General features: G+C 40.5%; 6 protein-coding genes across 18 annotated transcripts in view; 4 read left to right on the forward strand and 2 right to left on the reverse strand.

Moving 5' to 3' along the window:
• The window catches only part of nkain2 (sodium/potassium transporting ATPase interacting 2), an 85,007-nt gene extending 75,470 nt beyond the window's left edge, over window positions 1–9,537 (reverse strand). Inside the window, exon 1 of the mRNA XM_069714372.1 lies at window positions 8,147–9,537. Coding sequence (XP_069570473.1) covers window positions 8,147–8,200 — 54 coding nt within the window. The 5' untranslated portion in view covers window positions 8,201–9,537. The remainder of the gene's footprint in view (window positions 1–8,146) is intronic.
• Window positions 9,538–25,250: 15,713 nt separating this feature from the next.
• trdn (triadin) lies at window positions 25,251–45,059 on the forward strand. Of its 5 annotated transcripts, none has more exons than XM_069714449.1 (7): window positions 25,251–25,690; window positions 31,860–32,058; window positions 35,119–35,160; window positions 40,314–40,337; window positions 40,745–40,792; window positions 44,127–44,258; window positions 44,838–45,059. In XM_069714449.1, exons 2-7 carry the CDS (start codon window positions 31,872–31,874, stop codon window positions 44,858–44,860), a joined length of 456 nt encoding a protein of 151 aa, XP_069570550.1. In that variant the 5' UTR covers window positions 25,251–25,690; window positions 31,860–31,871; the 3' UTR covers window positions 44,861–45,059. The 5 variants fall into 5 exon arrangements, with proteins under 5 accessions (XP_069570550.1, XP_069570548.1, XP_069570551.1 ...); XM_069714447.1 differs by having other exon boundaries at window positions 25,255–25,690; window positions 44,127–44,288; XM_069714450.1 differs by lacking the exon at window positions 35,119–35,160 and having other exon boundaries at window positions 25,255–25,690; window positions 44,127–44,288.
• A 12,499-nt stretch (window positions 45,060–57,558) lies between these two features.
• On the forward strand, window positions 57,559–63,284 carry LOC138630235 (uncharacterized). Of its 5 annotated transcripts, XM_069714438.1 has the most exons (10): window positions 57,559–57,680; window positions 57,916–58,037; window positions 58,167–58,227; window positions 58,400–58,546; window positions 59,268–59,348; window positions 59,586–59,675; window positions 60,392–60,472; window positions 60,710–60,799; window positions 61,412–61,615; window positions 61,917–63,284. In XM_069714438.1, the coding sequence occupies exons 1-10, from the start codon at window positions 57,620–57,622 to the stop codon at window positions 62,291–62,293; spliced, it is 1,314 nt and encodes a 437-aa protein (XP_069570539.1). In that variant the 5' UTR covers window positions 57,559–57,619; the 3' UTR covers window positions 62,294–63,284. The 5 variants fall into 5 exon arrangements, with proteins under 5 accessions (XP_069570539.1, XP_069570540.1, XP_069570541.1 ...); XM_069714439.1 differs by lacking the exon at window positions 60,392–60,472; XM_069714440.1 differs by lacking the exon at window positions 59,268–59,348.
• A 292-nt stretch (window positions 63,285–63,576) lies between these two features.
• On the forward strand, window positions 63,577–105,583 carry LOC138630244 (A-kinase anchor protein 7-like). 4 transcript variants are annotated; one of them, XM_069714454.1, is made up of 12 exons: window positions 63,577–63,707; window positions 64,055–64,158; window positions 64,252–64,524; window positions 65,379–65,540; window positions 65,720–65,874; window positions 66,521–66,657; window positions 69,273–69,433; window positions 72,062–72,174; window positions 72,835–72,881; window positions 73,650–73,750; window positions 96,490–96,525; window positions 102,488–105,583. In XM_069714454.1, exons 3-12 carry the CDS (start codon window positions 64,281–64,283, stop codon window positions 102,703–102,705), a joined length of 1,374 nt encoding a protein of 457 aa, XP_069570555.1. In that variant the 5' UTR covers window positions 63,577–63,707; window positions 64,055–64,158; window positions 64,252–64,280; the 3' UTR covers window positions 102,706–105,583. The 4 variants fall into 4 exon arrangements, with proteins under 4 accessions (XP_069570555.1, XP_069570556.1, XP_069570557.1 ...); XM_069714455.1 differs by having other exon boundaries at window positions 65,382–65,540; XM_069714456.1 differs by lacking the exon at window positions 96,490–96,525.
• A 15,287-nt stretch (window positions 105,584–120,870) lies between these two features.
• On the reverse strand, window positions 120,871–140,531 carry med23 (mediator complex subunit 23). Of its 2 annotated transcripts, XM_069714357.1 has the most exons (31): window positions 140,382–140,531; window positions 139,910–139,941; window positions 139,690–139,777; window positions 139,469–139,593; window positions 137,810–137,921; window positions 137,413–137,511; window positions 137,168–137,269; window positions 136,977–137,046; window positions 136,066–136,178; window positions 135,883–135,978; window positions 133,734–133,751; window positions 129,462–129,668; window positions 128,638–128,781; window positions 128,289–128,434; window positions 127,951–128,196; window positions 127,694–127,836; window positions 126,793–126,967; window positions 125,880–126,043; window positions 125,630–125,754; window positions 125,317–125,522; window positions 124,741–124,921; window positions 124,470–124,640; window positions 124,084–124,300; window positions 123,870–123,979; window positions 123,594–123,710; window positions 123,077–123,252; window positions 122,890–122,962; window positions 122,583–122,797; window positions 122,247–122,367; window positions 121,936–122,067; window positions 120,871–121,206 (listed from the first exon to the last, which is right to left on the reverse strand). In XM_069714357.1, the coding sequence occupies exons 1-31, from the start codon at window positions 140,430–140,432 to the stop codon at window positions 120,967–120,969; spliced, it is 4,215 nt and encodes a 1,404-aa protein (XP_069570458.1). In that variant the 5' UTR covers window positions 140,433–140,531; the 3' UTR covers window positions 120,871–120,966. The 2 variants fall into 2 exon arrangements, with proteins under 2 accessions (XP_069570458.1, XP_069570459.1); XM_069714358.1 differs by lacking the exon at window positions 133,734–133,751.
• A 1,096-nt stretch (window positions 140,532–141,627) lies between these two features.
• Window positions 141,628–144,179, forward strand: part of il20ra (interleukin 20 receptor, alpha) — a 6,094-nt gene continuing 3,542 nt past the window's right edge. Inside the window, exons 1-5 of the mRNA XM_069714462.1 lie at window positions 141,628–141,698; window positions 142,794–142,917; window positions 143,223–143,431; window positions 143,628–143,803; window positions 143,894–144,038. Of these exons, the coding sequence (XP_069570563.1) occupies window positions 141,650–141,698; window positions 142,794–142,917; window positions 143,223–143,431; window positions 143,628–143,803; window positions 143,894–144,038 (703 nt within the window). The 5' untranslated portion in view covers window positions 141,628–141,649. The remainder of the gene's footprint in view (window positions 141,699–142,793; window positions 142,918–143,222; window positions 143,432–143,627; window positions 143,804–143,893; window positions 144,039–144,179) is intronic.

The raw sequence follows: 144,179 nt of genomic DNA on the forward strand, positions 1-144,179 counted from the left end.
TACACTAAAATTAAAAGGTCCCGTTAAAAAATTGCAGACCACAAGCTTCCACAGTGCGACAGACTCTCTCTCTGTTTCGAGGTGCAGACTTCCGGAGGTTTTTATCCTGTTCCTCCTTCACTGGAGATGTTTGATGCACAGGTTGAAAAATGTTTCTTTAAACATTCTGAACCCAGTGAGGGTTTAATAAAACCGGTCTAACTCTGTTCTTCCACCAATATCTTTTCCTGCAAGGCCCGCCAGTACACAAGGAAGTGGACGCATTCTCAGAGCAAAGGTCACCCCCGAGAAGTGGTGCTCACACAAGTGACGTCCTTTTCAACCTTTATATATATATATATATATATATATATATCTGTTGTCCAAGTGACTAATTGGTTAAAATTTGATAAAAGGAGCTATTCTAGCTTAAGGGCTTAAATACCTAAATGACAGCAAAGTTGCATTATCTATTCTATTTATTCTACCTAAACCATTCAGAGATCCGCTGGTTGAGGTCCACGGGAGAAAACGTCTGTCACCTCAAGTAGTTTTGGGACGCACTGTCATCAAGCAGCAGCAGTCAAACATCCCAACAGCGTAAAATACAACCATACTGCACCTTTTCCATTTCAAAAATTGGTCATTTTCCAAACCTTAACGTATCGACTGAATTTGCAGACTCCAGGTTGTGCAGAAGTACATGCTGTTTGGTGGCCCCTTTTTGATAGAGCTGTCTGACTGACGGCACAAGTAAAGCAGCACATTTACAACCAAACAGCATCAGTACACAAAACAAAGTTTGAGTACCATCATTGGCTTCATATTTATCACAACTCCAGAGATTCCAGATGTTAAAACTGTACATTTGTGACAGCTTCAATTAAATTAGGTGAGGTATAGAAAGAACATCTGTCATGGTTTTAATGATGAATAATTTTCTCCAATCTCCAATTTGATTTAGTTTTGAGTGCAACTCGTGCACAAATACTCTGCAGTATTTGCAGACATGTTTGATCATGCAGTTTTCAGGCCCTCCCCCGGAGATGACTGTTCAACACGACAACACACGAGCCTTATGCACGCAGAGTATAGCAGCAGTGCCTGTCCTGCTATTTAAACGTCTGAGTTTAGGCATTGAATTAGTGTATGAGGCATGTGACTATAAAATAATGGAGCATTTGTTGGTGCAAGACGGCACAAAAACACACAAATCAATGCTGAGAGCTAAGAAAGAGAGAAGTAGTTTCAATCCGTGTTCATCTCCTGAAGCATACAAAGCACCAGCTCCATCTGAGTAATTAAAAATATCTCTTAGCTTGAACAGAGCTTATCCATTGTCTGACCTAAGATAAAGTGTATCACAGCAAAGCGCCCTGAAATCTCTTAGTGAGGCTGACTATCAATAGCAGTATAATTATTTTGGGAGAGTTCAGTCGTTGCAGATATAATTCCTGCAGCACAAATATCACTTTTGAATCACTGTAAAAAAAAAAAGGTTATAAATTAACCACTGTTTCCTGGTACAAGCAGATTGGCCCTTTGTTTTCCTGTCTGTATAACCAACTGCAGAGACTCTGCGTTAAAAAGCTTGTAAAGGTTATTAACAATCTGATGAACAGTCGTGTTTGGTTCAAAGGATACACTCAAAACACAAACTAACAACTCATTAGACCCATTAGGAACAGGAACTCACCATATAGTAGCAACTATCCAAGTAGCTCTGTGAAGCATCACGCTCTAACAGGAGCAAGTTTGGAGAGTTGTGTCATTTTTTGTTAGCCTTTTTTAAACCAAAAGCACAGAAGTGAAAGTGGAAGGAATGTATTGAACTCTGTGTTCATCTGCTCTGTTGTAAATTGCCAACATTATCAAACTTAGTATAGGTTAACAATATTTCCAAAGATGGAATGTCATTGGCTTACTATGGTATATATATATTGAGGGGTTATGCGAGAAAAACAGTGTGAGAGCCAAGGTGCCAGTATATGTTAGAGTAACACTGAAGTATCGTGATTATGTCATATCGTGGGGCCTTCCCACCCTGCCTACAGCCATCATCAAGCTTTCTGTTTTAAATGAGTACCTTGGAAACATTCAAATGTTTTAACCAAATCAATAAGTTTCAGTGTTAATATTACAGTTACTGTAAGTACTACTGATCAACGACAGTCGCAATGTCAACTGAGAAAATCTGCGGTCCTTGGCCATAAAATGAAATGCATTTTTTTTAATTATCGATCAACTGTTTCAGAAAGTACAGCACCTTTTGATTGGTAAATCTGTCACTGTTTCTGTAAACTGCATTTATCCTGAGGGAGTATAGAAAGCTTGAAAGGAGTAGCAAGAGTATTTAAAAGATACTGTGAACAATTCATTAACAACATCTTTAAGAAAGGAGAAAGTAAAAAAAACTATTTTAAATGTGTGTGCCCCGTTCAGGTGGCTGGTTTTTCAAAAAGCCATACTTTTCAAAGCACTGTATTTCATTGACAGGTGAAAGCCAGAAAAGTACAAAAGCCCTTATTCACCAAGAAAAGCCTGAACAAAGTAAATGCAGCTCAGACTGATTTACAACATTTGAGGTCCTGTTTCGGACTGATTTGGCACAATGGAACTACCTCATCGGGACCAGAAAGTGAAAACTTGTTTTGTGCACAGACTCTATTGAAACACAGTGAATGGACTGCCAGTCAAGTCAATGGCCAAGGTGCGACGGTACAGACAAAAAGCGAGAGGAGGTGCAGACGGACGAAGAAACGAGAACGACATACGCGGGGAAGGGGGGTGGTGCATGTATAAAAAGATGGAGACCTGGGGAAAAAGAGACTGACAAATTAAAGACTGTGAAAAAAAAAAGCGCAACAGAAAATCTATAGACTCAGCGCTGACACTGTGTGTGGCCCTTGTTGAAAGCAGTGTTGTACAAAATGATAGGAAAGCCTTTTTATCTCACTGAGTTGCTGCGATGACGAAGGAGGCCTGAAGATTATGTTTGTTGCCACAGATCAGGAGCTCCGTTCGCTTTCGATTCAAAACCATTCTGAGAGCAAATTTCCCTTAAAATGCTGAAAACCCAACAACATTACATGCATGAAGCAAAATAACTGTGACTGAGTACTGCTAATAAAATGATATGGGAGTTAAGATGGAATCAGACTGCGGGACAACTTTTTTGCAAGTTAAATTGACAATTTATACCAATTTGCAAACCAATCCTACGCATGTTATTAAACCAACAGCACCAGGAGATGTTTTCTATCATATTTCAAGTCATGGAAATTGATGTTTTTGCCAGTTATTTCCAAGTCAAAATTTGTAACCGTGTTTTGGAAAAATCCAACATTTACTTGCGTTTTTAGTTTTGCTTTTTTTCCATCTTTAAAATAAGTATTGACGTCTGGGTTTAAATGACGGCACAGTCACTGTTTTGCAATCAGGTAACACACACGGCACACATGCAGAGATACCATTTCTGCATTCATGTTGCAGCTTCCAAGAGGTAAATTATTCATTATGTCCCTCAGTGATGGAAATGTCACAGGAATCTACTGCCACAGAGAGACAAACACTGTTTCTCAGACAGCCTTTGGCCACTGTATGTCCAACCAGGTTTTATCTGTGTATACAATCTTTATCTTGTGCACTGTTTATACAAAAAATATGCATATTTTACCATTTGTTTTTATGTTTCCGGAAATATGTTTTTGCCTGTGAAATTAAAATTTGTGCCCGTTTCAAACACATATTTGACAGTCTATCCTAATCTGTTTTATATTTGAATATCAATTACATATCTCTTTTTCTATTGGATTATGACTAATTATCTTGCTGTAATTGTGCACTGTGCTGCATACAAGCCTATAATTTCACTTCACTCCCTCTATTCAATTAACGCACACAGCAACAACGTAATTAACGTTCCATCAACATTAACGCCCACCAGTCGTCTGCAAGAGCTCGGACGAAGCAGCCAATGGTGGGAGGCCACAGTTGCCGTCCTGTTACCTATCGCGCCATTGCATGATTTAGTCATCATTTCTGTGACAGCAGCTGGTGTGTGTTGTGGACTCACGCCAACACCGTTTACAGTTTGCATGTAATGTAACATAGCACTACTGATACACTTTCATAACAAAACTTCATACTTTTTTTTTTTATCCAACAAAACAACTGAAAAAAAGATGTAGAAAGTATGAGAACTACCTTCATTTTCTTGTTTGCCAAGTTACTGGAGATATTGTATGTGTGTGGTAAATATAATAGCTTGTTTCTTTAAATGTGCAGGACCATTTTTTTGGCCAAGCCAAGTGACTTATTGGAGGCTGCAGTTGTTGTCTGACAACCTCACACTGATAGAGTGACTTTGTCTGGCTAAAAAATAGTCTGCAGGGATTAAACGGACAAATTACAAAATGTTAATTGGTTGCCGTTAAGAGGTGAGATTTGCAACCTTTGGACAGTCAGGCTGGCTGTTAGCCCTTGTTTTAAGTTTTTAGCAAAGCTAACCGGCTGCTGGCTTTAGCTTCATATTTTAGTGCACAGACATGAGAGCGGTATTGAGCCTTACATCTAACACTTGGCAAGACAGTCAATAAAAGCAAAAGTTTTCAAAAGCTTTTAAATCTGTCAAATCTACTCTTACTTCTGGATTAGTTTTCAAAGCAAATACACATACTATAAACACACATCCCATAATGTGACAACCAAAGCACATGACCACGGTACGAGAGCCAATTCTCTGATCAATGTTTCACACAAAAGGCTTCTCAATTCTGACTGTTTGGTTCTTGTTTTTCTCTTATGCAATTTTATCGAGTTTGGGGGTGTTTGTCAGAAAAAATAAGCAACATTTACAGGGCTGCAAATAACAATTCATTATCGACTAATTGGTCAATCACTTTCTTTATTAATCAGTTAGCTGTTTGGTCTTTAAAGTGTCAGAAAATGGTGAAAAATGTTGACAAGAGTTTCAGTGCAGAGAAAAATATCTTTAGTCCACAACAACAACAAAATGTCAGCTAACCATCGTGGAGGACTAAAGGAATCAGTAAACATTCACATTTAAGAAGCTGGAATCAGGGAAGTTCAACATTTTCTTCATTAAAAAAAATGACTCAAAATAATTAATCGATTATGAAAATAATTCCCAATGAACTTTCTATCAATCAACTAATCATTGTCGGTCTAAAATGAAGGTATCACTTCCAGCTTGAGTACTTTCTGTCACTTCATAGATTAATCAGATTCATTGACAATATCAGTAGCGAATTCCAAAATGATCAAAATAATCATTAGCTTCAGCTGTATTTTTAAGTGTCTACTGAAATTTTCAAAGCGTTGTGAGACAAATAAAGTAAGAGTCCAAGTCACTACAGGTTGATCGCACTGATGGCAACATAACACTGATGTCTTACAATTCTTTAGAATTGACTCATGACATTAAAGGTAACTTCCTGACCTACAATACATATAAATATACTCCAATTTATATAACCAGCAGGCAGAATATCACCTGGTAGGACTGAAAACACTTGGCACACAGTGACATCAGCTGTAAAGTAGACATATCTCCAACCTGCAGATCATTGATCTTTGCCAAGCTATGGTGACATCAGCTCTTAGCAATTAACCTCGCTAATGAAGCAGGAGAAAATCTGCTGTTAAGAGTTACACAAGACATCAGCTCCATTACATAAGAAAACAATGAGCAGCATTGTTTTCTGCCCTGCGAGGTCACCTATCACATAGCAAAAAAAAAAAAAAAAAAAATTACTTCCAGCAGGGGGTCGGGAGCGGAGTAAAAGGCCGTCTTTTAATTTGTGGTCAATGAGGTTGCTTTTAACAAGGAGGACTGTGGGCGGTGTGGTTTCCAGGGGTAACTGCAGAAATGACTGGACTACAGCTGGAGTATGAAATATCTTAATATCTTCAATCGCACATCCTTAAAGAGCGGAGAATTGGTGTCTGTGAAGACATGCTTTTCACCATCAGGAGGTCCCTCTGTCTAAATGGCTGCAACTGTAACAGAGCTAACTGTGCATGGCCGAGCTGTAACATACAGTATTGTTAGACCTCTAGCTCTGCTAGCGGTGGTATCAGCTGGCTTAGCTATTACAACAGTTAACAGAGCAAAACATGTTGTTGACTATGGCATGGCATTAGTTCCACTGCATTAGACACAATGACTATCTCTGAGACAGCATCTCATTCGCAAGCACACACACACACACACACACACACACACGCACACACTTCCTCTTATTTCACCGACAGAAACACACAGCATTCCCGTTTACAGCACAGTGGCATGTTTCATGTATGTACACCACATGTGGCAGTGTTATTGGCATTCTGCGGGACACATGTTGGCTTACAAAGCTGTCTTTCTGCCTTTGAATGATAACGTGCACAGCAATGTCCTATTTCACCGCACAATAATAAGCCTTTTACTCGCACAACGAGCGTCATATCTAATGGTAAAGTAGTAGATTTTCCTATATTTTCTTTCTGTACTGAACATGATGAGTGGTACCACTTTTGTCTAAACCTCCTTACTCTTCTGCGAGTTCAGGTCCTGATTTCCTACATTTCCCAGCGAAGCCTCCAGAGGACGTTGCCTGCTCTTATTTCTCTACTGTAGCTGTTGGTCTTACAGAGCGTACGTACAGCAATAATGCTTCTTCAGTTTAAAACGTAGTCAAAGTGGGGAGCTTAATAATAATGGCAGCATGTCTTGTGAGTCCTCAATGGGGATGTCAAGAGACCCGACACTTTCATACCAAGTCTAAAAGAAAACGTGACAGGACTTGTTTTTCTGTTGTATCGTAGGCACTTAAGGTATCATAGATGCTGTCGCTACTGGAGATATTTGACAGTAACAACATGTGGCAAGCAGGTGCAGCAATAAGTCTGCTGGAGGAAAAATAAAAAGTACCGTGAGGCATATGTGGAGATATTTTACGTCTGAGTCAGATGAACAGGGACAAGTTGAAAACAACCAAAAGCCAGAAAACAAACTGTGTCAAAAATCATTTGGAACACAAGAAGGAAACGCTTCAAAAGACGTCAAATATACCATCAAACTGTAATAGTTGATGTTAAAATGCATTTATTTAATTTATTCATTTAACCTTTTTAGCATAGCTGACATTGTTTATGCAACAAAAAAAACCAGAGAAAGGTAGCAACTAGCTGGTGAACAAACTAACCCCAGTTAAATAAAGCAAAAAGGAGCCTGAAGACTGGAATTACATTTACACATCCACCAGGAACTAAATCAATACAAATGTTGCTACTATATGAGCCTTATCAACTTCATAAGACCATAATAGGACAACAATATAAATATAGTCTCTTCCACTAAACCTCGCCAAAAAAGCAGCTGCAGCTTTTCAGCAGGTTTCTCTGCCTTCTCTGTGGATTTTTCTAATTGTGATTCTTAAAACCTGGGGAAAATGTTTCACATTAACGATTAGGATCCTATGCCATACAACTAAGGTCCTATAAATGTCTGGACCTTACAGCAGGTCACATACAATGGGCCATTGGGCAGCTGTCTCTTTGCTGCTTCAAGTAATTCTCGTGGAGTGGCTTTTCCTTTTAATCCACATGCACATATACAAACCTACAGACCCACCAGTCCCTCCCTGTTGTCTCGTCTGACGCCGCTTTCTGTTGACGCAGACAGTGAGGATGAACAGACGTACACCAAAAGACAGGATGATGTCGTGAGTGTTTAATCAGATCTTTTCATTCTTTGCTCCACTTTTTTCCACAAGCACTCGCTCAATACATCTATCCACCTGCCATCCAGCCTTCCCTCATTCTTCTCCAGTGCCTCCATGTATCACTCCCCACTTCCGTCAATCCGTCAAAAGTCTATAAGGATTCTTAGTGCAGTCTTAGAGCTCCCGCCAACAGCCATTCATCTGTTCAATCAGTCCATTTGTCAAACTGTCACTCAAAGTACATTGTGCTTTGTATCGTGACCTTTTACAAACCTATTAACTTCTGAAATGTGACCTCTGAGTGATCCATCTTCTCCCTTCCGTCTCCACACCTCCACCCATCCCCTGCTCCACGGCTTCTTCTGATTCCCCATCACAACCGCTTACAAGATTTCTCCTGACTGATCCACAGCACAGATGGCGATCTTAACACTTACCAGCTGCATGCCACAGATGAAGGCCAAGGTGCACCTGCCACTGCAGCACCCCATGATGTCCACCTTCCTCTCAGCCGGTGGCTCCACGCAGGGGCAGAAACTCTGGGTAACTCCCAAAGGTCTCCTTCAAAATCCAAAAGCCCCCCCGGAGGGCCCGTCTGGCTGGCCGGCAGCCCAGGTAGGAGCACTCAGCAGAACAGAGCAGAGCACAGCCCCCTGTGTACTCTGTGGAGCTCCAGGGAGATGAAAGGCGACCACTTCTCTCAGATGGACGAGTTGCCAACAGTTAACGGTCTCAAATAGTCACCTGGACTTCCAGCGCACACATGGGTCAGGGATTAACGATGGAAGGCGGTTCAAGTCCACAAATAGTTCTTTATGGATCCGCACGGCTGGTTATGGAGGTAAACCCTCTCCAAGCCGCTGCAACTGTAGGCAGTTTAGTAGCTTTGTGTGAATGAGTTCAGATTTCTTATCATGAGGGTCTCTCAGAAATAAAACTACCAAAAGCAGTCCGGCCTTAAACAAAGGACTTTCCAGTTATGTCCAAACAGGGTCCACTTGTCCAACCATCACCTACAGTCACCTCGATTAGTCGCATCCTTATCAATGGTGAACACAGCAGCCACTTACACGCTGAAAAAGCACACACGCATACAGAGATGGTGAGGTTAGATAGATAGATTCCACAGATTAAATCTCTCGTTTAATAATCCGATTAAGCCCCCCCCCCCTTACATTTGGCTGATTGAAACAGTCTAATTTTGTTTTAGGGTGGAGAAAACAAGTGAAAGTGGTCCCTGCCTGTGCTCACAGCCGAGCTCCTCTCCTCTCAGGGGAAGTAACGAGCATGTAGCGACAACATCCTTAACCAAACACCGCGTCTTTTATCTCCAGCGCCGCGCTCCGAGCCCCGTCTTTTACTTGTTTTGATGTAAATGTTCTGTTTTATCCAGTAAGTAAAAATGTTGAGAGAAGGTTGTGATATGTCAACCGCCACTGGAAGCTGATTTTCGGTGGGTCTTTTGGCTAATGAGTCCTCCTCCTCCTCCTCCGGTTCATCTCCCCATCAGGTCCTCAAACACAACTGAATTCAGTCAGCCGCCGCTCCGTTATTTCCTCCGTTACCACGAATACGTTTCTACAATATCAAAACCAAAAAAAAAGACAGAAGAGCATGTCCAAATGTCAAGCAGAAAGAGGGAGAAATTTCAGGTCGAGGTAAGTCTCCAAACGTAATGCAGAAACGGTGGATATGTGGGGGGAAAAAACGGCCAAGTTTTGTTTGTCGTCTCGGGGTTGTCTTCAAGGAGTGAAAAGGGGGAGACAATGGGAACCGGGATGGACCAACAGACCGAGAGAGACAGCCGAGAGGAGCGTCTCCCTCCCGCCTGCCATCTGTCAAGTAAAACACCACACTCACATGGAACTGTTCCGGTACGGATTTTCAATATAAGAGACTTGGAATTCTGGCACGGAGTGGTGTCTCCTGACTGCTTGTGTCCTTCTTGGGCCTTTGTTCGTGCGCTGGAAGCGCAAGGTGTCTCCAACTTGTGTGTAATTTCGGTAAACAAGACTGCTGTGACGCAGTACAGATCAGTTTCTACTAACCAGCGGTGGAAAAAAAGATCAGGTCTGAAGAACAAGTACTACTACCACGAGGAAAATATGCTCCATTACAAGTAAAAGTCCTCTATTAAAAACTTTCCTTAAATAAAAGTATGTAAGGATTGTCAGCAAAATGTGGCCAAAGTATCAGAAGTATTCATATGCATTGTGCAGTTTAATGCTGCCAGTCAGTGTTTTACTAGTACAGCCTATATGATGTTTAACATCAATGTTCATTGTACTGCTGCCTTTATGGAAACTTGTGGTGGACTACTGTGGGTTAGTTTAATCTACTACTGTATATTGCATCATATTCTGTAAGATCATTGTATGTTTTTAATGTCAAACTCCTGTGAGAAACAAATCTCTATAAAATCAAACTGCTCAGAAAAACTGTTTTCCGTTTTGTGACTGTATTTTAATAGCTAATATTTCATTTATCTTAAGAAGTAGGAACATTTTCTTAGCCCATAAGAGAAAATGTAATCCTTCATTTTATCTGAAAGTTTCAAATACAAAATCATCAGATTTGGAGAAACATGATTTTCACTGGACAGGAAAGGTATGGCAAGTTATTCTAAACAGTAAGAGCTAAATACAGCTGTCAAGACAAAAAGGAGTATAAAGTATAGCATTTCCTCCTGTAATGTAGTAAAGCAGAAGTATAAAGCTGCACTGAATGGATATAGTTAAGTAAAGTACTACAGCCTTCTTTGAATTTTCACTTAAGTTATTATTATTATTATTACATTTCATTTAGCTGACCCTTTTATCCAAAGTGACTTACAACACACCGATGGTACACCATCAGGAGCAATTTTAGGGTTCAGTGTCTTGCTCAAGGACACTTAGGCATGTGGACAGGAGGAGCTGGGGATCAAACCACCAACCTTCCGATTAGTGTGCAACCCACTCTACTGACTGAGCCACAGCCAAGTTCAGAACCTAATTTTGTGAGATTCCGCCACAGTTCCTGGCATTTAGGCTCAGATTGTATTTAAACTCGGGGAACAATTTTATGGTTTAGTGAGACATGACAGTTAAAAACTCCGTTTTTTCAGTGGTTGTGCTCCAATAACATGTCTCTCTTTCAGATTACTGAAAAGAAAACGTTCAAAATGTACATTTTGGGGTTTATTTTTTTTAGATGTGTGATTAATGTTGTTTTTAATGTGATTAATATTATGCGAGCTATACTTTTATTGTGTTGCTTTGATCATTTTAACCTGCAAGGTGTCTTTTGAGTAACTTGAAAAGCGCTGTAGCTACAAAGACAATGTATTATTATTTCACTACACTTAGTCTACCTCTCAGTATTTTGTCTCAATTCACCAAAAGTTATCGTAGCTATATAAAATGTCATATAAATCAAGCTATGAATGATATGTACAAACCCCTCCGTAAATTCCTTCACGATATCAATAGGAATAAAACTGGAAAGTTTGGTGTGTAAGTGTCGTCAAAGTATGATAACTTTAAGAGCTCATGAAGGTAATGACAACAAAACAATTCTTGGGTTGTTAAACTCGAATGAAAACATAATTATGAATTTTATATTCCAGAGGTCTTCAACAGGGGGTCTCGAAATTTTTGGTTGATTAGACAATTTTTCATTTTTTTTAAATATTTTTTTTTCACAAATTTAAATGTTTTTAAATACACATTAACATGAATCCAACATATTGTAGCGAATGGATAAATGGAGGCAGAAGATGTTATCTTTCATTCAGAAATGCACACATTCAGGGACACACAGGAGCTCTCAAGCTGGACACCTGTTCACTCAGAGACTAGCCTGGACATGTCCCTCCAAGCCTCCTGCACTCAAAGATGAGGACCCGCCCCTGTCGCTGCTGTGCCAATCACAAGGCCCAGATTAATATAAAACACAATTTTATACAATATATATATATAGTAGAGGGTCCCTGCTCCATCTCTCTTATCAGTTTGGGGGTCCTTGGCTCGAAAAACGTTGAAGACTCCCTGTTATATTCTATTTCTGTCAATAGCTCCTCCTACACTCTACACACTGAACCGATTCTTTTCGAATCTGAGGCTTTTATTTTGAAGGCGACCGATCCCGACTCCGTCCCCTGCTGCAGCTGCTGCTGGCTGACTTGATGAGGCTGATGTTCTGCTCGGCAGGGGAGCGGCGGGGTTCTTTCACTCAGTGAAACACAAACACTGAGAGATGTAGCTTCGGTCGGCGTGCAGCTGCTCGAGACCGTGGCCTTCCACCAGCATCATGAATGAGCCTGCTTGCTTGCTCTCACCCCCCTTTCCCCCCCTCCCTCTCAGCGGGGAGTCCTGCCTAAGTTGTCAAGACAATAATTTGATCCTCATTTTCACACACCTAATTGAAGGCTGATAGCTTTCCTGATAACCTGCTATTAAGGCAATTTCTTTTGTAAAGAAAAAAAAAAGTTCTATAGTTTATTAAAATTGCTCACAACTATCTGGGCTATAAATTATCGCAAAGAGCCCTGAGGTTAGCCAACACTTCCGAGGGAGATTGCCTCATTTATAAATGACACTTCATTTTGCTCAGCAGCTGTGTGATGTTCCCACAATTCACCTGGAGCGACTCCAGCTACAAACTATGGCCAAATTAAGCAACAAAATGCGACAAAAACAAGCAGTTTGTTCCCAATTAAAGGTGGACAATCTGTGTATGTGTGCGTGTTGTGGGTCACTTGTGCCACGCCTATAAAATGGCCAGCAGTTTAAACAGACACCGAGGTGGAGAGGCTATCACTGCTTTAGCTATACAACATAATGGCCTGCTTTCCCCTCACCATCAATCTCTGTCAAAGTCTACCCCTCCCAAACACACACACACACACACACACACACACACACACACACACACACACACACACACACACACACACACACACACACACACACACACACACACACACACACACACACACACAGGAAAACAACACAATTTCCAGGTACACACATGTACACACACAGACACACATTGGAGCCACACGCAGTGGGACAGGAGTTTAATTATGCCTCTAATCTTGAGTGACAGTTGCATGTATAATGGCTGATTCCCCGGGGCCATGTGTCGAGGCATCCACCCATTCATCCATCCATCCCTTCTTCTATTTATCATCTTACTTAGTCATCCATCCATCACCACATCCACCAACATTTCCCCTCAACTTCTTACTTCCACCTCCCCTCACCTCTTTTATTTGTATAATTCCCAGCTCCTTTTCTGTCTCTGTCCCCGTCTTTGTCATTTCTGTGGCCTTTGTAGTCATCGCTGAAATATTCTGCCTCTGTAATTTTTCCTGTCACACGTCATCTGCTCTTTCACAAAGGTTAGTGACCGGGCCAATTGGGCCAGCGCCTGGACCTCTGACCACTGAGGGTGAGGCCCCTGGTGGTAAGGGGTGAAAAAAAAAAGACAATTCTCATCTGTGTATGTGTCTGGACAGATGTAAGAGATTATAGCACAATATTATAGGTACTGAAATGATAGATGTGAAGATGAATTATAGAACTAATCAGCATCTTTAAAAAGCGTAAAAGTATTATTTTTTTCACAAGCCAAAATGTAGTGGTTCTGCTTCTTAACATTGAATATTTTATGGTTTTCTTTGATAGAAAATGGATTATTTTGGGGTTTCAGACAAATCATTACTTTGTTAATCAAAAAAATAATCTGAAGATTAAAGAACAATAACAATTCTTAGCTGCAGCCCCCAAAAGAAGAAAATGATAGGCGTTAAATACTGGAGGTCTTGAGAATTCAAAATACAACTGGAACTTTCATTAATTAAATCCAAATAGGCTGTGAACACACATTTCTCCTTAAAATTTAAAAAACAGAAATGTCATTTATGAGTTTAATTTAAACCAAGCGTGACAGTTTAATTGTATTTTTTTACATTTCACGTTAATTTTGAAACATTATAAATGGACGATGGCTGCTGAGGTAGTTTTGCATTAAGGTACAAACTCTCAACTCAAAATAAGTAGGAGTTACGATTAAAAAGCTCATGCTCTGCTTTAGAAAAAGCAGTCGAGAAAACAATCTCACCACAGCTGTTCTGGAGCTTTCAGTTGTATTGTAATGATCTTCCTCGGCAGAGAGCCCAGCTGTCAAGGAAATGCATATGTTCGGAGTTGTATTTTTCGACAAATTAGAAGGATTTCTTGTTCACTATAACTCAAAAGCTTAAAAGATATCTGGTATTTTTCGGAAATGTATGTGAAAAATAATTGTCATTTGTTCTGTTTCAAGGGAGTAAACGAGAAGATTTGTTTTTAAACGGTGGCCTGTAGTTTATGCTACTGATCAGTTCCAGCTTTACTGGATTCAGTCAGTCAGTCAGTCCGTCCGTCCGTCCGTCCGTCCGTCGCGCACCAAAAAAGCAATTTTGAATTTAGTTGTAAATACAAACTGAATCAGAGATTCAATGAAGGTGAAGAAAATGAGAAGAACTACAAGAAAGAGAGGGAACAAAGCAGGTAAAGATGATAGACAGTAAATTATATTGTTGTCAGACTAATTTGTATACACATTAGGTTCAATTGTATTTCTTTGTTTTTAGCTGTTGTTTCTTTCCTCATTTGAAACTGCTTTTAAAATATATACTGTTTTTCTGTCATAAAGCCCATTTCAATTTGATTTTGTCAAAGGTAAAAAAAAAAAAGTGAGAAAAAGAGAGAGGGAGTGATAGCGCAGAGGACAGAGTGTGTGATAGGCTGCAGCTCCTTCCAGATAGTGAGATAGTATGTGTTTATTGCTTTATCTGTCTGGGCCAGATGTCACCAGATGCCGGCTGCTGCCAGCCTATTACAGCCCACACACACATGCACAAGGGAAACGCACGGACCTTCTGCCACTCTGACATGCTATACCTCCTACACCTTGTCCTATCTGAAAACAATCTAACTGCACAGCCGTGACAGTTGAAAATATGTGAACGCGAAATATCTGTTACAGTGACCCATCCGCTGAAGACTCGTCTGCGCTGTTTACACCTCGTAAAATGGAGGATGAACAGAAATTAGATACGAGTTGACATGAGAGGAGAAAAGAAAGGAAAACGAGACAAAAGAGATGGAGGAGAAGGAAAAACGACAGAAAAGAGGGGCAAGGAGGGAAAGTGAATAACCAGACGGTCACAAGGGGATAACACGCAGTGTGAAGAAAGAAAAAAAAAAAAAGGGAACCTCCATTTGAATGTTTTTGATGTAAAAATAGAAGAAAAATGCAGATCAGAGCAGCAACATGAAAGTACAAACTGAGTCAGGCTGGAGCGACGAAGGAGATCTCTCACCACAAACTGCAGTAAACAGGCCAAGATACAACACTAAAATGAGATGCTGTCGCACACATTTTGTCTTGTTGACAAAGTGCGTGGATCTGCAACAGTGAAACAATGATGAGGGATAAATAAACAGAGGTGTGGAGAATATAAGAATATCATACTAAAACATAAGAACTTTGTATGATGTGTAGAAACATTAGTCTTCATAAGCGGTGATGTTTCGTGTTTCTTGTTTCAGATGTAAGTACCATATTCATTCTCCCTTTAGCTCTGGTTTTTATTTTCACCACCTCCCGGGAGCGCTATAGATAGCATTAAAGCTTCACTGAAGGCTAGCTGACTAACTTTGTGTGTTTGTCATTGGGTGATAGGTTGCGTAAATCAAGTCTCTGCTGTGGTTGGAGAGAGGTAACACGGAACCAAAGCACTAAATTAATGGGGCAGCAAACCGAAACAATGAGCTGAAAGGGGCTAAAATAGTATGTAGAGCTGAGAAAAACTGCAGAGTTGGGTGATATCTTTTTGTGCATTTACCCAGTCTGTTCTCATTCCCTGAGCGTCAAATGCCGCAGTTTTGTCAAAGTCATCGCATCAGACAGATGCACACAAGCTGCCCTTGGGTGTCGACATCTTGAACACCTGGGACAAAGAAAGAGGTCACGTGACGGAGTAAAAAGAGTGACAAAGTCTGTGTAGTTAGGAGATTGGTTTGAAGAAAAACAGGACTTTCACCTGGGAGACTGATGTTTGAGTGTATGAGAAAACAAAAGTCAGGATTTATTTTAATTAACATAACGTAATGTGTTCAAATCACATATCGTATGTAAAGTAATTTAATTGAATCCTATTTTGAGGCATTTTAAGGAGTTAAAACTGTAATCGTGATGAGGCGTTATTATAATATTTTATAACAAATTGTTATATTTTTACAGCAAACATCTCAATATCTTCTGTTACCACCAGCAATGCTTACACAATACGCTTTCCTATGCTTTTCAGGAATCCAAGAAGTTCCTTATTTTTTCTTTGACTTCATAAAACGTGCAGTGAAAAAAATGTAGCGCTCTTAGATAATGGCCTCAACATTCACTCCCCTTGTTCAAGGACATCACATTTCAACTTGAAAATACAGCACAAAACAATACTGCAGAAGTGTCCTTAAGAAATCCATTTTGATCTATTTACAACAACAAACCATGGGTCTGTCCAACACTTACAGGTAACTGTGCAACAAAAGAAAGGCAGCCTCCGTGTGTGTGTGTGTGTGTGTGTGTGTGTGTGTGTGTGTGTGTGTGTGTGTGTGTGTGTGTGTGTGTGTGTGTGTGTGTGTGTGTGTGTGTGTGTGTGTGTGTGTGTGTGTGTGTGTGTGTGTTATTTCTGTGTTGGGTGTATACAGACATTTATGCCATGAATCACACACTAATTCCGTTTTATTTGTGCTCCTCGTCTGAGGAAGCATTTTCTCTTTTTAATAGGTTGGCCTCAAGTATGTGTGTGTGTGTGTGTGTGTGTGTGTGTGTGTGTGCGTGCGTGCGTGCGTGCGTGCGTGCGTGCGTGCGTGCAAGGGCTCATGGTAGTAGATGTACTGAGTCATGTGTGTGTGCGCGTGTGTGTGTGTGTGTGTGTGTGTGTGTGTGTGTGTGTGTGTGTGTGTGTGTGTGTGTGTGTGTGTGTGTGTGCCCGGAGGCAGAACTCCAAGTGCTATTAGATCTGGATATTGCAGCAGTAGCTCACGGGAGCTCAATACAATTCAGTGCATTTGTCATTTTTATCAAGAATGGGGGATAAGTGTGTGATGTAAATCACAACAAGCTTTAAGTCCCGTTATCAAACCAGGACCTGGGTCACTTTCTATTCCATACATTAAACTCTCTGCAGCTCACAGGAAAAAAAATCTGCTGAGGACAGTCGGCCGTCTTCTATCCATATTTGTTGTCTACTGTGTCTCCAATTCAAAAGCGAGCTGAAATACTTCAAAGAAGCTCATGACATTGACTGCTTTTCTTGGTGTTAGAGGCTTAATGCAACCAGTAAATTATCCGTGAATGCATATTTTAAGTTCAATGAATCGCAATCAGTTACAGTGAATATTACTTTTCCTCACATGTGCACTTTGCTACATTTTGTTTAAATAAGTGTACATGTTTTATAGGCAACATTTGCATACATTACAAGAAAACATATTTTCACATTTATACATTTTGGTATGGAGTCATGCAGACAGGTTTGTGGTCAGATTTTAAAAACTGTCTGAGATTACTGCTTTGGTTTTTCAGATATAATAAACAAATAATCATCAGCCTCTTCTTCTTAATTTAGATATCATAAGATGATTAAGTTTTGCTTCATCATCTTCTTCAGTGTCAACAGTTTTTGCCATATACTGTAAAGTAGTAATCGTCTTAATCCAAGCATTAAAACGAGAGTCACTAACTTTAAAACATTTACCCTCATCATGAAAACAAAACAACAAAAAATGAAGCAAATCAGGACACTCAAGTATATGGTAAAAGCTATAGTACAGAACTTTTACATATAAATGAACAACCATTATATCCAAGCTCTTGCCAAACAAGTTCACACAATGCTGATTAAACCTAATCTACAGAGTTTTCATGTCTGTTGTCTGATGAGACATTTCCACGCTGGCTGAATAAATGCAAATAGGTCATGCTCTGTGGGCCGGCTCACTTTGGGTTTAGCCCTATGCTAATGATTGAAAATAATCAAATCACGCAGCTCTTCCAGACTTTCCAAATATTATCTGACTAAATGGATAAAATCTTGACAGTGAAATGAGTCAATTTTTGGTGGGTTGTGACGCCTTTTGTTTGACTCATCCAGCCTTTGACGCGAGTGCAAATCGACAGGATTTTCACTATTATTCTCACTAGCAAAAGGGGGAGACATAAAGTCTACACTGCAACTGTAAAAAGAAAAGAAGGACGGAGGCAAGACAGGAGTACGATGACAGAGAGAATGGAGTGATTGGAGCAAAGAAAAACAAAGAACAACGGAGACAGAAAGAGCAGAGAAAGGACAGATACAAGAAAGATAATGTGGCAAGCCATGGACAGAAAGGACACAGAGAGAGATGAGACAGAGAAGAAAACACTTACAGTACAAGACGGCTGCAAGAAGGTGACTGAGTAAAGGAAGCGAAGCACAGACAGAGGGAGGCAGAGAGAAATGATAGAGAAGGAGGTAGAGATGTGGAAAAGAGGATATTGATTGGTTAAAAATGCATGAGGTGTCTGGTGCACAGCGCTTCGTTTCTAATGCCTTCTGACCAGACATTCTGAAGCTACAACATCATCTATGTGAAGCGATGCGTTTAATGGCCGTTTTTATATCATGTGATGTGCTGAATAAGTCAGTCACTTCGACAGGCCGATGGAGACACGGTGAGCAATGCAGTTAGTCAGTGTTTTACACAATCTGGCAGTAAATAACACAGTCACTCCATAATCTCTTTCAAAAATAAATACATGTTTAAAATGAAGACTCTGCCTACAATCAATTGTTTTAAAGTCGGCATATTTTACAATTACTGTAGACGTGACAAATAAGAAAACACTTTAAAAATTCAAACTTCCTAAGCTGATGCAGGTTGGAAACGTAAATATAATGGTTTCTTCTTTATGTCTGTTACCGCAGATGGATTAAAAGACGATGTGGAAGCAGAAGAAGAAGAGACGAGTAACGATGTATTCCCTTCAGGCTCAGATCTTTGTCAGTCAGTCAGTAAATTGATTTTTAAAACAATTGTTTTACGACATTCTGTGTCGTGTTTAAAATTATTGTTTCAAAGTCGCTGTTACTGACTTTTTAATCAACTTAAATGCTGTAGTTCTTTTTTAAACCTCTTTAAGAAAGAGTTGTTGTGACTCGAGTTATTTGACTTGAAACGATCAGTGAAATGAAACGCTTGAGCTGCAAGGTCTTTGTGTTAAACAGGACAGAGTTTAGGCCACCTCAGTTAATCTGAAACAGATTTACAAGGAGGGTGGCATAAGTGCTTAGTGCTGTCGCCTCAAAGCAAGAAGGTTCTGAGTTAGAAACCTGCTGGTTGGCTGGGACTTTTTGGGGTTTGCATGTAGATCAGCGTAGATTTTATGCCGTTGCTTCTGTTTCCTCCCACAGTCCAAAGACATGTGTGCAAGGTTAACTGGTGATTCTAAATAGGCTGTAGGTGTGAAGGGTTCTCTGTCTTTCTGTGTTGGCAACCTGTCCAGGGTACACCTTGCCTTTGCCTAAAATCAGCTGGGACTCTGCACAGGACTAAGCCAGTTTAGATAATGGAGGGATGGATAAAGAAGTTAAAACAACTATGCATGTAGTTCAATAAATTACCTAAACTAAGACAAGAATTTACCAGTCCACTCTCTGAAGCATCGTCTGCGTATAGCTGAGACACCAGCAGGCTGTGACCAAATGGCACTATTAGTTGTCCCGGGATGAGAACAGGATGGATTTACACAACATGCAATATTTAATTAATGACAAAAACCGGTGGTGTTCAAATTTTTGGATTCTATTTGTGTATGTTACAGTGAAATCACATAAAAAATAGCATCATATTGGTACAAGTGTTAGTGACCTACAGCAATTTTCTCTGACTGATATTCAGTCAGTCAGCGCACATGAAGAGGATATATTATTAGTCCCTGAGCTCTAATTGTTCGTCCTGACACTGTGACTTTAATTTCCAATGCCTCTCTGCTCTCTGCTGTCTTTCCATCTGTCCTGGCTGTCTCTGCCAATACTGCATTTGAAAGTGTGTGTGCGTGCATATGCGAGCCTGTGTGTTTACCGTATAAGCTTCAGTGAGTTTCCAGATCTGTGAACTTGTATCAAGACGCAGCGTGTTTTGGCAACTCTGACCAGCCAGTGTTGGTGTGATGGAAAGAACCGTGCGGCCGGCAGATCACAGTTAAAATGAGAGGACTTTCACTCCTTGGCCAAGCCTCAAAGTTGAAGCCGAGCTCATAGGCCACTCCGGTAATTGTCGGGTACATCCAACTTGGCTTGCATTAACATCTATGTAGTAAAAGATAGCTTTTACACTTGGGAAGCCAAAAATCTGGAAATGTGTGTATGAAATGTTCTGTTTCTATGCAGATATAATGTTTGATATAATTCAGGAGTCCTAAAATTAAAAATGACTCCGTGTTCATCTGGCAGACAATTTTGTTGAAAATTACCCAATTTGGTAGCCTTGCTATGCCTGCCTATTGCTCACAGCTTCTATTTTTTGCTGTGATTATGGCGTGGAAACCCTGTTTGCATGAAAGTTTCCAGGCTGTGAGGCATGAGAAGTCAAGCAGAATGAAACACAGGGGAATCTGCTGGAGCCACGGCCGTGTAGAAAAGATATTCTAAAATAATTATTCTTTTTGAAATCTTACCCTAAAATATACTTGAATATGTACAAATATAACCATTTGAGAAACAAACTTTTTACTATATTTTGTTTGGTATTCACGGACTATTCTATTCTATTTTATTTTATGCTATTCTAACACACTGTCACTCCAAGACAGATATCATAAGCCACAGGCCTTTTTGGATTTAGCAGATTTCATGCTAATATACACATCAACTCCAGTGGTTGACATAATTATCTGAAACAGCAAGAAATTTTTCCCGGCCAGCACAGTCACCCTATGAACAGAATGTGTGTGTGTGTGTGTGTGTGTGTGTGTGTGTGTGTGTGTACGTCTTATCCCATCAGTAGTATAGCTTTAGGCTGGTTTACATTTGCATAATGAAGTCAATAACACTGGCCTCCTGGGAGGGAGCATGGTGACATTATTACTAATTTAATAAGAAGTGTTGCTTGCGTGCGTGTGTGTTTGGGGAGTGAGAGAAACAAAGAAGGAAACGGACAGAGCGAGGCAGAGAGCGGTTGCGATAGATAAGCACAGGATGTGAAAAGAGGAAGGAGGAGAGGTGGAAAGAGAGGGATGCCAGGAATAGAGGAGAGGACGGGGGGAAGTGTAACTAGAACAGCTCGGATAAAAGAAAGGAGACTAAGGGAAAGGGAGAGGGACACAGAGGGGCCAAAGAGGTGAGGGTGAAAGGAGGACATTAAGTTTGAGAGGCAGAGAAAAGTGTGGAGAGGGAGAGAGAGTGAGGAAGAGGAGCAGAGAGAGTTAGAGAGAGACAGACATATACGCTTGATGTATGACTGCTGTGTTCTTCACATCTGTTTTAATAAGAGACTCAGTGTCCTCGCTGTTCTCTGCTGGTTAAAGGCCTGCAGCTGTCTGCACGTCCAAAACCGGTAGCTGGTGCCCCGCGGCGACTTTATAAACAGAGCACACAGAACACCAACGATCCTCTGGCCTCGAAGTTCATTTTGAAATTTAAAACCACATCTTACCTACTCTATAAATATATGTCTTAATTTGACAAGTGAGAACAAATAAACATCTCATTACTGTAAGTAACACTTTGTCATGTAAGCTATCACATCCTTTCCATCCATTTCAGATGATTAATGACATCCCTTATTTATTCTCGTATTCAAATTTTACTGTGAAAATGACATCTTCAAATGTAAACTAATATTCGTGTCGCCTCTTTTTGCAATTTGACATGTCATGGCAGGAAAATCACAAGTATTAATGATCTATTTTACATAATTAACTATCAGCCTTTCCATAATAGTCAGTTTTAATGCCATTTTCAGGCATTCAGCTGCTTCTTTTCTTTACACTTCATCTGCTTTCATCAGTTACATGTCAAATTACATTTCAACTGCATCTCTTAATGTTCAACTGATATTTCACATTTCAGCTCTACTTTCATTTACACTTCTCTAAGTTGTTCCACTGTAACTCACATTATTTAGATTGCCACTTCACTGTGTCCCAAATAGCGTATTCTCATACAAACACTCACTATTTTGAGTGCGTAAGTGTGTTCACACAGACAAGTATGGAAACATGCAGTACACTACAATTACACAAAGGATGCACTCAAAACTGTCAACAACTTGAGTGTGAAATGCTCAGCGGACACTCAACGGTCGCCTTCTTAGCTACGTAAAAAGGAAGGGATAACATTTTTTTTTCAAATTAAGGTGTCTGAGGAAGATGCAGCTGCTGCAGAACACAAAACTGCATATTTGTCACCAAGTACCACCAGACTGCTGTTGGAAGGAAGTCATCCGTGTGTTTATTGTGGGAGCCAAACAGAGGGCATGGAAACATGTTTATTTCTGTGTAAGATAATAAAATAACTGCAGACATATTGGCGTGTGATGCATTCAAATGTCACGGTTATTTCCTTTAAGTGCGGAACGGCGGTTTGAAATGAAATTCAAGTACAAGTTAAGTAGGACTATTAACATGTAAGAGTACTGTATCTGAGTGTATTAAGGGAAGTACAGCATTAGGAACACAGCTACTGACTCTCCAAGCTTCAGATTACAACCTTAATTTGTGCGTGTGCAGGATGTCATCTCGCACAAGCAGTGACACAGGGACTGTGACGATTCCCTCTCGCCAATCAATGATCTATCCACAGACAATAGACAACCAAAAAAAGTGAGAAGAGTCAAGCCATGCCAAGTCAACCACTACTTTACCGAACGGGTCACTACCTAAGATCCACGGGGAGATTTTTCAAAGTATGTAGCATAGTGACAAAATCGAAAACCTTCAAGTTTAACCATATAGAGCATGAAACAACTATTGAGTTACACAATGTCTAGGTCTGAACCTACAAACTTGAAGTGTTATAGTTCAGGCAGGAGCTAGTCCTTGTTTGCTGTCTGAGGTGCTGAACATGCAGCAGAAGGGCAGGATATCTCTCCGAGGTTCTGAACCTCTGCCAGCGCCTGAGAGGCAATAAGGCTCTCCTTGCTTTGTCCCTGACAATTTCAGAGAGCCATAATATCCCTCATTTCTTAGTGTGATGATCTGATGACAAAAACCTTTGGAAATGTCATCACTACAGTAGCAGGAAGCTTCTGTGTCATATCTCTTCAATATCCTGAGATACAGATGGAAAGGACAAAGTCCTCAGGATGTATCAGGGAATTTCTCTGTCAAACCAACATACGCGCATTCCCACACACAGGCAACTGTCGTGCAGACATGAGCCTCGTTCTTGTTGATTGCTGTTAGTTTCATCAGAATTACTTTGGATGGTTGGTTTCATCAGAACATCTCTCATGGGTGCACGCTCTTGTGTGTGCACATAGCATTGTTAGTTACTACTGCTGCTGCAGCTAAGGTGTAATTTTATATGAAGGACAAGTAAGCTGCTTCCCCCAAATCACATCTGACTGGATGATTACATGAATAAGCCCCCAAGTTCTACCTGAGCCGTCAAAAAGGTTTTAATGGGAAGAGACAATCAAAAATATTTCTGGCTTATATTTAGCATATAACAACAGATAACAACAAGGAGATAGGATTAAAACCAGAAAAATGTTTTATTATCCTATTGCCTCTTTAATTTGTATTTCTGCCACTTCTATTTCCACTCTACCCTGCAACAGAAAGTTAAATGTGTGAAATAAAGTTAGCTTACAACATAATTCTAGCCTTTTTTTTTTTAATATTTGAACAAAACACCAACAAATCATGTAACAATGAGATGTTTCTGAGTCTTTTTATGTTGATTTGACATATTATCAGAGATTTTATGATGGAAAATGATCAAATATGATGTATAACCTGTGACCTGTCAAAAAATGTGATAAACACTGAGCAGTGTTTCTGGCTATGCTCTATTGGCAGAGCATGCATACCAGAGACTTTCTCTAGCCGAGAGGACTGACTTGATGTTTCGCCCTATGCTTTTGAAATGCAGACAAAGTGCCATAATATTGTAAAATAATACCGCGAGGGTCAACTGACTCACCTGTCTTCCCCTACCAAATGCCTGACTAATTCACTGCACGCTATTCTAACAATGTTCATGCTAAGAGCTACCTGGTAGCTTTAATTGAGATTAAATAATTGAGTTAATGTTAACAGACAGAATTGATGACAGTCATTGAGTTGGTGTTGTGACGCTCAAAACAATGTATCTATCATTTTACAGTTGCACCAGTAGCAACAGTCTCCATGTGCAAGTATGAGTGTTTCTGTAATTACTCTCACTGGCAGAGACACAAGTTCTGCACTGCAGTTTAATCAACCTTAGCTTCTTCGATATTTGCCTATATCAGTTATTGGTGATGAAGCAAATTGTACCAAATCGATAGTGGCATATTATTTAGAGATATGGGGGGGTTAGTTTGTGTGTGCGTGAGTGTGTGTGTGTGTGTGTGTGTGTGTGTGTACCCCCAACCCTCATCCCCCTCTGTGCGCCCTACATTTAAAGCAGTCCAGTCCAATGTTAACACCAGCTGCTGTCTGTATCTCTAATTATAGCCTCTGCAGTGCAGGCTCCCAGGGCAGGACTGGGGGTCAGGTTACTCCTTCACACTGCTCCCGCACATAGATGGGCACGCACACACACACACCCCCGTTTAAACTGGGCCTCCAAAAACAGGTTCTGACGGTTTAAAAACTCACATGTGGCTCAGCTAGATATTTATTCCCTTATTTACTCTTCACTTTGACCTCTGTTTGACAAGTTGGGCACTTAGGAGGAAATATGTTTCCCTTGGAGGAAGTGCAGGAAAAGTTGGGAGATTTAGAAGTTTAAAGTACTTTATTCTTGAAGTTGTTGTCAAGGGCACAGAGTGAATATGTCTGGTCTATTGATAAGGTCCTGTAAAATGTACTGTTGCTATTGGTATTTGGGAGCCACCAAGCATTTAAAACATTTAAATTACATTAATGCACGCAATAAAAAAAAAAAAAATCAATGAGAGTGCAACTTAATTTGATTTACCGGCGTAAAGGAATTGCCTCGATATTTTTTGCTGTCAGAACAGGTGAGATCAGAGATGGGGATATGGGCCTCTCAGAGAGGAAACACTGATGAAATATCAGCTGTTAGCTGTTCCCAGCTGCCTCCATCATTATAACATTATAAATAATCTCTGTGTTTCTCAGCCCTGTTGCGCAGGAGACTTTTAAACCTTTATCTCTTCACTTTATTCTTTCCTCCTTTCTCGTTCTTCTCTCCATGTTTTGATCTTTTGCTCCTTTATGCCCTGTTTTCTTCCTCTCTATTCCTCTCCTCCTCCTCCCTCCCTCCACTTCTTTCTCTCTCTATTTTGGACCCTCAGAGGGGGGCAGGGTGACTATCAGTGGGCCGACCCCGTCTCCCTGCCTCCGTCTGTGGGTTTCTCCCTTTCTGTCTTGCTCTCTCCAACATTTTAAATCTTAGAAACATTGGCTTAATCATTTCTTGGAAACCTTCAAGAGCAGCTTTGAAAATACCGGGGACAACAGAAACAGAAGAATTGTTCATTGGATTTTCTTCCATTTTCTCCTGTGGGGAAGTTTTCGTGTATTTTTAGACCTACTGTGATCCAGCTTAAGACAATTGTTGTGCGCTCTTTGCTGGTGGATTGTTGCCTCCATCGTCTTTTCTCACAATCAACTGGGTCCAACAAAGGATTTAACGAAGGAGTTACATGTGTGTTTCTATGGTAACTCTGCATTTCTGGAGCCTTTGAGGGACTGAAGGTTATCAGTCAACATCCAGCAAACTCAAAGACAATAAGGTACTTTTAAAATCCATTTCACTCTGGCTGAACTTTATAATAATGATTTAATATTGGTGTTTCTTAAATCAAGAGGGTGTCGCACAGTCCACAGTTATTCTTTCTCATTGTCATTTCAAATGTATGCTGTAGGCTAGCTGCTAGTGAGGGTATACTGCCTGGGTTTCGTAAGGGTTAAAACCGTTGGTGCTATAATCGTACACGTAAGCCGCTCCCTTTGGGAGGTGTACTATAGTACACATCAAGTCACATTAATTTATCTTGACATTTATACATTCAAATTTTTTTTGTAATAGAAAAACTTTGAAATAAACTTAGAGGTACATTTTAAAATGTACAATTTTCCCCTAATGACTAAATTATACACTTTAACCTGTTGCTTTATATACCACTTGCAGGTATAATATTGCACTTTTACTTGTCACCCCAAATATACACATATATACATCTAAAATGTCTTAAATGTACTAAATTCAACTATAAAAAGGTGATTAACTATATCACACTATGAAGAAACGTGTATGATTTTTTTTTTTTTAAAGCCTAAACAGCATCAAGTATTTCAAAAGGAAAAAAAAGAGATATTTTCCTTTTTTTCTTTCCCCTTTACAGCATCACAGGATCTCTCAGATGTCTTGTCCATAGGGGGTCCTGGTTAGAAACAACTGCATCTAAAAACATTTCACTCTGATGTTGGAATAATCTATTATCTTTTTTTCCCTCTCTTTTTATTCTTTTATTTTTTCTTTGTTCCTGTGTCATTAGGTAATTTGTAAGAAATGTAACCAAGAAGAATGATTGAAGTGAAAATCACTGCTCTCATTATTTCCTAAGCTGCATCTACCACATGCGAGAACATGCACGTGTCAAATGCGTATTACCTTTACCAGCTCAATCTTTCACAAGAAAATCATGCGTCTGCACCCTCTTATGTTCAGTGTGCTTCTGAGCCAAGCTGATAACAAGCAATGATCAGTGATGGTGGAAGATGTGTTTAATCCTTTACCAGAGAAAAAGTACCAACACAACAATGCAGAAATACTTCATTACAAGTAAAAGTCCTACCTTTTAGGGATGGGCACTACATGCAAAAATACTAGTCGATATTCATGGGGAACCGTTCTACTGTTATTCAAAGTGACTGTGCTGTGGTAGAGTTATGATATGTCAGCTTTATCTGGCAGAGCACTGGCTGCACCTCATTTCAGCTGATATATTTGAAGGAGTTTCAAAGAGAACTTTTTGACGGTGGTAGCAGTCTTTGCATGTCTCTGCTGTTTGTATTGCAGCATCTAATCTCACAGTCGCAAACAAGTTTTACCAGGTCCTAGAAGTAACGTCGTCTTCTTCTGCTCCTCCGATTGTTTAATCGCAGTTGGAAAACAGCTTTTTGATGCATTACTGACACTTTCTGGCAGTAGTAATGTATTCCTACAAGGTACATATAAAATTACTATTCGAAAATTAGGACCCATACCCAAGGCTGTTAAAATCTTACTTTGGAATAAATACATTGGTATTATAAAATAAATTTAATGAAAGTATCAAAAGTCAAAGTACTCATTCAGCAGAAAAAAGCCCCCTGAAGCTATTTATTCTATTACACTTTTATGACACTATTATGCCATCATTATATGGCTAATACAGATGAATCACTTTGTAAGCAACATTTTGCCGTAACAGTTGCTCGAGGGGGAGCTAGTTTCAACTACTTTTTATATCTATGAACTAGATCAGTCTAGTGGTTCCCGACCTGGTGTTGGATCTGAGGTTAATTAAAGTTTATGAATCCCTTTCATAAACACCTGAAACTAGGTTTCCCAACTCGAAAACATTTTCTTCTGGGGTCAGTTCAATTGAAATATTGTGCTTGAGTAAAACTTTCAACCAATGGAAATGATACCCAACAACTTTGCTTTAAAAGCAGTGCCATGGCTATTTATCAGAAAGTTAGTGCACTCCAAAGAGAATTTAATGACTCACCATTTCACCTTTCATTTGCCCTCAAATGCCAGATAGTAGCCTGCACCGGTGTTGTTCTAATTCTGTTCATTCCTTTGGTGTGGAGGAGGCAGCAGCAGCAGCAGTTGGTGTCCTTGTGTGTGTGAAGATCAGCTCACCACTTGATGGCAACAACAGGTGGGGTGGGTCATCTGTATTTCAAAAGAGGACACACACACACACACACACACACACACACACACACACACACACACACACACACACACACACACACACACACACACACACACACACACACACACACACACACATTAAAAGAGAATGGTTGCAGACTATGACTCACAGTTCGACAGATACCGCTAAACATGGGAGAACTATACTGTAATTATGTGTTTTGGAGCAGTATGGTTAAGTGGATGATTGCAGGACATTTTGACTGTGCTCCAGTCTTGTGTCATTGTACCATTGTGGCTGTTTTACCTGCTGTGTATCAATATGTTGGCCTGACTAGCCGTTGCCAAGGCTTCACTTCATCAATGGTCAGCTTTTATATCACGCACACACACACACACACACACACACACACACACACACACCTGCTTCTGAAATGACACACACACACACACACACACACACACACACACACACACACACACACACACACACACACACACACACACACACACACACACACACACACACACACACACACACACACACTCTTAAAGAAAGCCAAGTGTGTGTGTGTGTGTGTGTGTGTGTGTGTGTGTGTGTGTGTGTGTGTGTGTGTGTGTGTGTGTGTGTGTGTGTGTGTGTGTGTGTGTGTGTGTGTGTGTGTGTGTGTGTGTGTGTGTGTGTGTGGGTAGAATTATGTTAAATTGATTTTGCAGTTTGTTATCTGAACACAGCGACAGAAAGGTCAGCCTTAGACCAGCTACAGAATCAAAACACATCCATTCTTCACATTAAACAACCATCCTGAAAGACATAGATACTGTACAAAAGTAAGAAAGATGGATGGATGCATGCATAGATGGCTGGATGGACGGATAGACGTATGGATGAAACGATGGAATGACGAGTGGATAGATGCATGGAATAAAGGACGAATTGACAGACAGAAGGAATGACGGAACAATGGATGGACGGACGGACAGAAGAAACGACAGAATGATGGAATGATGGATTGATGGCTGGAAGGACGAATGGACAGACAGAAGGAATGATGGATGGATGGTTTCGCCTCCTGACAGGTCAATCTGGCACTACCAATGTGTTCTTGTTTTTAGCATCAAGTTGTTGCTGTTTAATAGTGATGCGCAGTCGAGCACATTTTCTTCCGCGTTTGAGTGTGCAGGCTACATAATAGGATATAATGTGGCCAATTTACTCAAGTGATTGAGCTTAACTCACGAGTAGAAATATAGTGAGAAATAATGAGGACCAAATTGTACCTTGAGGTATGTATATGACTGTATATAATGAGGGGACAGCGGGAGCATTGTCACATCTCTACATTCAGTTTAAATTAATTGGGAGCAAAGATGAGAGCCACCACCTAATTCTCTCAATGAGACTGTCATAATGAACGCTTCAAACTGGACCTGCACAAGAGCATACAGTACTCGCATGGATCTGCATCCTTCAGACTCTCATTAAAGCGGAAGATATTCCATCCTATTTTAATTCAAATCTCCACGGTAACTATCACTTCATATTAGCAGATACACTCTGTAAGAGGCAGACAGAGAGACAGGCACCACATAATAAACACAGGCACGTATTCATACAATGATGAAAACCTTCTCAAGAGAAGTCATCTGTCTTGAAGCGCATATTTTAGAGGTAGAATGTAATCTCCTCATCTCCTCTGTCTGTCTTTCTCGCTCACTCTTACTCTTCATATGTCTCGTTCTTATTCTCAAACAGATCATATTTAAATGATTCACCAACATCTACGTAAATAAACAGTTGCTGTCTGATGTCAGATGTGCCTGTTGAACGTATTACTATGTATTACCAACAGATTGAAGCTAAATAAACTGGGCTCGGTGTAAGACTGCACAATTAATTGTATTAAAATCGTTATCTTGATTCATGCCTCCGTACGATTTAATTTCATTATGAGCGCTCGTACTTTCTCCCAAAACAAATAACAACACAGCGTTACACCACATGATGCAGAGCAGCAGTAACGGGCAGTAGGGATGTCATGCCCAATTCTGCCAGCCCGCTGAGAACTGCATGCACCTTGCAGGACTGCACAGCTAAAAGGAAAACTACCCGATATTGTACTGAATTGGCAAAGTAGTAGGCCTGCTGTTTAAAAACAAATTAATCTTCTTTGTCGGGTTCATCACTGGTGATAAATTGTGCCGCTAAATTCATTTGATTCCCATCAAACTTGAATTTGAAGTGTTATTATTGAGTCATAAGGGGTACATGCATTTTTCAGCAGAATTGATTGCAGCTGCTGGGTAAAGCTGCCCCTATTGTTTCAGCTTGGGTCATTATAAAATGTGTAATATTCACACGGTTGAGACAAAATGGCCCAAAATATGAGGTACATCTCACGAGGTGAATGTGAATCCTGGTGGATAGAGAGAACTAGGCATAACACAGGCAGCATTAGATTGCTAGGAGTTGTCTTCTGTATCAGGCAAATGAATGCACTAAACATTTATTGTGAAAACAAATCATGATATCTCAATTCTAAGCAAAAAAAATTGTGATTCTCATTTTATCCAGAATAGGGCAGCCCTAGGTCATTGGTGAGTTCATGGTAGAAAGATGTCAATATCATGTAATACAGTACACGTACAGCACAACAGCATAATGGGCTGTAATCATGCATTGTTCTTAGGTTTTCTAACAAAGGCCTCAAGGCAAAGGGGACCTTTTAATCCCACAATACTCCAGACGTTTCTGTGGTTCCTTTGATTTCTCGAAATAACTGTTATTTCAATGCCAATCGTCATTTAATGTGTCTTCACGGTCCAGAACTATTCTGTAAAAGACAGAGTAAAAACCCCAGCCATCTCCTTTTGTTTATAATCCTCCAAACCTGGCTGCTCAGTTTTTATATTGATTTTTATAGATACTGACACTTTCAATGGTGAGGCCAGCAATAACAGAGCCCTGGAAAAAGTACTGTTTCAGCAACAAATGGGATCTATAATATTTATAGCACACTAGAACAATAATATTGTGTCATCTAAGTGAAAGGGCACAATGGTGTAAGCTGATTTTGTGACTACAAGCGGCTACATGTAGTCTCAAAACTTTAAAGGGATATTACAAAATTGATAAACAGATGAAGATGAAGGGAAACACAGTTCACCCAGTGACCGTTGAATAATGTCTTCTGTGGCTCTGGAGGCAACCATGTCTCTACATTTCACTTTTACATGCAAGCTGTAGGGAGGAGGTGTGGGTGGATGGTGTGCATAGACTACATAGTGCAGGTCTTTGACACTGGAGACTGTGGTCTGCATCTTGAGTCCTGTAATGGTTGACTTTAGGCAATTATAGCACTTTGCTTAAGGTTTTGGGAAAATAGTGGTATTGGTTAAATGTCAATACTGTAAAAAGAAAAAAAGTCACAGCAAACTATTTCTGTGGTACTTGTGACTGCGATTTTTTTTTTTTCCCATTATCATAACCATAAAAAAGTTGTGTTGTCAGTGAACATTTTACTGACAAATTTACTCTCAAGCCAGACATTAATTAGCACATTGTCTACATTATGTTGATTAAGACACCATTTGGGAAGCAGTAATTATCATTTATATATATATAAACATTTTCTCAAAATTAGTACTATACAAATGCAATTTCTGTGGGACATGGTTGCTGGAGGAGCTCTGCAGTCTTAGAAAAACTAACAGTGATGTTGTCATTGGGGTTATTTCCGTTTCAGCTTGAAGATTATCAGTTTATAAAAGACAGGCTGTGTTACAAACTGCAGGTGTGAAATATGCAGTTCAAAAAAGCAAGCATATGATTCTCTTCAAATTAGTCAAACTCGTTAAAATATTAATGAGTGGAATGATACCAAAAAACTGTCAGGGATAAAACTTCAGATAGTTTTGCATTTTATTTTGTTGTAAATTGTATTGGTTAGTCATCACAGCCTGCCTTCTCAACACTTAAAACTTTCTGTCTCTTTTTCTTGTTTTCCTCTTTTCTTATCTCCACCTGTCCCCAGCTCTCTTCACCAATGAGCAGTCAGACCAACAGCAGGGAGGTGGTCCCTCCGTCTCAGCCCAATCAGAAGACATTTTTGGATGATGTCATTTTAACCTTTAGTTCGCCGATGGCCTGGCTGCTGGTTGTGGCCCTGATCATCACGTGGTCAGGAGTGGCCATCGTTTTGTTTGATCTACTTGATTACAGGACTCTATCAGGTAAAACAAATATCCACTTTTATAGTTATTCTAATCTTTTATTGGATTATTTTACATTTGAATGTGTATTAAACTTTGTATTGTTATTGTTTTTACTCTTCTACAATAATATAATCCCATCAAACAGTGATTATAACATGTTTGTAAGGTTTTAAAATACCTAATGACACTTTCCGTCCACTCATGCGTCACCCATTTTTCCACATTTCAGTCACACATCCATCTTTCGTCACGGCATTTTTCAACAACCTTTCAGGCATTTTTGAAGCAGACTTCAAAAGTGGACGTGCTCTCATGAAGGTCGTCATTTTCAGCAGCGTCCGTGTGTCAAAAAGTGGGACGCACACCCTCTCATTTTTCTCTGCAGCACATGTTTGTAACAGAACTGCTCAGCGTCTGTGCTGCTTTAATGCTGGGTGTGTCTTCCACTCACATGACAAACAGATACATTGAAAATGACAGTTTTAATAAAATGCATTATTATTCCCATTTTCACACTCGTTCATGTTCAGTTACACTTTAACATTAATAAGTCCATTTATGTACCAGCGTAGCTGCTGTGTGCATAAAGCGATGTATCCACTCCTCCTCATTTTCCCTGCATGTCTAGAAAAGATTGAAAGGGTTCGTCCTGGTGTTAACATGTACACTAATACCAGTCACACAGGGGTGATTACAACATTGTAAAGTAAAACGAGTTATTCCATAACCTGGTTTACATGGACTTCCGTGGACTAGCCTGCTGCCACGCTGCAGAGACCAAGAGCAGCTTTTAATCTTGTCATCTCTGTTTCGCGACTTAATTGTGTCAAGCAATCATATTTTGTTTTCTGTGATCACACTTTAATTACTTAATTGTCACGATAGATAGATAGATAGATAGATAGATAGATAGATAGATAGATAGATAGATAGATAGATAGATAGATAGATAGATAGATAGATAGATAGATAGATAGATAGATAGATAGATAGATAGATAGATAGATAGATAGATAGATAGATAGATAGATAGATAGATAGATAGATAGATAGATAGATAGATAGATAGATAGATAGATAGATAGATAGATAGATAGATAGATAGATAGATAGATAGATAGATAGATAGATAGATAGATAGATAGATAGATAGATAGATAGATAGATAGATAGATAGATAGATAGATAGATAGATAAATCAGACTTTATTAATCCCACAGTGGGGAAATTTAGTCGTCACAGCAGTATAGAAACAGTTAGGAAAAAAGGTGCACACAATAAGAAAAAATTACAAATACGTATACAATAAAAAAACAAGGTAGATACAATAAAAAAAATTTTTTTTAAAGTAATACCAATGAATAAATACACACACACACACACACACACACACACACACACACACACACACACACACACACACACACACACACACACACACACACACACACACTATATACACAAAAATAAATAAATACAATTTGGGATGAAAAAAAAAAAGTGTCAGGTGCTATGACACAGTGCTACATTATTTTAGGCTGGTGTTGAAAAGTCTGACTGCTGTCGGGACAAACGACCTGCGGTAGCGCTCTTTCCAACACTGAGGGTGCAGCAGTCTGCCACTGAAAGAGCTGCTTAAAGCTCCTACAGTCTCATGAGAGGTGTTGTCCAAGATCGATGTCAGCTTGGCTAACATCGTCCTCTCACACACCTCCTCAATGGAGTCCAGAGGACTGTCCAGGACAGAGCTGGCCCTTTTGAGCAGTCTCCTCCTGTCCCTCTCTGTACCTGCACAGCCCCAGCAGACCGCTGCATAAAAGATGGCAGACGCCACCAGTGTCGTAGAATAACTAGATAACAGAAAATACATTTTCCCTGAGCTTGCAACAGTCAAAATCTATCCTTCAAACACTTTCAGTTCTACTTAAGACTGTCGGCTCACTGATGTGATGAGCCTTACAATCCCTTCAATTTATATCTTTGGATAATGAGAGGTGTCGATGCCAGCAGAACAGAATAAACCAGAACCACACAACAGTTCACAGCATTGTCGTTTCATATTTACAGGGCAAATGGGACAAGGTTATCAATCTTCTCATCCTGAAATGTTGTATTAGCCTTTTAGATACTCAGACTGGGGACCTGTGTAACTTAAAATATTGCCTCAGGCAAGTTAGGACAGATATATAAATATATTAGTGTACATGTTAACATTCTCGTGTTAAACGTGTTGATAGCCTCGCAGTTTAGTTTTGAATCAAGGCTCTAATGTCAAATCACTTATCACGTTCAGATCCAGTGTTACCTTATTGGCAACATTATAATATTTGAACTGTTCAAATTGTGTTAAAGGATGATGGTTTGCAGTTTCACCACATAATGTGCATCATATCATATGTTGCCGAGCTTTATTTTACTGGTCTATAATTTCCGAGTAATTTGGCTTTAATCATTGGAAGATAGAGACAGTGTTCAATCTGTATACATCCTATTAATTCATCTTTTGGTCAGTAATATACTCTAGTTTAGTCTGCAAATTAGGTGAACATGCAAATTAAAAAAAAATTGTCCACAAGCAAACATTTAACAGATATGGGGGGGGAGGTAAAAAAAAAAAAAAAATGTGAATATTTGTTTGAAATTAAATGAAGCTTATCTTCTGTGGACATTTCTACTTTAGTAATAAATTGTATTGCTCTTTTGAGAAAGATTCTTTAACCTATAACAAAACATAAGCTTAAATTGACTGAACTTCCATGATCGAAATAAACCTGACTCACAAAGGTCAAACTGCTCCCAATCCCCCCCCCCCCACACACACAAAAGGAAATCAATCACTTGCTGTATTCCACTGTGCAGTTATTTTACTGCCATAATGACCTTTCTATCACGTTTACTGATATCTGCCCTTTACCACTCCCACCACTTCCTACTACACATCGCCATGTATTTGGATTATCCTGCAGCACATGGATAGTCCGGCCTCACACATCCAACATCTTTAACTCCTCTCCTCTCTTCACCCCTTCACCTCCTTGTCATCCTCATGCCGTCAATCACCTGCCATCCCATCCAAAGACTACACATCATACTGTGACGACCCCGTGTGTTTATCTCCTGGTAAAAAAACAAAACAAAAAAACACACTTTGACTGCACTGCCTGCTTGTAGATGGTTGCCCTGCATATGTTCAATATTTCAAGTTGTGAGACTTTGAATTTGACTTTTTTTAAAGGGTAAATCAACACTAAATTAGCATAGAAACTGGTAAACCTTTCACAAGTAAGTGTTTTTCACCAGCCGTGGATCATTAAAACTCTGCTACGATCCAAGACAACACTGATTTGCGTGCAGTCACAGTGCTGGAAGGTTGAAAAGGACAACAACAAAAAAACGAGTGTAGCAACAGTTTTCTGCCCTAAAGAGCTCACCACTTCAGTCAGCTGCTGAAGTTTTAAGATATTTCCCACTGAGACTGTGGACAATTTTTGGTGAAAAGAAAAAAAACTGTAAATATAAAAAGGATGTTAAAGAAAGCTGTTATCCTGAGTGAAGGCCTTTTCATACTATCTCTATTCTTTCCCATTTATTCTTTCGTGGGATTTTGTTCTTGGGATGGCGCATTATTTCATGTGTTAAGCACAATGTAATAAATTGTGAGGATTGTATCGAGTTTAATAAAAACTAAGGCAATGCTAGCTGCTCACAAACTGTCTGCAAGTTTCTCAGCCCAGTCACTTAATGGCCTAAAAGTTCAGAGTTTAGTCAAAAGACATACTCTACATGGATAAACCTGTGGAGAAACAGACCCTAGCAGATGTTAAATAATAGTATAATAGCATCCTCCATTTTGGCTCTCCCAGCTCTCTCTTGCAATGCAAATTCACAGTTCAAAGTTCAACAATTTCTTACTCCATGCAAAAACATGTGTACCTTCAGCTTCACCAAACCAATAAATCCACCAATCATGATAGTTCCATTGACATGCATTCATTTGGCCACACAATGTCTGGTAAATCTGTAGTAAAGCTGTTCCGGCATGGAAGATCACTTTAGACCTTATGAATAAAATGTGAATGATTATCTTACAAGCTCTACAAGCATCAGGCATTCAATGTTGATTTACCCTTTGAGCTTTAGTGCACTGATGTCAAGCTTTTATTACGTTATCTATTGTATAATTAATTTTATTCTGGTCTGCTATCAAGAGTAAGCAGCCTGTGTTTACCAAGCTCCTCTGCTGCAGATGAATGGCAAATTAAAGGAAAAAAACAACAGAAAGGTGTTTGACCACCCGAGCATCCCGAATAGCTTCAGTGCTGCTCAAAACACTACTTCAGGGTCTTAGGATATGATTCATAAAGTTTTTATTAAAATATTTAAGCCCCTTTTCAGCTGCCAGTACCGACTCCGCTTGATTCTACATGCTTCTTTTGGTTTTCCATTCGTTAAAAGTTGCAGACAGTATGTGTTATTATTTTTGGTATCACCTCCACTGAGGTTTTTACTGAGCTGATACTACGGTAACGTGTAAATACTGAAAGGTACCTGGTAACAAAAGCAAGCAGTCGAGTAATGTCGGTACAACAGTGGAAAAAAAGGCTTTAGAAACTACGTATTCCCTGTATGACATAATTTTTTTTTAATTTGTCACCCATCAGTATGTCCTAAATCCCAGTCTGACGGTGCATGACAAGTCAACACTTGTGCTTGCATCAACCGTGTGGAGCTGCATGTTTATCTGTATTTCATCTGGACCTGCTAATCCTCAAATGACAAAGAGGCCGTGTGATAAACAGGCTTAAAATAGACCTGTAAGTATCTGGTGCTGACTATTGCAATGTTAGAATCATTCCCATTAATCTGTGTAAAAAAAAAACATCTGGATGACAAATAAAAACATAATATCGATCACTATTTTTACTTCATTTTCCTCCATTTGAAGTTTGACTTTTGCTCTTTTAATAATGTCATCACCTTGCACCAACTTTAATGGCACGAGGGGAGAATTAGCACCACCAACCATTAAACTTGAGGCACTTAACTTCTAGTATTTCAATGAGCATCTATGGACACTAACATAATGGATTTAGTTGCAAAGCCAAACACGGCAGCAAACACTGTAAATGGCTCATTATCATCATCATTGGATGCATGTGTATTATTAAACTGTGATTCAAGGCATAAAAATACATAAATCATTCATCCAAATTCTTTCTATGACAATTAATAACTGAATAATTCAAGATTGTGACAGCGCTGCCTGTTGGGATTTCAAATTAAATAAATTGTCCAATATATCAGATTTATTTTGTTGGGACTGCTGCCAAAGACAAATATGCTGATGTGGCTAAGATGATAATTTAGGAAAGCTTAAACAGACAAAATTGGACACCCCCTACAGTACATGTCATGCAGAGGTATTAATAAATAAAAAGGAAATGCACATGAAAAGCTTGTGTCGGCTGTGCACTGGAGTTATCTTCCACTTCCTGAAGCAAATATTTGCAAGCTGACAGTGACAAACTACTGGGCTGCATTTTTTTTAATCACAAAGCTTTTCTCCCACCATGACATTTCAATAAATGTGTACAGTATATATATATATGAAACAGCAAAGAGATATTATTGGACAAGAAATGCAATCCTTGTATTATATACTTTGTGGAGACGTAACTATTCACAGTCACATTGTGAGGACATAAAGGAAGAACCCTGTAAATCAATAGATTTTAGAGTAAAAACCCGGTTTAAATTGTGGGTGAGGTTAAGCTGAGGACACAAAAAGTCTCCATAAAATCTTTGCAAGTCGATCTAATGTCCTCTGAAGTGATGGAGACCTAACTGTGTGTATAGCGATCACACAAAACCGCACCACAAGGATACAGACATAGCAATCAGGAGACGGAGATGCACACACTGGCGGAGACCTACTGTATAGAAAAATACAGTAATTCAAAGGCGATTAAAGCCGGCTGAACAGCAGGATGGGAAAAAAAATGCATATCAGATGTCAGATAGAGAAATGCAGCAGCGCAGACGGGGAGATTTTAATCAGTCACCTCATCAAACCCTTGTTCTTTCTTTCTCTGACAGACACGTACAAGCAGAAAACAGGTCTTCTTAATGCATGCGGTTAGTCTTTAAAAGGGAAAATTCTTAGATTGGGGCAGCTGGATGGAAACCCAGTGTTTATTCTCTGACATTACTGAGGGATTGTAAAACTATACACGTCTAACATGTATTTTGACATCAGGAAGTAAGGAAGAGAAAGGAATCATTTAGCTTTCCTTATCCAGCTCAGACGTCTCTTTTAAACTACTTTATGCTCTTTTTCTACGGAAGGCTTTTTTCACAGAGCCCCTGGGGTTTCTCTTTTTTTATGTTGGCTTCACAATTTGTATTTTTCATCTCTTTTCTTTGGGTTTATCATTTTTGATGTGCCTGCTAAACTTACACTAGACAAAAAAACAAAAACAAAAAAACAAAGGGAAAACTACCTTTTGGAGAGGAGCCGCGGGAAGACAAAAGGGTGTGAACATGAAAGTAAGACTGTGAGAGAAAGTACGTGCAAGGAGACAACAGAGAAGGAAAAGAGTTAGAAATTGGATAGAAAGAAAGAAAAAGAAAGCAGACATGGAAAAGAGAGTGAGTAGATAAGTAAGAGCAATAAAAGGAAGACAGAGCATTAGCGAGGGGAAATGCAAGCTTTCTATTCCTGGCGTCTCTGGTGCCGTGTCTGGCGTGCCAATCAAAGAAATGTCATTGCATTAATCATTTGTTTACGAGGCTCCATTAGCCTATGCAACTCCACCACAGTGGGCAGGAGATGGGCAGAAAGTCTCCTCCACCTCGGAGATTATTAAAGAGATCCACAGGGAAAATCAAAACAATGCATTTAGCACTTTGGAGCCTACAGTTATCATAATACACGGCTGGTGGTGATGAATGTGCTAATTCACATGTCCCCCTGAGAGATAGATGCAAAACACCTGCACTGCAGCGGCGGTATTTTATCACAGTTTGTTAAAACACCGCGAGCAGCTCAAGAGCATTTATTATTTTTGCGGCCAGAGAAACTCACACAAAACTAACATGATTATTTTTCTTGATACATTCGGGCAGTTCAACAACAAGTCATACTATATAATATACTGTACAGCATGCACAGTGTATCAACCAAATATATACATTTCTGCAATTCTGTACAACAGGAGCCAAAAGCAGTAATTCGTTTTTAATGAATTGTTCAAGAAGCTGTAAAACAGAGATTTTAAAGTGGAGCGGAAAAACAATTGTTTTAAAGGCTCTGTGAGCAGCCTCTGGTACAAAAATGAAATTAAACAGTGATAACAGTGTAACACGTGGCTTTAAAATGCCCATTTGATACAACCTTGTCACCTCAAACTCGTACTTCTAAAAATACTTTACCTTTTCCAAGACCATAATGAGAAAAAGTTTAGCCAAATGTTGAATTGATGTATATGAGGTTAAAAAAAAATGTGACTGTAATCCAAGGAGTGATTACATTCAAACATAACTTTCACCAGTTATGGTTAGTTGGAGATGTCGAGGAGACAGGCTGAAAACTGACAGTCTTCTCAAATGTACAGTAACAAAAATGTCAACATACTGGTACCACTTACTAATAAGACACCGTTTATGAACAGCCTATACTGTATACTATATTAATGGCAGCATCACTAGTTAATAAATCACATATCTGTTATAAGACAGTAAGAAGAACAACTTTTAGGTTGACATGTCTTCTCAGTCATTGTCTATTGATCCAGTACAATCATGAATACAAGGTAATGACTGTCACTTTCTACTAAGCCATTAGGTCTACAGATATTGTTCATAATTCATCAAGAAGCATCATGTTTCTCAGTTTAATAAGCCAACAGCAAATGTTAGCCTTTCATTTGTAATTCTAAATCTTCATAAAGCCACCAGCAAATGATTTGAATAATTGTACATCAAGCCTTTTCTAATGTTAATATTGTGCAAATAAATAAATCCTGTTTCAGATGTTCTGCAGCTGTTTTTTTTAGAAGGTCAGAGGTCAATTAAATTTGAATTAAAGAACAAAATTGACAAACCCTGCAGGAGGAGGATGAACACAAAGCTGGCAAATACAGGCTCATGACTGATCGTTAAAGCTTTATTTAGTATTTATTAATCGTTTCTTGGTACATTTGTTGGTAGAATTGAAATGTTCCTTCTGTTGGACTGGAAATGTTAGTGAGTGACACTACTTCATATTCATACAGACAACGTCAGAGGTGGAAACGCAGGTAAAATGCACCAGGAATGTTTAAATTCTGCTTTGTTTGTGTTGTTGCCGTTTTTTGCTGTGGTCTCATTTGGCATGTCCTCTGCATCATAGAGAGATACAAATCCTAACATGTTGTCCATTAGAAGTGTGTTTTGTGTGTGGTTTTCTTTCCATTTGTTATGTTTGCTGCATTACAGTGGCACAGCTATAAATCTACTGCTGTATGTGTCTGAGGATGATTGAAAACATAAGCAGAGCGATTAAAGCTGATAATCATTGCTGTTCTGTATGCCTTTCCCTTTACGGATTCTCTTTTTATTGTGTGTTCTTTCCTCCTTGTCTGCCCGCCATTCTTCTTTTTCTCTCGGCATCCTTGACATCACACTGTCTCTGTTTATGCCATGTTTGTGTGTCTCTCCCCCTCAGGTCTCCCTCCTCCTTCCGCCATTGCCAAGAGAGGTTTGAAGACTAGAGGCAAGCAGAAACTTCATATATCACACGCACGTTCACTCCTGAGTGGGAATTTAAGTAATCTAATATCAATCCCTCCACATAACCACAGTATTTAATGCAAATTCAAATAATCTGCAATATTTGCATGAGTTTGCAATTTTGCACAATTCCTATTACTTTGCAGCTAAGTTACTCAATAGAAGCTCTGCTGAAGACATTACAGCACAAAGTACGAGGGTGGATCAGAAAATTCTGAGACTTCTCCTGTTGTGCAAGAATAGTGTGTAGCACCCTGACGAGCACAGAGCACAGAGGAGCTACAACCTTCATGATCAAGTACTCAATCGCTTGATCAAAATCAGCACCTGAGGTGTACATGTTTTTATCAGCAGTGTTCTGGGTGCATCTGGGATATGCTCATACTCCTGAAACTTAAGCAGAGTGCACACATCAAAGTTTGTGACAAATTATTGGGGGGATAGAGAAGAAACATGAAGCAAAATCCGGCAAAACTAGTGCGTCTTCAGCGCACTGAGAGTGGGTGCATTATGTTAGAGAAGCCAAGTGCCATCTTGCCACAGTTAAAAATATTTTACCTTGCCTCAGATCATCACAGTAAATCTCAAGAATTCACATTGCACAACCCCACAAATGTCAAAGAAAAGCCACCTGGTTGCACTCTTGACCTGCTGCGTCTTTTTCGGTTTTGGGCAATGACCGTCTGCCCCTCTTAAAATATGAATGCCTCTCAAAACACATGGCTTGGCTCATTGCTTCTTTGCCATAGGCTCCCTGTGCCATTTTAAGGGGTTTCTGTTGATAAAATGTGCGTGTGTCTTCTGGTCACGCCCACGAAGAAATTGCAGACACTCACCAAAGCATGTGTAACTCAGGTGCTGATGTTGATCAAGTGAAGAAACTTCTCCTCTCTGCTCCTTGCATGTCACAGTGCTGTGCATTGTTTGACGGCAACAGGAGCAGTCTCAGAACTTTCTGATCCACCCTTGCAAGCCTTTCAAAACAAAACTCATGAACAAAAATAACTTCTTAATTACAGTAAACACGGCTCTTCAAACTCTCTTCTCATCATGACTGGAAAAAAACAGCAAAAAAAAAATGAAGGGACGGGGTTTATGGGAAATAGGTTTTTATCATGAGGGTTAGGTTACCAATCGTATCACACACTATGTGTGAAATCACATCAGGGTATTGCTTCCATCTAGTTGTAAGAGATTGCACTTTGTTTTTGTGCATTAAAGTACAATTTTTGATCAAAACTATAAAAAAAAAACACATATATACACGTATATATATGTAATGTCTATGTTACACAGTAGATTTCCTGTGTTTTAGTTTAGGACTGTCTTTAGGTCGCTCTGGGAGTGAATGAAACACGGCAAATGTTTGCAGTTTAAAACAAGGAACTGAACTGCAATTTATTATAGTTATTAACACAGAAAATCAAGGGAACAACATAAAAGAAAAATAACAAATTCAAATAATAACCCCAATACCGGTATTTCTCTCACAGTCAGTCAGTTTCAGTCTATTGTCTTTCAGTCTACTACCCGGGTAGTTTAAGTCTGGAGGCTCTCAGACTAACTCTTATCTGAATCTTCTTGCTCGTCGGTGCTCCGGCAGGAGAATCCAAGAAGCCCAAATGCAGCTTCACCCACGGAGAAGATGATCAGGGATCACAGGGTCACTCAGCTCCAGCTCTGTGGAGGTTTCTGGGGATCGCTGTCTCCATCACAGATCCATACAAAAAAAACAATCTGCATACAGCAGAATTGAATACGATGTCAGTACTATAATTTTTAAACTCTATTGTTGGTGTAACAGTAAATGACCAGTAAAATAGTATACACACACACATATATATATATATACACACAACATTCACTATGGTCAATATTAACATACCAACATATTTCACACACACATGTACTCATGTCTCAGTGACATCTGTCACTTATACCTAACACGCATTATTTAAACGTCCACCGTTACTAAGCAACACACTCAACACTGTTCTCAATCTCAATATATATATATACACACACACACACACACACACACACACACACACACACACACACACACACACACACACACACACACACACACACCCCACATACCTGTATGTAGAGATGTGGGGACAGCTTAGATGTCTTGGTGCCCTTACACATCATATGATCATATGTAATAATAATTACATGTAATAATGCTCCATTCTTACTGAAAAGTGTTGAAAACAGAACTTGGCCATAGGAAAAAATAAAGGAAGCCTTATTCTTGCTTTTTCTACAAAGATCTTCTTAAATGATTGATGCCAGATAAAGAGTAATATTTCAAGCTGACTTCTTTTCAGTTAGAATCACAGGTATCTTAAATCTCACAGCCTATTTAGAAGGAGAAAAGTACTCATTGTGCTGTATGGTGTCATCGTGTGCTCCACACTGAACATGGATGAGAAAGAAAAGAAGAGAGTCGTCTGAGGAGATGAGATGGAAAATAATTCACACGGATGGTCAAGCTAAAGGGTACAAGACCATCTCCCAGCAGCCCGATGTTCCTTTGACCACAGCTGCTGATATTATTGGATTTAAGGATTGTAGCCAAACACCCTGGATGAGAACAGCTTGAATAGTGAAAAAAGCAAAGTAACAGCTGTGTCGGATTGCACCAAACATTGCTTTCTGAATAAAAGGGGGCTCTTTGAAAAAAAGACCTCACTTTTGAAAGACGAACATAAAAAGTTGGCTAAAATGCATGTTGATTAGTGGTTCTCGGAGAATGTCTTTTCTTTGGAAAACAATAAGAGCTTTTTGGTGAGCAAGCTTTACGTTCACAGAGGACAAAATGAAGCGGTTAAAAGAAAGACCACCAACCTGCGCTGAGAAATGAGGTGTGTTATGGGGCGTCCGGAGCAGGGTGGCTTCTCTTGTTTGCAGGTTGTTGCTCCTCCAGCAGGACAATGACCCAAAACATGCATTTAAAAGCAAAAAGAATGGATGATGACGAGAAAACACTGGACCCTTCTAAAGGGGCCGGCTCTGAGCTCTGATCTATAATCTAGTGAACATCTACGGAAAGAGCTGAAACAAGAGAGAACAGTCCGTTGTGAGTCAAACTACCAGTTGAGAAGTCTCTATAAAAGTTACAAAAATCTTTTTTCAGTCATTTCCTAAAAAGTGTGTGCTACAAAACATTAGATGAAGGGTCTCAATATTTTTTTCATGCCATTTTTATTTGATGCATACTTGAAAATAACATGTTCCATCAAAAATCACAAGCAAAGTGCCTGTTCTATGAACATTTGGTCCATAGTTCTATATTTATTCTACTCTCCCAGGTGTGGTTCGTCCAATAAAGTCAAGCCCTGCTGGAGTCCCTGTTGATGTTACAGCTCAGGAAAGCACCGATTGGTTGGAAATGATATGGGCGTTTGCAATCGGTTTGGTCGCTCCTGATGAGGAGGAGGAAGGTATTCACCAGCTAACTGAAACGTTCACATGTAAGAAAACATCACCTCACACAGATTAACCATCGAATGATGGCAATCATTAATAATCCACATCAAGAGTGTGATGCTCACCCTCCCTAACATTTTATTAAGGACCAAATCACAAATGATTTGGAGCCGTCACAACATAGCACTCGCTGATTAACAGAGTTATGATAAATATGATGTATCTTTAACACTAAATTGTGGAAATATAAACTTTCCAGCTTAACATCTGCATCAATTAACAGCAACAATGTTCCATACAAAATACAGGCTATAAATTGCATTTCAAAACTTGAAATTGGCCACTTGTATTTCTGCAATAGTTAAAAGATGCTCTCATTCAGACCGATAGTGAGTAGCAGAAAGTAATTAGTTATTGTACCGTGAAGAAGCAGCTTGTAGAAAGGGGAAAAGGTAACATATATCGATGTTTTGTATGTAAAGAACATTTTCTCTGTAAGAAATAATACCAGTATTTTTCCGTGCGTGTCATTTACCGCCCAATAATCTTTTTTGGAAAATTCTGTTTGATAAATGTTCTTCTCTGTATTTCAGCTTTTGTCTCAGATGAGCTCTGAAGGTGGAGGAGGTTGAGAGAAGACAAGAACGGACAATCACGAAGAGCCGAGGAGGACGAGAGGAGTTGAAAAAGAGGAACAGAAGTGGAAGAGAGGATGTAGGGAAATACAAGAAGGAGGTTGTACATTATACTACAGTAATGTGGTTTTCTGTCTGTTGTTAAATGGAATTTGATGAATAAAAACTTCCAAATTAAAACCTGTGGTTTATTTTTTGCCACAGCACAGAAGTCTTTATCATTATCTACTGTGCATGCTGTTTTCTGAACTTTCCGTATTTACTCGAGTAGGAAAGCTTATTTGAAATAAAGAGTCTATCTTTTAAATCCACAGTCTATGTTAGGGACTTTACAAAGTGCATTCCACACAGAGAGATATACATTGCCAAAATGTTGTAAACAATATGAAATAACTCAAAAATATCAATCAATAAATCCTGTTAGTTACAGGATGCAGAAAGTATTATCAGAAACCTACCAAAAGTATCAGAAGTAAAAGTAATTATTATACAGTTGTTGGTTGATCCAATGAGAAGCATATTACTGACATAACGTTGGTTACGTGCGTAATTTACGCACAGCAACAACCAGCATGGCTTGAAATCAGCTGTCTAATAGAATCTGAATCTCACAACTTCACTGTTGTTGTTTACAAACTCAAGAACCGAGAGGCCATTTTTGTTTAGTTTAAACTGAATATTGAAATATCTACACAGAAGTCAATCAATGAATGCGTCAATGAGCCAAATCTATGTTTACCATAAATAAATTCTCCCCGTGCAGCCCAACCACGAAGATAAAGTCACTCAGTTTCAGCTGAATTAAAACTCACATTAGAACACCTCATTTAACTCTTTTTAAACAAATGTTTGGTCATTTACCTGTCTGTTCTGCGGTGCAGTAGCTGCAGGCCCATTCGCATCCGGCTAACAAGCGTCTTCCTACAGCATGTGAGGCGTTAAGGGAACATCTGTAAATTGTAATTGCAGCATTTAGGGGACATCTGTTAATAGTAGCAACAGAAAACAACGTGGGTTACACTCTCTACCTCTAAACTGCATGAAAACTACAGATTTGTGCCATAATGTCATCTTCTTTTTCCTAAAATGGATTTCATAAACTTAGTATAAAAAAAAAAGTATTGTTCAGGAACCGGTATCGAAGTCAAGGTACCAGCATCAACAAGTTTTTGAACAATACCCAGCAATAGAGGCAGATAGCAGTAATGTCTGAAGTGCTTAAGTACATGTTTTTTTAAATATTTTTATTTCAATATTTGAGCTGCGAGGATGGTGTGGTCATGTGGAAAGAAGGTTCCTGTTGGAGATGAACTAACTACATGCTGTGGAAGTTCCCGTATGACCACCGTGCGCTGGTAGAATTATAACTCAGCTGACCTGGAAAAGACTGTGGCTCTGCTGTGTAGAGCTTCTCTCCAATTACAGGATTTTTGCTCAGGACTTTAACAAAGCAGTAACCCTTTGAAAATAAAACTGAAGTACAGTTTGAAAGAAAATACCACCAGACATATATCAAATATTACAACATATTCTGCTAGACATCTTTTTTTCTCTCTCATGCACATAAGCAATGTTCTTGATTTGTTCTTAGCCTGTTTGCGGGAATCTGATGCAAAGCAAAGCAAAACTGCCACGTCAGCGTTGAGAGTTTTTTTGTTTTGGTTTGCATTAGATTGTGACCAGAATCACTCCATTTACTACGCGATGAATGAGGTCGAACACACATCGTCGTGGTTTTATTATTGGTATCAAAATGTAAATGGTATTCAATTTCATCAACGAGATAATACGATGAGGTAAGGGCGGTTAATCTTTGAATAATTGACACAAAAAAAATACTGACACACTCGCATTCTTGTACACAGTCACACACACACACACACACACACACACACACACACACACACACACACACACACACACACACACACACACACACACACACACACACACACACACAGACACACAGACACCTGCCTTTGGATTCCCGGCTGCAAAGGCCATGAATAATGGATAGTAGTTTTCCCTGGCCTGGGGGAGAAGCTTTTAAACATAATTTGTTGCTTTAATTTATTTACACAACCTGGCAACCTCGGCCCTCGGGCTAGGTGCATTATACAGAACCGAGCCCCACCGGGAAGGACACATACACACACACACACACACACACACACACACACACACACACACACACACACACACACACACACACACACACACACACACACACACACACACACACACACACACACACACACACACACACACAAACACACACACATGACACGTACACATATCTGCCCCAGGTATGACACATCCTTATATGTCTTGTAGGATAAATCCTCTGCAGAAATAATCTGCCTCACACATTCACACAGAATCATGCTAAATATTCAATAATGTTGCAGTGATGACAGATGTCACCGTCAGCCTGCCAGCGTCCCATCAAATTTACGTGGGATTTATCTCCCACATTTTTAGCTAATTTTCACCTCTGACATATTTCATTTAAAATTAAATTATCACGTTTATTTTGCAAGTAGTAGAATATTGACTCATCTTTTATCACAGCAATTAAAGAACCAGGTGAAGCTGTTATATGTTGAGTTTGATGATTACATATTCACACACACACACACACACACACACACACACACACACACACACACACACACACACACACACACACACACACACACACACACACACCATGCTCAAGTACACTTCATCACAACACTTCATTCCCCCTGATTAGCAACACAGGAGGATTAGAGCAAGCACATTTATGATGACAAGAGCACACAAGATGATGAGAACAAAATTAAAAAGTCAGTTTTGCAGCATGCATTGCACATTGATAAAATGACACTTATCACTTTCAACTTTTCAATATTTTTCCAATAAATCCTCGGTCTCCAAAGTGTCTGTAACAGCAGGTGCTTGTATTGTTTGTGAAGGAAAATCCGCAATATCCACCTACAAATCTACATCATGACAACAAAAACAGATCAAATTATGAAAACAGAGGGAGACTCTGCCCCAGTAAGAGAATAATGCTTGTGACAGGATCTTTCTTGGCAGCTGAAGGAAGAACAAATCATACGACTCTGATGTAAACTGTACTAATGATCCAAAAACAAGTGGTACACCTCCTCTACTCCTGCTGGGTTGCCAGATTTTGGTCTTAACTTCTACCCCATGATGACAAAACTCCGACAGCTGCGAGGGTTGGTCAGGTATCCAGGTCCAAACTGTCGCTACAGTAGTGTAACGTGCGGTGGAGGCTGCCAGTTTCTGACAGGTTTCAGAATCAGTTTCACTTTGATGAATGAGGAAATGCACGTACATCACTGAACTCTCTATACACACCAACAACACCGCTGTCAGGATTTAGCATCCCGACTCGCTTTGTGATATATTATTCAGGATTTTTCATCCGCTTGCATATGAAATGATCATTTCTACACAGGCCCACAGTAAACATCATGTGACCACACAAGTCTCTGGCTTTGCTTCTGCTTTAATTTGTGAGGGAAGCTTTTAAATGTCCAATATCTTCTACCCCAGACATCTTGTGAATCCAACACAGATTTTCGGATCAACGGTGCCACAAACCTTTGATCATGATGAGCTTCATGTTGCCAAAAGTCCAGAGTGTGTTTACAGGCTGTGTTTACAGCACTCTGGATTGTCGTCCATTCCGAGTTCATAATCACAAAAAGCTGTTTACTGTGCGTGCATCTTCATATTCACATCATTAATAACTCTATAATCTTGCACAGAAACCAGGCACTGAGCACAAAATCCAACATTTGACCAAATATTGAGTTTGCAGGAGTCATACACACACTCGCCAGAGTTACAGTAGCATGCTGCGCCTAGTATTATTACTTTCTCAGTGGGAATTTGAGTGCTTTTCAAAATAAAACTGGATTTGACCTTAACAGAGTTATTGCAGAGACATATTAAACCCATAAGTATGGTTCTTAAAATCAGTTGTGTCAAAGGTCACCAAATAAACTACAGTCTTTACTGATGAAATAGTTGGATGTTTAGGGGCAAAAATTTGCATTCTTGCCAAGAGTTAGATGAGGAGATCCATACCACACTAATCTGTGACCTATTCATGAAGTAAGTACTAGCGACTGGTTATCTTAGCAGGAAGACTGGAAAGAAGGGCACACCTTTATCCTGGCTCTGTCCAAAGGTAACGAAATCTGCCGTACCATTATGCTCAGACACAGCAGCCGGGTCGTTCTGGGCTCCACCGAAGCCGAACCATCCAAAAACATGCACCTCAGGTCAGGTTACCTGGCGCCGCGCTCGTGGCAGCCTGCTGCAGCAGCTCCCCCCTGAGAGCACACCTGCTGTAGCGAAGAAATTTCCCCTCGGGGATTAATAAAGTGTACAAAATCAAAACCAAAAAAAATCAAATTAACGAAAGGACTTTTGTCAGATCTAATGGTTGTATTTGATTCTCAGTGGACTTCTTCAGCAAGTTTCGCTATTGGCTTTTGTGGTCTTTGATTATTATCTGCTTTAGCTTTTCCAAATTTGGTGATTTTTTTAAAAAAAAATTTACATAGATATGGTAATAATAATGGTTAAAAATGATGTAAAAATTGCATATATTTAAATTTTTTTAAAAGATAACATTTTCTTGGGGTGAAGACCCCAAAGCACCCACCAAAAACATGTTCTGAGTTGTCCACAAACTCAAGTAAAACACTTTTTTAAAACTCCTGATTCAACGCCAGTGGTTTGTGAACAAGACAGAAAGTTACAATCTCATATTGTCCTCATGCCAAGAAAGTGCCACCGCCCTTCCTTAATATCACAACTGGTCAATTTTACACATTAAACACATGAAACAATCCATGCATGATGTGTTAATCAATAAGATGGTGGCTTTTGCAAGGAAAGCTGTTTGCCCTTTTCCAAACTTTATTATAAACTAAACTAACCAGCTGATCACTGCAGTTCTAGGTTTACTGTATAGATATGACTTTGTGTCAATTTTCAAGCAGTGGTGCCATTTCTAAAATTGTCAGCCTAATTATTTACAGGGAGAGAGCAGTGTCAGGGATTTTAAGGTAGCCTTTGGTGCAGAGGTGGTGCCACAGAGGATATTGTCGGCTTTAATTGGGTCGACAGAACTTTGACTGGTGCGACGGGTTTATGTCTCATCACAGTTTAAAGTATATTTCATGCAGCATAGAAAGGCTTTCAATACTGTACTGCCTGACTGAATAAAATAAGCATAGATTGATATGTAATAAAAAAAACAAAATCATAAAAAACTATATCTCTCAAAGCACCGACAAGCCTGACTGTACAGAATATGCACTAAAGAGAAGCTAAATAAACCTTCACTTTCTTTATTTCATCTGCTCTCTGTGGAAGCTTTGATTTATGACATGTTATTTGTTTCTGGGCTATATTTTAATTTGAAGGATTTTGAAATGCTTTGAGCATATTATACAATCAGGATCTTTGTAGTAAATGATCGTTTTTCAGGCAAAAATCGTTGTGCTTTATCAATAATCCGGGGACTCATTTTAATCTTCTCACAGCTGAATTTGTAATGGCAGTGCAATCTGTTCAAAAGCACAACCCAGCTCTGCAGTCTCTATTTCAAAGACAGATATTCTCACATTATTTAGCATGATATTCACAATTTCAATCTGACTCCACATACACCTTCTCGTAGCCCGGTGTTCATCAGTGAAATAAGGAGGACATTAAATCTGCTGGTGAGGTTTGTCAACCTGAGAACACTTTTCTGTCACTGCAGCAATGAAAGGTAATCTGTTTCTCCATGCAGCTGCTGTGATCAAAGGGATCGCGCTCCCATGACTATCACGCACAACAACCCACACATGCAAAGACACAATGAGGCACGTGGATGCAGCCTCTGACACTTGTGCACAAACCAGGATGCACACACCTACAGGCATGCAAACACGCAAATACTGCACATGAGCCTTCACATGGACTTACAACATATGAGCACCGTGACTTACATTCACACACAAAGAAAATCCCACTGCCGCTTGATGTTGTGTGTTTTCTTTAAGAAGCTTGGCTCCTGCTGTGAAGATAGCAGTGAAAGAATGGACACACACACACACACACACACACACACACACACACACACACACACACACACACACACACGCACACACACACACACAGATGAACACACAGATGTACCAATACTCAAAGCAATAGCAGAAACCAACAAGGGAGTAAGTCATCAGTTGAAGCTCCCACACCATCTAAAACTGCAGAAAGAGGGAGAATTTTTTGTATTTTTTTGTGACATTCACAAGATATTTTTACCATCATCTCATATTTAATACAGTACAAGACTTGTAACTCTAATGTCGCTTTTAATTCCTTTTGCATGAAATAAATGAAGATGTAGCTCATGCTGTGGCCCCAATATAGTTTCAAGATGTGCACATCTGACAATCTAAAATATTCAGTGTATGTACAAATGCTGGATTTTCACAGGCAGAAGGATTTTATTCAGCAGAGAGTCATTTGAATGATCTGAAGGCGGCAGCTGAGCCGTACAAAAATATGAGACAAACGGAGACGGTGCTTGTATTCTGGTGGCTTCGTGGCTGTTTCCTTCCTGCACCTACGACCACATACTTTTGTTCTAAAGATGTATCAAGCCCACGGTGTCTTCTTGTGGATGTGCTGCAGCAGGTTAGCAGTCTCTCCACCATCCACTGTACAAGACACCCCAAACCCCACCCCCACCTTCACAAGGGAATCTACCCAACCCTGCTTTCATGCTTTAGTCATCCCGCCTGGGCTGCTGCAACATCCCTCCTGGCTCGACTCCCAAAGCACTCTTTAGCCCTTACATCAGGGATTCTACCCCCACCACACACACACACACACACACACACACACACACACACACACCCTGCAGTACCAAAGCCGGCTCCAAGAGGCTGTTTTGTATTGAATACAAACTCTGGTGCTCGAACCTCCAGCCCACCGTCCACACGGTCTCGTTGAGCACGTCAGCCTGTGATCTGCATTCTGTCGTTAGCTGCCACTTATCTTTCTTTTCCCTACGGCAGGCCGGTTATCCCCCACCACCAACACCCTGCTCCTCCTCTAGAGGTGGAATAACTTTACTCCACTCTGATCAGCAGAGTCTCTCCCTATTTCCCACCATGACCCAAAAAGCCTGTCTCTTCAATAAACACATCACTTTTGACTTACAGTAAATCTCCTTTTTATTTTAAATATTTATCTCCCCTCCTGATCCTCTCTGCCATCTCCAGCTGGATTTTTATACAGTGGCATTGGGAAGAAGGGATCATTTACAGATTGCGTTTTTGTGGTGATTTGTTTGTAACAGAGAGAAAACTCCATTTTAGTTAAAGGGAGAATAGAGTGTTTTTTTTCCCAACCCATGATAAAAGGAGGTGACATAATGCTGCAGGGAGAGCAGGCACCACAGAGAACAGGAAAACGACTGAGAGACAGAGATGATGAGAACGCAATACTGGAGACTGTAGAGGGAGAGAGAAAGTATGATTTACAGAAAACTGTATGTAGAACAAAAGGCTGAACACTTTGCTGCTTTGTGATACCAGGCAAAAGTGGTTCATATATAATCTGGAAGACATGGCGAAAGTCAAAACAAAAAAAACAACAACATCTGTTTATTGTATATTATTTTGAAATGTCCTCCCCATAAATGAATGAAGACTTGAGCATTCCGAGTTGTAGTTTATTATGTTAAAAGAAGGAATCAGCTGCAACTAACTGACTGACTATTGTTATTGACTCTTTTCTAATTAACTGATTAATCACTTAAATCATGATTATTTAAGAGAGTTAAATGAGTGTGTTTGGAGCTCAATATGATTCAAATTTCTTAATTTGTTGTGTACTTGTATACTAACACTAATCACTATTTTGAGTGCATGAGTGCATTTACACTGTCAAGTACAGAAACCTGCAGTGCACCAGAAGCACCCAAAACGGTCCAAAAAATTACGTGTGAAACGCTGAATACTTTTCACCCTAAACAGCTACGCAGATGAAGGGGAGGGACCACTGAAGTAAAAAAAAAAATAAAAAAAAAAATACAAATGAAGTCTTCTGAGGAAGCTACAGCTGATCCTGAACACCATACAACATGTTTTACTACTGCTGCTGGACAGAAGCCATTAGTGTGTTAAACAGAGGGCACAAAAACGCGTTGATTTCTGGGTAAAATAATCAAAGCTGCAGATATTTTGTATGTATTCGCACGCTGAGGTTAATTCTGGTCAGTGCAGAACGGCAGTGTTGCAATTTGAAACGGCACTACACAAGTCAGAGTGCTGACATGTAAGAGCACTATTTGTTCGTGAAGTAAGGGAAGTATGTCATTTGGAACACAGCTATGAAGACGGCTATAGTTTGTATTTATTTCACACTCACTCCAGAGGTAAACATAATTCAAAAGTATTGCTGTGCTGTGTTTAAATGGACAACAGCCAGAATAAACCAGCCCTCTCTGTTTTTCTGCTGTTGCCTTATTCACCACCCCCCTTCAGCCCTCAGTAACTCAGTAAGTGAAGGGAAAGGAGTGCTATTTAATCAAAAAAAGTGTCACATTAATTCAGACAAATTCAAGCAATCTAGTTTTCTAATAAAGCTGTCATATTTGCATCCGGTGACTTACGCTCACCATCGTTTTAGATTAATTCCCGTCACAACCTTTTGATTTATGAATGCATAATAACTGAGGGCAATGTCTGTGACTGTGAGCGAGTGTGTGTGTGTGTGAGTGTGTGTCCATGCATGCGTGTGTGTGAATCTGTGTCTACAAAGCCTTGACTTTTAATCTAACATGTTGCTTGTGCCCAGATGAGAGAAAATCACATTTTGCGATAATTGAGCGTGTTAAGAGGGAAAGATCAGACTTCTGGTGTGGAGGAGCAGGAGTTGCATCATTGCTTCGCTGTTTCAGAGCAGCCTCTCATCTGTGCTTATCTCATATCAAGAGACCGAATGCATAAGAATTTGTCTCCCCACTTGACATTGTCTTTTCATATCCATTCTTTGCACAAGAAATCCAAAGGTCAACATCTGCTCCTTCCAGTCCGCACATAAAGAAAAAGGCACTTTTGTCTGTAATTGTTGCCTAATGGTATTTTATTTCTCTTTCTTTTTGTTTTGCAGCTGTGCAGGAAAATTGCAACCTAACATCTGATTTGCACGACAGTGGATGATGTAAAAAATGGCTTGTTGTGGATATATTTGTTATCTTTTGAATTTTATCGCCTGTTTAAGTGGAGCTACAATGTTTTCTTCCATCAGTTTTCCAAATATGGTCGACAAACAAAATTAGGAATTCCTCTAGCATCTCAACTAGTATGGTACCCTGGTTTTATTCGTCCTCCATTCCATTATTTGCAGTCACTCTACTGTTTTGCAACTCAGTTCCAGCTTCCTGAAGGAATACTACAAACAGTTTACTCCACTGTTGTTGCCAAAAGAGTTTAAATATTGCCTGTATCAAGAACTGCCCCCAAAAGCCACCTTCACTACACACATTATTTCCTCATACACTATTCGGTTGACACTTCACTAACATTGAGTAAAGCAACTGAAGTAAACACAATATATAATCCTCTTATCATGACTCAATCTAACGCAACGAGTTTCTGATAGCTCTGATCATAGCAGAGCAATCTGAGCTCATCTGCAAACATTTCTGACAGTGTCAACTTTCTTTGCATTCACTTTTGTGTTTGAGCAAAAGGAAGAAACCCCGAACAGCACAACAGATGGTGGAGCAGTTTTGCTAGAAGATGTGTTTTCTCAAATATATGCTACTTCTATGTCACTTCATAATCGTCTTGGCAGAATAAATCAAATGGGGCTTTTGATCATTTTAACCATTCAGGCACTATGAGTTGTGCCCATATGGTAAATTAAAGTACCTCTGTTGGCTTACTGGTGACCACTGAATGTTCCCAGAGTTTGGTTTTAAATGGAAGCAGGTGGAATGATCGCAGTATTTACCCTGTTCGAAATCTTGATTTGAGCAGCACCACAAAGACACATTTCACACACTTGTATCTCCTTACTTCATGATTATTGCAGTGGAAGTTTTACTTGCCTTCTGTTGTTTGGCTACAAGATGGCGTGAAGGAATCCGTCTGACTTTTAACTAAATACTCTTTAGAATTGATTTTAAGATCTTATATTGAAAGCTCGCCATGGCCCCGCTTCTTATAGTATTTTTTTGTTTTACTTTTAGCAGAGTCTGTACTTGTACATGTAGTCTTATCTAGGCTTCATGAGTCATTAACATTATTGTTGAACACACTTTTATAAAACAGCTTACCCTTACTTTACTTTTGTCATTTTATTTGTTATTTTGCATTATCTTATATGTTTTATTATAAAATATAATTTCTTGATTGTAATTTGTAATTTTATATAAAGCACTTAGAATCTTGGGTTGGAAAATGCTCTGTACAAATACAGATTCTTGTCAAAAATATTTCTATTCACTGCAATTTGCCTTTCAGTCATTCAAATTTGTCAAATTAGTAACGCTCCTGGTTGTGTAACATGTTGCATTGGAGGCTTTTATTGTGAAACACTTGATCACTTTTCGTTTTGAAAGATAAATACTTGATAAATACATCTGAACTGAGAATCTAACACGTTCAAAATCATCTTGATAGTTGTAAATGAGATCAGTAAGTAACACAGACATCTGTGTGTTAACTGTTGGCTCCATCTCAAAATGTTCTGATGCACTGCAGACTTGGCATCATTTAAAAGTTAGGCTGGAGGCCAAATGAGTCCTGAAACTTCTCCCTGAATATCCCTGCATTTGATTAATCAAACCAACAGACTTCTGATACCTGATTACCATCTTCTGGCCAAAGATTGCCACTGCTTCTACAAAAACAGTAATGGTCACTGAAGCAGCTTTTTCATTCATTCATTTAATCTTTATAGCCAAAAAGACTGAAATATCAAAACATTTCTGGATTACACATCACAAATGAAGCTTTAATCCTTCTATTGACATCATTAATGCTCATGTTCTCTTCAAAGGTGCCTCTGAAGAAGCTTCAAAGTCAGAATCAAACGCATCTCAGCTAAATGTTAAGCTGTTGTAGTGCAACTTGTCACACATTTTCAGCGTCTCAAAGAGACTTTGAATGTCGTCGTATAGAGAGCGTGATGTTGCACAGTCAGATTCACACCAAACTGTGTTTTATTCCTGCATCATACATGGCGGAGATGAAGCAGAGCCACCGGGAGCTGTCTCACAGCCCGCAGAACGTCTGACACAGAAGAGAAAAAAAAACACTTCACCTACTGTCAGTGTCTGCCACCAGGCCCGCAATAAGAAAATCACTTTCCAGCAGCTTCACATATAACTGCTGAGTAACTTTGGACACAAGCAACAAACACACTGCTGCTTTTTCTTTCTTTCTGTCAGCTCTGTACAAGCATGCAAAGAAAGAATGTACAGCTTGTCTGAAGTATGAACTTCATCTAAAGGCAAGCTGAGCCATTTCCTTGTTGATGTCACTTGTTCTGAGGACCAGAGTTTTCGGCAGGCTGTCCAAACACAAGCAAATGAGAAACATTTAAATACACACACACACACAGTTTTCTAAACACACCAGCAAAACATTTCCATTTACAGTGCCGGTCTGTGGAGCAAGGCAATGTGCTTAAACTGTGGCTTTATTCCACACACCAGAAACCTTTCATTTATTCAGATCTGATCCTGTGATTTATAGTTGGTTTGATCTTGAATTTATTGCTAAGGAAAGGACTATATATTAATAAATGTCAATAAAAATGGCTCAAAAATGTCTTAAATAAATACAATTTAGCATTTGAAGCTTCTATCATACTCAAATCTTCTTTAACCCATAAAAAACAGAAGAGAGTGTAGTGAGTTGAGGGTAGAGTCAAAGCTGTCCTGCTCTGAGAGGGAAAAACATACTGTATATACAGCAACAACAACAACAAAAAAGATATTGTATTATTTTATGTACGATAAAAGCCCTTCAATTATTATGGCTGTCTTTAAAACACCAGAAATTATATCTAATGTCGGTCCTCTGGTTCTTATTGCTTATTGGGAAATTTAAAGTCGTTTAATGTTCTGTTACACCCCAAATATCAATGTACATTACGAAGCATGAATTTGACAGAGACAGCTTGTGCCTGACACTTTATATGTGAGCAGGTTAAGATGTTGCAGTGAAAGATACAGCACAGGTACAGTGCTGCACCCTGCTGGCTTTAATGTATGTGAGCATGCTGTGCTTTGTTATGCTGACTGTGTTATTGAAACCTCACGTAGACTCATGTAAATCTGAGTTTCTGTATCAATAAAAAAAACTTTTCTGGACTAAATAAAGTCTGAGGCAGATGATAGGTTTCATATTATACTATTTTTCATATACCACTTACTTCACGACACACATCAATTCACACAATTGTTTATGTCAGTCAAACCATTCAGTTTGGGAGAAAGGAAATGTTTCGACAAGGGGGCGTGGCTGCAGACGTGTCATGTGCTCATACGACCAATGGTCGTTTGAAACATCCCGTACGTCACGACGTAGCCGATATGTTTCCAAACAGTTTCACTTTCTACACCCATCTTCTCTTGTTCGCCGTTTCAGGCTGAACTCGTTTTCTGGTTTTGTGTCTTCTCTTCTCGAAGTAAAGTCATGTCTGATTTACTGAAGAAAATAAAGCATCTAAAAGCAGATGCAGCCCTTAAGCTGCAAGGTAAGCGACTTTTATTGGAGAAGGTGACTTGCAGTACCAGTGTAAATCAACTATAAATGTAGGTATACAACGTAGGCTACGTTTTTCAGTACAAGTACAGATAAGTGTCTGTTTGTGCCAGAAACAACAGCAACAAAACGGAAAGTGCATTGTGATGATTGTGACGTGATGATTAATGTGAGTGTCGGCATGTTATAATCAACCAACCTGCCCAACAACACACCTGTTCCCGCAGAGGCAGGTATGAGTAGTGACTCTGATATCCGGACACTGACTCGACAAGACCTTCAAGAGCTGTTTCCTGGAGCTCAGAATTTGAGGCTGAGGAAGAACATCTTTGATGCAATAAACAAACAGGTGAGCAACGTTGTGTAGGACTGAGAGGAGAGAGATTCATAATAACTCTGAATTGTACAATACATATAGTAAAAAAAAAAAAAAAAAATGTTTGGATTATTCTGTGGGTTGTTTTTTTTTTCGCTCTAGAGAACAATTCATGTGGTAGTGAAAGAACTTCAAAAACTAATCCCACGTGAACCTCTCGGGGGTATGTAATCAGTTTCACTTGTATTTCTTGAATATTTTGTTATTTAGATTTTTAAACTAAATTAAATGTGGCAACACTTTTGGCCAGCCGCTATACTTAAGTGTTTTAACAACTTGTAACTGTACATTGTGTCATGCTGAGTCTAACACACAACCTTACATTTTCCATCCAGTGGCTAGCAGTGGGGTCTTGGTCGACTACCTCCATTTGCTGAAGGACATGAAGACTCAAATGAATAATGTGCAGACTTTCCTTGATGCTCACATTGATCTATTGGAGGACATCTACAAAACTCAGCCAGACCCGAAACCTGACGAAGGTCATAATACAGTTTTTGTTTTAATATCTTAAGCGCATGAGTGCAGATTCAAAGCTTTAATGGGGAGATGCATATTGAAGGTGCTTTTTATATTATTTGTTGGCAAGATATAGCCTATTAGTAATGTATGATAATTCACAGCTTAGTAAATGCATATTGTATGTTACCTTTCAGTAATTTCACAACACTGCTGAGATAAAAAATAATATAATTGGTATACCATCAGCTACTTTTCAATCTCTGCGTATCTCTATCTTCATCAAGACATTCAGCAGTTGAAGGGCGCAGTGCAATATAATTAAAGGTTAACAAGTTTATTTTCTATTCAGAGCTTTTAGAACATTTCTTACTGCCTTATTTAGTGAATGTAACTTGCTCAGACACCATCTCAATACCCACTGGTGCGAGTCTACTCACAACACACTATTCAACACCTGCGGCCACCTGTTGTCACATAAACCAAGGTCCCGTGGCCTTTTTTTTGTTTTGTTTTGTTTTTTTGCTGTTACAGTTAAAATCTGGTCTGAACCTTGAATTTTGAATATTTTATCACACACTGTGTCCTTATCGTTGCATTGTAAACATCCCTCCTACATCCTACATCCTACATCCTACATCAACCCTAATCTGTCCTTTCCATATGCAGGGATTTTTTTTTATTATTAATGTTTTTTTATAAGATTTAAACTGAGGAGATGTATGATGCCACTGTACCTCACAGGTTCTTTGTCATATACCACAGAACACCAGGTTGAAATGGAGTTCCCCACTCGCCAAAAGGATAACCTTCTACAAGGAGCTGGTGCTAAATCTTTTTTTTTACTACTCCCTTTACATATAATTCATTAATCACTGTGAAATTATTAATTCAACAATGATACATAACATTGAATACTGCTGTAATGATGTTATTGTTAATATCTTTAGAGCAGTATTCAGTATTAGATTCAATTATAACTGAAAATAGTCTATTTTTAGATGGATTTCAATCCTATAATAGTTGGGATCACTAAGTGCTTAATGCCATTTTATGTGATAGGCTCTTTATCAGGTATGAATCAGCCCAGCGTCAGTAGTGCAGTGGCGGCCCGTGCTGATGACAATCGAGGCAATCGACAGAAAACACGAGGTAAATGTAACTTTTTATTATTTCACTCAGTCATGAGCGCATGAGTGCAGATTCAAAGCTTTAATGGGGAGATGCATATTGAAGGTGCTTTTTATATTATTTGTTGGCAAGATATAGCCTATTAGTAATGTATGATAATTCACAGCTTAGTAAATGCATATTGTATGTTACCTTTCAGTAATTTCACAACACTGCTGAGATAAAAAATAATATAATTGGTATACCATCAGCTACTTTTCAATCTCTGCGTATCTCTATCTTCATCAAGACATTCAGCAGTTGAAGGGCGCAGTGCAATATAATTAAAGGTTAACAAGTTTATTTTCTATTCAGAGCTTTTAGAACATTTCTTACTGCCTTATTTAGTGAATGTAACTTGCTCAGACACTATCTCAATACCCACTGGTGCGAGTCTACTCACAACACACTATTCAACACCTACGGCCACCTGTTGTCACATAAACCAAGGTCCCGTGGCCTTTTTTTTTTTTTTTTTTTTTGCTGTTACAGTTCAAATCTGGTCAGTGAACCTTGAATTTGGAATATTTTATCACACACTGTGTCCTTATCGTTGCATTGTAAACATCCCTCCTACATCCTACATCCTACATCAACCCTAATCTGTCCTTTCCATATGCAGGGATTTTTTTTTTATTATTAATGTTTTTTTATAAGATTTAAACTGAGGAGATGTATGATGCCACTGTACCTCACAGGTTCTTTGTCAGATACCACAGAACACCAGGTTGAAATGGAGTTCCCCACTCGCCAAAAGGATAACCTTCTACAAGGAGCTGGTGCTAAATCTTTTTTTTTACTACTCCCTTTACATATAATTCATTAATCACTGTGAAATTATTAATTCAACAATGATACATAACATTGAATACTGCTGTAATGATGTTATTGTTAATATCTTTAGAGCAGTATTCAGTATTAGATTCAATTATAACTGAAAATAGTCTATTTTTAGATGGATTTCAATCCTATAATAGTTGGGATCACTAAGTGCTTAATGCCATTTTATGTGATAGGCTCTTTATCAGGTATGAATCAGCCCAGCGTCAGTAGTGCAGTGGCGGCCCGTACTGATGACAATCGAGGCAATCGACAGAAAACACGAGGTAAATGTAACTTTTTATTATTTCACTCAGTCATGGTGACAGAAGATTGTCTCACGTATCACCGTTTCCAACTGCATCATCATTCTTCATTGGGTTGGAAAATGGCTATTGTCTAACCTAATGCGCCTCTAAATATTAATTGAGTAGTGCGTATTAGTCTTTCTTGTTTATTTGACATCAAACTGAATGCCTGTTTTGCTCTAATGGGCTCTCAACTCTGGAAATAGAAAAAAGAAATACAGTTTCAAAATATTTATTTTCCATGAACACTTTTTAAATAGTTTATGTACATATTTTAGTGTGCGTACTTGCTGGGGCACAAATATTTTTATCCTGCATACTTAACATTATTATATTTCCATTTAAGTGGTCCCAATACACACCAAAAAATAATTAACTCAGTCATTTATAAAAACACTCGGTTTATTATTCTTTCTATGCATTTTTTGTTATTGTCCATTATTTTAATCGAATCTTTTTATGAATGGAGGGCTTAAAATGAATGTAACATTAATCACTGTATGCCTCGAAGTCCCACGTTATTCTCCTGTGAGTAACCCGCTGCTGTAGTTAAATAACTGTGTGCCTGTAACTCTTTTCATTCTGCCACAGTGGCGTACAAGATGGTGGTCAGCGGTAAAACGTTTGATGCCCATCTGCATCTGCTGGACAAAGTAAAGAGTTTGGAGTGCAATTTGGATTTGGTCAATGTGGAGGAGAGCCGAAACAATGAGGATTGCCAGATCACTATTGTCTTCTGCCCGAATGTTTCTCGTATTGGGACAGATATTGATGCAGCCATGAGTTCTGTTAGAGGTAAGAGAGAGAATTATTCTGCTCATTTATACTGAAAAGAAAAATGCATTTGTTTTCAATTCAACTGAAAATCAAAGTTATGCAGACACATATTTATTATTATTATCTAATGTTTATATGGCACGAGCAACTGTGTATCGCGCATGGTGCTCCAAGCCTCCAGACTTTTCTATTATTTTGTGCTGAAGTGAAAAGGGACACCTTCTCTCCTGTACTTGCATGCCAGTGAGAATATTATCATCTCCCATATCTTCTTCTGCCTCCATCTCATACTCCATCTCCTCTGTTTTGTTCTCCACAGATGATAAACCTGTCATTCTGGTTGTGATGCACCACGTGCGTGAAGCCAAACCCGTAACAGCTGTGAGAACATGGAGTTCTCACTATAAAGTTGTGTTGTATGTCAATGTTTTCTACCATGACACCATGGGTGGATTATTGAAGTGTCAACAGAATAGCGATGCTGCCTCAGAGATACAAAAAGAATTACTGAAGCACGGAACTAAGACACCTTACAATACCAGTGGAAAGGCCGAGGGTGGAATCACTACAAGTGGTTATTTGTTGGTAGTATCTTTAGTCGTAAACGTTAGTATTGGCAGTGCTGATGGTGATAATGATGGTCTCATGTCCATGACTACAAGTAAAAGAAACTGGAACAGAAACGGTGGAAGATAACAAAGACAAGGAAATGTTAATTTATCTTGATTCGTATATGTCAGTATTTACGTGAAAGACATTTAAAATAATTTTGCTTAATAGACTTATTGTCACGTTTTCACAACGTAGTGCTATGTCTGTGCATGCAACCACTTTGTAATCTTGTGCAAAAATATCAGATTTTACAGGTGTGAGGGAACAAATTTGCTCATTTCTTTATTGCTTCAGTGCAAGTAGTTTTGATTTTTTTTTTTACTAGTTTAGTCAGTGATTATCACAAATCAAGAATATGTGTTAAAAAATACAGATAATCTTTACACTACTTAATATTCCTTTGAGCATTTTAGATTGTCATTCAGATACATTTCTGTCAAACTTAATTGTCCAGGGTTTAATTTTTTAGTGGCTGCAAACATGTCAAAGGTATATAATACAGTTGCACTGTTTTCCTTTTCATGTTTTCTAAACAAACAAATGAAGTCACAGTTGAAAAATCTGACCCATTGTGTTGATACAAACCTTCACTGCTGTGCTTCTTTATAAATCTTATTGAAGGAACCCGTATGCATTGCAATAATGATTAGGGTTACAGGTTGTTTTTTTTATATAGTTTCTGTTTATAGTATTGTAAGACTTAAATGTACAGTAAAAGATTAAAGAGAGCAAAGACCACAAGTTCAAGGCCCAATCCACTTTGTGCATTGCTCTATAAAATGATGAGCGCTGCAGGCAGACAAACATCCACATCTCCAGGGACAAGGACTACTCCAGAATTCAAGCTTTCCTTTTTTTCTTTTTCCTAAGCTGTACTTTCACTCTCTAAATGGTGTTCTGTAAACATCTGAATTGTAAATGGTTATGATTGGGAAAATCTCCCATAAAAAAATGATCTCTGTCTATGTCTCTTCATAAAATGCATTGCTCTATTCATATGAAAAATACATCCATAACTTAAGAAAAAAATATAAAAATAAAACATGTATATAAAAATTTATATACACAAATACAATATTGCATGTTTGATTTAATGTACATTTTGATGTAGCTGCTAATGAATTCATACAGTGGATGACAGAGAACACTTGGTTTGATCAATCAACCAAATTCATTTAAAAGACTTAACGAACGTATTTAATTAGTAAAGGAGGTTAATTACGTTTATGCAAGAAAAGCAAAAAGTATTTTAATATTTTAAGTGCCAGTGTGCTTTTATTTTGAAAAGAGAAAATACATTTTGCTCTGAAATATTAAACCGGAAGTCTTACATTGTTTACAAACAACGCTTCCGGTCGGTGCAACGAACGAGCGCGTGGACTTGTATATTTTTCTGTGTTACTTGTTTGGACAGTTTTCCGACGAAGATTGGCGCTCGCGTGCTTTTTACGCCCCCCCCCCCACAACATGATGACGAGTTCCCAGAAAGGCGATTCCGGTTAGTTTCGCTATTTATCAACGCAACTCCGTGTAAAACATTCATGCGAAGAGTTGGATAGCAAAACAGATGCTCTGCAGAACCGGCTGTTGATTCACGTCAACAGGTGTGAGCGACAGCTCGATCACCGTCCTGGAAAGAGCTGTCGGCTGATGTGTTTTCTTTTTGTGTGTAAGGTTTGTTCGCTGTAGTTTAGCCGTGATGTCTCCTCCAGGCAGCTGTTGACGTCACTTCTTACGTGACCTAAAAAAAAAAAAAAATTGATCACACGTGTGTGTGTGTCATGCTCCTCGGCCGCGTCCTGTTCGGTCTCAGGCTGCGTCGTTCAAAAAGCGTTTGTTTTCCAGCGCGTAAATGCTGTGAAGGGACTGTCAGATCGGAAGCTGCGCTTTGACCAGTCACCCTTCAACAGGTGAGCGTCCGGACATCTGCACACCGGTTCGGATTCAAGGTAGTGAAACGCATCACACGCTGCCCTCTCGCCCCGGTACAAGTCGTGTGATCTGTGAGTTTGTGATCTGGTTCTATAATTGCTCTGTTTCAGGTCCTGTCTGCGTCTTAAGAGTGCGTGACATGCAGCCAGCCAGCATCTCCTATGGAAGACGGACCAATCCTGCCACCTCGGAGGAGGATGACGATGATGAGGGCGGCGGAGGAGGAGGAGGAAGAAGTCTGGTTGGACAGGAGTTGGACAGAGTAGAACCGGGGGAAACCAGGGAGGTGAGGATGAAGATGAGGAGGAGTTCGGGCCAGGCGGACGCAGTCGCCACGGATGCCCAGGGAGGTTTGTCCGACCCCGGAGCCTCCGCAGTGTCTCGTGAGTAAAACGAACTGCTTGAGATCATCGCTTTTGCCGGCGTCGTGCTGAAGGACCGCTCAAATACTTTGATTGGGTCCGCTGAAAAAAAAGAAATCCTGCCGACACGGTGTCACTTTGTGCCGGCTGCGTGTTTCCACGTGATTTAAAAAAAAAAAAAATCAGCATTCAAATTGGCAAAGCTGATAATGTGGCGAACAAAATGTAAAGCTTACCAACGTGGTGGTAAAGAGTAGCAGGCGTTGATCATCACGTCTTTTACGGGACACGGTTCAATTCAAATGAAAAAGGTGTTGCACTGTCTTTGCTCGTGCAACCATGTGTTCATGAATGGACAACATAATAAACATTATGCTGCTGTGCCACACGATCGGCTATACAAGCTACCTGCACACGAACAGCTTAAGAAACATTACTTCAGGGTTGGTAAATATGGATAAAACCATCTTTCAACTGCATGTCATTTTGTATCGTAAAAATCTGAATATGCTGTAAAATAGTGCTAATAATAATAATAATAATCAATTAAATCTATTGATGAATGAGCTGACAGGGATGTCTGGCTGATGCAGTAATTCTTAATTTTGTAAAAAAAAAAATGAAGTTGCCTCATTATATTGAGAACAAAAACAACACATGTATTGATTTGCATTGATTTCTGTCATATATGAAACGTTACTTTGTTGGATGTTCATATTAAACTCGACCACAGCTTCAATTAATGAGTTTAATGTGAAGTAATATCTTCAGACTGCACTGAACGACCGGACCAACATACCAAGCAAAAATCACTGCACGTGCACGAGCGAATGTTTGTGCTCGTACGTTATGTGTGCCTGCTGCTGTTTTCACAGCAGCTCCTGCAGGGTCAAATGAGAAGAAGACCAAGTCGAAGACGAGGAGAGCGAAGAGGAAGATGATGAAGAAAAAGCTCAAGTCAGCTGATGCCTCTGACAATTTAATGTCAGAGCTTCCATTTGCTCTGACCAGCCCCACCACGTGGAAAGCGCTCGGGTGTACGTACATCATTAATGCTGTTCTCTTTCTGACTCGTTGAAGTTTTTCTTGAACCAGTAGGAGGCCACAGACCAGCATGTCTGATACACTGACTCGCAAAGTGGAGCTTCGACCCCGTGAGCTCTGGCTTCCCTTCAACTTCACCGTTGTGTTATTTGTGTTGACCTGTCCGCCGCAGTCCCCGACGCAGAGTCAGCCGAGAGGAAGAGGAAGAGGAAGAGAGGGGACGGCGGAGGGCGAGTGGACAGCGAGGAGGACGGAGACAAGAAGAAAAAAAAGAAAGAGAGCCAAAGACCCAACTACTTCGTCTCCATCCCCATCACTAACACGCAGGTACGGAGTCGCTGGGCTGGTCACTAACTTCTGTGTCCCGGGCCGCAAGGATTTTGTCACAAGTTGACTTGATTTTTTTTTTTTTTTTTTTTTTTAAATGACGACATTAACACATAATTTTTTTCATGCTTCAGTGAGAGTTGAAGTCGTTCCGCCATTCCACCTCACCGTCTCCTTACTTCCTGGTATTAAGGCTCTTCTTTGTTTTTTGACTGCGACCTTGTTGGTTGATCAGCTGCTAACACTTCCTGTTAATGTGACCCAATAACTGATTGCTGTCAGTACTACAGACCTGTTTTAATAATCACTTCATTCCCCTTCAGTGGAGAAGACTTCAATAATGTGTCTCCAAGCTACTGATGCGTTTTTGTCAAGTTTTGGACACTTGGACGTGGCCAGTGTACCTAAATCTATACTCGTTGCAAATGTTAGGATGGTGACAGAGAAATCTTTCTGCCTGTTGACCAAAAAGCTCCTCTGAAAGGTCATCGATTTGAAACGCCTCACCTTCTCCCCCCCCAACTGATCCGCTCAAAGCTAGATCTTGGAAGTACAGGAGTGATTTTGAAAGTGACGCTGAGCGAGATCGAGTAGCTCCCGTGTTCACCGCTGCTTAGTGATTGAAATCCAATTTGTCCAATGACAGATCGGCGCCGCTGTGACGGAGGTCCAGGAGGCCGTGCTGCAGCAGGAGCCCCGACTGGCCAAAGCCATGATCCCCGTCCCGACTCTTCACATCACGCTTCTTGTCACTCATCTCGCCAATCAGGAGCAAGTAGACCTGTGAGTCGATGCGGACGTGCCGGGTCTTTATCCGCGCACGCCGTCATGCGCCGAAATGTCTGGAATTATCTTTGATTCTTTGGCTTATTAAAATGCAACCTGCCGTAGAACTACACAAGATGAACAACTCAAAGTCGGTGTGGTTTCAACATTTTGGCGACAAACTAAAAAGCGCATCGTAGACTGATGGACTGTAAAACGATAGGCCGTCTTCACAGCAGATGTTTTGACTTGTCATAACGGGGAAAAGCACATGTTTTACTCATTAAACGAAAGAAGGCTCCGCTCTGATCAAGTGTCCCACTAAGTCGTGACAGTCAGCCCCTTTAATGACCCTGAAACTGAAGCAGTCTAAAGGAATCTATCCATCGTCTATTATTTACGTCCTTTTCGTGCTGTGACGTGTCAAAATGTCTTCCGTCAAAAAGGCCTTTTAGTGTCTCTGTTGATCCCACGGCTGCAGGCCGGTTTCACCGCAGAGGGTTTAGTTCGGCGTGACTTCACAAAACATACTTGTGTCCACAACTCAAACAATTCCTGCACTATTTGTGACCACATTTCACACAAATGTCCAGAGGGATAAAATGACGAAGTGATGACATTTCAGATCCCACAAAGGTCAAAGGTCAACCTCACGGTGACATCATGCCATTCTACAAACAACTCTTTCCTGCCCGTTATTCGATGCCATAACTCAGAAAAGACGGGGAGGTTATGATCATACTTCACATATAGTTTGGACAGTTAATTAGTGACACTGATCATGGGCGTCCATCTTGAAACTGCCTACCTAAAAAAATTTAAAATTTAAAAAAAAAAAAATGCTGCTGTAGCGAAAAAATGTCCCCTTGGGGATTAATAAAGTAACTACCTACCTACCTACCAACATACAGGCTGTGATTCTGGACAGACATGGATGTAAACTGCAACTTGTGAAGTTAGTGGAGAGACAAACAACCGCGAGGAGCTAGTTCTAGTTTCAGGAAGCAGTGATTGTGAAGCTGAGAAGGCTATTTATGAGCAGCACCTAGTTTTCAGTGGACTAAATTGTATTAAATATGAGCCATACAAACACACACACACACACACACAACACTATGAAATAAGAAATGTGAACAGGTCAGGGTTCAAATGTTCAAACAAAAAAACTTTCCAGGATGAATGCCTGTGTATCAATACATTTGATCGCATAAGACGGGTCCACATTATATTGCTATATTGATTTGTTCCTCCCGCTAACGTTCATCCATGGAGGTGAATAGGGCTGATCAGCTTTTTGATGTACATGCACTCTTAAACAGACCAGGGCTGTACATCGTGTGTGTGTGTGTGTGTGTGTGTGTGTGTGTGTGTGTGTGTGTGTGTGTGTGTGTGTGTGTAACCTGTCATTTAGAACACAATAGAAAAATAATCTCCTTTGTCCTCGTTTCTCCATTTTCTTCATTATTCTCGCAGGATATAACACAATAATCATCCCCTGCTGGATTTCAATCAAACAGAGTACCCTCAAATTAATTTTACTGTCACATTTTCTCATGGACACCATTCAGTCTCTGAAGCTGCACATCGTCACAACATCAGACAGATCAGACGGCTCGCTGCGGCAGTAAACAATCAGACTAAAGTTGCTGCTCTCAGCCGAGGCTGCGGTGTCCTGCCGTGACTGATTACCAACATGTCACATTAGATACAGCTTCTCTCTTATCTCACAACAACCAGAAAACTGGTCATTACAGTCGGTTCACGGTTTTTGGAGGTTCAAAGGCTCGATTTGAAGGGTAGTAGAGATGGAGCCTTTTATTGTTCCAATTACAAGCAAAATAACAAGTAAATAAAAAATAGCAAGTGCCTTATCTTTTTAAATATGTCAATTCGAATAAATGAAATTAATTTTATATCTCTTGAATGGAATGGTGTAAATCAGGGTCTCCAACCTTCTTTCCTCCATCTTCTCAAAATGAGAGGATTATAACATTTATCCACACGGCTGAGCTCCACCAAACCAGCTCAATAAGCTTCTTTTATAGGAACAATAACAAATTGATACTCCACACACGTACTCAGGCAGTAGCTACCGGGTGGAGACCTCTGGTATAAACCATTTGCGGCCTAAACCTTGTTTTGTTAATGACCCTTTCAATTGTTCCTTTTGAACGCATATCTGTGAATGCCGAGTTAATTATCAGATGGTTTTGATTCACAACGATGAAATGGCCTGAAAAAAATTTATTCCTTAAACTGTGTAAAAATTCTACCACTTCATATTATTTTAGGCAAACTAAAATAAATCCCCCCCCCCCCTCACACACACACACACACACATCGACCGCTAATGGAAAAATGTCTATTTCAGATTTGGGCCTCATTCTAAATGTTTTAAAGCGTTGGAAATAACAAGGGCGTGCAGATTTTCGGGACCTGAGAACCTGGGAGTCATTTTATGTGATGACACCGATGCTTAATCTACATCAAGAAGAAGGTTGTGTCATTATTAATCACTTGATTCTCTCATTATGTAATTTGACAGGGAGGGAGAGAGGGAGGATTAAGTCATGTCACACTGATGTGTGTGTGTGTATGTCAGTGTGCACGTTCATGTGTATACTTCCTTTTAGGGCGGCGGCCATGCTGGCTCAGGTCGAGCCGTCACTTGCCGAGTTGCTGGGTGGGCGGGACCTGGTGCTGCCCTTCTCGGGGATCAGTCATTTCAGGAAGGAGGTGGTGTTTGTCGGACTGGCCGCCGGACAGCACAGACACACGCTGGACAGCCTGGCAGGTCAGTGTCGATGTCTTGCTCTCGCTTCCTCTCCTGCCGTCGGCGCCTCTGCAAGTCTTTCACATTGGTATGCAAGTCGTAAATATTGAATGCCATTTATGTTTTAACTGTGTTTCGTGCTTTACTTTACTGGAGGATACATTGCATTATTGAACGTTAATGTGATACAATACTTGGCTTGTTGTGGCCCCCGGAGGGACTTCTGGAGTTAAAGGTCAGCTGAGGGCCCCTGCGGCTGATTGGACGGTTTAGTGTCTTTCGTAAGACACTTCATTCCTTAAAACACTTCAGCAGCTGAATGCTTGCTGTGAATGAGGGCTTTGCTGTTGAAGGTCACAGATTAGACTGCTTTAGGAGATCGTATGGTACATCCTCAGGGTTGTTATTCATAAGCTGACTAGCTACCACTCATTCAAAAGTCATGGGTAGTTGAAGCGTGGTTTTAGTCCTGAAGTGACCTGAGGACCTGTGTGACGTAGATCAGAGGAAAATAGTTGAATTGTAGAAATAATTGGCAACTGCTTGGGAAGAATCGCTCTTTGTAATTGTTTAAAAGTTGTGTACTGTAAAAACGTGCAGTGTGTTGATATACGTAAGCTCTAATTATTAAAGAATCAACCACCTCCACTGATTTGTTCTTCAGCGTGACCACATCGTCCTCCTTAAATCAGTGAACCTGGTCAAACAATGTTGAATTCATGGTCTTTTCTTTTTCCCGTTCTTTCTTAGTTTTATTATTACTTTGCGTGTGTGTGTGTGATATTCTTAATTTGTCCTCTTGCGTCACCGTACACGCGTGGTGATGTACGCAGAAGCATTTGCGTGTATGTTTTTGTGTTGTGCCTTCAGCGACAACATTAAGCCAACATTTCTAAGAGGATTCCCGCTCCATTGCTCTTGCGACACACACACACACACACACACACACACACACACACACACACACACACACACACACACACACACACACACACACACACACACACACACACACACACACAAAGTAAATGAGCTCACATTTACTTAATATTCCATTTCCTATCTAACCTATCAGCTAAATTGGAAATACAAAGCGATTTCTAAAAGTAGACACGTGCATTTGTGTACACACAACAGGAAATGAGGGATTTGGACTTATTAATGATCCACAAGGTGGTATCTAAGTCTAAGGTGGTAAGTGTCGAGCTCTGGCAGAGATGCTCGTGTGGATGAATACATGGTAGCATACAGTGAGAGCAGTGTAATAACTGCGCCGATCCAAGCAAATGCTATTTGGCATTTTAGTGACAGCCAAGCTGACACAAATTCCAAAGGTAAATGTATCTCAGATCTCAGCTTGATACGTACAATACAACAAATTAATCTTTGAGAGATACAGCCACGCGTGTCAAGTTTCTACGTAATAACTTCTGCTGTCAAGAGTTTGAAGGTTTGATTTTCTTTGTCTGCGTTTTAGGAAGATCTTAGCAATGTAGTAATTTGAGTTGCATGGACATTTTTACTGTTGGCCATCAGATAAGAAAATAGTGATAAACCCTATTTAAAAAAACACATAGCCAAAGGTGTGATGGTGGTGGAGGTGGGTTTGTGTTGACATGTAACGTCTTGCAGCATACAAACAAATTAACATCACTCCACTGAAGGTTTTGTGCCTCCTCATGAGGTCCATGAAATAAATCACATTTGTCAAACAATTTGACATATTGAAAGGTCTAGGTACTAGTTTTGACCACCTTACTGTGGCATTTTTGGAAACAGATTAGAGGGGCTTTGCTTTACTGTAGTTTAATAGATTGTTCTTGAATTATGTACAAAGTATTACCAAACATTAGATGTTTTCAAATGAAGGATATTAGTAGCATTGGAGTTTAGCAGTTAAAAGCAGTACCACAGCCCAACCTCTTGTGCCGAGACAGTAAAGTCTTCATGTGGACTGAAGCTCATTGTCAGGCCTTGTAAGATGACCATTTACAATATTTGAATTTTAACAAGCAGCATTCTTGGTCCCAGGCCTTTTAAGAGAGTCTCCTTTTTCTGAAGTTTGATTTATTTCTCCAACATGAAGGATTACTCAGCAGGAACAGACCATTACAAATAGAAAATCCACACGGGGCGAACAAAAGGAAGGATAAGGCAGGAAGTCCGACTCTCTTGTCATCTTGTCTGCACTCTCAACCACTGTTATTGATTATACACTAACCTTTCTCTCCCTGTGGAGCTTGTCTTCTAAAAATACCTCTGTAGCTTCCCGCTGAGCCTAATCATTCGGTGTGTGAGTGTCTTTGTCGATTTATATCTGTCCTTGCAGGTTGTCTGTGTGTTTATGCCCTTGTTCGTTCATTTATCTCTCTTTTGTCGAAATGTCTATTTATTGGAGGGTTTAAATGACACTCGTTCTCCGCCATCTGCACCTTCACTGTTTGTGTCCTCTGTTATGGCTTTTATAAAAGTCAAGAAATGGGAGTCAAGATGGTTCAGTAATTGTGTACATGAAGGTTGCCCAGTTGTTTGGCTTTATTTTCAATGTTCCTTTTTCCATATATATTATGTTTTTTTTAACAGCAGTTAAGTGTATTTTTACTGTGAAAATAAAGCTAAATCGTGTGCGTGCGCCTGTGTGTCCCTCAGAGTTGTTGCGGTGTCGCTTTGAGGAGCAGGGTCTTCTGCAAGGAGACTGTCGTGGGTTTGAACCCCACCTCACCATTATGAAGCTGTCCAGAGCATCAAAACTACGATCACAGGTATACACACTCTCACAGACACGCACGCACACACATTCTGGGTAGCGTGGTTTAATTGTCTTCATGCAAAGCTTCCATTTGCCGTCACAGCTTGCTTTTTTTCGAAAGCAGAACTTGCAACTGCTGCGGAGTTGCTCGTCTTTCTCTTTCTAGACATCCTTTTTATTGCCCTCACTGTGGCTGTAACGTGTCATCCAATAGTTTGATGCCAAAATATTGCTCCAGCCAAAACTACTAGTGGGAATAACTGTGGTATTTAAAAGGAGAACTGAGTATATATTGTTTCATAGTTCATGATATAAGAGCTATATTCTAATGGGATGGATTAAAGGATGCAGTTACTCAGGAGAAGAGAAAGGTATATGAGGAGAGCATGGGTATGAAAATCATAAAGATATAAATAAGAGGGTGAAGGAGGGAGAAGAAGGAAACGGATCAGGTCAGGAGGTGAGAGAGGGAGGACAATATCTATCTTCTTCCCTCCGACACTTGATGGCACTTTATCCTGCTTTGGCGCCTGCCAGGCGGTGTTCTTGTCTCCTGCAGTCTGTGTGTGTGTGTGTGTGTGTGTGTGTGTGTGTGTATATATATATTTCTGTGTGTATCATAAAAAAAGTGATAAAGTTGACATAAACAGGATTTCCCCTTTGTCTCTGTCAGGGTATAAAGCGTGTGGACTCGGCCCTTTTCTCCAACTATACTAACAAGTAGGTACTTGGTTTTTCTTACAGGGAAAAATTCTTGAGCTTATAGTGCACCGACTATGTTTTAAGGTTGAGTCAATAAGTGCAGTGGGAGATTATATAATTTTACATGTTCATTATCACTTTCCTTATCGATGTCTGCATTGCATTTTTGGTCATCCAGTTGTAACTCAAGACAAAGATTTGAACGTTGGTGACGCTGTAGTTTCGTAAAATTGTTCAACACCCTGATAATGTTCTTGGCACGTGAGTGCTACTTGAACAGCGTCATATTTCATAATGTTTTGACTCTAGTTTTGTATTTATGAGATGAAAATGTACCGTAGCCCATTCCATTTATTGGCTGGCTGATTGTATTGGCCGATACTGGTCACAGATAAATTATTATCAGCCTTTATGTTGTCTGATATGTTTTTACATAATATAATGTAAAAAAAAAAAAAAAGAAGAAAGATATTTGGGGTAATTTAGACATTTGTGTTTCTTTAATTCATAATTATTTATTTAGACAATAAAGTTAAACTGTAAAATATCCTGCCTCCATTACAAGTATTTGGTAAAGAAACATCAGCATTGGCCCAAAAATACAGCATTGGGCTTAAAAATGTTCACATCATACCATATTTAAAATGGATTGTCACATGTAGTGCTCTTTGCTGCCAAGTGGCTGTAATGACTGACGTCTGCTTTACTGTCTGCTGGAGGCACCCACGCTCCCGTCTCCGTCTCTTCTCTGTCTCATTGTCACTTTGTCTGTCTCACTTCACTCAGATTTTTTGGAGACCAGACAGTGGAGCGGGTCGATTTGTGTTCTATGTTGAAAAAGAAGCAACAAGACGGATATTACCACACTGAGACTTCACTACAGCTTGGTTAGTACGCACACACACGCACACACACACACGTTAGCGGGGTTTTGTGTTGGTGCATGCGCTGTCTGGCTCTCAGGTGGAGAAAAAAAAGAGCCACCAGAGGGCGCTGGCAGCTCAAAAACAGCCGATGGGCAGTGATCTGCTTTTCATATCTGTGGGAGAAATTAGCTTCCAGCAGCATGTTTCAGGGTATTAACTGGCAAAATGTTGTTTATAAGTGTCTTTGTCGTTACTTAATATTCATGAAACATACCATTTTTTACATTACTTTGGAAAGGTTCGCGTGACAAAGAGTCTATGTAACTTGTGTTTTTTTGTTATTTGTAACATTGCTGCTGGTTTGATTGGGAGGTTTCTTTCTTTTTAATAGGTTTGTAAAATACTATTAAACTCCATGTACCCAGCAGAAACTAAAGGAGTGGCAAACTGGTTGAACCAAATACCATGAGGCTACTCAAGAGCTCATTTCCATTTTACACGTTACTGCCTGGTTGGTCATGACCACCCTGCCAGTTCTTAAAAAAAACTTGGCAGCGCTGTACAATTGATGCTCTAATGGCCACTGAGTGAAGTAGAACTGAAGGGCTTTGAGTTGTTGCAGCTGAGCTTCAGAAAGTTAAACAGTTTTTGTAAGTTTCCGATGAAACACAGAGATGATTGATGTGGACCTGGTACATTTTCTCTGGCTCTTCTCTGAATGTGTTGGCAGAGGTCTTTATGTCTTGGTTTGCTTTCTTTAAACGAACGGACGACGTGCTCAGTTGTTCAAGCTCATTGCATAGTGGGTCAAAACTGTTTTCAGTGTTGTATCTTTTGAGCCTTTCATGTAAAATCCTGTTGTTGTGCAGTTCATGTTACTATGCAGCCCGACGTGAACCTGATGGTAGTGTTGATCACTGTTGGGATGCAGACAGACAGACAGTATGTTTGTGCTCCTAGTCCAGTGAATGCTAGGAGCTAATAGCTAATGTTGTCTGAAAACAGAGACCGGCTTCGGAGGATTTACTTTTAGTGTTTCAGTTTTGTCCGTCCACCAATAAAACAAATTGCCATAATTAGTTATTTAACTGCGACTTTGTCATCCATCACTGCTGCAGAGAACCTCGCAGGGATTTGAGATCCAAAAACCGTGGAGCTTTGTGGCTGTTGTGAACTGTGAGATTCTGTGATAATAGCAAACGGTTTTCTAATGATGTGTGTGTGAAAGAGATGTCGTCATTTAAACTGCTCCTAAAAACACAACACTCTCTGGAAAGTAGCTTAATACTTCTGACATATCTTACCAGTAATGTAACACAGTTCACTGAGACTTTTTTTTTGTCTGGATCAGCTATGTAGGAGATTTCTTAAAACACCTTTGATGTGTTTTGAACTCTAACTGATCCTCGTTTTTGTCTTGAGAATCTCTGCTTTGAACTACTCGCTAGTGTGGTCTGTGGTTGTATTCAAACCAGTCCTCTGATCATCACAGCCCAAAGAGCCGACAGACAAACCAAAGATTTGTCAAAAAAAACGTTTAATGTTGTGCCATTATGACTTAGAATTATATTAATATTCTTGAAGTACCGCACAAAATGTAGAAACAGCGACATGATAATTACTTTTTTTTAAACGTCAGTACGTTTCTCAGTGTGAAAACACTTTGAGCTATAGTGATTTCCTGTGGACAAAAACAAATAAAAACATACGACAGCACATTTATGTGATGTATAATTGTCTTCCTGGATCACCAGTAGTCACACACACACACACACACACACACACACACACACACACACACACACACACACACACACACACACACACACACACACACACACACACACACACACACACACACAAAGTTTTAAGCACCAGTGTATCATGGATTGACTGAGACTTCACTGTGAAATAGCTATACTAATTGCTGTGTGTGTGTGTGTGTGTGTGTGTGTGTGTGTGTGTGTGTGTGTGTGTGTGAGACAGAGAGAGAGCTGTCAGCTTGAGTGGAACTCGGCTGTCACAATGTTTTGTGGATCACTGGGTTGTCTGTGCGAGACAGAGTGTGTGCGTGGGAGTGACACCGAGCAGAGGGATGTTTACCTCACATTTCACATCATCATCAAAAAAAAAAAAAAAAAAAAAAAACTTCTGCTTTTATCAAGTGGTTTTCCAAAACAACACATACATATTTAAAATGTGTGAACATGTAAACAGAGCACCGCATCCACTTGTCTAATATGATGCAGCAGTGTTACAGTGTGGAGGGTTTGGGTGCAAAGTTATAATGCCGGCTGTGCGTGAGTGACGGTGGCAGGAATGAAATGTCCTCTTTCACAAGCTTATAAGTTGTATACGCTTTTGAAACGAAGAGGATGTAAATGTTAAAAGAAGAAATAACGGTAAAAAAATAAATCAAACCCTTTGCTCAACTAAATTTATTTCTAGTCTGTTATGACCGGTAGCTTTTGCTGGCTAATGTTAGCAACTTCAGACGGATTTGGCTGAAATGACTGACTCGGTCTAGCAGCTTCAACTCTCCACTACTGATAGTATACGAGCACTGCGACCACAATATCATAACTTCACTGCTATTAAACAGAAATCCTTATACGTACAGCATAAACACACCAGCAGGATAGACACTTCCAGATTATAAAATGTTGTACTAAGCTACAATTTGCAACCCTGATATACAGCATGAAGATAATCTGTACAGAAAATGTTACCTCCTGTAAAGCATAAAAATAATGTAATCTCGTAATTTTATTCATAAAGAAATTTAAACTATTTGTGGTTAGTAAAAATAGTTTCATGTATTTTCACTCCAGGATTTGCAGAATTCTTCAGAAATGGTTGATTTTGCAGAAGGTTTTTTCAAGTATTGCAATTCAATTTTCAGAGTTTGATGTGTAATTGCCAAAAATAGCAAGTCACAGCAAAAAATGTGTATAGGTAATCCGTTCCTTTGATAATAAGCATACTCTATGAATGTTTTAGTATGTATAAATATTTTGTTTTGTAAAGAAAAATCCTAATTAGTGACAAAGCTTTACAAAACAGTCCGTGATGGTGATATGGAATATATAGGCTATATCCTCTGTAAAAAAAATAATAAAATAAGCGCCTTTAATGCTTTTTAAATGAATTCAACACGGATGTATGCGCAAAAACAAAGTGCGATCTCTCAGGAAGGTGGTAGAAAAGAGAAGAAACTACAACGTTCTGGCATGTGGTTTGTTTGGATGATGAGAGTTTGAAGAGCTTTGCTGACTGTAGATGACAAGTTATTTTTGTGGTAAAGCAAGTCTTGTTCGGAAAGGCTCGCTTTGTGCCATAACGCTTGCAGCAAACTTTCTACTGGGTACCTTTTACTGCAGGAATATTGCAAAATAGCAAGCACCCTCAAAAAGTGTGGCGATTGTTTGAATTCACAAAAATCATTTAAATTGCAAGATTGTGATTTCCTAGAGGGACTGACTAACGGTTAATACAGTTTAATACTTCAGATCCTCCAATTCTGTCGCCAGCAAAAAAGTATTTTCTGGCTACTTTGTCAAATCCAAATAAATCGAGCAACTTGTGACTTTGTTTACTGTGTAGCCAAACAAGCACCTTGTTTTTCATTCGTGAAGCTGTTATCAATTAGTTATAATTACAAACATTATATTACACGCATGCACTTTGGCATTGACAAGTAGTTTGAATCTAATGCGGGACTCTAACTAATAATAAAAACAACAATAGAGGGGCAGTTACAGCATGTAAAAGCTTTTAATGGCTTTTTCTCCATCCTGCTTTCTTTGTTTTTGTGTTCTAAATGAAAGGAATAAATGGTGAAAGATGTGTTGTCCACTTGTTTAGACAGGTGGCAAATGTGTAGAAGTCAGAGCTAAGACGCTGAAACACTCTCAAGGATCTTTTCATTCTCTTTAAACACACTGCTTTGGTGCAATGTGACGGGAATGTAAGCAAAGAAGCTGGGATAAATAAAAAAGGATATGTTGACAGGTGTTGATAATCATTCACCTTGTCATTACAGTCGGTGCTTTTGGAAAATGTAAGAGATTTTTTTTTAAGTGGTTTTATTTTACTCAGCCTGAAATAAATGTGTTTTTTTTTCCCCGAGAAGGACCAGTTTCTTGTTAATGAGTATTTGAACTGGCAAAGAAAAGAAAAGCCAGCGTATCATGGTTTTGTCACGTCCTCTCATGTTTGTGTTTTCTTCTGGACAATCAGATGGTGTTTCCAGTTGATCTGCGGAGGCAATACTGTACAGTAGAATGATAGTAAGAGCTGCCATCATAGCATGTTGGTATTTACATTCACACCTACAGGTTTACATACAGAAACACTCAGTGTATATTATACAGGTATTAATGCACGCATACTGAAGCCCACAGACACAGATACACACCACATCACAGCACTATGGCAGCACACACACATGGACAGATGAAGGTGATTTGTTGCACTGTGACCTTTTGGTATTTTATTGAGATAATGTCACTCACTTCTGCACAGACTGTGCTGCGTATTTCTTTTCCCTGTAAAAACGAGTCTTTGGCAGAGATTACGTTTCACTTGCCAGCCAAACAGCCACATGACGCAGTTTGCTGATTTGCATGCAAGTGGGCTAATTTCTCTCAAAGAGAAATATTGAATCAGGAAGCTTTGATATTCGAACGACGAAACATGAGGAGTGTTTAACAGTCGTCAGGGGTTATCGATGCCTTAAACATTAAAAGTATTGGGAGAGTAACATAACTCAGGGTTTTGTTGGGTTGAGTTGTTTTTTTTTTCTACGTCTTCTGGTTTGCAGAGCCCATAACCACTCAGTTGTTTTCATTGCTAAAAGAAGGTTTTCTGCAGTACACTGGAAAAAATCTGATAAATCAATTCTACAAAAATCTCAGAAAAAGCAATTTAAGAAAATGCAGCAAACACTTGTGTTACACTTAATTGGTTCTTGACTGCAGATCATTTGAATGTTCCCCTAATTGTTTCACTCTCTGTTCCAAGATACATTTGTATGGCTGTCCCTACTGCTTGAGGATCTTTTTTTTTTTTTACTTTAAACAGCAGTGATCAGTGTCCTCGTTCAGCTGGAAGCGCTTAAACTTTTGGATGCGTGGAGAAATGAAAACAAAAACCAATGAGCTCCAAATGTACTGAATTGCTCTGTCTGTTTCTGCTTTTAAAGCATCCTGTTTGGAAAGATTGGCACATCCCTGCTGGCTCTGTTTTCTAATAATTAATTTGATTGGATAGACTCTCTCACCTCTCTTCCTTTCCTTTCTGCTTCTCTGTAATAAATTAGCGTGAGAGAGTTTATGAATGGCTAAATCATTAGAGAGAGCATCTGAGTAGGGCCTTTGTAGCGTATATCCATCTTCATGGCGCGGACGCATTGCCAGCGTTTGTTTGGTGGTCCCATTTGAGCACAATTCAAGCTTAAGCAGCTTCATGGCCTGAAAACGACAGAATTACACAATTGAAGAAATGCTTTTTCAGGGGAGGAAAAATTATTGGTACAAAAACGAATTCAATAAGTCTCGATTAAATGTCCATAGGAACTCTCAGCATGCAGTGGCACCGGTGGGCCTGATGTAGTGTGTCCTGCTTAGATCGCAATTATGAGCAACAGTGTTGGGGAAAAAAAGAGTTGGAGATACTGTATCTCCCACTTCGTGGAAAGAACTACCAATAAAATGTTGGGAAATGGCAGCAAGGCCCTGATCACTGGCATTTCCTCGCTAATTAATTACATAATGCTGGTTCTGCCAATTTAAAAGGAAACATACACAGTTTGTTTAGTTTCAGCTGTAGACTAATTTCATGAGTTAATGAAGCACACCAAATACACCGCTCCAAACACTGACTAATTACAGGCAACTTAATTATTTTCACGTCCTTCACATTCTTCGAAGATTTCTAAAATGCAGCAGTACTTTACCACCTTAAATTTATACTTTTGAGACTTTGACTGCATTGAGTAAGTTGTTTCATGCCAGTCAGACGACACAGTATCAGCCTTATAATGGCGCAATAGTAGGACGATTGCTTGTTTTAGCCAAGCAGATACCAACCATTGCGTTTGTGAACTGCCGTTTTGAAACCTCAAGTTCAACAATTTGGCAAAAGATCACATTCCTTCTCCGACGACAACCACAAGACGGCACTCTTTCAGGCACAACTGAAAATATGGTGAAGACAAATAACAATGATGTTGTCAGTGCTGCCAGGTGACCACTCATCCCCCTTCTTAATGAGCTGTGTATTTCAATGAAGCTATGAAAAATGGCAAGCTGCTGTATGACTGGTCTGAGTCCAGTTGTAGTCGTCTGTCTCTTGGCCAAGTTACAACAAAAATGTTTGCCCAGATGACTGCTGAATCTGACAGTGTCAACATCAAAAATAAAAATGTCAAGTAGTCCATTCTTGGCACTATACATCGAACAAGACAACTGCCAACAGCATCTGTAGGATCTTAAATATGTTCCAGCAGCAAGAAGGCCCTGCCAGCACTTCTCAAATATTGACAAAGCAAGAACAGTAAAGCTTTTCCAGAATCCGCTTTTCTCATGTCAGTATCTACATCTATAGTGAGTACGGCAAAAAATAAGCTCCTGACAACTTGCAATAGTGAACGCTAAGAGGATAGAAGCAGTGCGATAGAGATTAAGGAGATGAAAAAGGACAGAAGAGGGATATAGAAGAAGAAGCAACAGTTACTGAGTAGATAAGAGGCTGGAAGGACAAGTGAGACAGTTTGAAAAGGATAGAGCAGAGAATAAAACTGATTAAATGAGAACGATGAATGCTTGCGGGAAACCCAAGGAGAAGGAGGCGAGGCTTGCAGAAGCAGTAGAATTAGACAGTGAGGATGAGAAGGGCAGACCGGACGGCCAGACAGACGGCGAGAGAAGATTGAGAGTCTGAGTGAAGGTGACATTAAGCAAACGACCGAATACAAGCTGGATTTTAGAGGCAGGCTGAAGCCAAGATGGGTCAAACGAAGAAGCAGTCAGATGATGCAATGATAAGAGAGGGAGAATAGTAGCAGTATGACAATACAGACAGGAAGATTGGATAGGGTTTGGAAAGGGAGAATTACCCCCCAGGATGTCTGCATCATGTGATGAAACTCAACTCAAGTGAGCTCAAATATTTTTCTCCCTCATTTTTCTCTAAATATCCAACACTGGTTCTTTGTCTTAACATTTCGTGAATGTATTGAGATGACATCCGTCCGACACTTTAATAGAACTGACTATTCGGAAACTCATAACGCTGCAACCATAGACTGTCTGTAACAGTGGATGGGTCTGAAAAGTGCAGCAAATGTGGAAATGCCTTAAACTGCAATACCACCGGAGCTAGGGGTTGGCTCCAAAAAAGCCTCCGGCTCTATATACTTTATTTCTTTCATGAAATACAAAGTCAACAATTTTTTTAAAGTATTAAACACTCAGTTTAGAATTGGTTTTACCTGTAGGTGTGCATGTCCAGTTTCTAAAAAGCACAGAGTTGAAATAATGGTAATTTAGCATAATTGACACGTTTCCATTAGAAAATACAATCAAGAAAAGACAGTTATATAAATAATACAAACAACCTCAAGCTGTTACAGCAGTGAACATAATGGAAACATCCCACAGCCATATACTGCATGATTGAGTCAGAGAGGCTTTGACAACCTCAGCAGTCTGGATGAGCAAATAAAAATACCATCAGCAATCATATATAAACCTGCAAGTAGCTCAATGGTCAGTCTGTTCATTGGTGTGCGAGTAAACGCTGATGAAGCATGAATGTTTGTGAAACATGCTGCTTTACATTTGTGTGTGTGTGTGTGTGTGTGTGTGGTAGAGGGAGGGATGTGGTAATTTAGAGAGGCAAACAGGCTACATTACCAGCTGAAGCAAAGCAAAGTTATGTGGTGTTTCTGGTTGTCTTAATAGAAAACAAAAGTGCCAGTTCACAGTTCAATTTGAAAATCTCTCCTGCTGCTGAGCTCAAAATACCAACAATGGAAACACAACATTTTACACTATAAGCCCATTTGGTTTTGTGTTAAAAAAAAACAACTTGGCTGAAACGTGTAAAGCTTATGAATAATCTTCTTCTTTGTCAGTTGGATTAAGAGTCCTAGACTTTTTATGTGTGCCATGTGTCAGGCTTCTGCTCTTGGTGACAGCTGGATGAAAAGCAGTAATCTATATGGAAAATGTGCACCTCGGTGACAAACAGTTCTCCTCCGCCTTGAAGTGAACATTTGAAGCAGCAAATAAAGATAAAAAAGGAAATGAAAAACCGAGGGGTAGAGAGCTGTTGTTATATCATTGTTTGTCTCTTATAGCTTGAACACGGGTAGTTTATTAAACAGGCACTGACTTTCAGTGTGTATGTGGTGATCATGGATAGACAGACAACCTTGGTTTAATTTGATATTTTAAATGCAAAAATCAATGACCAAATATTGATTTTAGTCCGAAATAAATACATGTTAAAAGAAGTAAACAGTGACCTGCAGTAGTGTGTAGCTACATCTGTTCACATTGCTGTCGTTGCTGTGGGAAATCCATAAAAACAATTGTAGTTGAAGTGCTAAAATGCCTGGCGTGTTACACAAAGCCTCCACATCACTGTATTTGTAACATACACACGTGTCTGCGTGTTTTTGTTCTCGCACATCATGGCTATTGCTTCATTTGATGTTCTGTTAGCATGTCTATAGTTCATTATTCGTATATACAATTATTACAATAAACAGTCGGCCACACCACCGGAGCAGATTGGAGTCGCTGTCATCTGCAGCATGCAGCCATTTTATTCTCTTTGTGTTCATAACATGTCTTGTGACCGGATAAGTATCGAGGCACCATGTGTTGATCTTCAGCTAAACAAAGTCAACACTGTTGCAGTGTTTTCTTTAACCATCGGCCTCCCTCTGCATTGTGTGGATTAAGCTGAAGATGGCTCTGATACAAGTTCTCACAAGATCATAGAACAGGAATTTCTGACGTGCTCATTTGCAACTGTTTTAGTCGAACATGCAGGAAAGGAAAGAGATAAAGTCCACAGAATACATGTTGTTTGGATAACAAGTGGCGAACAACCGTGATGTCACCCATTGGACACTGATCGGATTGGAAACCCAAGGGCACTACGCCTCCCTCCGCACTGGCCTCTCTTTTCAGACCAAGAGGCCACACCCACTTTTATAGGGATAATAACAATAACCCGATTAGCCCAACATTGAAAAGCACGAAGGATTTAGTCTGTATCTGTGTCGATGTTCACATATGGTACAGTGTAACCGACAGGCTGTAACAATCTGCCCTCATCAATGACAACGCTCAAGCCCCGCAAATAGCAATCATCACAGCTGTGTGTGTGTGTGTGTGTGTGTGTGTGTGTGTGTGTGTGTGTGTGTGTGTGTGTGTGTGTGTGTGTGTGAAAGTGGCAGCTGTGTGGTGAACACTGCGGTTGGAGACAGGCCTCCACTGTCCAGTCACACAGCTGAGGTCAGTGCACAAACGCTCTGCAACGCATGTGGTGTGTTTGCGTTTCTTTATTCACCTTCCCCGCACCCTTTCGTGTGTTATCCTCCATTACGACGAGGAGAGACGTGTTTTTAACTACACCCGCTCCGTCAGGTTGTCCACATGCGGCTACAAGAAAAAAGCATCCGGGGAGCCGGTGGAGAGTCGGTGCTTACTCAAGGATTTATTAGCAGAGCCTCTGAGGGGAGCTGTCAAGGGGGCTTCAACAAAAGACCTCTGGTTGAAAAGCTGTCTCTAATCACCTTTTCTACCTGCATCATCATTTTAAACGGCGCTCCACGGGCGACAAAACGCTTAGACATCTGGAAATAATTGATTGTTTAAAGATGAATAAAAAACATCTCTAATTTGTGATGGATTTCTTTATCTTTACAGTGATATAGTTGTTCCAACATTTACTCCCACACATCCGGGTTTTTTTCCTGAATTCTTTTAACAGTTTAATGCCTTGAATACGTCCATGCATTACTTCCTGTACAAAATACATATGATGATTCATTTTTGAGTAATTTTCCTCGACCCATTCAGCTGGGATTTTAGGTTCCGAGAAGATGTGCGTCCTCTGGATGTGGAGGTTCACCAGTCCGGGCTTTGCTATGTGATGATTAGCCTGCTATAGGGAATGCTAGATAAGCTGCTGTTAGTTGCAGAGTGCTGGTTGGCACGCAGAGCTGGACAGTTGCCTCCACATATGTGGATGCAGTTTCTTCAGCTGCCTGAATAAAGTGTGACTTCCTACAGAGAAAGTGTAACCGGAATCAAGGATGTCCTGGTTATGTTTTCTGTGGCCCTAGAATAGCTCAAATATAATAAGTGTGGTGATCAGCATTTTATAATCAAGAGTTTATGTTGAAACACATGTATTTCATTTATTATTTTTGGTATCGAGAATCAGTTTCAGTGGTAAATTTCTGGTGTCTTGATGTCCTTACCGGCTGACGTCAGACAAAACTGTGATTTTTTTATTATATTTTTTTTCAAACACCAGTGATTTTGAAGTTGTCATCTGTATCCTAAATACAATCTGTTATACTCCTTTGTATCTGATATAAAAAAGCATTATAGAAATTCTTATCCCAGGTCACAAGAACTATAGTTTGAGTATTTAAAAAAAAAAAAAAAATCCTCACTTTTTGAAAGTGAGAAAAGCAAGAAAGGATTTGTCATTTTGGCTACGACTTAAACTAATAGTCAGTTATGAAGTGCTACTGAGTAATGTTCTGTCAATCAACCAGATGCAGAGTTAACGAACGCAAACTCATTCAAGGTAGATTTTGAACCAGCCCACCCACCACTGCATCGGGTTGGGTTCCCACTCTAGCATCTATTATTAATTACATTTGCAGCGTATTTTTTTTTTTTTTGAATGGCTGCAGCAATGGCTACTGAGTGTAGTGAATGTAAATGGAAACCTGGTGACGTGCCATTTCTCGACCCTCACCTTGCGATGATGTCAGTCGTTACTCTTGACCATTGAACAAAAACCATACTTGACCTCAGAAATGACCAAAATTGTTTTTGCAGTTTAAAAAAAAAAAAAAAAAAATCTATATTTGAATGCCTCAAAATACCACTACACGCCCCATAAATAACAAACATCTGCGCAGGAGCAGGCTGCAGCTGCCGGCTATTCAACAACCATTATTGAAGCCACAGTGACGAGAGGAGGTGGAGCTTGCAGCCCCCACCCCCTCCCCCCTTTCTCCTCCCACACACACACACAGAGTAGTGTCTACTGTCTCCTCATATGCTGCTCCTTTTTTCTCATCCACATGCTTGCCGCATGCTCGCAATGTCTCTGTCTGAATCATACACTTGCTCATATGGCACAACCCACCTCCTTTGTCCCCATCTAGTAACACACATGTACACTTTTTATTTCATCCATTCCTGCCCCTCCTCCACCCACCCCACTTCAAACACACAAAAAAAAATACTCTTTTTGTCTCCCACACACACACACACACACACACACACACACACACACACACACACACACACACACACACACTATCTCTCTCTCTCTCTCTCTAGCTTTCCTAATCTCTCCCACTCCCTCTCTCGGCTACACACACCCCTCCTCCCTGTGTCAGTGCAAAGTAGAGCAAGGAGCCACTCTTTCATGTTTTTTCCAGCGTCTGCAGCCTCGCTCTGTCTTCTTCGGGCTGCTCGGAGAAAGAAGGGAGGGTGTCTTTCTTTTTTTTTCTTTTTTTTTTTTCTTTTTTGCCTCCATCCTCACCAGGTTTGTCTAAACGAGTGACACAGAAGGCAAGACGAGAGGATAACGAGGGGGAGAGCCAGAGGGGAAGAAGCAGGACTCTGGCTCCATCTGTCTGTCTTAGAACAAGGGGCTGAGGGAAAAGAGGGGTAACAGCGGGGCGAGGAGAGGGAAGGAGGCGCCATGGGTCAACTGTGCTGCTTCCCTTTCTCCCAAGCTGAGGAAAAGATCAGTAAGTGTCTCCTGCTTCCGTCTCCGTGTGTGTGTGTGTGTGTGTGTGTGTGTGTGTGTGTGTGTGTGTGTGTGTGTGTGTGTGTGTGTGTGTGTGTGTGTGTGTGTGTGTGTGTGTTGTTGTTGTTGGAGAAACCAATTGGACTCAACGGTGCTGTCTGCTGGGAGAGACTGTGTGCATGCAGTGTAGGAAGATCATGTACACCATGTGTGTCAGCTGTCTACACAAGAGCACACATGCATGTTTGCATGAGATGGACAGGGAGTGTTTGTGAGAAAAGAGTGTGACCGTGTGCCGTCTAGTGCTCTGTGTTCATGTATTTGTGGAATAATGGGGATATTTCAGCAGTGTAATTCAGTGTAATCGCTCCGTGGCACAGCCACGAAGCCACACTGACAGCTTCAGATGAAATAGTTGCCTTGTTAACAGTTACTGATGAGTCTCCTAAGAGCCCTGTTGTTGTAAATATCAACTGTAGGCTGTAAAGTTCTGCTTAAAATCTCATACTGATTAGATTGATACCTCTTCGACAATAAAAACTTAAAGGGACACTGTGGAGTTTTATTGTAAACTTAAATCTATATTTACATTCAGTGTTTTATCACCAGAAATCAATGTGTGTATCCTTGAAGCCCCACTGAATAATGTCTTCCTCAGAGACCAGTTTTGTAAAACAAATATTTGAGTTGTCTTTCGCACGAGCCTGTTTGCTTGCTTTCAGTTTTCTCTGCCGCCTTTGCAGATGTATTCGCATGTTTGTTTTTTTAATCTTTGTTCCTTCCACCAACAGTTGAACAGCAGAGTAGCGTGAAAGCGGCAGCAGGTTATTAATTGCATGCCAATGTTCATGTGTGTCCTTGTGCACACGAGCCAAAACAAAACAGGGATTGTACTCCAAAAACAATTATTTCCCCAGTGTCACTCGAGATCAAAAACTCCACAACATATCTTTTAAATAGTAGAGCATTGGTCTGTAAAGAAAAGTAATGAATGGCGTACCAAACAAAGGAAGTCACAAAGTAAATTTGTCTTTTTGGTTTTGTGTATGTTGATGCAGTTCAGGTGTCATTTGTCTGATCAATGTAAATATAGTCGTTTTTATCCTTCTTTTTTTTTTAATCACTATTTTCAGAATACATTTGGGAGCGTTGAGGGAACCACCTCCGTAATTAGTGCTCACTGTGTTGCTTTAACAAAAGCACTCAATAGCCTGCAGGCTAAATATCCCCTCCAACATGTTTTTAAGGCACATTAAAAAAAAACACTTTGAATAATAATTTTCGTGAAATAGTTTCTCAACTATGTTCACTTACTCGTTAAGCAGTCTTCAATTTCATTTTGTTTTATTTAAGTCTTGATATTCATAAGATATTTTTTGTGTTTTAAATACCAAAAAACTGTCTCAATATAGTTTTACATCATTTTTTTGTTTTTTTTTTTTGCATCTCTCTATCTCGAACAGGCTGCTTTGTGTCTTTAAGGCTGTGGAAGGCCTGAGATGCAATGAGTTTGTGACATCACAATCTTACAGAACTCCAAACAGCTTGTTTAAAGAAGCAGCTGCTGGACATTTCTCTGTGGACTGAGTGTTTTGACACTTTCACAGTATTCATAAAGCACCTCGATCTGCTTTATAACCAGAAAATAAATGTAACCATCCCTTTCTACAACATGGGACCTTTAAGGAAAATCTGTGAATATCGAAACATTTTTAATGGACAAGTTTCACCGTGGGCTACAACACTTCTCCTTCAGTGACGAGTCTAATCTCATTGTACGCAAGTTGGAGGTTTCAAGGCTCTCGCAGTTTACTTCATACTACATATTGACTTTTTGTGATGTCACTAAATCTTACTCACAATTTCACATCCTAAAAGCAGATTTAAGGTAATTACAGGGAAAATTTCTCCTGTCAGCAGACGAATATGAAAACAGCCCTGTGTGGTGGCAAGCTCTGCAAATCAACCTTAAGAATGAAAGTCAAATATCTGACGGAAGTAACAATAAGCGAAACATATATTGATTGGAGGGCGACTTTAAAATAACTTGTAAATGACTCTGGGGATATCATCCGACCTTCCTAGATATCCATCTACACAAACCACAACTTTTCCTGGAAGAGAGTTTGTTGGAGCACCAACGTTATCGAACACATGTTGTTCTATGATATCTGCGGTCGGTTAAATGAATGGATATGGATAAATATCAAAAGTACAAGCACACATTTTCAACAAGATTACAGCGACGAAGAAAGGAAACTTGCTGATCATCATCAGTTTAGAAATTCAATGAGCTCTGGAGGATAATTACCGGTGCAGCTTGTGGTTTGATTACAGCTTTCTCACTCATTGTTCTGCCGCTGTCATGTCGGTTCATTTGCATTTTGGGCGAATGTACAACTTTGTGCTTCTTTGTTTTGTAGAAGATCTAGACTTTCTATTAGGTAACAATAAAAGATACAAAATCTCTGATGTGATGAAATACCATTTTACTCATGTTCATTATTACTAACTTTTTCTTTTAAACCGCATCAGACATCCTTGTTGAACGCTACTACGAGATGTCTGCTGTCCTAACATGAGCTCACGCGCCGTTTTTAGCAGCGTTACAAGATTAGCTAAAAGGAAGGCTAGATTTCAGGGTTTTCCCCGTAGTGTTAGGGAGAGTAAATTGAATCTATAACTTGTTTGTCCCAGTTTTCATTCTAGTGCAAGAAATTGAAATTGATCTTATTTAGATAGAACATCTGCGCTCTATGCAGCTGCCTAGAAAAACATGTTCAATGGAAGTAGAGTATGTGGTTATATAATGTTCTTTTCTGCGGACACTTGGATGGTTAGTGAACGGTAGGAGATTGAGCACGTCTGCATATTGTCATAATTGTCATGGTTGGATAATTACACAGTGTTGTTTGGATTAATGATTAGACGGAAACAAAGTCATAAAATGAACCAATGATTTGTAGCTTGTGCGAAATGTATTTGTGTGTGCATGCACAAGATCTTAATCATGCTGGTCACAAGTCATAAAAGCAGACTTTGACACACACACACACACACACACACACACACACACACACACACACACACACACACACACACACACACACACACACAGGTTTAATGTGCGTGGGGGTTTGTGTGCTCTTTTGTTGCACTGGTTGAAGACTGCGTGCACTCTCTTCCTGCTTCGGTTTTCTCTTCCTCCCTCCTGTGTTTTCCCCTATGTGTCCCTCTCTCGCTCTCTTTCTCTGCTTGCAGCTGCATTGCTATAAACAGTCGAGCCACTGTGCCCTACTTCTGAGTGCAGAGGGATGGAGGGAGAAGGGGAAAGAGTGATGGAGGGAATGACGACTAATGAGGGGAGAAAGAGGGAATGGGCTTCAAGAGAAATGGCGATATTGAGACGGAGTCGGACAAACAGGGAGTGTCTACTGCGGGTCAGATGCCTGTGATGGGGTGACAGTCATGAGCGCAGCAAGACACGTGTGTGTGTGTGTGTGTGTGTGTGTGTGTGTGTGTGTGTGTGTGTGTGTGTGTGTGTGTGTGTGTGTGTGTGTGTGTGTGTAAAATTATTCAACCATGACAGATATGACAAGCTGATTAACTGGCATTCACAGTCACTGCAGGTGAAAAACACATACAATACAAACAAAACCTAACGACATGAAATGCATATAAATGTAACTTAAAAAAATATAGCTCGTCACAATGTTTTTGCCCAGCTCACAAAAAGCTAGAAAAGATCTTTATTTCATCAAGCTAATGTATTCAAACCCAAACATGGCTGCTTTAAAATAAAGTTGAACACTTAAAATCACAAAGAAAAAAAGAAAAAAAAATCATCTTTACATTTGCCAGCTAGATCAAGAGAATATCTGCAGCTTTTGCTTGAATAAACAGCATAAAATGTTGAAAAACGACTAACTGATTTTGATAATTTATTTTAAAAATTGTTTGCCGTGTAATTTAAATCTTCTCATTTTAATTCTCTTCATTGTTACGCAAGTATATCCAGCGCCTTATGGATGGCCATGCGGGGTGTGATCTGCATCAAACAATTCAACAATTAGTTGATCAATAAATTATTTGCATCGTTAAATTAATCTGAAACTGTGTTTATAAGCAAATAATCGCTGAATTTATATATAAGAATTTCAGTGAATAATTGCTGGTTTCAGTTTCTTAAATGTGAACATTTCAGACTTCTCTATCTGATAGTAAACTGCAGATCTTTGGGTTTTAGATTGTTGGTTAGACAAAACAAGACATTAAGATGTCACCTTGGGATGCAGGGAATTATAATGATAATTTTTTTTCTCTATTTCTTTATATTTTAGAAAACAAACCACAAATAAACTAATAATTGCCAGTTTAATCAATAATAAATCATTTAGTTTTGGCCAATCAAAATGAGATTGTTTCTCTCTTGCCCCATGGCCCCAACTTTCCACCAAATTCATCTGAAACATATAAAGTCCTTCTTAAGGTTTCCTGCCAAATAGCAGACAAATAAAGTGATAAATGGACTGAATCAATGATAATTACTCCGTTCCATCATAAAGCTGCCGACACAATCCACTAACTAAATTGCGTTGTAATGAGCCGTTGCCTTTCCATTCCCTCACTTTAGCTCTGAGGTCATGATTGTTTATCCCAACTCTCCTAGTTTGTTAAACTCTTCTCGTGTCACCTCCGTCAGCAGCTTCTCTGTTCAGTATCCATTACACCGAATACAATTTACAGATATTTCAAACACTTTGCCATTAGGCAGTTATTACTTGGACTGTGTGGTTTATTTTTTCTTTCCAATTATTTAACCCTTCAGAGTGACACAGGAATAAGTAAATGAAGGTTGGTTCAGTCTCTGGTTGACCACCGTGAGCTCTTCGCCTCCATTAACTGTGTAACAAACGGCACAGGAATGACCTTGAACTGACAAGTCTTCCTGCTGTTTGCACAACCGTGGTATCACAAAATAAGAGCTGTTAAAAATTCAGCTGTGTTTGTATTGGTGAGCTGTGCTGGTGAAGACAGCAGACACCACATGTAACGAAGAGGGGGAGAGAGAGAGCTGAGAACAAAACAGAGGAGGAGAGAGATGTGGAGGGAGTCCAGGGGGGGAGGAGATGCAGCACTGCTTAATTCATCCTCTTTTCTTTTTTTTCCTCTTATTCAGTCTTCTGAGCCAAGTTTTCTTCTCTTGTTCTGTTCCGTTTAAACTCCTTCCTGTTGCACTGCTAAGCACTCAGCAAATGTAAAAACACTGAAATATTCACATTCTTCCGTCATGTTTTAAGATCCCTGTGTGTCCACATAAGTTTGAGTGTTACAGCCAACGCCGGCAGTCGGGCTGGGTCACTGAGCAGAAAAAAAAGTCCTCCCTGAGTACTGACTGCTGCTTTTGCCTCGAGTCGGGTTTTGACAGAGGGGAGTGAGTCACTGCTGGATTTACATTACGGCACACAGGCCTTGAGGCTCGGACTCATTTTTATGATATGAAGACAATTGGAAACAGCTCAGTGTCTACTTTTTTAAGGTGCAATCAATAAGAGACGCTCGCTTCCTCAGTGCTTTGTGTCCCTACTGTCTGACTGGATCTCAGCCAGTGTCTCTGTTTTGGCCGGACACTGTTTAAACCAAACTGTCTCTGCTTTTTAGAAAGATCCCCAGCATATATTAAAGCTGTAGCAGGTAGCATTTCGGTGTTTATGTACTAGAAATAAACTGGTTTAGTGGCAAAGGCATGGGCATGTGACTCCTTGTGTTGCTTTGATTTCCTAACCCTGAAAGCACACCACACTACTTTGCTGTAACAGTGGGCTTGTGCTGAACCAGTTCGTGGCTTCTTATGTTGTTGTAGGTTAGCTAACAGACTCAGATGTGATCTGTTGTGCTGTCACATCAGACGAGAGCCCCAAAAGATGTCAAATCAAAGTGGAGTATTTTTTTCTAGCTTGTTGTCCATCCACATTAGAAAGGCCGGGCTGGTCGTTTGATTTGCCATCAAGCAGCACTCAGACGCGACACACCTGTCCAGCTGAGGTACTTATCCAGAGACGGTTTATTAATTGTAGGTGGGGGTCGACACATCACCAGTTTGGAGAAGCAGGCATCACGGAAGCTAATCAATGTACTGCTGTGTAGGGGGTCAGCAACAAAACAACTTGTAGTCACCTTGAAAAAGGCCCCTCTAAAACAATCAATATCAATTTAAGTTTGTTATATTTACAATACGTACCTCGCAACCAGACAGCGCTTTTTGAAGGGGAATCAATAAACAATATGTTTTGGTTTAACATGTTTAAGTTAAATAGGTCATTACAGCTCAAATATATAATTTTGTTCCCACATTCAGACAAAAGTTAGAAATTCAAACCATTAACAGCTGATCTGCTGGATTTCTCCTCTTGTAGTGACGTTGCTTTGGTGTCATCGTGTTTACATTAGTGGGACAAAATAAATGTACTCTATTTTTGAATGAGCTGTCCTTGTTCTGTATCATATGAAGACACACCACTACTGTCAATCCCTCCTTAAGTCTTCCTCGTCCTCATTAGTGTGGAAATAGAGTTTTGATGGCGTTCACTGTGTCACTGGAGGAATTTTCCAGCCGTGAAATCGTCATCAGTGCACTGTTGGAGGGGAACAGAGAAGCACGCTCCCTGTTTCCCATTGTGAAGGCACAAGGGAGAGATAGTCAGAAATGTAATTATTCCTCTTTATTGTAGAACTCACAAAATGCAGGCAAACTAGGCCACAGCGGGACTTTAGGACGTCTTACAGAAACGAGTCCCTTGTGGAGCTGCAGAATTTCACAGTTATAGAGCTTCTGCTTGTGGTTTTAGTTTTCCTTCTGATTTCTGTAATTCTTTTCTTAACATTACAGCTAAGTTCAGTGTTCCTGGTGCAGCTGTAGCTTTAGTGGCATGTTGAAGGTCATTTGAAGAAGAACCGTGTAAGCCACTCTACAGATTTATTGATCTAACCATGTCTTGGTATTTTTTGTTGCAGTATTTAGGGAGCGTATTTGTGTTTGCATTTTGTCGTCCCGAACAGTTTACGTGTTGTTTAATAGAAACGATCCATAGTAATTCAATAACCACAATATGAACTGTCTAGAAAGCAGAAACACAAACGTGTTGATGGCGCTGCAGAAATCAGTATTGTGAGTGAGGAAGAGTCTGGTATTTCCTCAGGAAACTGCTCCACTATCAGGGCTCTTTACCCCCAACCTTGTAAAGATATGCTCACCTTCCTCTTCATCACATCACACACACACACAGTTGTCATCCTCCTTTGTTCCCCCTCTCCTCCTCCTCCTCTTCATCTGCATATTTCTTTGTCTTCCTTTCCTTACTGCTGCATTAATGTTCTGCCTAAACTTCTGCTTGAGCTGGCAGGAAATCAGCTGATTTAGGGTAAAAATAAATTCATAATAACAGCAGATTATCAGGCGGGATGTAAACATAATCAGGTTGCCGAATCCATTGAAATTAATTCTTAAGTCTTTTCATGGGATTAGTATGGTTCCTTTTCATACTGTATGTAGATGTGAAGTGCTTGTGCATTAGCAGTAGCTTCTGTTCGCTGGAACAGCTTCCTTTTGGATTTGTAAAATATCCACCTATCTGTGTAGCTATTATAAAGTGCTCCCTTCATCATGGAAAGTACAAAATATTTATATAAATGAAATAATTGGCAGACTGCAGCAGGATGTCAGCTCTAATCCTACTGGGGAGTGGATTTTCTGGAGGGGGGAGTTGCCAAAGAACAAGACAAATAAGTGAGCAAGAGAGTTTGAAGGAATGCTGTTTCTACATAGCACAACATAAATCAGAGCAGAGCCCAGGAGGAGACAGCAGCGACTGAGCAGACACACGCTGTCACTTGACATTGTACGGACTCAAAAGCTTGCTGACAGTTTACAATCAAATTTCCAAACACAGCGTCTGCACACCAACAACCTCTCAATCTATGTTTCTCTGAGTGACAAAAAAACTGGCACATATTAGAGACAGTGGTATTAGGAGGGTGTTAGAGAGAAGGAAAGACATATTAGCAGCTCTGGTGCCCATATGCTAACATAAGCACACTAACAGGCTCACAATGACAGTGCTAATTTAGCAAACTGGAGTTTTTAATTTGAAAACCTTATTAGAAATTAAGTTAGAGCAAATAACTAAAAATCCAGCATTTTGTTTCTGGTGTTGTTTCTCACCTAATATCTTTAGATGAGGGTGGTGATTTGGAGAAAAAAAAAACAATACCTAATATTGTTGTTTATTCAATAGATGTTTTCAGCAAATGCAATTCCCCATAAAGCCTAGTTTACAGGCTAAATGTTATGGCTTGGCAGCAGAGATTATAATCTTAAAATTGGCTTAAAATTACTACAAAAGATAATTTACTGGAGTTTTTTTTGGCTACAGATGAAATCAAGTTCCAAGTACCAGCGAAATCAGTTACAATAAAGGAAATCCTAATTAGTCTTAGGTGTAGTTATTTCGGCCTGGACCAAAGTGGTAGATCAGCCCAGTGTCCAACATCCCCAAAGCAGTTGTGCGAGCGTGCCAAAAAAATTCAAGAGATCTATGCAGGCATGCTGTTGCTGTTGGACAGAAGACAGCATATCCTGGAATAATCTCATTACCACTACAGGTTTCACCAGAATCTACTAATTGGCTTGGTTTGCACCATATTGGCTCAGATTTAGTGTGGCTCGACATGAATTAACACCACAGTGACAGAGACGTAGTTTAATCCAATGCCTGCTGTTATAAAATCATTCCTATTAAAATTCTGCACCTCGAAATCCGTTTCTCATTCCTTTAAATCTCCAATTACTTATACATCGGAATTAGGCTCCACATTACTCAACATTTTCTCTACAGTTGTTCTTCTGTCAAATATGCAGCTACAGCTTTTAGAGGCAGAAACGATGTCAGGCAATAGAGAAACAGCTTGGAGACATACCGGTCTATAAATGTGAGAAGCTGTGAGGTAAATAAAGACAAAGCAGCTGAGGGGGAAGATGAAGTCAAACTGGTGAGAGGAGAGGAGTGGATACTTAGAGACAAGAGAGACTGAAACCTGCCAAAAAAAAGCAGATAGAAGTCAGTGCAACTGCCTTTTGTTGTTAAAAGTTGAAGTGCCTGTCTGGCTCTCATCTCCGTTGCCATGACAACACGGCCAGCAAAAAAAAAAAAAAGGTAGACCAAGAGGAAGGGAAACAAATATTTAAAGAGAGGGAGAGAGAAGTGAGGAAAAGTAAAGACTGAAGTAGTCAAGAGGGGTAGAGATGGAGGCAATAGGCAGTAGCACCATTATGAAATGCAGAATTTAACTACACAACAGCTGTTGGCTTAAAAACAGGGTCAACGACACCTGTAATTTGTTACCCATGTTGAATGACCCACTGGTAGTCAAGGCTGATGTCAGGAAGGGGTCATGTGATCAGGGTTTGACGAGTCAGGGAAGGACACGTCATCAGTGACCGGGATGCGAACGTGGGTGTCTGCATCATCGTTTCCATCTCTCCAGACTAAATGCCAATCCTAAACTTTTTCAAATAAAACGGGGTTGGCAACATTTTCAGAAGTTTCCATTTTAGTGGTTTAAAAAAACGAGTTGTGTAGACGCCAAGTGTTAACGCAGCAAGTTATTGGTTTTTAAAATGTATTGGTGCGGATGTAGCCTGAGAGAGGAGAAAATACAGAAGTGTGTGTGTGTGTGTGTGTGTGTGTGTGTGTGTGTGTGTGTGTGTGTGTGTGAGAGAAAGGGGGGTAAGCTTTGAGAAATTGTAGAGAAAGTGTGTGCGAGATGCTGTTGAGCATGGTGCGTGTGTGAGCTAAAGATAAGTTGAGCGAGTTTGTCGCTGAGCCTCATTGCTGTGAAATCAGTTTATCCACAGTGTGAAAGGCTTATCTGTGTCTCTGTCATGTGTGTGTGTGTGTGTGTGTGTGTGTGTGTGTGTGTGTGTGTGTGTGTGTGTGTGTGTGTGTGACACAGGTACAGAGGGCGGCTTTACTGCCATCATAAAGACCTTCATTTTGTCAAGTCAGGGTTGAAAAAGCAGATAAAAAGAGTTTCTCACCAACTCGCAGCCCTGTGAAACATACAGACACAGAAGAGTCTGCTTACGTAGGGTCAAAAACACAAGAAATGTTTTGTTGTAGTTCGTGACGACAGAAGGAACTGATCTGGAATAAGAGAGGAAATACAAAATAAGGGATTTAGTCCTCCTATGGGATTCATTTCATTTTTTTTAAGTGTTGCCTCATTTGAAAAATGTTTTTTTTTTTTTCCTTATTTCCACCTTTGGAATAAAAACCCGTGTCGAAACCTTGTACCTGACAAGAATGTATTTTCCAGTGTGCGCATTTATTTTTAGAGTTATGTTTTTCAATGTGCAGACTTGTGTAATTAATTACACTGTTTGTGGCTTTCTGCACACCTGCACACTATTTTTACTCTCTGGACTCTCTCAGCCACTGGCAGTAAAAGAGTCAGTGGATTTGAGAACAATATTTTCCTCACAGTATTTGTGCATCCTTATAAGTCTTTGGGTTTCTCAGGGGTGTAAGCCTAATCTTTAAAATCCTTGCTTTCTCACACCAAAAGTATCTCCCTCGTGTTTGCAAACAAAGAGCCTTTTATGACTGTACAATATCCATGAGACACAAAATGCACGCTTGTTTTTTGTCCCTGTTTAATATTTGATGTTTGTGCTTGTGTTGCAGATTTGGTTCAGAGTCCACTCCATCCCAAACGCTCAAGTATGTGTCCTCATATCAAATGTCTACATTCAGTTAAAACCTAATCTACATCTTACAGGCTTAAAAGTGAAATAAACCCTAAAGCCGGCATGTAATCCCTCAAACCAATCAAACTCAGGATGATTAACTGTGATTACTTTCACCAACCTCTTGATTACCATGAATTTATTGATAAAAAAATAAATTAAAAAAAAACATCATGTAACCTTGTTGCTTTTGTCTCTAAAATCTAAATGGTCTTTCTTGACATTTCTCCTGATATTGGTGTAATCCACTCACATCTGATCTGATTTCTCACTAGATTCCGTTGATTTAAGCAAAGCCAGTCTCTGTCTTGTTTAGAGCAGCAGGACAGGAAGTGATTAAAGACACTGTTCATTAACTGTGATGCCTTCGTTTTAGCAAGCATCGCTCAGTTTCTTTAAACAGAGGACTGAACTTCACTTATCAATCCTGTACTCTGAAATACAAGAGTTACAGAGATACAGAAATCCAAAAGAACTTTTGTTTATACTTTTTATATGAAACAGAATCCATTAATTTTGGCCTACAGCTTTAAAAGTGTTGGCTTTGAGCAAAGACAACGTTGCTAAAGTATGTAAGCACAAGTCCTACTAGGTTAGATTTAAAGCAGGTGTAGTAGGGGTGGCGGGTGTGAGTATTGAGTAGTATTGGATGTTCTGCTGTTGAGCCTTTATGAGGTGTCGTGGGCCTAACCTGACGAAACACTGATGAAGGGAGGTGCCCATTGGATAACCCCAGTGAGATCCTGCACACACTCACCTTGTTACTAAGGCGTTGTCCTTGGTAGTGTCTTACGTGGATGTATAAGATTAGCATGTATAGTGTTACCATAGCATCCTGTGAATCAATGAGGCATTAGATAGGGGAAGACGGTAATATTGAGTCATTTGACCCTTGTGCCGTTATTCAGCATTAATTTGGCACTGATATTTACCTTTCACATGTTTTGTTATTTGCTTACACAGGTTTTATTACAGATATTCCTTGGTTTTATGACGCAATAACTTCCTCCACCAAATGATGACTTGTGTGTAAATAAAGTATGACTCATGCAGACAGGGTCGAAGCCTTCATAAACTGATGGGCTTGTAATGGCTTTCGCATGTGCAGGCTGCTCTCTCATCCTTTGGAAAGTTTCACTGTAGTTTGTGGTGTTGACTAATTAACAGCAATCCAACTGTAAAACCGTGCAAAGCCACAGATTCCTTCACTGCCTATGGCACCGTTTAAATAAACGACATTTACTACAGCTTCTGTATTTATAAATGTTGGCTGCACATATCTTGACAACGTTCCCAGAGAAGGAAAAGGATCCCTTCACTCATCTTGATGTTTGTTTTACGTCTTTACTTTTGTAAAATCCCTATTGAGATGCATGTAAAGCAAAGAGAAGAATAAGTCCCCCCCCAAAAAAAATAATTAAAAAAAAAATGCTTGTCTCTGTGACCACACAGACCAGGATCATCAGTAATGAGCAGGGCTTTGTGGCTGCGAGTGTTAAGACTGGTGCAAACAGCAAACCGAGTCAGAGCCACATGATTAAAATGACTCTGAGCATGATCTGATCATTAGTGCCAGCAGCGCCTCGTTCGCTTACTCAGAAATGTGTCTGCAGTTCACTAAGAAAGACACGTATAGGCTAAATTCAGTCAGCTGCAGATCTAAAGGGGAAAATACACACACACACAAAAAAAGAGCAGTCCGGGGTCACTGAAAGTCACAGGCAGGCCACGGGTTTCTACAACACAACATCACGTTAGGTTCAAACCAATTTAGCAAACAATAGTAAAGTAACGCTGATGGATGAGAGACGAATGTGCGTGTGCTGGCTGGTTTGATGAATCCTGGTTTCTGTTTGGCCCGCTGTTAGCAGCCTGAATATTTGGCAGAAACAACATAAATCCACAGATACACGGCTGGTAGTGGTGGTGAAATGCTGCTGTGACGGTGACTCGAGCTCACCCCAACGCACCAGAGCACCTGGTGGTGCAAGCTGATAAAATATCCACAGCACGAATGTGCCAACAGTCAACACTATACTGTAGCACTTCACCAATATTAGCATATCAGCAGTGGCTACAGCAAGGTGAAGCTGCACCTCTTCATATTTATTATTCATGAGTTTGCGGCTTTAGGAGTGCAGTGTCGGGAAGGTTCCCTGTGGAGTTTCTGACCTCTAGTCGTGCCATGGAGCTGTTTTTCTGGGAGGTGAGCACGCGCTCAAGGATACGCACGCACAGTGGAGCTGTCACAAGTGTCCCAGTGTTACAAGATATACTGAATTATCTTTTGTTTACAAGAAAACACTACAGGGCACCTTTAAAGTCGGGCTGAATTTAGAACATCCTCTGTGCTGTGACATATTTCTGAGTGTAATAAAGTATTGTCACCAGAAATTGGATTAGATCACCCAAAAGTGGCCATGATTTAGCGAACGCAGCGACCCTCAGCCTCGCTGTTAGATCAGGAGGAGGAAGATGAGGGAGAAACGATAGTTAGAGCCAGAGGACATTTATTGGAAAAACAGACCTCGATGATATTGCTCTGTAAGCTACTCTATCCATAAGCTGCAGTCATGTGTGATTTAATTGTATATGATGACCAGGACAAGCTCATCACGCCGAAAAACTTTGATTGGATTAAATTATGTTTAAAGTCATATAATTTTTTTTTTTTTACACATTATTTAACGTTTAGCAACAGATAACTGAACAATTAACATGAGGACACATATTTTGTCTCATTTTACCGTGTCTTGAAGGACAAAATTTATATGTAAAAATTAAAAACGGATCTACAAAACAAGACCGAAAAACCGAAAGTGACAAGACTGGTTAGAGCCAGACCAGGAAGAACACAGCAGACTAGATTAAATCACACGTCGTGCACAATGTGGTTCTGACAACAAACCTTGTCGTCCTCATCGTCTCTGTCACTGCTACTGTCTGTCTCTTTTGTCTAATGAATAATAGAGCATCACTCTGCTTTCAATTGAAACAAACCTGTGGGCCCTGTGGGAGTTTTGTGATATACAAGGTTAACGCAGCTTTCTTATGCCTGGCCTTGGTAATCAAATGTTGATGTGGTTATAATATTGTGTTTTTGAGCCACTGCAGTAAAGTGTGTGTGTGTGTGTGTGTGTGTGTGTGTGTGTGTGTGTGTGTGTGTGTGTGTGTGTGTGTGTGTGTGTGTGTGTGTCAGACAGTCTGGATGGCTGAGTGATTCTTTATTACTCTCCTTTTGTTTGGCTCGCTGCTGGCTGTCCATCCTACCCACCCCGCCCGCCGGCCTGCCTTTCTACATGAATTATTGACTCAACTGTTTCTTCTGACCATATCTGCTTCTATCTCTCTGTCTTAATGTCTGCCATTTTGTTTTTGGCGCCAGCAGAACAATCAGTGTGGTAAAGAGCTTTGGTTGTTACATAAATCCTGTTTTTAATCACCGCAAAATTCATATAAGAGCTTGAGAGACGGTTGTTTACTTCATCTGTTATTATCATCTCTGCAGTAGTCACGTCCAGTCTATTGTTGCTGAACTCAGTCGACGATGAACGAGTGTACTCATTTGTTATTGTCAGATTAACAGTTAACATCTGTTTGAACATATTGAAACAGGAATAATGTCGGTCCGTCACGTGACAAAGACACCCGAAACCAACGGGAAGCAACTCGGAGTTGCAATCAAACCCGCTGGAGTTAAATGTCACTGAAGCTACAAATCTGAAGCTGCCATTGCTGTCGCATTACAGAGGAGTAAAACCTCAGCTGGAGGCACAAGCGCAGTGATAAATCAGCAGTTTGATGATGGGTTTACAGTTTTAAATTCATATTTTTGAAAATGAACCACTGTTTTCACTTATTTACTGTATTTTAGAAGTGTCGGGGGGGTGGGGGGGCATCTGTACCTCACAGTTGGTGGTGGTATGAATCTGATTTGGAGTTTAATATCAAAGATACCACAAAATTGTAAAGTTACATGTAGCCCACCTTCTCAATCCCAATTGTAGTTCAGGGCCTTCATATCATATACATCCTCCCCCCTCCCCCCCGTTGCATGGGAGGTAAATTGGAGAGGGTCTACAAAAATATAGATTTTAGAAATGTGTCTCCAACAGCCCAATTTAATCATATGACTCTGACGAAGGTGCAGAGAGGCCTGGTGTAGCTTAAAATACAGAGTTCAAACTCCCATGCATTCACATGTCGCCCTGTTTTAGCCCTTACTTCCTGCTTTGAAATAACACACATGAATATTTAAACCACACACATTGAATGTTACAAAACCAAATTGTGACCCACAGAAAATTTAAAAAAAAAAACACAATACCCAGGACGTTTGCACGCTTGTTGGAGCTGATTTAAATCCTCAAAGAAAAGGTGCGGTCAGTACTCACAATTAAGAGGGCGGGAGGTGACAGTCTTTGGAAACCCTTTGTGTCCAGCAGGAGGCGCTGTGACGAGATGAGAGGAAAATCCATCCTGCGTCTGTCCTTCCGCATGCGGCGCAGTCCTGAGCGCTTCTACTGCAGAAAGCTTAGTTGCTACTACAAAAGGTCCATGTCATGACATGTTTGTCGATCATACTCACTCAGAAACTCAAAACAAAAAGGTTTTGGGTTTTTTTTTTCCCCGCGCGCACTCCGGCTCTCTTCTCCCAGCTCGGGAAGCCGTTAGCTTGTTAGCAGCTAAGTCCACGCGGAGAGGAAGGGGGGGCAACGACCTCGAGTTTTACCGACCAACACGGCTCTCTTTCTGATTTTATTGGACCATACCCGGCTACAAAATACTCCGGTTCTAACTCTAACAACAATAAAACACATTTTTCTGAACGTACAACTAGCGCTGCGTCGCTCTGTATCTTCACCCGCTTTCCCTCATCTCGTCTGCATTGCGCGCTCCTGTCGTTAAGTCCCGCCTCTCCAAGAACCCGGTTGGTTCCCATAAAGCTCTCTGCTTGTCCTGATTGGCTGGCAAACACATTGACACCTGGCCAGCCAATACGGTAACGTGAGAGGTTCAGGGGCTACTCAAAACTGTAGGACACTTAAGTACTTTTCCAAACTATACTTCTCTGCCTGTGAACACAAATGCAAATGAACTGTTTCAAAGAAACACATGTAAACAAATTAGCAGGGCGCTACATACAGAAAATAATTTTCCCGTTCATACATTTTAAAACACAATATTAATATACCGTATATCCAGTGCTATTCCAGGGCCATATTATTTAATTTACTTTAAAGTTACGCTACATTTTTAAAATACAATCGGTAAGTCAAACTTAAGTGTACTGTGAAAGGGATCATTTGTAGGGATGAACCCATAAACAATCACCCTGTAGTTCGCCTCAACTCTACACAATATTTGAGTGTCTTTCAGCTCATTGTTTTGGTAAAGCATCGTAAAGCTACAGCAGGCTGCAAAAAAAAGCTCTGATAAAGCCACTGTACAATACCTGCTCAGCACCAAACGGAAAATACAGTTAGTAACGAGCTTGTAAGTATTTAGCCACTAAAGCTCGAGGCATGTCCCTCAGGAGTTGGTGAAAATAAACATTATTGCTCCATGTTTGCTGGATGTGTAAATAGGCAGCGGCTTGCTTATGTTTTTGGTTTTTCCAGATGAATTTCAATTAGTTCTAACGTGTCAGTGTTGTGTTTACAGCTTCTTACTCTAAAAAAAATACACATTTTTTTTTTAGAGCCGTTACTTTTGTTTTGAATTGATTCGAGTAGACAACCAAATCTTTTGAATCCACAATTTTGAAAAGAAGAGAAACGAAATTGACAAACAAAATCTAAAAACTTTGTTATCTCACAATCGGGGAGCAAGTTTGTGCTTCCGTTTGTGGTGTAATGATAATAGACACAATTATAGTTTCTTGTTATTAAAATACAATAACGTACAGATGTTTTTGTTGTCCTTTTTCTACGCAGGCGGGCGTCGCCGGTCTGAGCCCGATGAGGCGGAGCTACTGCGGGTCAGCAAGCGATTGGTAGAGGATGCTGTCAATCGCGCTTTGCAACAGTACAAACAGGAAACACTTCAAAATGGGGGCGGGCCTAACAGTGCGGTGCAGCCCCCCGGAAACACAGAGGAAACCGCTACAAAGACGGACAATAAAGCTAACTTCACCACAGACAACAGGAAGTGACGTCATCAGACTGAGGCACGGCGACCGCAAACCAGCAGCCCGGGAAACATCAAGCCAGGCCTGGCTAACCGGGAGAAGAGTCGGAAAGACCTGAAAGCCTGAACCAGCCAACCAGTCAGCCCACTTTGCTGACCTGCTAACCCAGACACAGTGCTAGTTAAATAGATAATGTAGCTTGAGATCAACGCTAGGCGACTGTCTGAACAAGGCCAGCGAGCTAAACCTGTTAGTTAACTCTCTAACTCTGATGTCCAACGGTAAGAATACCGTCCCTAGTTCTTCACCCCGCTGGGGGACGGCGTTCGCACGTCAAACCAAGAAAACACTCCTCTAGAGTCGTGTGTGCGCGCACGCTGGGTTCACTGTGACCTGTCAGTCAGAAACTGTCCTTTCAGAAGAAGATAACTTATGTTTTGTAGACAGTTTGGTTTACCTGCACTCAAAATGGATTCTCCTTAATTTCCCTAAGAAAACTAACTTTAAGGTGAAGATAATCTTTTACCCTCCTTTGAGCATTATGGTTGTTTTTTTTCCAAGAGCCGTCTTCATAGACAAAATACCACTTATCTGTTCATCTCTGCTTCTGAAGAGGAAATGTGACATGAGCTGGTGTGTTAACAGAATCTTGGTTGAGACTGGCTTATTCTTTGAACTCGAAAGTGAAACCTGGTCCAGTATGTTGGTCTGTGCGGGCTTTTGTTAAACTGGTTGTGTTTGGCAGTCCATGTCAGGAAATTGATCTTCTTCAAACATCCAGCAGTTGATTTTGCGTTTAAGTTCTCCCGTCTGCATTCCCTAAACTACACTAAAAGTTCAGTCGGTACAGAAACTGCCCTACCCCCACCCCGCCTCCCCTCTCCCCCCCGCCTAGCTATGCTTCATTATATTATATATTACTATTGCATTAAGCAAGTGTGTCCCGCTGTGTCCAGCACCTGAGACAATCAAGTTAAGATGAATTCATTCTTGAAACAGAAAATAAGTGATACCAGCTTTTAAACCCAATCTGGACTCTGTTGGATCCATAACACTCAGACTGCGTGAGTCCGGTATCATATTAACTAATCTCCACTAACAACACTAAGTTTAAAGAAGGGGGTTTGGGGATGGTGCATTGGGGATACTAATATATAAAATATTTTGCTTCACTTATACACAGTACACTATGAGTTGCCAAGAGCACATCTTTACTTAATTAATGCCAAAACCTTCTTTGTTACCGGCTTGTCTCACTTAAACCTAATTTTTACGTGACAAGCTGTAGTTCATTTTAGCTGCACACTTGGATGTTCTTTTTGTTTGCTTTTTAAAAAGTATAATATCACTGATTTTTCTGTAAAATGAAATTTAAAGAACAGCACGTCAGACCACGTCAATGATTTATTATTTATTCTTTATTTAAATCCATTCATAAGTTGTTTGAGTGAAAGTCTACAACACAGGCTGGAGTCTGGCTCTTTCATGTGTTTTTATTTTGGAAGTATTTATGCTGATCTGAGACATTTTCACTCTGTGGTACTGTACATGTAAGAGCAGTTCTAGCCATGCAGTGATTCAGATGGTGATGCTGAGGTCGATGAGGTTAACTCAGACAATCACTGCTGTCAGCTGAAAACCCTTATTTTCAGTGTCTTCCATCTTGTTTTGTTTTTTTTCAAACTTGAAAATAAAATTGGCCTTTTATTGCATTGTTTTGACCCCAAAGCTCATGAAATCCACCCATGTCATTCAGAAATACTGGTGCATCAATGTGAGTGAGTTTTTGTAAAACTCCTGGGGATGAGGTTTTCAACTGAAAGAAAGAGGATGACGATGATACAGCATGACAAAGGCTGTTTTTTTTTTTCTTAACAATTGTTTTGCTTCTTTATTAACAGCCACCTGTTTGAAAAAAATTTAATTTAAAAAATGAAGATGTGTTATTTTGAAATGAGAGTAAAACCACTGTTTGCATTTTAAGTCTAAAAAGCACAACATTTGAAATTGTATCTTTTTAATAGTCTTTGGTTTCAGTTTTTACAGAGCAGGTAAACATATATATGCTGTTAAATCAGATCACCTCCGTTCAGCGTGGCCTTCAGTCACTAAAAGAGATTCATGTGATTCCTGTTTTCCTTTAAGTGCTTGAAGTCTCTTAAATGTTAACCTGTGGCTAATGATGAATTCTTGAGTTAAATGTTTAAAAAAAAAAAAAAAAAAAAAAAGCCAAAACAGAATATTTCCTTTCTAAGGTGAATCTGTGTCTGTGAACAGAGATAAAAAAAAACAACCAGTGACTCGGTTTGCCACCTGATGATTTTCAGCCGTTTGAGGTTTATTTCCTTCTTGTGCGAACAGATATGAGCAGAAAAATGTACCCTCATCCCTGTGAAATCCACCTAAGTCCTGTCACTGTGGGCTCATTGAAACGTCAATAACGCAGGTGGATTCTGTCTTAAGGTGGACTTTGAACAGTTTCATTTTTATCTTTTATTGTCACCTGGTCCTTAATCTCCTTAAAATCCCCTTTAATAGACAAGTTGTCCTGTTGGCCTGTATGGTTTGTCTTTTCACGTGTCTGACGGTGTGGCTGTGTGTGTTTGATCAGTGATTCCCCTGAGAAATGCTTGTCTGTATCAATCATGACCACTTGGAGGTGTGTGTGTGTGTGTGTGTGTGTGTGTGTGTGTGTGTGTGTGTGTGTGTGTGTGTGTGTGTGTGTGTGTGTGTGTGTGTGCGCGCGCGCACGCCTGAACAACCGATTAAATTGGTCTTTTCTGTTTGTCTTTCCATGTGTCCACGTGTATGTGCGACTGTGTGGGTGTGTTGTTTGTACTGTCTTGTATATCTTGTCCTGCAAAATTTTAACAATAAAACAGGATATGAGTTTCAAAACCAATATCCTTTTCTCCATCTCTGATTTCAGCCTGGGTGAAGTTCCACAGTGATTACAGATGATTTATTTTTCTGTATAGTAGACCTACAGTATATTTACATCAAGAAAACTAATTTTAGCAATTGAACACATTGACAAAAGACTGTGTGGCTGCTAAATGTCTACAAACTAGTAGTAGGGCAAAGTAAGAAATGTATTGTAAATGGACTGTAATGCAAAAAGAACAAATACAAATGAACTTTTTTAGGCCTTTTTATTGATGGTATTATTTTCAGAAGGACCGCCAGAAAACTAACATGAAGGAAGAACTTTTGCAAATGACACCATAATGACTTGTGGGAAAAAAATTATTGACTTAATATTTCATTAGAGAAGTTGAATGGAAGTCTATGGAGCCAGAGCTTTTTTGGAGCAAACCCCTAGCAGCCCTCAGTGATATTGCACATAAACTTCCACATTGGCCTAATTTTTCAGACCCTGAAGCTATACGTCCAGTTTTATATATTGTATGATCCCAACCAAGTGGCAACCCACTGGTTTGAGAACTGTTCTGTTGAAGTCTTCAGTCTGGCATTTTGGCCATCTTGGTATTTTGGTAATATGCTCCGCCCACTTCTACCAGTAACCTAACCGCACCCAAGGTATGCCAATCAAACCAGGCATGTCCTCAAACATACCGCCCTTTGAGGCCTAATATCTAATTAATTACAGAATAATTTAAAGAAGGACCACCAGAACACTGATCAGGAGGAGTGAGTTTAAAAAATGACACCATAATGACTTTTGAAAAAAATGTCCTGACTTTTATATTTCATGAGAGAAGTTGACACTTTTTGAATAGGAGTCTATTGGAAACAGAGTTTTTTTGGAGTTAGCCCCTAGTAGCATTCAATAGTACTACCATTGTAAGACAGAGTGCATTCCTGAAAGAGCTAACAGTCCAATTAATGAAAAATATTTATCAGGTTTTTCACAAATGTAAATCCAAAGCTTTTTATTATGCTTTTAGGCATCACTTCCAAATGGCATATTTCTCATTTCAGAGTAAAAACTTGACACATTTTAAACCAGCATTTACAAGTAAATAAACAGGCCCTTCACACACTGAGTGCACCCACACACAAGTGTTACTTATTTTGCCCGATTGGACCTGTGCTCAAACACAGAAGGACTGAAATAGAAAGAAAAAGGATGGGTTTACAGATTTAACCTTCTTAAAGCTGATGTATGATCAGAACTATGTGGGCATGAAAACACTTTGTTCATCTCTCTATCTCACTTTTACTTTCAATTCTAAACCAGTAAGTGGATCAGGCCTCTTAAAACAGGCTATATTGTCAATAAATGTTTTATTTCTGGGTGGTTAATGCGACACTTTTACCAGGTTTACCCTTTTAATTTGAAGTATGGTATACAGCATCAGTTTGGAAAGACGGCAAAGTGAGACAACTGGAGTTAACTGGCCACTGACACCGGTATTTGTCTTTGTTTAAAAAAAAAAAAAAAAAAAAAAGGAGAAACAAAGCAGCAGAGCAGTGTGTATTATGACTCTAATGTTGTAATAGTGGAATTAATGCTGTAAAAATGTACATTACAGTCAGTTTGCGTGAGCTGTTTTAATAGGCTACAGGTACTTTAATTCCCAAAGTTACTCTTTCTATTATCAAACAGCTGCACAATTTACAGTCCTTTTCTCCACCTATCAGGGTGTGTCAACAAGCTTGACACTTTTTAACCGAAGATGGACTTTGGTGACTTCCTAGCATGGTTGTGCTCAAAGTCAAACTCCTTAGCTGGGGTGTGTGTGTGTGTGTGTACCAAAGCCCTGCACACAGTTCATTTTAACGCTCTTTGTTCAGTCTGGGACGTCACCGCAGCTTCAACCACAGCTGAGGTCCAATCAGCCACAATCAGTGAAAACACCTTTGAGTGTGGGTGCGTGCGTGCAGTGCCTTTCTTCCAGTTTAATGTGACAGCAGACAGATATGAAGGGTTTGACAACTGTACTTTCCCTCTGGATAACTGGTTTCCACAGGAAAACAAGAACAGTGTCAGAGGCTCCAGACAGTTCAGCACCCTGGCCAAGAAAATAGAGTTTAATGGGGCTCGCGTGTCATCTGTTGGAAATGCAGGCGAAGGGACACGAGGGTGAAAGTGACTGAAGGGGAAGTTCAAAATGACAAGAGGGAAAATAATTTTCTTAAAATAAAACAGTAGGTTGTTTCTACATGTTGTCATCTTGTAGGTGGGAAATTATTGGCGTTTTGACCAGATGCAAACCTTTTCCATGTGTTTGTGCGCCATGATCATAATAAGAAATAGGAATATTGCCAGGTCACCACCTAAAATTGGTCTGGTTTAATTAAATCAACTGATGTCTGCCATAGCCTCTGGAAAGATAAATAACAACAACAGAAGACTGCTGTTTCAAAATTAAGAAATTAAATATATATATAAATGTCATACAATAATATGTCGTCCTAAATATCATGAAAATGTCATACCATAGCATGGGGCATCCAAAATGTCATAAAAGTGTCATTCAACAGTATGTCACTCAAAATATTATGAAAATATCATACTACAGTATGTCCTCCAAAATGTCAAAAAAATGTCACACAATAGCATGTGGTCCAAAATGTCAAAAAACGTCATATTTAAGTATGTTGTCCAAATTGTCCTAAAATCGTCATACTAGTATGTCGTCCAAATAGTCCAAAAATATCTTACTACAGTAAGTCCAAAATGTAAAAAGATGTTTTAGTGTAGCATTTGGTCCAAAATGTCCAACAAAAAATATCACAGTATAGAATGTTGTGTTATGTGTTAACAAAGCAGACCCAGAAGAACATATAACACGCCATATTGTTTATAGCGCACTCTACAAGTGGCAAAATAGAACAATGAAAACAAATGAGCAAAATGAAAGCCAACAGCATCAGGGTCATTAAGTAAGAAAATAAAAGTGCATCATAAGACATGACTCCTGATGGCCATTAGCAGGCAGATGGGTGGAGTGGGTGCCTGTTTTCTTTCTGTTTCACATCCAGAAACCAAACAGAAGACAACAAACTAATTTCATTTAAGTGAGATTCATGATAATGAGACATTTGACAGATGATAATGATCCTCCTCTTCCTCCTCCTGACATTTAGAGGCAGTGAAACCAGCCTCCAATCTGGACAGATGGTGAGTAATAATACATGTGTTACGCTTTTTGTGTCTTTCCTTGAGCTTTTTTCTTTTTAAAATCAAGATCACCTTTAACCGAATGGAAAAAGTTGGCGTGAGCCTTTATTAAAAATGGAGTCATCAGGGTGTTAACAGCTGTTGAACCCTCCGAGCTCTTTCATTTAACAGCTTCCCCCATAATGTGAGAATCTGTTGAATCATATGGAGTAATGATGCATAGCTGATTCTACGGTTTAGTCCTCGACTGGCCTGTGTGTGATACAGAGCGGTGACGGCTGCGCATTCAGCACGATTCAGCAGAATTTGCAGGCTGAGGTTGGATGGAGGTCAGGTTTTTAAAGACCTGTCTAAAATGACTGAACTAATCTGAGGGCAGATCTAAACATCTTAAAATTGTGGTGTTGAAAATTGCTCAACAGCCGGCGCCCGTTCACAGCTTTCTCTGAGTCCCATCTCTGGCTGAATGTGGACACTTGTCCTGTCAGATGGCAGAACATATAAGATTTCAAACCTCATCAGATTTCATGTTTTTGAATCCATCAGTTTCTCTTGTGTGGCAGGCAGCTCGAAAACTGGAGTACAATTTAGTGGGAAATCGCTTTCTAACCCTGAAACATCATCTCACCACTACAGAAAATGTCAATGAGAGCAGCGGTCCTCAACCTTTTTTGAACCACGGACCGGTTTCATGCGAGACAATTTTTCCGTGGCCTGGTTTGCTTTTTGCTCATCTTTGCTCGGGTTTGTGTCTGAGACAACTGCGAGAAAGAGGCGTGGATGGAAGTGGTCATTTTTCAAAATAAAATTCCATGCAGGCTAATGTAAATAAAATACAAATTAATAAATAAATGTTTTTTATTCTTTCTGTGCAGCCCGGTGCCAAATCATCCACGGCCCAGTACTGGTCCACGGCCCGGTGCTTGGGGACCCCTGAATTAGAGCATAAAAGCGAGTTGTAAAGACTTCACACCTGCAGGGTCTCATCATAAGTACAAAATCATTAATGGAACTTGTCCTGAATATTCATGAAGCCTGTGAAAGGACCTTCAATTTATGTTGCTTTCCTCAGAGAGAAAACTGTGAATTAAAATACTGAAGTACATATTACAGAAAAATATTTCGGGTGTTGTCTGTCCATTCAACCATGAATATTTTCCTCTGGTTTTGTAAACAATATGAACTCCTACATGCAGGTTTTTTTTTTTTTTTACATATAGAAGAGGTATCAGTTCATCACAAGACTGTTAGTTTAATGCTTTCCCCAAAACTATATCGTGCCGACAAACCATCTACAAAAACAATCCAATTAAAGGGACAATTCCAACAGTTTTACGCATGAAGGTCACTCTACCCATCATTAGGATTAGTAGGATCGTCCGTGGTTCTGGAGTGAGCGCTACATACCACAGTTTTAGCATGAAACTTACAAGAAAACAAACTGGAAATAAGTTTTGTAAACTGCCATATTGAAGCCTCTAGTCTGGTGTTTTTTTGCCATCTAAGTTTTGTTTTTGCAGCCAGAAGTGATTAGCTGGGGTAAGAGATGGATCTGACTCAGAACCAGAGGACACACGTGCCCACCTGCACCGTGTGGGAAAAATGTATTGACTTTGTATGTCATTAGAGAAGCTGATGCTTTTTTTTAATGGGAGTCTATGGAGCCAGATGTCTTTTTGGAGCCAGATGTTTTTTGGGGCCAGACCCTAGTGGCCACCAGTGATATTGCATTTTAAGGCACTTCCACATTAGCTTTACTCTTCAGATCCAGACTAGCCCTCCATTTTTATAGTCTATTGGGCAGAGATGTGTTCATATGGAAGTGTAGGGTTCGCCAGCCTGACCACAAGTCAATCTTTTAGCTCACCAGTTTTATATATTTTTTTTTAAAGTTTTGTTTTGTGTTTTTGTAATTACCACCATGACAGCTGATGTCCAGCTTGAATTCACAAGCCCTGAGAAGCAAACACACTGCTTTGTTTGAGGGAAAGTTGACAGGGCATGATGACACACCGTCTGTCAAATTTCAGAGCCACTAATGTGATTATCTGGAGCTTTAAAACAAAACAATAACAAATTAACTGAATTTGGCCAGTGTCCATTTACCGAGACAGTTAGCCTGTGATGTCTCCTGCTGTGTGTATTCACGTTGGCGTGCGTATTTGTGTGTGCGCTCTCTAAAGCCCACAGGGTTGTTCTCTGTTTTTGCTCTGAAATACTTTTTTTTTTTTCTTCCCCTCTCTATTTTAGTCTCATTTCATGGCTCCATGCTGCTTTCCTGAATGTATTTCTGAGAGTGTGTATGTGACTGGAATACGAACAAGCTTTTAAATAAAGAAATCTTAATTGCATTTGACAATTGATTTAATATTACTTAGTTGACTTGGTGAATATTTTATATTCAGAGCATTTATCTTTTTCTTCATTATCTTTCTAGTGAAATAATTTTCCCACCGGCGGCAACGTTGATGACCTCTGTCACCTCACGCACTGCACGGCCTTGTAAACAAACAACTGTGCTCAACAAACTGTAAAACACTTTCTGAATGACCTCAAAAGTCATTTTCTTTTAGTTTGTTGTAATAAACACCTGCCGTAGGGGGGGGGGTTAAACACATTCCTCGTTTCCTATTCATGCTCGAAATTATGTTTAACAAAAACAAAAAATAATGTATGTGGTTCGTAAGCATGGGTAGCTGGAGCTACAATGGTTGGACAGGGGGAAAAAGGATTACATCTCACCTTCAGACATATTTATTTCTGTCTGCGTTCCCTGTTTCTGCTTAAGTTACACTCTCTGTTTCTCCTACCACAGCTGAGGTGATTTGGTCAGTCGGACTCAGAGTGTGTGTTGTTAAGCAGGTGCGTGTAAACAGTGAAGACCCCGAGTTCATCCTCTCAGAGAACCTTGTTGTTTTCTCTGTGGAGGAGACCGGGTGCCAGTCAGCATCACAATTTAGCAACAACGCAGTTGGAGCAGGTGTCATTTTTCTTTTTTTCACTCAATGCAGCCTGGAAATGTGCTTCACCTTCTGTCAGAGGCTGAATGAATCAACACAAACACATGATGCCCATCAGCAGTGCGTCATAAATGTGCATGCACCTTCTTAAGCATTAAAAAAAAAAAAAAAAAAAGCACACTGGTGGTTCAGAGTGTAAATGTGCGTATTGGCCGACATCATTCGTTTTAATGAATTCAATTTCCGTGCAGCAGTGGGATAAAGACTTTTTGAAGCAGGTTGTGTAAATGAGCAGCAGAGCAGGGCAGACTCTGTTCGTCTCCACCAACCAGTCAAGCTGCCGTTTACATCCGTATCTGTCCACACTCATACTGTGTAAGACATGTTGTCAAGACTTTAAAGTGTTCTAATTTTGGAATAAGTATATTTTAGGGCTGTGTAAATGAAATTGATTTGACTTTCAGCTTTGTTGCTCTGTAATTCGACTGTTTTCGTCTGTAAATTCATTGAGAGAAACAAAACACAGGCAAATTGTCTTTGCGTGTTCACGTGCTGAAACATGATCTTTGATCGTAGACGATGCTTCATATATGGATGTTGCTGCAAAGAAGCAGCCATGAGCAACGAGAACACATTAAAAGACCGTAATAAAGGTTTTGTTTTAGTACACTATAAATTGAGTATACTTAACATGACTTAATTGAACTTGTATCTTTGGGGCAGCCTGGGCTTCAGTTTGTACCAGTACAACATGAAGATCAACTCTCTGGAGATAATGAGATTATGTACTGCAACTTCCTTATCTTTGGTCCAAAATTTAACAAAATACTTGAACAGCAGAAAGACTTTGGTGGTGCATTCGAGTTCTTGTAATTACTATAATTAACCCCTGGCCTGTGAACAAAACAGGAAAGTGCTGTGAAAAAGGTAATGTTTTGTGAAACTGGTAAAAAAAATTAGCTGTTCGAAAGGCGCCAACAAGGTCAGATTTAGACATGTTCTCTGCAGCTGCATCACTGAAACATGATAATAATCAAAAGGATGCATGTTCGCTGTAATGGGCTGCACGTTTGAAGCAAGTTTCAAAATGCGGCAGGGTCGTTTTTACGGAAGGTAGAAAATAAATAAAAAAAAACCTGCAATACACTCTGAAAAACAGTTGACAGCGGTGTTGAATAATTTATAATAAATTAACTTAAAAAAATAATGTGGTTAGTAGCTAAGGTGGTTATTAATCATTGTTTTGCAGTGACAGTTTTATTTAGATTTTTATGGTGCATATTTGTGTTTATTGTCTGTGATGGGATGTGCTCAGCCATTAGAAAGAGGAAGGTGACAGGAAAGAGGAAGCTAAGGATTTATTGATGCAGCCTCGTCTTTGTGTGTGTGTGTGTGTGTGTGTGTGTGTGTGTGTGTGTGTGTGTGTGTGTGTGTGTGTGTGTGTGTGTGTGTGTGTGTGTGTGTGTGTGTGTTAATAACGGCTCCAATTAACACGCTGCAAAAACATCAGCAAATGAACCTGTGAACATCCTGCGGCTGTTTGCAACTGACCAGGCATGTCTGTGAGTGACCTGGTGTGAGTATGTGAGTACATGTGTGAATGAGCAGCACAGACATGACGAAATGTATTAACTCACTGGAAGAAAAAAAATAAATACATATATATTTCTCAAAAATGGATGTTTTTGTTCAGAGAAGTATGATGTTTTGGTCTCTTTTATATAAAGCCTTAAAAGCAGTTTGAACCATATTCAATTTAGTTCCTTTATCTAGGCATTAAAGATTAAAATAATAATCCGTCTTTACTCTGCTTTGCCTCAATCAAAAAAAAAAGTCACTGTGACCAAAATTTACAGATTTACAAAATCTGCTCAGATATTTTCTTTATTATAAACATTATTATTATTATTATTACAAAGATCATTCATCAATTCCCCACTGCTTATCCAAGCTCAGGTCGTAGTGGCAGCAGGTTGAGCGGGTTAGCCCAGATGTTCCTCTCCCCAGCAACATTTTCCTGCTCCTCCTGGGGTATCCCAAATGTCCCCACACCAGATGATATATATATATATATATTTATATATCCTTCCAGGTTGTTGTGGGTCTGCCCCAGGGTCTCGTACCAGTTGGACGTGCCTAGAAAACCTCCAATGAAAGCTGGCTCCGCGCTCCTGCCCCTATCTCTAAGGCTGAGTCTGGCCGCCCTGCGGAGGAATCTCATTTCAGCCGATTGTATGCGCAATGTCGTTCTTTGGGTCGCTACCTAAAGCCCATGTAAGTGAGGGCCGGAACGTAGATCGACTGGCAAATCGAAAGCTCCTCCTTCACCAAAACTGTGCGGCGCGATGCCTGCTTTACTGCTGAAGCCAAAACCATCCGGCCCTCAATCGTGAACAAGACCCTTTAGACGCTTGAACTCCTTCACTTCATCTGCAAACATCCGCAGCTGTCTAAATGTTCCTCACCTGTGAAGAAACTTCCAACGCCGCGCTTGCGCAGAGCGCCCGCAAAGAAGTTTTTAAGTGAAGTCCAGGCAGATAAAACAGCTCGAATATGCCCAAGCTTTTGTTTTGGTCGGAGGGAAGCTCAGCGACGCAAGTTTTTGTCACGTGATAATGTTTCATTGACGGTTATTTTGTCGTGTCCCAGTGATTTATTCTATCCAGTGATCATCATTTCTTCCGAGCAGTGTGGCTGATTTCTATTGTTCAAAATTGTTCATTTTGTCCTTGGGCAGTTTTCACCCATAGCAACAGTCGATAATGAGGGAGGACGTGTGTTTTTTTTTTTCTCGCTCCTTTAATCAGTAATGATGAAGATGAGAATGTTGTTCACTCCCCTTCGTCGCCACACACATTACCATCTGGTCCCACACACGCTGCTGAGCAGGTGGGACTCTTATCAAAGTGAATTCAAAATGGTTACAGTCATCCAAATTAGTCACCAGCACTTGCTCGAGTGAGCCCCGACTGGTCACTGCGTCGTTCCAGTGTAAAAATAAGCTTTCCTTTTGTTCTCCGATGTCTATTCTACAGTATTCGTTCGATTACCAATTTATAATCGTGAACATTTCATTTAAAATAGTTCAACTGTCTCGTTTCTCCGGTGACTTCAGCGCACTGATAACTGCGCTAAGTTATTCTGTGTGCGACGGTTTTAATGTTTCAGAACAGAGCAGCTATAATCAGCTGGGGAGACACAGACGGCCATCCGCAATCAGTCGAGGACAGAACAGTTTAAACTTGCACACAGCCGCAAAGTGCACTTGTGTGATATTTGTAAATTTGTCACCGTTTTGCGTATTCCCAATTTACGTGATGTAAATACTGTGAAATAAAGAGAGATTTATCTGACAGTGAACGGCTTCTTCAGCGCTGTGTGAACTTGTTTTGCAGTGGCTTGAACTGAATATCCGTTAAATTACATACATGTAAAAGTCTCACGCTGCAGCTTTAAGGCTGAGGTTCCTTTAGCGTATTTGGCTCGAAGCCCCTTAAAAAAGCAGAGTGCACTTGTCAGCTCTCATCGCAGATTAGTGTAGACGCGCAATATCTTGTGAGCAGTTCAAACAAACCGATTTCCTTTTGCAGCGTTTCATTTGAACCTGATGCTGCCCTCTTTCTTCTCGTCCATCTGTCTCTGTCTTCCACAATAATCCTAATAACCGTGCAGTTGACAATAATTATGTTAGTCAGTAATTGCTTCCTCTCTGGCATCATTACACTCCACACAGACCTTCTCTAACTACACGCACGTACACTTGTCTTATTTATGCGAGATGAATAGCATCTTAACTTTATTTCTCCTCTGATTCGAGGACATCTCCAACATGAAACGGGCGTGATTTAAGGAAAACACCTGCTGCCACTTTTGTCAACCGATCACTCCTTGCTGCTTCCCACCTCACCTCACCCCCCGCCCCTCCTCATCTCCCCCTCTCCTCCCTCTCCTCTGCTCCATCTCTCTGCTCCTTGTCAAAGAAATAAGATAGTTGGATGAGAGAACGGCAGGGTTAGGAGATCATCATCACACACACACACACAGATATACTTCAAGGAGAGCAAACGCCCGCCACACACACACACACATTCACTTCCATCCAGATGCATCCGGTTACCATGGCAACCCCAGATGAGGAAATAGCGTGGTCTGTGTTTGTCCGTGTGTGTTTAGCTCAGAGCGTGCCATTTAACATCTGCATGACTGCTGCATGGAGATTACAAGTGTGTGTGTGTGTGTGTGTGTGTGTGTGTGTGTGTGTGTGTGTGTCTTTTTGTGTTTGTTTGAGGGGCAGGGAATCAAAACAGCGTTTCTTTGTACAGCGTTACCTTTTATGACTTTAAAATAAAGCCAACTGGTTCAGTGTGTAGCTGTAGCATCTTGATGCACAGCAACATTATAGAAGGGAGGGATGTTCTCTAATCTGGTTAAGGAAGTGATGATTTACAAATCCAACCAATTGCTTACCGGCAAGTAGATGAATTATAAATTAAAGGAGTCGGGGGCGAGATGTAGGTGTTCTCTGAGACAACCAGATGCACACGTATGCATATTTAAATCATCTTAAAATTGATTTGCTCCACAAAATGATAACAAATGTTCTGCAGTTTGCACATCCAAAACAAATGTATTTGTATTCATGGTGTGCTGCTGGTCTCTTAACAGTCACACCAGCAGCTCTTTGAGGCTGCAATTAAGATTACCGTGGTGCTGAAGTAGTGCTTTAAGATAGACGCCAACAAGCTTATGTTTAGCAGGCGGTATTTACTGTGTTCACCATCTGAATTTGGCGAGTTAGAATGCTAACATTTCCTAATGAGCATATAAGTATAGCCAAGCCTGATGGGAATGAGTCACCATTTCTGACAATTGGTCCCGTGGGGTAATTTTAAATGTGTGTACCGAATGTCACGGCAATCAATCAAATAGTTGTTGAGGAATTTCTGTGAACACGCTGTGGCACCACAGGGGGGGCGTAGAGGCAAGATTCAGGGATAAAACAGGAATCTCGGACGTTATCCGTGTAACAAAAAGTGTCCTTTAATAAGCAGGTCGGGGTAAAGGGGGACGAGGCCAAATTTAACCAAAGACTCCTCCCGGTCGGGGTCGTCGCCTTCGGTCTACACCGTGTGAGAGAGGATTCCTCCTCCCTGTTAGGGCAGAGCGGAGGAGAGCGATGAGTCCGCTGTATTACCTCCGATCCGACGCCGCCCCTCTCCAACGGTGCGGGGGGGGATCCTTGTAGTCTTCTTCTGCATACTGTTCTCTCAGTTTGCAGGGCAGGTCCGGGTTGGAGCTGGCCGGGTGGGCCCAGTCTGTCTCCTCAGTCCGTCTCCCCCTCTGTTGCTCAGCTCTGTGAACATATTACTCACTCCCTCCACTTAGCTGATGGCCTGCAGGTGTGACCTGCACTGGATAATAGATTCCCTCCATCGCCTCCCCCAATCTGAGCTTGGGTAGCCGCCTCCTGGGCTGTTGTCTGCTCGGCTCTTCCCCCCGGTTTGCCACAACGCAAATGTCAACATCATTGTGGCACTCGATGAAAAGTCAGAAGATCACCAAGGTCAATTGGTCAATGGGGAACAAAAACATCCCCATTACATCCCAGATCCCTAGTAGCATGTTGTATGCTGCACTTTCAGTCCTGCAGGTTTGCTTTGATGAACATGTACCCTGTCCAGTGTTTTGCGAGGAATCTAAGATTAGTTTGCGAAAGGGTTGCATCCCTTTATCACATGTATTGACTGTGAGTGGCAGGCAGTGAAGATAACTGGAGCAGACTCTGCTTATTTTCCTTTAAAGGTATAACGTGTCCCTTTTCTGCACTAAAATGTCTAAAAACAACTGGACTTGCGTGATACTTTGTTGAGCATTGATTTTTTTTTTCCCCTCTTGATTCCAACAATGTTGTTTCTATTAGGCTGGTGACAGATTGGATCAGCCGGAGGGTCGCCCTCCCTGGGATCTGTTGTTTTGTTGTAAGAAGGTTAAGGTCAGGAACCAGTTGGAAGACATGGAAAACACCAATCACAGCAGCATCGAGCGAGTTTAGAGCAACAGTGAAGACAATAGGTCCCGTGATCCCATACTTTTGTTATTGTTTTGATTAAGAGACCTGTACACTGTATATATATATATATATTTTTTTTTACCTTCCTTTTCCATGTCTGATAGCTCAGCTGGATGATATGGAATTTGTTTTTCTATACGCGTGAACATACGGGGGTTGCAGTATTTGTTCAGGAATCTGAGCATTGATTTTGTCTACATGTACAGTATGTGCCGCTTTCCTGATGTTCGGTTTCATTTCCAAAGAACAAAACAGTACAATAAAACTAGGCGCGGTTTTCGAACTCAAAACTTGAACGAGGAGTATAGGTATGAAGCAGAAGTAATTTGTGGGCCCAGAATCGATGCAGGATGACACATTAATAGTGTGCACCAGTCCATCTCCAGCTCACAAGCTGCCGTGCTAAATTTAAAACCTGCCCTTCCCACGCCAACGTGAGCAGAGCTGAGAGAGAGAAACGCATATGTAACGACAGCTTTACTCGACCGTGCCGTGATATCAGACTCCCGGTGCATCTGCGTCCCGCGGGCTTACATGTTGCCACATTAAATTTGGGGCTGCAGTTTAACGGGTGAGCCACGGGCCCGAGAGCGCGTAGCCTGACCTACATGTGAGCCGGGGCCTTATAGAGAGATGATGTGATGACTCATGCACGCACATGCAGGAAGAAGAACGGGATTAAACGCACACGGCGTTAGTTGTGATGTGATTAAGTCACGGTCGACCTACTAAACGTGAATATTTAATAATGGGGAAAAATAACATCAAACTGCATCCACAATTGAATGTTACTCAACTCGTTCCTCTGGAGCCGCAGTTGAGGACGAATAAGAATGAACCGGCGCCGTCATCCCGATGCAAATCACAAGAGATTCTCTAGTCTAGTCCGGTCTAATGTAATTAAGAAAGGGTTCGCATAATGTTCATGTAATTCAATTACAGCTGACCTGGCGACTACGTAATGTAATTAAGGAATGATTGATTATCAGTTGTAACCTGATTGCTCTTCTACTTAAACGCTCTTCAGCATGAGGATGAGGGCTCAGAGTGAGACGACAGTCTGTGTAAACACCTTCTCAGGGGAGTCTGAATCAGGAGGGGAGACTTTGTCAGGAGAGTCAAATGACAATTTTGTAAAAAATAATTATCAAACAACCTTTTTTTTTTTCTTCCTTCCTTTAGCATTCATGACATATATAATGACATTTTTGAGTCGTCTCTACTACCGTTTCCACAGAGGACTTGCTGGCGCAGCGAAAAATGAGCCCGCGGTGAGTTAAAAAAAAAAAAAAAAAAAAAAGGCCCCAAAACGGTTCACAAACAGTTCAGGACTTTTTCGATACAAGCAGTACAAATATAAATTTGCCCAATACTACAAACGGATGACTTTCTCATCATCCGTCACTGTACTGTGTTTAGGCACCGATGAACCAGGCGTCGGCGTGCATGTAACATGCGCCCTAACCACTCGGATATCTGGTGTTCTGTACGTTTTTCCAAGTCATCAAGTCATTCCAAAACGACACACTGCTGGTTTGGGATTTGTACCCAAACACACCCGAGTGATACGGAGGTCACACCGACTTGAAACTTTCAACCAGTGAGGGCAGTAACGCACCACTTTTTTTTTCTCGGTATTTTATTACTCTTTATAGGGCCAGTACAATTTTTTTTTTCACAATACCAATATCGCCCATGACGCTAGAGACTTCAGCAAAAAAAACAAAAACTGTTTGTACTTTGTCCACATTTGATATTTCAGCAGAGTTGAGTACTGACTATCGACGACAGAATGAGATAGATGCTTTCAACTCTCTCATACCCAAAGGAAGCCCTTTAATTCTAATTTGATTTGCTGACCCAACAAATATACCCCAGGGTTTTGGAATCAAATCTTTCTGGCACCGTTAGTTTCACTGCAAATCATCAAGTGGCAAAAATCCCAGATCCGACTTTCTGCCAGAATCTTAAGTGTTCTTGGCTCAAAACTGGACTTTCCACCAAACTGAATGGATATGTGTTTAAATGTTTTTGTGATATCCTCTGGCAAAGAGGCATGGAAACGATAAAAAAAAAAAAAAAAAAAAAAAAAAAATCGGGCCTATCGTCTCAGACTTCCTCCATGCTCCAGTAATAAAAAGTTATATCTGCGTGAAGGAGAGTGACTGATGTCAACTGTACATGTTGGACTCCCCCTGCTGGCGACAGCTACTATGTTGTTGTATTACCATCTTGCGTGATACAACAGCTTCGTGCAACACTCACAGAGTGTGATTCACCTGAGGAAAAGGTGTTTTAGAAAGACGGGGACAAACTGACCAGACGTAGACAGTTTGGGATTCACACCCGGCCCAACAGTTATCAGGGCAACACCAAACAATGGGGCCTTTTGAAAAATCAACACAAACCGAGAAAAGACTGCCATGTTAAAAAAAAAGAACAGTATTTAAGTGGATTAATTAATGCTCTGCAAAAATGTTAAAGTTCAATGACGAATGCTGCTCAAACGATATATAAACTAATGTAAAATATGATGTGTGCCACTGGAAAGAAAGCCTGATTTGCTGTGGTGTCACTTCGTTTGTGTGGCCAAAACACAAACGTAAATACAGTCCATTTCTGGTAGAAAGAACCATCGGTATAAAGTGTTTCATTTAACCCGCCATATTTTTTTTTTTTTATTAAGTAATTATAATGTACAGTATAAAAAAAATTACTACAAAAAAATTACATGAAAAGATGTCGTGATAGTAACATAAAATACTGAGTCCTTGTGAAACAGAGCTGCAGTTCTGTCAGCTGCATTTTGACTGTTTGGATTCTTCACTTTAGAAATACATGATAAACATATCGGCGCCTCCGAGTTCTGTCAAACGGACTCATTTTTAAAGTTTTCTGGACAGAAAAGTTTTTTTTTTTTTTTTTCCCACTTTGTGACAAGTTGAGGTTTCGGAAATGTCTTCATGCACCTACGAAAAAAAAAAAAGTCATGCAGATAACACGAGCAGCTCTCCAAGTTCTCGTTTGTAAAGAAAACCTCCAAGTTAAGGACAACTAATGAAAACCTGCCACAAAATCTCAAACTAAATATCTTGACTCGGTCTGCGATCCTGTGTGTGAAAGTCCACCATGATTGTTACTTGCGTGTCTGCGTTGACCTGGGCCTCCTACATGGGCGTGTGTGTGTGCTGTGAGGAGGAGGAGGGCGAGGAGGAGGAGGCGGCGGTGGAGGAGGAGGAGGAGAGCGAGGAGGCGGGGGGCTGAGGGGTGGCGGAGGACGCGGAGGAGGCAGAGGAAGCGGAGGCTGCGGTGGCAGCTGAAGACGAAGTCTCGATCTTGCTGCTGTGGGTGATGAAGCGCAGGCGCAGCTTCATGGCCGGACGCAAAGTCATGATGATTTTCTCCACCTGGGCGGAGAGAAAGATGGACGAGTGCACGCAGGGAAAACATGAAGTCAGATGTTACAGATCGATCAATAGATGAGCAACAATCAGAAGATCCCCCCCCAACAAAATTCATATTCAGTGAGTTTTGGCCTGCTTGGGTTTGAAAGTTCACCTCAGTCAAATCATCGGTCCTGTTTTTAACCGTGATGTCATAGACCAGACTTCAAGTCTGTTTTGCGAACTACCTGTTCTGGTTAATACTAGCCTCAGTTTGGACTCTCACACATACCTGCTGGTCAAATTAGCTTTAGCAAGCCTGATGAATGCAGAAAAAAACAACCACACGTTATATAAGATTTATTCCTGTTCAGTGACATTAAACACATAGACCTGATGATGACGGCTGTGCTCCGAATTTAATAACACGTTCAGAGCTAACGAGCAATACTGGCAACAATATAGAGCAGCTCTATGGTTACGTTTTGGAACTGACAGCTCGGCTACAACGCAGGTGACTCTCTTCATAAGTGTCTTTCCAGGAGAGAAATGAAAAGTGACGGGAGCCATGTTGGTTACGTCTCTGACTGACAGCTCTACGTTTCTGTCCGTGTCTGACGCCGCACCTCCTACAGTCGTCGCTTCCTCCGTTACCTTTTTTTTGAACACGCTGGTGGGCTTTAGACAGAGTTTCAGGGTGTCAACACCTTCAAAAAGTAAATAAATAAATGAATAAAAGGTGCACAAACTCACCGGCTCCTTCACGCTGTCTCCTGTGTACATGTATTTAATGTGATACAGGAAATCACAGATTGGGTCCATGTAGCTGAGGTGTTGGCAGTGTTGGTCGACGGCCTGCAGCATCTCATAGAAAGCCACGCCGATCTGAAACACACACACACAGAAATATATAAACGTGTATATGGACCCACACAGAAAAAGAGAGAAAAGCAAACTTAAGCAAAAAAAACTTCAGAGAAAGGAAACATTATCACGCTTAACAAATGTTTTTTTTTAGTCATAATAATCATTGTTTTTGTCAGCTGATAATCGGCGTTTTATACCTCCAACATGCAGCGCGTCCTCTCCTGCTGGAAGCGCTGCAGGAACGGACCCACCAGGTGATACACGTACAGTAACTGGAACTCTGTCTGGACGATGGGCTTCAGAGTCTCTGACAGGAATCTACACACACACACACACACACACACACACACACACACACACACACACACACACACACACACACACACACACACACACACACACACACACACACACACACACACACACACACACGAAACATCAAAGGAAAGTGTATTACAGGACAGACAAGAAAGAGACAGAGAGAGAGAGAGAGAGAGAGCGAGAGAGAGAGACAGAGAGAGAGAGTCCATTACTTTGGAATCAGAGACAGCTGTCCGATGGATGAGTGATGCCAGACAGCGTGTGCTAATGCTAGCACGTAGCTGCAGTTCATTTCGCTGTAGCTTTGGTGGCAGGCGGTGAAGTCCAGCAAGGCGAAGGGATAACCTGCCCACTCGGTCTCAGACGTCAGCGCCGGAGAGCTGATCACTGACACGATGCGGTCGTGGAGAACGATCCAGTAGGGTTCCTGAAAGAGGAGGACGAGGACGAGAGGAGGTCACGGTGAACAAACTCAACGGAATTGTAAGGATGGTGAGGACCTGAGAGTATTTTTCTTACAGGAAGAGCGGTGATGACCAGTCCAATGGCATTCATCCAAGCTGTGATGTTCTCTCTGGGAACCAGCGGTTGACTAAAAGGTGAGGGGACAATATGAACTGATCATCAAATGTCTGATCAATCTGAAATATATAGCAGTACCATGGTACATGCCTACAGATGATTTGCTTCTGTTCGCCTGTCGCACCTTTTCAGCACAACGTTGAGCAAAGCGTTGCCGACATCTTTTCCTGGCACGGCCAAAGCCATCAGCTCCACGCAGGTGACGTGCAGAGCGTGAGCCGCCGGGTTGGGGAACTCGTTGAACCTCCAGTCACAGTTGGGGAAAGGACCGGGTGACTTTCCCGCCATGGGTGCCACAGAGTTAAGAAGGATAGACGAACGTTGGGGGATTAAATCAGGTTTGATGAGAGGCATGGATGTGTTATTTGTCCCTTCATGTGAACTAAATGCATATTGTCACACAAGCCCCTTCAATGGATTTGATTTAGTTGAATTTCCTTTGCAACGACCCCAGTGGCTGCAATAAAAACGGATAAATAATTCCTCCCTCTCTCTCTGAAGCTGTCAACAGCCAGGTAAACATATTATCCAGCTGCCTCAGAGACCCATGACTTTTTATTAGCCGGCATCAGTCTGGTGTTGTTAGAGTGAAGGAACTGTCCACCGACAGGGTGATATTAATGAAGGATATTGTCCACCAGGCGTCCAATCAGCTTGCAGTAGTATGTGTCGTCAGGGATCCACACGTTATCCTCTCTGGGGTTCATACCAAACTTCAGATAGGTTTCACTGAGACACCAACCTGGCGTACGGTTGTCCTGTAAAACAAAATATTACACTATAAAATCTGCTGCTAATATAAACAAATAATATGAATATATACATATAAAAAGGAGACAACGACATGGATTGTTGAAATAAATAATAGATCATGTATATTATCACAACACGATGGGTTCACGGTGGTCTTTGCCTACCTTCAGTGAAGACATGATGGCATGAACCAGTTTCCTCTTCAGGTTGGTTCTGTCCCTCAGGTGTCGCTCGTAGTAGTGAAGGGTGTTGTACAGGTAGGTCACCGGGCGGTCTGCGCACAAACACAAATAATCACAACTGTCCCACTGCCCTCGTCTTCAGTAAATCCAACCCTCCTTCATGTACAGTCCGACGTGTTCAAGCAGCATTACTGACCGTGGAACTTGTACAGCCCTCCAAGATGATCGAGCAGCGTTTCCAGAGACTTGGAGACGGGAAGAAGCTCCAGGAAGCGGTGGATGACGATGTCGAAGACGGGCAGGAAGCGCAGGCACACGTTGCCAAAGTAGATTGGCAGGTACTGAGGCTGGAGCTGCATGGGGGGGTTCACTTGGTCTGCGAGACCCTCGAAGTACAACTTCTCTGGGTATTTCTGGTCAGATGACAATCAACACAATCGTTTCAAAAATTCAGTTTACTGCGTTTTTAAATCTGATTTGTCCTTCGTGTAACTTCATTCGACTGGTTTTGTCTGAACGCTTGGATGGAAAAGCGCGAGTCGACTTTTCACATCGGAGAAAGTGTTTTTGTTACGCGTGTACCTTGTGGTAGTTCATGTGTTTGTTGTGCCAGTCACTCTGCAGCCAGTGCTCGGGAGCGTTCTCCTTGACAAAATCATTGACTCTGTTCCTGAAGTCGTTGGGCTTCAGCAGCAGCAGCTGGATTATGAAGTAGCAAACCTGCGCCTCATTTCCTTCGTGGCTGCGCATTGCCTGAAAAAGAGCAGCGGCTTATTATGTCTTGTTGTGGAGTAAAGTGTCTGCTGTGTTTGTGTTGCACTCAGTGGCTCTATGTTTGCCAGCATGTCCTCACCAGACACAGAATGAGTCGGTCCAGTGTGACTATGTTGTACTTCCAGACCATGTCATTGAGGATTTCAATGCACTTGTTGAGCTGCTGTCCGCCAGCGGATGTCGAGAACTCGTAGACGAGGAAGTCAGCAAATGTGCGCACGTGAGCCACCAGTGCACGAGCTCCGATACGCTCCAAGACCCTGAGGGACATAATTTTCAAAAAGAATGTTGTTAAAAATCAAGCAGCGGTCAGCTCATCGTCCCACAATACGACTGTTTACTCTCTCCGGACCAATTAGTTACAGAAGTTGTTTATAGACTTAAGAACGTCCCTCCTCGGGCCAATTAGTGGACATTTAAAATGCCTCGATATCAGTGGTGAGCTGCATCACTAACCCATCAAAGTAGACATTGTGTCTGCAATATATATGTGCTACAAAACTGCAAATGTATTGAAGTTATATGTGTAAAAAAAAATAAGAAAAGAAATCTCTTCATATAAGTGTCAAAATATTACCAACAAAAAATACCACTGTAATCTACTTTTTATACTGTATGCTGAAGGTAAATGTTCAGTTATAATTTAGGGACTCACCTGAAGCCTATCTGGTTTATGTGGTCCGTCTCCAGCAGCATCTTCCACAGCAGGCAGAGGAACAGAGGAGGCGAGCCCTGCATGGAGAAGTGGGTGATGATGTCATTCTCATTGGCCATCGACTTCCACTTCCTATACTCTTCCTCTACGTTCTTCTTCAGGTTGAAACGAGACTCCTGAGGAACGTTGTTCTGCTTGAAGAACGCCTGGAGGGAAAACAGAGGAGCAGGAGTCATTACAGCGAGTTTCAGGAATTTGATTAGAGAAAATCTTCATTTGTTCATTCTGGCAGCGTCAGTCTTCATATTTGTACCTGTAGTGGAGCAGGGAAGCAGGACAGAGTGTGTGAGGCCCAGTTGTGAGGCGTGAAGGTCATGATGGTCTGGAGGATGTCTTTACACCACGTGCCATGGATGGAGTCAGACCCCGTGAAGAAATCTACACGGATACAAAGCTGGTGACCATACAGCATATAAAACAGGGACAGACAGGCCAACTCAATTTCAAGATGCTTGAAAAAAAATAATACGGTAATAAGAAAAAGACACGGCAAAAAAACGTACCGGTGACGTGCGTGGCTCTGGCCAGGGTGAGGATCAGGGCGCGGTTCAGCTCCTCAGACTCGGCTGACAGAACCGTCTTGGGGTCGTTGAGGAAGCGGGTGAACTGAGGTTGGACTTCTGAGCTCCCCAACGCTGTGATCAGCCGCAGAGCCGTGCTCTCAACACTGAGGAGAGAGACATGAAGACATGATGATGGAGACCATTATCCCACTGATGAAGGCGGGCACAACAAAAACACCACCTGTAAAATGTGATGTCATAGCTCTGCAGTAAATAATGTGGTGAGGTTGTTTTTTTGGGGGAATGTGTTAGAAATGCATTGATTCATTTGTGTAGTTTGTAGTGTTGATGTTTGGTTGGTGTGTAAACCACCTGCACTTGAACAGCAACATTTCCAAGTGAAGCACAAGAAAGAAAGTGGATTTTTGAAGTGAATGAAACAAATACAACACGCATTAAAAATGAGATGTTCTTCAAATGTTAATGCAGTTGAATGCTCATGAATATAAAAAAAACAGGAAAAATATAGACAGTATTGGTGGCTTGTGCCCAAATTTGGGCACCCAACTAAGTACTTAGTGACCTCTCCTTTGGAAGATTTCACAGTTTGCAAGATTTTTGTAGCAAGCAAAGTATTTCTATCCACAACTTAAGAATTTTCACCTGCTCCTTCTAGCTTTAACATTTGAAGAAAGGCTCATTGATTTCTATCTGCAGCAGAAGTTGTGTTCTTTTCACTGCAAAATCAAGAAAATATCTAACTTCGCATACAACTGTAAGCAATCTTGTACTGCGTTAATAGCTTGCGTTTTGTGTGTGTGTGTGTGTGTGTGTGTGTGTGTGTGTGTGTGTGTGTGTGTGTGTGTGTGTGTGTGTGTGTGTGTGTGTGTGTCCGTGTCCGTGTCCACGTTACCATAGATGCAGCTGGTTCTGGTTGGTCTGAGGCACGGCAGCCAGACTGTGCAGATGACTCAGGAGCTGGACTCTGTAGTGCGGCTGGATGTGGTGCATCCTGTAGCTGAACATCTCCAGTAACGTGTGAAGGATTCCCCACGCGTGAGACTTGAACACGTTGGGCAACAACTGGCCTGAGCAGACAGAGTGTGCATCATTAATATAAGAGACAAATTCAGGTCTGTTCAGAATGCAACACAGTGGTCATGCAGTAATGACTGAATACAAAACGGGCTAGAAACATGCTGGAAGAACTGAAACACGCATACAAATTTGTACAAACTTTACTAGATCAAAAATAAATATACTGATCTCAGTTTTTGTTCTTAATCATGTTGCGGTTCAGAGAGACGATTAGTCAAGAATGTATTTTTAACTGAACAGCATTACTGACTTTAACCTGCTTCTTTATTGGGAGTAAGTTAATACAGTTAATAATATAAATATTTACATTACGGCAACTTTTTTGCACAATTGGCTTCAGAGATGCCTCAATAAATGTGTATTTTTGTGATATAAATTCCTGAACTCTACTTTATCTTAGAAGTATAATTCTGTTAGAATGATTTCGAACTGCTTTAAAAAGTCCTGAGAAAGGTTAACAAGGCACTACTTAAGCAAATGTTCTTATCTTTCTCGTGCTTTCTCTTCCCTTAAGTTCTCCTCCTACTGCCTGAATATCTGTAGCCTACTCCTAAAAAGTGAGATGTGTGTTTGAGTGCATATGTTGTGTGCTTAACACTAAGACAGTCAAGGACAACGATTATTGAGGAGCAAAATGACATCATCCTAAAAAGAAGTATAAATGTACGTGTTCTGCGTCTACTTTTAAACCCAGTGGACATTTTCAGTGAACTCACTGATGAATCCTTTGATGCCCAGTGACTCGATTTCCATATAGACCAACAGCCTGCTGTAGGTTTCTACCAGTGCAGGTGCCAGGGCGATGCTGGACTTGGCATGGGCCAGCTTGATCACACGTGTGGCGATGCTGTGGATCAGACTGGAGGCAGAAAGGCAGACGAGAGGGACAAAGACAAGGGACAGTTACATGCTACTTGAATTTTGCCCTCCATCTTCCATTTATCCGGCGGTTTGTCCTCTTCTTTTCCCCTACCTCATCTTTGCATGTACAGTGAGTGAATCCAGCAGATTCATGGGCAGCGGAGTGACCGACCCCGACGCCATGCAGCTGGTGCCGGGCAGGTTGATCCTCATAGATCCGTTTCCATAGATGGTTTCTACCAGGACACCCATTGGCAGAGTGAAGCACTCGGAGTTGGTGCTGTAAGCGTTACACAGCAGGGCGATCTTGTAGTCGGACATGCCCAGGGTCTTGTTACGCAGTGACTGCTGAAGAAACCTAAGAAAGAAGAGGCACAAAGACAGCAGTAAAGGAAAGTGTTTTGAGATATTTAATAAGTTTGGGGTTGGGTATATTTAAAAGGTACATACTCGTGGTGTAGTTTCAGAGAGTGAGGGATGGGGATCTGCAGTTTGGAGTTGTCGTTCTGAGCTTTGCGGTTCAGGTGGATCCAGATGCAGGTCATGGCAAAGGAATGGGTCGACTGGGGCTTGTTAATGTCAGGAACTGGAATGCACTTTAGGTGGAGAGAAAACAAACGCATTACTTACTCTACTTGTACTCTGAGCTAAACAACCAGCCAAATACTACAACGACTAATGAGAAGCTGTAACAGCAAAGCATACAGCACAAACCAAAAGAGAAAGTTAAAATAGGACACTTTTGGTAGGAATATTAATGACTATAGTACAACAAAAACATGTTTTGGCAGATGTGTACCTCCTTTTCTGGGTAGAGCAGGTCAAAGAGCTTCATGACAGGCAGGAAGTCAGCTAAGGCGTTCTTCTGAATGCTTCCTGATATGAACTGCAGCAGGACCCACATCAGGTGATCTCTCCCTTTAATGAGACCTCGACCTGCAAGCTACAGACAGAGAAGCAGTAAAGGACCCAGTAGAAAAGGAAATACATTTCTTAGTAGCAGAGCAGCCCAATTTGGTGCTCCTGGGCCAAGTTTGGCCCGTACTTTCTTTGTTTTGATTCACTATGCCATTTGATAAGATCGTGCTTGTTCTTCTTATTTTTCAGTGCTGTATAATCCTAACCAGAATGACTATGAACCACAAATCTTGTGCAGCTAAAAAGCACACTGTTTTACAGCAATGTACAGCATAGTGCTGTTAAACTTCCTGATTAAATTACATTGGTCAGCATCTTATCTGCAAACAATGATGGTATTTGCTCTCTCTCTCTCCGGCTGATGTTCATGTGGTGGTCATGTGTTCTGCATCACTTTGGCCTCCAAACTGGCAAGAGATAGTTCAGGTAATATTGGCAAGACGACTGTAACTAATGAGTTAACGCCTCACTGAATATTCGATTTCCCAACCATCTTTTTTGACAGTTGCTTCACTGCCTGAACCAGCTGCTTGCAGGTTGTCTGGATCCACAGTAAAATATAATTGCGTCTATAGATTCATTGCAGCCATTTACATTTTTTTTAATAATGCAGACACATCATCCCACACAGCTTTCATGTATTTTTCTGCAGTGTGAGTGCTCGCCAGTCGTCCATTAGTGTACTCATTAACCCCTCCCTCTTACCTTCTGATGTAACGACAGCACCATGTGAGGGAAGCTCGCAAACTGGAACAACACAAAGAAGATGAGCTGGGAGGAGAGGTGCTGCCACAGTAACTGGCTCGTTCCTCCGATGTCGGCGTCAAAGTGTTCCTCGGTCTCCGAGCGCTCCATGGCGTACACCACCAGGTCCACCAGCTGCTCCTCTAGCACCGGGCACCTCTGCTTATTCTGTAGGGGGGAGTGTTAAAGAAAACAGTGGGCAGGAGGGAGAAGAGGTTAAACAGAGAAAGGGAGGGAGAGACGACCAAGGAGTGAAAGAAACATGGAGGAACAGAGAAAGAAAGAGGGCAGGAGAGAATGAAAGGAACATAGTCATTAAATTACTTCACATTCAAAGGTTTATTTTGATAGATCCACCAGCTATTGCCAGAAAAAAAATAAAAATCTCCATCCATGTCATGCAGGACTGTATCTCCTTCCTGCCTCTGTCATCTGGGTACAATTTAGCCCCATTCCAGCATTTACCCATATCTTTACTGAAATGATCACATGGTTGCCAAATTGTAATTTGGATTTAGTAAAATCTTCTACAGACATCTTGGATCAAGGTTTTTACGACTTGTACAAACTAATCACAAAAGATTGGCTGATCAGCACTGAACTCACAAGCTATGTGAATAAAATCAAAGAAAGACGACTCATGATTTCACACTGACACTGTGATGGGCTTTACAACGTCTTGCCGAGTGGATTGCACATCAAAATTAGCTTGCCAGCTAACAATGACACATTTATATGATGAGTAATTAATGTGCTTTATCCTTAAAAAGAAATCAAATTTAAATAATGTAAATGTGTTGAAGTCTTTTGAAGTATTACCCGTTTTTCAGCAGCATATCATAAAGACATATTAGGCAGATAATGTCCAGTGTACTTTATATCATGTAGGATAAAGTACTGCATCGTATATGAACATCATTGGGGTGTCCAAACCAGCAGTGGTGAGACTTCCATATATAAAAGGAGGGGTTTGATAAAAGATCGGAGAAGGAAGGGAGAAAGGGACTCGGGAGAAAGTCAGACAGATGGCTCAGTGGTGGGGTTTGGGTTAGTGGAGGGAGGGAGAGACAGGAGGGCCGACTGTGATGGAGGGCAGGTTCACTGCATATTCAAACCCAAATCAATAACAGTTTTACTGCTCAGTTTCTGCTTAATAACAGTTTAAAGTAAAACTTCACACACAGTGCACACAGTGCATGTTCAAATGTGGATTTTACTGCCTGGCTTACAGTTGATATACCTTAATGACTTCTTTGGATCTTTGAATGAAGAATTATCTCGGCTGTTAAATTTCATGAAACTGGACCTTGTGATAAACAGATATTCCCTGACATTTTTCCTTCACAATCGTTTAATTCCTTTAAACATTTAAAAATATCCAAACTTCAATTTAACCTCGACCCGGGTTGGGAAACTTAAATTCACACACCGGCGACAGAGTCGAAGGAGTGAGGATCTCTGCACTGGAGGACTTTACGTCAAACCTCAACACGGAGCCCTCCTCACGCGACTGAGACACAGGACTGAACAGCACAGCACGACACAGCCCAAAGAAGTACGGCACTGAAAAGCACGGCAAAAAAACAGCAAACCACATCAAAACAGTGCAACACGTTCCCGCATGCAGACCGACAGGCCCGGGAAAGGTGGTGTGATTCGGAGGGAGAAGAGGAGCTGCGTGGCCGACCGTCACTTTGTTTGCACATTTCTTTCGTCGTACCGGCCTTCAGTACAACTTCTCTTCTGCTGCTCCCAAAAACACACACTTGCTCATGAGCGACAGAGAAGGAGGGCAAAAAAAGGGACAGAGAGAAAGAGAGAAAGAGAGAAGGACCTGCTAAGAAATCAGCTACACAGCTTATCTGGTCAAATCCATAAACACACTGTTAAACCATAACAGTAACTGGTCTATAATCTCATCTACCAACAGCACAACAACTGGCGACCTGATTTAGCAGAGTGGCCTTTATCTACTCTAGTCAGTTCATCAACCAGCACTAGCTGATAAGCATGCTATGTGTCGGCCACTGACGGACGGTTTCTGGTCTGGTCTGCGAGGCTGGAGAGTTTCAGATGGAAACACTCAGTAATCAAGCAGACAAATGTGTAATTACATTCTGGATAACTCCTGAGTGTCTGGATTGAAGTAGCATTTAAGTCAGTGACCTGTTGATAAAAGCAAAACCTTTGCAAATGCAATTAAACACTGAAGCCTAAACTACGCCTCTACGTAGCTCCTCTGAAAAACTCTTCCATAACACCGCGCTAACTTGTTCATTATCTTAAAGAGAGACCTTTTCTTCAGTCACCTGTGGATGCGACTTGCAGGTCATGAAGTGCAAACTGAAAATAAAACCAATAATAAGCCTCAAACAACCTGCAGTGTTTCTTCATTGCACATGTTTTCACTGATGAACGTCAGGCAGCACAGATCAGCGTTCACTCATCCATGCAGACAGCCAATCAGAAACACTCATCACCCGTCCTGGGCAAAACAAGATAACACTTAAAGGGATGACAACATTTGGCTTTGTGTGCCACACTTTACTATGTCTTCTATTTCTGAAGCTGCTTTTAAAGATGCAGTTTAAATTTATATGCATACTGTAGCTATCTGGTTAATATCGTCCCATTTCTACCCTCAACAGACAAGAGGGATTTTTTTTTTTTTTGGATGATAAGCCAGTTTATAAAGAGATGGAGTTAGCCGAGTGTGACTATTACAAATTACAAGCGCTTATCATTTTGGCGAATGCAATAATTGAGTGGATGGCACGAGCTGCATTAGAAGAAGGTTTGACAATATATTGCAGCAACAAAGCATCGAGTTAGTTTAAACTGAAAGTAGAAGACACGGCAGTGAGACCAAATACTTTTTAAGCTCGATCAACTCCCGATGCAGACTGTGATTTACTTATTACAGTTTAGCACCGTAAAACAGAGTGATATCTGTGTTCAATTGTAAGTAGTGCATCATTTTTGCTGTTACTTCCATCTTGGAAAAACATGCAGAGCCCTGTCTGAGTAGGTCTGCAGTCAGCTGTGGTCACTGTAAGACTGCCACAGTGACTGCTCGTCACTTGATTTCCAAGGCTGTTGTCTGCTAATGAATTGCAGTCAAAGAAGTATATCATTACCCAAGTTAAAACCACTATTCAGAGAAAAAAAAACAGTGAAGTTTTGCCCAGGTCAGCGCAACAGAAAGCAGCAGAAGGTCCGACACAGAAGGACCTTGCTGCCACCAACAGGCAAAGACCAGACTACATCCACACATGCAGCGCAGCAGGACTTGAAATGTCAACAGCAGGGTTTAAAGTCAAAAATACTTCATGTCAGATGGAACTAAATTCACTCTTCCTTAATGACAGAGTTTACAGCTCTCAGTCTGAATGATGAGTTTGCTCAGTTGCCATTTTCAATGAATCAATCCAGGGTTGTAAAATAGAATCTTGAAAAAAAAATCCACTGTGTGTTAATTGGACATTAAACCACAGTCAGGCAAATATAATGAGGCAAATTATCATAACAAGCAAATCCAATGATGCAAAAACATTGAGTATAAATTTAAGCAGTCAGCAGTAATGAGCTGCTTAAACTCTAAAGAAAACAGAGTTGACATCCTGCCTCCTGTCTACGAGCTTTCGTGACCAGTTAATAATGATCGCCCTATTTTCCTAGTCATTAAACAAAACACGTGTACTAAAAATATGAGCAAGGAATTTGTTTTTTGATGAGTGTTTCTTGTTTTGCCAAGAGCACCATGTAATATACAGAATATAAGCTGACAATATTAGCCATCAGTGGCTTCAATCAATCAATTGTATTGATAATGTGCTATTTCTGTTGCATTAAAAGCAAAGATAAGGTAGCATGCAAAGCAAGGTGATGTTACTGAAAATGTGGCAGGAGACAATTTACTTGCACACAACCCTATTAATTGAACAGATCATCCATGGTTAATGATCCATAAACTGCCTGCCAGTCTGTTGATCTACCCATCCACCCGCTGTGTACCTATTTATTCAACCATATCTGTGTCTGTGAAGCCCTGCTGTGTCCATCTCAAGCTCTGTAGCGGTTTGTTTTTTTATTTTTTTACTACATTTCAAGGTTTCTTTTTCTTTATTTGTCCAGTTTCACATTCCTGGAACACCAGCGTGCCTGAGAAGCTAAGTGTCCAATAAGCTGGTTAGTTGGTAGGTCAGGTGACCAGGAAGAGGGACAACCACATACCTGGACAATGTTCAGAGTCTAGAGAGCGCATGGCAGAGAAACAGACAAACACGACACACAACCAGAAGACAAAAGAGAGAGAAAAGGGAGAGAAACAAAGACAGAGAGAGGAAAAAAAGAGAGAGGAGAAAAAACGGAGAGACAGAGAGAGAAAGTGGTGACTAAGGAGCTACGTTGTTCACCTTCTGCTCAGCACAGTTAGCATCAACTCAGCCTATTCTAAAAGACAAACCGGATTCTGGGTTATTTGCTCATGGGTAAAATATGAAGAAAAATCCATATAGAGCATTAATTATTGCCTTGTGTTAGCAACAAACTGTTTAGACACAATGTTAACCGGTCAAACTGCGTTGATGGCTGCGCTTGGTGAGCTGAGCTGAAACTGCATGAACTGCTTTATTTATTTTTTTCCCACCAGTAGTACTTTAAGGGCCTGATTTACTAAGATCTCAAATAAAGGGTACTGAATTGCGTGATTTTTCCAAAAGTTTACACATTTATTTGCCCACTCGTTTTGTGGGTGATTTACTAAAAGTAGTTGCGTCTTTGATATCAGGTGCAAATTGCTGTATTTAAATTCTGTGTTTGCGTGTGTTAAAGTGATTCCAGCCGTTCTAACAGAATGACCGCAAAAGCAAAAGGAAATCTGATTCTATTGAAATTAATAAATATAATTATAGCAAGAACAAAACGCTATATAGGAGATTATCAGTGAGGAAGTCAATGCCGTGGGTAAAACAGCAAGATCAATGAAATTATGAGTAGATGGCAAGATATTAGGCAAAAAAACCTGCTTATAATAAAACGTCAGCAAATAAAACGGGAGGGACGGTGAATGAGATCCTCTAACAAACACCGATCAGCAGGTCCAGATCTTTCTTTGATGAGCAGGTGACTTTTCATTCAGTCCCTCGCGAGTGCTCGTGAACCTCATGAAGCTACCTGCGAATTCTGCAGGACTCATTCGGGACTTGTGACACATGAATAACGGGACTGGAGGGATATCCAAGCAGCGATACGCTGGAATGACCCAGAGGAAAGTAAATGCTGACTCGTATGAAGTTTTGACATTGCTGGTATTTCGTGTCTCCTCCTTGTTGTTGGCTGACAATCGTCATACAGTTCATAAAATAACTCAGAAAGGTCATCTCTGGACAAACGATATGTCTGAATAATTTTTCCCTCCGTCATCTCAAAACTGTTTCCACGGGTGTAAAACCACGTTCTCTACATATTCTTTGGTTTCCCTGCATCTCCTTCTCACCACAATAAGAGCAGCCGTCTCTCCAGATTTGCACATCTGATTAATACGTTCCTTTCAGTCGTACTAAAATACACAACAATCACTTCTCCTGTTTCTACTTTCAGGTTTAGTAAATATCGTTGCGGGTGCTAAATTTATCTATTTGCATGTTCCCTCCCAGTATTTTGCACGTTCAAGTAGAAACGCCCAATATTACATATGCATGCAGGCAAACACGTGAAATGGACAACGCGTGTTAAATTGCACATTTGAAAGACGCAATCCTCACTGCACGTCGTTAGTAGATCTGCTTGGACATTTTTTTGCGGGTGGTGTGAAGTTTGCACGTGATTTTACAGACGCCAACCTTCAGTAAATCAGGCCCTAACACTCTACTCTACCTCTGACTGGCCCCGACTCTGATATTCTTATCCTAACCATCTCGCTCCTCGCCAATCTATCCAATCAGAGGCAGAGTAGGGCGGGTCTTTATAAGGGTGAGAAAAAAAAGTTGTGCGCATGAACCCAACAGGACAAACTGACACCAGTGCATTATGGGTCAAGCTCACGGTGTCGCTTTGCGTATAGTCTTATATAGTTGTGTTACAAGGATTACAAGGAATACAAGGGAGCAGAAATTAAGGAGGATTATAAAATAAATAAAACTACGGCGGGAAAAAAGTTTAAAAAAAAAAGTTTAAAAAAAACAAGTGCAAATTAACACAACGAAGAGAAAGAAATAGAAAGATAATAAAGAACAAGGGAATAAGAAAGCAGAAGCAAGTATAAGAGAGAAAAATGAAAAGAAAGGGGGGTGGCTGATAGAGAAGGACAGGAGAAGTGAAGGTGAGGGACCTTTGTATGGGAGCATAGGAGCCAAAGCAGAAGAAGAGGAGGTGCTTTTACCTGTTTGTTCAGTCCTAACATGTTGCACACCATCTCTCTGGAGTACGGCTGTTCTAGTACGTAGCGTAGTAAACCCGTCTGTGGCTCAAACAGGTCCTACATACAAAAACATACAAATTATCACCACTTTTGTCTTGGTGCAGGTGTAAATGTGTGTGTGTCGTGTGTATGTACACATGTTACCTTGTCAAAAGGCAGCATGCCTCTCAGAGGGAAGCGGAGGGTAGTGGGGTCCAATTTCCAGGAGTTACAGATGGCCCCGCTGTTATTAACCACAGGTAACAGACTACATCGTCCTGTGGGCACACACATTAAGAAAGAAGTGATTTAACACCCATAATGGCATTGCATTATGTACTGACTTGGCCACCTTTAAGATTGGTGGGGTTGAAACACTTCTTGGCCCCTCCAGGAAACCGTGCAGTCACAAATAGTGATTCAAATTCAACCTTATTTCCCCAATATTTGCAAGATCTTGCAATTTTGGAAAAATTCACCCAATTTCTCTGCAGCAAAGCTTCCAAACAAAACATGCTTATTAACCAAATAACTCATTTACAATCAGCAAAGGCTTGTCAACCTCTGTCATCATTCAAACAAACTGCTAAGTTGGTTGACTGCAAAAAACAACCGAGCAGGAAGTGACAGGTTTTAGGAAAATGTGGTCTTATCATGAGAATTAAAAGATGAATCGTCGCAAAACTCTGCATCAGTCTAATCATACAGTATGTGTTAAATCATACGAGTTTCATAAAGCTTTACAGTTGTCAGAGATTACACTTTGATTTTGTGCATACGGTATGTGTTAAATTGTATTTGGAGCACTTATTTTCAAAGATGTAACCAATGTGTTTAGTATTGCAGTCAAACAATTTTTTTTTTTTTTTTTTTAAAGCTACGTCACTTGAATGACAGGAATTGTTTGGTGACTTTAAGCCTATGGTTCTTTAAGTACAGGAATTTATTTTTTTTAAGACAAAGGCTAAAATATCTCTAGATATTTTTGTGACGTTACGGTGCCTTATTATTACAGGAAGTGATTACACATATCACATAACTTTTGCTATGTTTTATTGTGTTTATGTGCTTCTTACCACAGATGGAGTTGATTCTGGCCGTCGGTCGGAAACTGTCCACAAAGTCTGCTATCAAACTCCCAAGTAGCTACAAATGAGAGAGAGAGAGAGAGAGAGAGACAGACAGAAACAAAAAAAAAAAAAAAGAGCGTTAAACACACATAGAGTTGCACAAATACTGTACGCACATACAAAAAACGCACACTCACCCAATGAGACAGTTGTCCTTCTGGGTATAGTTTTCTGATTTCTGTGATGGCAAAGTAGGCCGGCAGGAGGCAGGCATTTCTGTCCAGGATGTATTCAACCACCTGCAAAACGAGCAAACAGAAAAACAAACTAAACTGATAGACGTGACGTACTTACAGGGATATATGCAAAGACAGCATCAAAATCAATATTATCAAATGACAAGGAATTCAGTTTTATATTTGAAAGGTAGAAAGACGGGCACCTCTCTTGCAGCCAGAAGCTGCTGGACTATCGCTGAGCTGACAGTGGTGGGAATGGTTTGAATTTTATCCAGTATGGCCTTCATCAGGTCGCGAACCCCCTGAAACACAGTTTTGAACATATCCAAGCCTCTAGTTTTATCAACTGGCTCTTTAGAAAACTTAAAATGCAGAGATCAGAGCAGTCATGATATTTTTTGACATTTTGGAAGAAAGGAATTTTTAACACTTCCATGTTGGATTTATTTGAGATAATCCTACATAAAGAGAGACCTCTGTGTTAACAGTCTTCAAACAGAGACAAACTCAAAATTTTGATAGAAATGGAATAAAATGCACAGATTGGAAGAGGAAATGTGTGTGTGTGTTTGTGTGTGTACATTGTGTTGTGTCAGAGACCTTGTAGTCCACCCCTCCGATGATCTTGCGGATCAGTTTAAAAGTTAACGCCCACAACTGAGTCCTCTCCCACTCCAAACTATCAGAGCTTATCAGAGCTCCACACACCATCCTGAAAAGAAGACACATTCATTGGATGGATGATGAAGACAATTACCAGACATAATGGGTGAGCGTTATATCACAGCTATAAACACAGTAAAAATACATGTTTTATGTCAACGAGACTCCATAAACATATAAAAAATAAACTGTATAAACTTTGGAAATATCATAAACCATAAAGATCATTCCATTTTAACTACAGTGAAGGAAATAATTATTTGATCCCTTGCCGAATTGATTTGTATTTGATTGTGTGATTTAAGTATTTGATCCCGTACCAACCAGCAAGAATTCTGGCTCCCACAGACCGGTTAGATTAGTCCTCTCGCTTTAAGAAAGTACTCCGAATCTCAACTCATTACCTGTATAAAAGACACCTGTCCACAGAATCAATCAATCAGATTCCAACCTCTCCACCATGGGCAAGACCAAAGAGCTGTCTAAGGACGTCAGGGACAAGATTGTAGACCTGCACAAGGCTGGAATGGGCTACAAGACCATCGGCAAGCAGCTCGGTGAGAAGGAGACAACTGTTGGTGTGATTATTCAGAAATGGAAGAAACACAAAATGACCATCGATCGCCCTCGGTCTGGGGCTCCACGCAAGATCTCACCTCGTGGGGTATCGATGATCATGAGAAAGGTGATGGATCAGCCCAGAACTACACGGGAGGAACTTGTTAATGACCCCATACAGCTGGGACCACAGTCACCAAGACAACCGTTGGTAACACACGACGCCGTAATGGATTAAAATCCTGCAGCGCTGCAAGGTCCCCCTGTTCAAGAAGGAACATGGACAGGCCCGTCTGAAGTTAGCCAATGAACTTCTGAATGATTCAGAGAAGGCTTGGGAGAAGGTGATGTGGTCAGATGAGACCAAAATCCAGCTCTTTGGCATCAACTGGACTTGCCGTGTTTGGAGGAAGAGAAATGCCCGATAACACCGTCAAGCACAGAGGTGGAAACATTATGCTTTGGGGGTGTTTCTCTGCTAAGGGGACAGGACGACTTCACCGCATCGAGGGGAGGATGGACGGGGCCATCTTGGGCGACAACCTCCTTCCCTCAGCCAGGACACTGAAGACGGGTCGTGGACGGATCTTCCAGCACGACAATGACCCAAAACATATGGCCAAGGCAACAAATGAGCGGCTCAAGAAGAAGCACATTAAGGTCATGGAGTGGCCGAGCCAGTCTCCGGACTTTAATCTCATAGAAAATCTGTGGAGGGAGCTGAAGCTTCGAGTTGCTAAGCGACAGCCTCGAAACCTTAAGGATTTGGAGAGGATCTGCAAAGAGGAGTGGACCAGAATCCCTCCCGAGATGTTCAAACCTGGTGACCAACTACAAGAAACGTCTGACCTCTGTGCTCGCCAACAACGGTTTCTCCACCAAGTACTGAGTCGTGTTTTGCTACGGAATCAAACACTTATTTCACACAATCAAATGCAAATCAATTGATAACTTTTATGTGATGTGATTTTCAGAATTTTTTTTTTTTAGATATATATATTCTGTCTCTGTTAAAATAAACCTACTAATTATTTTTACCTGGGTGGTAACAGACTCGTCTCCACAGCCATCGCTAGACAGTCGTACAGGAAGGAGATTCTTTTGGGGCTGTGCTGACTGTGTATAAAGCGCACTATCCATTGCACACACTGGTCATGCGACTCCTGCAGGAGGTCAATGATGCAGTTGAGAAAAACATACAGTCAATTACCCATGAATTCACACGTGTGCACGTGTTCGTGTCTGTGCGTGGGACAAACCTGCGGTAGGGTTCCCCAGTACTGTCCAAAGGCTCCGAGACAACTGATCAGTTTCGTCCTCTCATCCTCTGGAGTGTCCATAAACATCCTAAAAAAAAATTAAAAAAATCAGATTTTACACTGCACGATTAATGACCGCTTTCTTCTGCTAAGACATGACACCTTGGACAGCTTTTAACAATGTAATTGCAAAATATCAGGATACTTGGAGCCACCTTACCCTGCAAAGGCCTCTTCTATCAACTCCGTTTTCTGAGATAAAAAAAAAAAAAAAGGAGGAGAGGAATTAAAATGGAGGGATGATAAGATGGGAGAACATAAAACATATTAACATTTGAATCTCTCTTCTGTAGTGTTACACAACAGACTTCAACTTTTTTTTTGTTTTGTTCCTGAATTCAACCCTTATCCATATAACGTGTTTATGTCTACCTGACTCAACCCTTTTGCTTTAAATGCCCTTCTGGCCTCACCACCTGCCACATATAGGAAGTCCAGATATTAACTCGTAGATTTATAGTTCGTTATAACTGTACCAAGGAAACACTGTCTGGTTATATTTTTTTAGGATGACTCTTTAGCAAAAAAAAAAAACAACAAAAACACAGCACTGAGTGCAAAGTGAAAAGGCTACTGAAATGCTAACTAAAGTTAGCTCAGCCGCAAACCGGTTTACAAAGATGCAAAGTTACCACAACATCCTCGAAGATGCTCTGCAGCTGCGTTTCCATCGAAAGCGCCATGTTTGCGCCAAAAAAAGTGTTAATTTTTGTTTTGTTTTGCGAAGCATCACACGATACCGCCACGAGCTACATGCTAACAGGCGCCGCACGAATGCGCCCGTGAGATGCGCAACTGCAAAAACAGTCCGGTGACACATCAGCGACACAAGATAAACAGTTCCGCCGTACGTATCTTTGACGTGTAATCCGCATGCCACGGTTATCAACTAAGTATGTTGCATGCTAAATATAACGCGTGGTTTTCACAAATATGTATCACACTGATGAAAACTGGTGTCTTTTTAAAATCTATGTTTAGAAGTGTGATCTCATTGCTAAAAAAAATATAGGCTGCGTGAATTGGAGAGCATGGCAGGGATGTCAGGTGTTGGCCACCAGATGTCATAGTGGAAGCGTTGAACTTACTTTTATGTACAGTCCGGTATTGGTCCGGCCAACTTTTTTGTAATTTGCATGTCACAAATTACAGTGCACACTGTAAATGAATTCTGTGATATGGCCTCCTGATGTAAAATCAGTGTTTCAGGTTACACCCAACATACAGTCGATTGTGTTGGAAAATTACATTTATTGGTTTCTTAGTTTTACTATGTTGTTGCTCAAAAGTGAAAACCAACTGTGGAAAGTAATTAACTTAACACTGTTTGATTTGAACTATATGACACACTTGGTGTTCAGTTTACCATCCTCTGAAACTTTCGGTTGTGTTTTAAGTATTGCAGCCTACACTTAAACACCACTTGGCTTCATCTTTGACTTTCTACATTATAATATTCTGACTGCTGATTCTACTCTAAGAAAATACAGGGGTTTGAGGTTCTATACAGTAGCTTATTTATTTAGCTTAGATAGGTTATTTATTTACACATAGGCCTTGTGTTTTCTTAGTGTTATGAAGTAGTAGAAACACGCAACTACACTTGCGCAGGTGTAATGTGCTCAGACGAGTGAGGTCACATTCCTTCCTCAAACCCGGAAAACCTGTTTGGTCGCAAGGTTTATTTTCACCTCCTCCTTGTATGCCATTGAGGTTTTAGTGATTGTGATAGCCACCCATTCGGACTCAGGTCGCACTATTGAGTTTGAGTTTCTCCTGGAGCACTCCTGGATTTTTTTTTTTTTTAAAGTCCGTGTGGAGAAACATCGGGCCATTGACAGGTCTACCGTTGGAGGATTTAGCGCAGCCTGCTGAAACGACATGACCACTCCAGTCAGAGATGTGGGCTGCGTTCATTTCTGTTAACCTGTGGGGTCTACTCTGCACAGGTATGACTGCGTTAAACCACAATGCGAATATATGGCTTGTTGTTTCTTACTTCTTTTTTTTTTTTTAAATTTTCGATGACCTTATGCCTATTCCCTTCAGAGTATGTATGTTCATTACAGTTTTATTGGGCTTCTTAGGCTATTTGTTTCCATTAGCAACCTTGTGAAGCCTGTTAAATAACGAGCAGATTCTTTAAATCTTTAACTGATTTGAATGTAATGTAGCGTCCCGATAGTAATGAGGAACAGATCTGATTTGAGGTCCAGTAGGTCAAAACTACAGCGGATCTCATTTTGTCTGACTTAGTTGTGTATTCAAATAATACTGTTTCATTACGGCATTAACCAATATGCAAATACAGTACATGCAAATAAATGAACGATGTTTATCTGGTCGTTGCTGGCTGGCATTGTCGTACAGAGAAAACAATGAAGACTTTATCTATTCATCTTAAGTAAACTTAAAGTCTGTGTGGCTTGTAATGTGACGTTGTTTTGTGGCTTCGTTGGTTTGACAAATTGTTTATAGTTATGCCATTTGGGTGTCATAAAAATGATCACTGTATAAAGCTCTAGTTTAATATAAGTTATACTAATGTATTAGATTCAAATTCATAGTTCTATAACCGTAGAATACAACTCAAACCTTCATTAATATACGCTATATGCAGAAATAGTTTAATGTACTCTGGTTCTCCTTTCTAGAGAGAACGTATAGGTGCTATTACTTCTCTTCAAATGTTTTGGTCAAATTTGTATTTTATTTAACTGCTTTAAATGTATTATAATAAACCAAAAGTATCAAAGCACATACAGTCAGATTCTGTGTAGTCCATACAAAGCTTGAAAAAAAGTACAGGAACAGCCCGCAGATTGTACTGTGAGGTATGGACAAGTATTTCAATGGTACCATAAATACAAGAGGAAGTTAAAGGATCAGTCAACCAGCCTGCAAAATTAAGAATAGGAGAAACTCTACTTCAAAGGCATTGTGTAACCAGGAACTGCTAAATGTTATGGTGAACGAGCAGTTGTTCATGTAAATGTATACCTGTTATCTGTCTCTATCTCAGTCATCAATATCTTTCCCCTCAGTCTCCACCTCTCCCCCCAGTCCCATCAACGTCACCTTTTCCTCTGTGAATCTGAGGAATGTGCTGCAGTGGTTCCCAGGACATGGCACACTGGATGACACACACTTTACAGTGGAATATGCCATGTAAGTAGCAATTTTAGAGTTAAAATTTAAAAAGAAGAACTGAATAAAATATGTACTAAAGTGGCCCTAAGCACTAGCTTGGACGCCTGGTTAGCAAGTCTCAAAGGGATTTATTGGCAAATAGTAGTAGAGAAAGGAGCGGGAGGGCAGGAAATAAAAGACAAATGTAACTAGATCTACCAAACAACTTTTTTCTTGAGGGATGATTATACAAGTTGAGGACTTTGCTTCATGTTCACTCTTATTGCCCCAGCTTTTGGAGCAGCCAACCTCTGATCTGTGTGGGTCTGCTCTGTCTTTCTCAGCTACGGCGACAGCATTAAGGACAGCAAAGGGAGACGGGTGCACTGGAGGGCGGTGTGGCAATGTACGGAAATAGTGAGGACCTGGTGTGACATCAGCAATGAGACATGGGATGTGGAGCAGGGGTACCACGCCAGAGTTCGTGCCGTGGGCAGAAGAACGTCTTCCAAATGGGCTCTGACACGAAGGCGATTTGATCCAAAGTTGGACAGTAAGTTGAAGTGACATTCTGTCTAAAAATGTAAGATGAGACATCATTGCTAACATACACATGAAAGACTCAGCCAAAGACAGACAGTATTTTATATTTAAGAAAATTCATCTGAAATTTGCTTAACTATATATTTTTGGTAGCTTAGAAAATATTCAAAGTCTACCAAAATAACTACTCTTGTCTGTCCCAATAGCTAGTTTGGGCCCGCCACTGCTTTCTGTGGAAATAGAGGACAACACTGCCATTGTCACTCTGAAGGGACCAATGAGGTATCAACCAAGCAACCACATCCCAGCACTTTCCATGGCAACAATCTACCCTCAGATGACTTACAACCTCTCCATCCACAACACCCATCGCAAACAGATAGTGAGTAAAAACATATACAAAACCTATCTTTTGTTATGTTTCGTACACCTGAACATCTCCTGACTAATCTGTGCATGTGTACGTTTGCAGGACCATTTCCCAGTGGTCACCAGTCCATACAAATATCGCCTGATGGATTACAGTACACAATACTGCTTTTCTGCCCAGTCCAGATTCCTCTCCATGCCAGTTCACTGCCAGTCCTCAGGATGGCACTGTGTAAGCACCCCTCAAGGTACAACTGCACTGCATGTCTGTCAGTGAAAGAGAATGTTTGGCTCTCTGTTTGGCAGGTAGATAAGAATGTGACTAAACATGATAGAGAAGCTAAAGAGATGTTTGTACACATCCAAAATGTCAGTCAAGTAAATGATCT

Source organism: Brachyistius frenatus, unplaced genomic scaffold, assembly GCF_029030835.1.
Source record: "Brachyistius frenatus isolate BFR_SWC_R1_liver_20210118 unplaced genomic scaffold, ASM2903083v1 Contig_130, whole genome shotgun sequence".
Taxonomy (NCBI): domain Eukaryota; kingdom Metazoa; phylum Chordata; class Actinopteri; family Embiotocidae; genus Brachyistius; species Brachyistius frenatus.

Coding starts and splice junctions, on each gene's coding strand:
- LOC138630244 (XM_069714454.1), top strand. CDS start 64,281: ATGCAGCCAGCCAGCATCTCCTATGGAAGACGGACCAATCCTGCCACC. Junction 72,175..72,834: donor CATCAAAACTACGATCACAG/GTATACACACTC, acceptor TGTCTCTGTCAG/GGTATAAAGCGTGTGGACTC. Junction 72,882..73,649: donor TTCTCCAACTATACTAACAA/GTAGGTACTTGG, acceptor CACTTCACTCAG/ATTTTTTGGAGACCAGACAG.
- med23 (XM_069714357.1), bottom strand. CDS start 140,432: ATGGCGCTTTCGATGGAAACGCAGCTGCAGAGCATCTTCGAGGATGTT. Junction 139,942..140,381: donor GCATCTTCGAGGATGTTGTG/GTAACTTTGCAT, acceptor TTTTTATCTCAG/AAAACGGAGTTGATAGAAGA. Junction 123,253..123,593: donor ACTGCAAGCTGATTGGACGC/CTGGTGGACAAT, acceptor ATCCTTCTTAAC/TCTGTGGCACCCATGGCGGG.
- LOC138630235 (XM_069714438.1), top strand. CDS start 57,620: ATGTCTGATTTACTGAAGAAAATAAAGCATCTAAAAGCAGATGCAGCC. Junction 58,228..58,399: donor CCCACGTGAACCTCTCGGGG/GTATGTAATCAG, acceptor TTTTCCATCCAG/TGGCTAGCAGTGGGGTCTTG. Junction 59,349..59,585: donor TAACCTTCTACAAGGAGCTG/GTGCTAAATCTT, acceptor TTTATGTGATAG/GCTCTTTATCAGGTATGAAT.
- trdn (XM_069714447.1), top strand. CDS start 31,872: ATGAGCAGTCAGACCAACAGCAGGGAGGTGGTCCCTCCGTCTCAGCCC. Junction 40,338..40,744: donor CGTCAGAGGTGGAAACGCAG/GTAAAATGCACC, acceptor TCTCCCCCTCAG/GTCTCCCTCCTCCTTCCGCC. Junction 44,289..44,837: donor GCTAACTGAAACGTTCACAT/GTAAGAAAACAT, acceptor TCTGTATTTCAG/CTTTTGTCTCAGATGAGCTC.